This window comes from Trachinotus anak, unplaced genomic scaffold, assembly GCF_046630095.1.
Source record: "Trachinotus anak isolate AG129_WGS33_773 ecotype Australia unplaced genomic scaffold, CSIRO_AGI_Tana_v1 ptg000012l, whole genome shotgun sequence".
NCBI lineage: Eukaryota > Metazoa > Chordata > Actinopteri > Carangiformes > Carangidae > Trachinotus > Trachinotus anak.
In genome coordinates this window covers 6,715,922-6,858,314 of record NW_027273863.1, presented here as the reverse complement: position 1 = coordinate 6,858,314, position 142,393 = coordinate 6,715,922, and the positions used below count along the sequence as shown (strand labels likewise).

Sequence of the window (142,393 nt, the reverse complement as noted above, 5' to 3'; positions counted from 1 at the left end):
CTTCTAATTTGTTTTGAAAAAAAAGTGTTTTATTTTTAATCTTTACCAGCCACAATCCGTATGTTCTGTTGTAACTAAAATAAAAGACTAGAGAAATTCCAATGTCACAAGAACATTAAACTAATAAATAAATAAATAAACCTAGATTGATTACATTATGACCTTTTTAACTCAATATCTGCCACTGCTAAGTCTACTGATACACAGTATTGTGCATTATTATCTCTTACCTTTGCTCTTAAGCCCAGAGTGAGGAGCCCCATCTGTCTGTCTGTCAAGATGTCAGGGATGGCTGCTGTTACCAGGGACACAAACTCCTCAACTTTTCCATAATGCTTTATGTTCCTCTGATGAACCACCTTCCACATCACAGCCAACATCACTCTCAGAGGTGGAGCCAGGAGCCTCAGCGAGGACATGGGGAGGGAACCCTCTACAAGAGGAGAGAGGCTTCATTAGAACAATGTACCAATCCAGTCACAGAAATCTTCCTGTCACACAAGAAATATTAAGAATCTATATCAAAATGTACAGTCACCACATGAGAGACAGACAGCTGTGCTGAGATGATGACTTATAAAACATGAGCTCCCGTCAGTGGACCTGGGTTACACCTCAGACACAGTGGCAAATTGCAAAGACTCAGGTTTCTGTGGCTTGTTCGTGTTTTTGCAAGAGTTAGATGCCAAACAAACCATTAAGTGGCAAATATTGCATATATTCATTAGGCTTTGATGTGTATGGGTGCTGTTGATAGTGTTTTTGTGGTTAAGCCCGTTGATGCATTTTGTACTGTGTTTAGTGTTTAATACAGATGTCAATCCCTTTAAAAAGATCAACTCCTTTTAAATAAAAATTCAGCTTTTTTAAATAAAAATAAAATAGCAAAAGAAGATGAATGAATGAAGGCCTTTAAGTGTCGATAAAATTTGATATCGTTTATGTTGATTAATTTTCTTTTTTAACTGGGTTTGTCTCTTGTTAGTATCTTGATTGGCAGTGGCCACAGTTATTTCTATCATTATCCCACTTATGTATTAGTTAAGTTATAATTTAATGGGCTGGACCGCGGCTAGAAATGCACAACAAAAAACCAAGTGAAAAAAATATAAGATAAACTTCCTCTTTGCGTTATATCTACAATAAAACCCTCCAGGAATGATTATAACTGATAATTCAAAGCAGTGAAGTTAGCGTTAGCAGGCATGCTAACATCAAAACAAACCGATGATGGCTGCAGCAAAATACTAAACGTTACCCATTTTATCCCCCTGAAGAGCTGTGACAGTTGAGTGAAAACAGAGTAATGTATCTTAGTTAAAATATCTTCCTCCTGCTGTGAATAGCAGTGAAAAAAAGCTTTTAATCCCACTCCTCGCCACTTTCTGCTCGTTGTCAAATGCAGCTGTACGCCACTTCCGGACTCAACTTCTTCTTCGTCTAATTAATTTCCGCCAGGCTGTACACTGTAAAGCGTAATGCTGCCCTCCACGGGCAAGGGTTTGGTGATTATCATGTACTTTTTAAAAAAAATGAAAGCCACTTCAGTGAAGAAATTTTGAGACCGCTCTTAACAATAAGTCGGAAATTCGTTTGAGATGAAAAAACAGACTTGAAAGAGAAAGATGAAAGAACTGTTGGCTTTCACCTCTGACTTTGTTACATGAGAACACAACATGTTTCCAAGCTTTCAAATAGCTTGCTGTACCACAATACCCCAGCCTCAGTGTAGTTAAATCAACATCATCCCTTCTCCCAGAGTTTATCATCAGCCTCTTTCTTTTAACAGATGACATCCCTCTTCCTTCCCCTCTGTGTCATTAAAGCTCCAACTCTTCCTTGCAAATGCTAAGGCATTCACATTTTCATAACAGAAACTAAAGATCAGCAGTTTCCCTTGACAGAGAGACATTTTCAGGGGGGTTGACCAGCTTTATCCACCTCATGGCTCAATTTACTTTCAGTAGCTGAGCTGAAAAAACTAATTATCAGATTTGTAGATGCTCTGCTGGACCTGCAGATTAACCACATACATCCCAAACCCGGTTTTCCCTGGGAATGGGTGCTTAGATCGGTAAAAATCTTCATTAACTATTTCTAAAATCAATTTGCATATTTATAAACATGACTACATGGATGAACTGAAGATGAGGTGAAACGTCTTCAAGTATCTAGAAACCAAGTCCAGCTGCCCTCGATTCAACTTCTCTCGGATAAGCACGACCTGGATGACTGAGAATCTTCACAGATACCAAACATGTGATTTCTCCACAGCAGACTTATAAACACCTTGTGAGAGTCAGTCAGAGAAACATGGGGTGAGACACTAAAACAAGTGTACATGAGATACAGATGCTTGTTGGATTCATCAGTAAATCAGTGTGTGCACAGAAAGCAATCAAGCGATTCGCTACAATTGTGCAAAAAAATTAAATAATTATGTGGATTCATTCATTCACGACTGGATCCAGTTCTACCTGCAAGAAAAAGACAGGCACTTCGACCACAAGGGATACAAAGCCAGGGAGCACAACTTAGTAAGCAACAGCACTAACAGTTCAGTAATAGTTCGTTAGAAAGGCGATAGCTTAATAACATAATCTGTTGTTTTTAAAATCCATGTATTTCTATTAGTAGCTCAAGGAAATTCGTAAAAAGACAGTGAGTCAACAAATAAACAGGCCTCTGAAATCTTAGCCCCATGTGCTCCAGTTATATAAATATTACGCTACATGTTGTTGGCCTTTCTGTTGTCCTTACAGCCTCCCCTCTGTCTCCTGATTTACATACCAGCCAGTATCATCTGGTGCCATCAAGCTACACTGATCTGTAGATGCACGAATCCCCTCGTGGTGGCAGTGAAGGATTTCGAACAGCGGCGGCCCACTAAGTATTTATCAGAACTAGAGGACCCATGGGAAGTAATTAGATAGTGTTTCATCAGACCATCTGGGCAGCGTTAGCCACCATGACTAAGTAAATCCCTGCACTGCACGGTGACTGACAGAGGCGTCCTCTTGTACCAAAAAAAGGCCATTTCCTATTCTCTCCTGTTCTTTAGATTTTCAGCCCTTTTTGGTAAGGCCAACCATGATTTTTTATTTGTCATCACCAGCAGCCTCCAGCAGAGTCTACCTTTTGTTATGAATTTTAAAAACTCTGTGGCTGGATGACGTTATAGCAGACTTTATTGAGTTCTAATGAATAAATGACCATTTTAATTCCATTAGGAGACTCTTAACAAGCAGATTACACTCTGATTTGCAGCACAGTGGAGGGGAATTTGAGCTGAGCTGTACAGTAACTTCCACTAACAGTACTAAGGTCAGATTTTTTTTTATGGTTTACTGTGTTGCAGAAAAAAAAGGTTTAGAGATGCTAAATCAACATCATGAGAACATAAGCTTGATTTACTAAGTAAGTAAAAATTTGGACATGAGTTGACTAAAATCTGTATTTTTATAACAACAATAGATGTTATACTACATGTTGTACTTAATTTCCACCCAAATCTGCAGTTGCCCTCAATGCTTTGGGGCGTCGTAGCATCTTTCAGCTCACTGTTTTCATTTTCCACCACAACTTGATTGTGTTGGTTCACACTAACCAGTCTCACTGTGTCATTTCCTGCAGGAGGCAGCAATTTTCAGAGAAGCAGCTCTAAAAAAACACACTGTTCACTATGTGTTGCGCCAAATTGCAGACAGATAAAGTTAGCAGCGAGCTGGCTGGACACAGTGAAGCTTTTAGCAGCTAAAGAGACAAATATTTTGAGGGAGAGTTGATGGTGACCAAAACAGAGCAAAGAGGAGAATGAATATTAGACCTAGATTCATTGGGTGGACAGACACACAACTACAAATGCATTAAAATGTTGCTCTGTGACTATTTGATGTGTACAGGCAACTGTTTGCCCACAAGATTGTTCAGCTTAAAAGTTGGTAAAATGACAGTGTTTGTTCACACAGCTTGTTTCCACGGCTACAGTAGTAAGATTTTGACTAATTTAGACCCAAGCTTTTCAAACTTTTAAACCATTTTTTTTTGTTCTTTTCTTGGCAGTATGGAGCTTCCATAAAACCTTTCCATCCTATTGACGTACTTTAACTTCCACTGACAGCACTAAGGTCAGATTTTTTAATAGTTTACAGTATGTAAATGTAGATGGGCTGGTTTTAAAACACAGAAATGATTAGGCTGAAAAATAAATTATATTCCCACTGACCTGCTTAACTGATGATGATGAGGCTCAATGTGATTCATGTCCTTCATTTAACTAAATGTTATGTGAGTAAATGACATACACGCAATTTATCAAATATGTTTTTTTGTATTAGAGTTTAGTATATCCACATTATATGTAGACAATTTGTAATGAATTAGGTTGACACTGCTGCGTTTTACTGTGTGCTGGTGCATTTTGCAATTAGACATATTGCCTTTTTAATCTTTTTAAAAATGTTTTCTCTTTCTGATGAAGCTTTAATCTCCACCACATGTCCAAACGCTTAAAAATCAGATCAATTACCAAGTCACATTCAGTCAAGTCACATTTTTTCTGGCACTTCACGCACAAACCTAAATTAAATTCAAAGTAAGCATCTGTCTATTATGACGATGGATGTCCAAAGTACAGTGCATGTCAGTCTAGTAGTTATGTTAATGCATGTATGTCCATGTGTACTGTATGGGCATATGTGTGTGTGTGAGAGCGAGAGAGGGAGAGAGAGGGAGAAAGAGAGTGAGTGCGTGCATTTGTGTGTCTGTGAGTGTGTAATTAAAACAAGTGATTTTTTTTTTACACACAGATTATCCCTCTATCCCAGCTGGTCAGAGTTGGATTTGACCACCCCGACAACCAGAGAGAGGAAATCTCTTTGGGGCTAAATCCAAATTGGCACCCTTGATGATTTTTTTCCAAACTGAAAATGTGGGAGTGCTCAACTATCAACTTGAATTTGGCAATAAAATCGAAACATAACGAAACATTTTTGTAATAAAGCTCAATGACGTCTTGAAGAAGTAAAAGTCATGTCTAAAGATGGAAAATACACACATACGTCAAAAAAGCAAAATTCCCAGTTTCTTTGGTTTTATTATATTTTTATGGCTGGTCACTATTTATTAATGGATTTTCCATGACTACAGTGGAATATTTGGTGATTAATCATGCAGCAACATCACTGTGTGGTATTTCTGTGTGTGTGTGTGTGTGTGTGTGTATGTGTGTGTGTGCGCGCAAGCCCCTGCTCTGTAAAATACTTCAATAGATAGAATAGATTGTCATTCATTCATTAATAGATCATTTAGGTCAGGCTACATTGTTGAGGGGTTTTATGTGATTGTACTGCATTTGTAGAGGCATTATAAGCAAATTCGAGCTTTAAAGGGCAATACACTCACAATGACAGACAGCCATGGAGATGCAGAGGTTTGTGCACATCTGTTCTGTTTGTTTTTTTTGTTTTTGTTTTTTTTATACACATGGACTCAGAGAGAGAGATTTAACAGCGCCCTGCCTTGTAATGAGGTCAAATCAGCTAACTGGTTCCTCATGTGAAAGTGAAGAGACACTGCACAATTTTGCCTTAAGCACTGTGTAGTCTATTCAAAACAATATTTATAAATGTAAAACATAAAAATAAATGGTAGAAATGTGTTAAAGATTATAAAGTCTATTTTTCAGAATAATCCAAACATTAATCTGCTATTTGATCTGTGCTGAGAGCTGGAAAACCCACAAATATGGAAACAAGTTTTATTCCCATTTAATGAAACAGTCTGTGAAATGATCAACCTAAATCCAATACAGACGATCAGCTTCTCAAGGAAAGTCTTTTATATAAAAATTAACACAGTAAATTTATATAATTTGATCATATTTTGTTATGGCCATCATGAGAGTCACTGAAATGGTCTTTCAATATAAATACATTACAAAAACAGATAAAAATGATCTTTACAAACATACACTTCACAGCCTCAAAGCTCTTTACACAGTTAATTACAAAATAAGCTTTCAGCGCATTCATGCTTTTCCAATCCACATCCATCAGATCAAATTAAATGGTCTAAAGAGATTCAGAGAAGTGTGCGGACAACAATCAAAATCAGGCACATAATTCAGGAATTATTAGTACACACAACCCGTCTTTATAATCAACACAAGTTGAAACACAACACAAAAACTTGTGCTATGTCATATTTTCATATTAAGAGTGATACATTGAGTAATGACAAACCAGGGAACTAAGATTTTGTCATGTTTCATGAAAACACTTAATTCCATTTTCACTGGGGACCATATCTCTCTCATCATGTGCAGTATAAATCACCTTCATTCAATCAAAGTGCATATGAAGCGGGGAAATTTGTATAATTTCTTTGATCACACCAATCATCAATAAAAAATAAAATAAAATAAAAAAAACATTAGAAATTATTATCAATCCATTATGTTGTCTATTTGTTATACATTCTTACTTATATTTTAAAGTGTTAATATTTGAATTGGAAAATTTTATGGGCACTGTATATTCATATATATATTAGTTTTGGTTAAAATCATATTAATAACACCTGAATAAGAACTTTATAGCAGCTACAGTCATGAATGCAAATTCAGTTCTCATATCAACATTAGTTAGCAGTCTAGCCTGCTTGCTACAGTATAGATGCTTACTGGGAATTATTTGGTAGGAAGTGCATACTCCTCAATATTCTCCATCTGCTTTTAGCCTTGCCACCATGTTGGTTTATGAGCTGCGAGGCTACAGTATGTTGGTGAACCAGACAGCTGTAGATGTAGAATAGTGTCATTATCATCATCAAAACATCTGGACATGCATACATGAGAATTTGAAATTGTAGAAAATGTGGAAAAACCTACAGAAAATGTTCTCACAAAAATATATACGTATGTGTATATATGTATATATGTGTGTATATATATATATATATATATATATATATATATATGTATATCCTTTTTTTTCTTTACAAATATTTATTTCTGTCACACAAGTCAGTAATCACAACTGCTTAATGTGTTCAAATGCAGTTTTAGAAATGTAGGTGATGTTAAGCTGCATTTGCTTTTCCTTTGTTTAGTTAGTTACTTTAAAATAATCAGATTAATTAATCAATAATCAGAGCCTTTTTTTTTTTACAACTTTTTTTTGGAGATTCAGATTATATTTGTCCCTTTAATGTCTCTGCAGGTAAGTCGACGTGTTATTTATGTTTTATATAAGTAGAAATAGAGTGCATCAGTTTCTTTTTTTTTCTGGTATCAAATCTTGGTGTTCTTGACAAATGTTGAGGACGAGTGAGGACAAGTTACTTCAGAGCTCTCCTGCTCTGATGGAGGTTGTGACTGTGTAACAAAACTGACTCCTGGGTTCTTCAGGGACTGTGAGGCTGTGAGCTATTTCAAAATATTGCATATTTCCTCTGCATCTGCTAATTTATTTAAAAAAAGTTCTTCTCTGTCAACACAGGTTATTTTGAGCTGTATTCTCTGCTGTAAACAAAACAGACAAAAACCACACAATCACTCTCCACACTCTCCAGTCTCAAAGAAAAGTTTCTTCATAGTTTTCACCAGGCTCCCCGAGTTCAGAGTCTCTGGATATTGATCTGTCAACCTCAGAGAGGTCACTGACTGCCCTGGTCACACTGTCATAAGATGGTGGTGAGGACATTAAAGTGTCCTCTGTGGTCTGTACAATCTCCACCCCCACAGGCCCATAGTGCTGTATCATGGAGGCTATCAGCCCCTCTGTTTCTGGAGCATTCTCCACATCCACCACAGTCTCATAGTTTATTTGTCTGTAGAGGTAGGACGCCTGTCTCATCTGCCGGCGCACCAGATGCCTCCTATAACACCTCTGGATGATGATCGCCGACACCTCCTCCAGCTTGCGGCGCAGAGTGGAGGTGATAGGCTCGTGGGAAACCTTGGAGGGGTTTGTCATCATGAACTTCTCCTCCATTTGCTGCTTGAGGGCGTCCATGTCACCCGATTCTCCTAGGACACGCTTTGTGAAGGCAAACAGGATGTCCAGACAGTGGATCCTATCCCCACTGACCATGGGAAGGTCCATGGCGATCAGCTTGATCATGTTTGGCCTGGCGATGCGTAGCGGCTCAGACAAAGTGTCAGCGAAACTCGAAAGCATGGAAAACTCAATGAACTGTGTGGCCTCAGAATCAAACTTCTCCCAAACCTCATAAAACATCTCAAAGTCATCCTCGCTCAGCGGCTCTGTACTTTCCTCTGTGGCAACACTGAAGTTCTCCAGAATGATAGCTATATACATATTTACCACAATGAGGAAAGAAATGATAATGTAACTGACAAAGAAAGCTATGCCCATTGACGGGCTGCCACAGTTTCCCCGGGTGTTGGTGCCAGTGTTGACAAAGTTGGCGTCACACTCGTCTGGGGAACTGGACATTATTGGACTCAGGAGGTTGTCCCAGCCTGCAGAGGTGCTGATCTGAAAAAGGCAGATCATACTGTTTCCAAAGGTCTCAAAGTTAAACATGTCGTCAATCCCATCTTGTTTTTTCACGTAGGCAAAGTTCGCCATTCCGAAGATAGCATAGATGAACATGACGAGGAAAAGCAGGAGGCCAATGTTGAACAGTGCCGGCATGGACATCATTAAGGCAAACAGTAAAGTTCTTATTCCTTTGGCTGCACGTATAAGTCGAAGAACACGTCCTATCCTCGCCAGTCTGATGACTCGAAACAGGGTTGGAGACACAAAGTACTTCTCAATGATGTCTGCAAGAACAATCCCTGAAAGAAGAACAAGACAAGACTGGGTTGGTCTCACTTCACAATGATGAACTTAATTATATGTAAAGCTGCACAAATCAAATTTTTTATATTGACAAAGGATCAAATGACTACGTGTAATGTAAAGGGGTCATTAATTGTGACAAACCCACCAAAATCTTTCTCTCTCATCAACTTTGTTTCTAGCCCAGGATGAAGCATACTTCAGTGGAAAAGCTAATAAACGCACAGTGTGCTTCCTATCCAGCACTAAATGACAGACATTAACAACAACATTAGCTTTAGCTCTACTTCTAGCTGATGAACATAAGCATTAAAAACTTTTGTGTTTTGTCGCCTTTTCTAAAAAACTGCCTCTATTTCATAGAAACGTGGCTAATGTTGTTTTGCCAAAAAGGAAAAAAATATCAGTTGATGCAGGTAAAACTTCCATACACATTGTAATTTATATAACAGTAGCCAGAAGTTTATCTTTTATGACGTGTTATTTGAATAATAGTAAATGTTCAGATATTTTGGCGTCTTCCATGAGAAAACAGTAAAAAAAAAAAAAAGAAAATCCAATTTCTCACTTTCTGTTAAGATGATATTCTGCTCAAAAACAACAGATTAACCAGCGCTACTGAACACTTAAACCCCCTTGGCAGAGCTAATAGTTAGTCGGTTATCTCTTTTTTGCAGAGTGTCTCTACCTACCCACAATAGAGAGAATTATCACCACAAAATCAAAGATGTTCCATGCAACGGTGAAGAAGTAGCAGCGGAGGGCGAAGAGCTTGATCAGGCATTCGGTGGTGAAGATCACAATAAAGACCATGTTGATCTTGTTGAGGACAGACTCCATGCGCTCTGACTGCTCATCTGTTTCCACCATCATGGTCACCATGTTGACGATGATAAGCATCATGATCATGATGTCAAAGGCTTGCTTGGACACGAGATCGAAGAAGAAGGCTTGGAGGATGTTCTAGGATTGGGAAAACAAATGGTAATTCAGTCAGTGAGCAGGGCATCGCTGGTACATGTCGACAACATTAACAAACAGGTCCATCTGCAGGATTAGGGGTTATTAATACAACATAAAATATTCAACAAATGTTCGAATACAAATAAATATGATGTACATATGAAGTAAAAATGTAAAAAAAACCAACCAAAATTAATGTCTGAAATATGTTAATTTGAGAATTATATAATTTTACCGCAGGCCTTGGTATCGGCTTTTGTGGCTTTTTAGATCCTAACTTCTTCATGGCGTTATAGTACTTCTTCTGTTCTTCAGTCATGAAGATATCCTGTCCACCTAAGTATAGGCCAAAACACTAAACATTATTTTTACAGAAAAATGTGAAAATAATTTTTAAAAGTTGATCCATCCAGATCTGGGTCTTTGTTGTGGTACAGGTTGCAAAAATGTCAAAAATTACTTTCAAATGCAAATGAGCAAGGCCTAACATTTGCATTGTTAATACTCATCTTTCTTTTCTGCTGATTGAAGTTGTCAATAATGACACCGATGAAGAGATTGAGGGTGAAGAAGGAGCCAAATATGATGAAGACGACAAAGTAAAGGTACATGTAGAGGTTGATTTCTCTGATGGGCTGTTCCTCCACCTGAAAACAAAACCTTTTGTTAGTCCTTACTGTAACATGTTGTTGATGTACTGTCAGCTGTGTTAGCGCAAAGACATACTTACTCCTCTTGAATCAACAGCTGCATACATTATCTCCATCCATCCTTTAAATGTAGCCTATAATACAAAACATTTCACCACATTACTGTTACTGCACTACACTGTCAACCACTGACTTTATCTAATGAAAAACAACTTTACAAACTTAACTCAACAGCAAAACAACCCACCACTTGCAGAAGGGAAAGATATCCGAGTCCCACGTTGTCGAAGTTGACTTTCACTTTTGTCCAATAAAATTGGGTGTCGTTCATTGCGAGGCAGTCAGATTTGTTGTTGACTACGACGATACTGTGGATGAAGCCCGTTCTGTTGACGCACTTTCCGAACTTGCCGGCGAACAGGTTGACTCCCATGATGCTGAAGATGAGCCAGAAGATGAGACACACCAGCAGCACATTCATAATGGAGGGGATTGCTCCTATAAGAGCATTCACGACCACCTGATGGGCGACAAACATGAAAATAGTTCAGTCTTACAGCAATCAGTTACCATGACTGTTTCTCTAATTATAATGTTACGTATAATGTTTACTATAGTCATAATCTTAGTTTAGTGTGTTTGTGTGCTGACAATTGCTAATTGGCACTAAACACACAGTATAGCTAAGGCTGGTGGGCATGTGGTCAGTTTTTCAGGTATTTGGTGATTCCTGTAAACCAAGTTTTTTGACAAAAATAAATTTTGATCTGATGATTGTGTTAGATTAAAAACAAGTACCAAAGTAATAACAATTCATCCTGAGCAGGATCCATCCAGTAGTTTTGAGATGTTTCACTTAAAAACAAATGTCAACCTCATGGTGTCACTGGAGGAAATGTGAGGGGATCACCAAAGTCAGTAAGACAGATCGTCTGGTAAGGATGCCTGTCTGTACAAAGTTTAGTGTCAATCCATCTTACAGATATACATATATTTGTTCTGACCTACTGGTGGTTAGCATCAGCACAAATATTTGGACCAAATGTCATGTCAATCAAATTAATATTTGAGACACTCCTAATTTCTCACCCGCATGCCCTCAAATCTGGACAGAGCTCTGAGAGGTCTCAAAGCCCGGAGGGTCCTCAGGGACTTTATGGCAGCAAAGTCGGAATATCCCAGTGAATTTGCCACCAGACTTATCAAGGATACCTGTATGGAGCACAGAAAGGCATTTGGGACTGAGAATCATAAAAGGGGTAAAGTAGCAATATTTTTAATAGTACATAAGGAAGTCCAAAACATTGTGAAAAGTACTGAATAAAGCAATTTAACATCCATTCTTCTTTCCAAAATATTAGTCAAAGAACTGCATATATTTTCTGAGCAATTACATATCATTTAAAGAAAGAGCTTAATAAAAGGTCATAAAAGACTGGTAGAACATCTAACGAGCCATAGTTTAGAGTTTTTGTGTATTTTGGGACATTCCACAGTTAGGAACACAATTATCTAATTTCTGAGGTTTAGATTTGATTTGGTTATTGGATGATCTTTTAGCAAATTTAGATTTCCACTCTATTCTACATCCAAAACAGACAAAACAAAATGGTATTCCGCTGTTGAATGACCCTTGGATGACAGCTATGAATGAAAATGGCGTGATATAAATGAAAGAAACAAGAAATCCATGTCATGATTGATGATGGCAAAACACAGACAAGTATGCACGTATGGACAAATAGTGTCCATACGTGCATACTCAGCTATATATGCATACAAAATATGCATATATATCAAATAGAGTGAGTTTTATAAAGAATTTGAAATCTGTCTTTGCCAATTTTGTTTCCCAATTTTATCCAATTGATCCAATAAGTTCATTAAAAAAGAATTTGGGCTAATAAGGTCCCAATGGTCTTCTTTATAAAAGTCTATTTACAGATGTGTTTGTCCAATATATCTAAAGAAGATACTCAAAATTAATTCTCAGGACTAGAGAAGTCTTTGGCTCCACAAGAACACAGACAGAAAAATACAAAAACACAATAAAAGAAAGTAAGATGGTACTTTTTATAGAGAGAAAAGAAAGGTACTGTAGGTAGTTACAATGATCAACAAGATTGGTAATTTCTTTAAAAACAGACATAACAAATAACACTCAGTGCATGAATTAGACACAACAGTTAAGACATGAATTCAACCGGTGCATTTCTAAATTGCAAATAATGTTTTGATAGGTATAATATGCTGTATCAACTATACCAGATCTTCTGTAGATAAACCTCAAAGTACATGGCACTGCATTTGTTTTTGATATAAAAGCCAAGGTCCTGAAGTAACTGGTTCAAAGAATAAAAAAAGAAATTGAGTAAAAATGTATCTAATTTCACAAGAAAATGTATTTGTTTGGAAACAAGACGGTGGCTTTTCATATCACAACAGAAAGCACTTACGAGTGAAGAGACACAGACGCATTTGTGATGCAGATGCAAGTTTCCAATCCCATTCCAGCCCATACTCACCTGGGACCTGCTAACTACAACTTACCCTAACAATAGAGCGGTCTGTGGCAATCTGTGCAACAGCAGGTGAAATCAGAGGAAAAGTCAGGCCTCGGGCTGCACGCCTCGGGCACTTTGGATGACTACACACTACAGAGCCACATCCATTTTACCCAAACACGTTGACATGCTCACAAAGCGTAACGTGACTCTGATCACTGGAGCTCTCTTTTAATTTGTCCGGACAAATGTTAGCATTGAAGCAAATGTAACATTTTACAATCTAACAACTGTTCCATGCGTGTATTTAGCAGTCTCTATGTTTCAGGGGTGTAGAGTTTGTTTTAAATAGGAGGAAGAGATGGTGGGTTTAGTACAGAATCAATCAAGAAAGTGGCCAGTTATTGCAGTATAGTATAAATTGTCAAGTGCTTTCCTGTAAATAATATGACACTTACCGAGCTGCAAATCCCACAAACATGAAAGGCTACATTCAGCTACGATGAGAGGCATTACAGTTCAACCTGAATTATCAACATGTGATTTTCTTTTCCTTTCATGTGGCACAATATAAACGTAAGAGATGCAGAAGAATGTTCACTTACATCCACGATAAGAAAGTCGAGCCAGCACCAGTAGTTGGTGAAATACTTTTTGAAGCCGTACGCGATCCACTTGAGGAACATCTCAAGCACAAAGATGTAGGAGAAGACTTTGTCGGCGTACTCCAACACCACCTTAACGACTTTTCTCTTCTCAATGTAGATATCCTCAAACGCCTGCAGGAAGAGCAGTGTAAGAAAACACAACTTCATCACATCACCGCCACAACACTACTGATGGTTCAACATAAAAAAAATCTGTCTGCAAAGTTCTGTGTTTTGCTTTTTTAGGAATTTTTGAGATAAAAACTTTGCATTACAACATCCCACAATGAGAAAACTCACTGCTAGCAACCACTGCAGTAATGTTGTTATTACACTTCAGCTGTTAAGCTTCAGTATGATGATGGTAATATTATGATCAGCCACTAAACTGAACTTGGATCAGACATTGAAGTAATGAAAGTTTTCTAATATTAGCCCATTGGCTGTAGAATTTAAAAAATAATGGTGTCCCAGTGTGAATGTTTGTGATTTTATGTCAGTGAGATCAGCCTCCTTGTACTGTACAGCCTCCCACAGCTGTATGAATGTATTAAGTTACTACTGATGCAAACTCAGCATTTCCTTTTGCTGCTTCCGTGCCGTGTGCAGTGTGAAATCAAATGTGATGGAAAATGGCTGATTACTGCCTGACTTCTTCATCATAACGATGTGATTTTGTTTGATTGCACTGTACACACACAGGCCTGTTGCTCTTTCTGACAGAGTAGCAGCTCAATGAGTGTTTGCTGCCTAAACAACTCTGGGACCTGTAGCATAAAACTACACCTGGAACCGCGGGTACATCACTGACATCTTAAGGATTATAAGTTTGAAAACAGTTCTTAAATGTATTCAAACATAAATAAAATATCTGATTATTTTATATTTGTAATGGCACCTACTAGAGCTCCGCTGCTGAGCAGGATCATGAAGATGATGAAGCTCTCAAACCAGCTATGTTCCACGATCTGGTAGCAGGTCTTCCTCAGCCTCCACCAGGCCTGACCCAGACCATGGCTGGTGTCGATGTCACAGCACTGACAGTACCTCATGCACACTGAGAGGTGATGTGAAAACAAACCAGCACACATTATGTCACATGAAGGAACAACTGACAACCACTTGCTGAAAATAGTAGGCAGTAGATTAGAACATACAGTGCAGCATGTTAACAATTTAGTACAGTTTAAAAGTTTAAAGAAATTTTATACTCACAGTCTGGAAAGCACTCGTCCGGCTCCATACTCTCTTCAGCCAGCTCTGAGAAGTTGTCTATCTCGTCTCCGGGCCTCCTCAGGTCCACTGTGCTGCCCTCTGACAGGCTGATCTCCTCCTGAGAAATGAAAAGTCTCAATGTTACCATCAATTTCACTATAGATCCATTATCTCCTATAGACTGCTAACTGGACCTGTCTCCTGCACAAAGAAACAGCGTATGCAACAATCGCTATACATGTACAGCACAGAATGTAAACCTACGGTGGCCCTGAGAGCTCAATGCAATGCAACTTCAGAAAACCCATGCAAGAAGACAAAACACAAACAAATTTTAACTTCAAAAGTCACAAAGCAGTGAACAAGTGCGTCCCAGTCAGGTTCATCACTTTTTCGTGTCACCTGGAAACACTTCTGTTGTGTTGTGACTAACTGGAGCGCAATTGCTGAAGATGTTTTCTGAGTTTCTTTTCAATTTCTTCTTTTTTGTCCATTTGCACCGTTTAGACCTTTATAGAATAACGTACAATTGCTAAACACCTGCTGTGACATCACTGATTGGGGTGTGGCCAGTGGACCAATGTTCATATATGTTTTAACCCGAACAGAGCGGTGCAGCAGCATTTCTCTCCCCTGTATTCAGTGGATTCATCACATCAAAGCCAACTCACCTAGACACACTGCCTTGCCTTTCAATCTCCTCTGAGCCTTAATACAATTTTGATGAGATTTCCGTGTGTTGTAACAGCAACATATTTAACATGATTTATGGGACAGAGGTGCAGTTTCAATCCTATAAAATGGTATGAAGTCTAATCCAGCATTAAAGAGCATCCACAGGACCTGGAGACCGGAGATTACCAGCGTAACCATCTTAGTGTTTAAAGACAGAGCAGAGAGAATGTGCACTGACAGCGTTTGATTAGTCAAGATGATATACAGTATAATGGTAGGATCAGTGATAACTGCCACATGTCTGTGAATCTAATACATGCACACAATAGGCTGATTGCTCTTTGCTCTGTAAAGTAGGCAACAATTTCTTAATAGTTACCATCTTATCATTTTTCTTGTGTTCAAAGCTTTACACATGTAAAATGTATCCTCCCTTACAGCTGAGCAGCTGCTGATGTCCAGTTAAGCTGATGGAGGGCTAGAGGAGAGTTTTTTTTTTCATTTCCATTTTCCCTGATGCCTAATTCTGGTGTGGTGTGGAGTGGAGCATAGCAGGGAAAGAGGAAGAGAGCGCCAGACTGCAGCCCGCTCAGCTCAGCCTGGCCCTGCCTGGCTCTGCTCAGCTGTGTCAGTTTAATCTGCTCTGCAGGGCCTGGCTCCACATCTGGCCTGCTGCTGTCTGCCTGCCAAAGAGGACAGGAGCAACACACCCTCCACCTCAACAAACCCCCGACCCACAGGAGATTCGGTGATGGAGGAATACAGGAGAAACAGGATGGGGGGAAAAACAGAGGGTTTGATCAAGTGAGACTGAGAGAGATGTTTGCTCAACTGGTGCACATGTCAGAGTGGGAGTGTAAGGTGGTTATGTAATCTCATGGGTCAAAGACAACAACAGCACCTTGATATGCACTAATAAGTAAAACATAGCCAGTCACATTTCTTTTCTCATATTCTGACAGTTGTGCCAATCACAGTGGTCCAAGTAAAATTTTAAAGGGCATTTTGGGAAACACACTTGCTTTCTTGATACCACCATAATTGATACCACCCATGTGTTTGTAATGTAAATATGAAGATAACACCAGCAGCTTAGCACAAAGATTGGACACAGGGGAAAACTGCTAGATTGGCTCTGTCAAAAGGTTACGAGATCCACCTAGTTCACTAATTATCACAATATATTTCTAAATCTATACAAAAACCAAAGTCTAACCCCTCATCAACAGCAGGACTTACTGTGCTGGGCCAAGAAACAGTCCAGAATATTACTCACTATAAAACTATAACCTCTTGTTTTTACTCATCTTTTTTTTTTTTTTTTTTTTTTTTTTAGGGATTAAACAAACAGGATATAACGTGTTAATTAGTGAGCTTCAAAGCTGCTGGTGGGCGGATTATGTTTCCTGTTTCCTGCTGTTTCCCCCTGTTTCCAGTCTTTGTGCTAAGCTAAGCTAACTTCACATTTACAGTACAAACATGAGAGTGATATAGATCCTCTGGTCTGTCAGCAAGAAAGCAAATAACCGTGTTTCCCAAAATGATAAACTGTATCTTTAATTATACCTTGCTTTCAGTGGTCGACCGTAAGATAACTGTCTTATAATACTGCACAAATAATACTGATAAAACAAATTATACTGCTAGTATTAGCTTAGCTGCCTCTGTTAGAGTTGTAAGCACAGTGTGGGGCAGTACCAACTTAATGATAAACATCTCCTGTCAGTGCAGTATAAATTACACCTTTAACATACTTAGTACCATTCAGTATAGCTCTGCCCACCTCTAGTAGAGGTCAAATCAACTGGAATAAGTGCAAACACCTATGTGTGTGTGTGTGTGTGTGTGTGTATGTTGTGGGGGGGTTATTCAGTTATTCATTGACCATTAAATTTTAGGTAACTTTGAATATATAAATTGTCCCTACATCATTATCTCCAGGCACTGGCTGTAAACAAAAACATGCTCTTTACCATTTGGCCAGTTTGTATAATTGCAAATACATCATCTTTTATCATGACAACTGGTCATCCTTTTGTTGCACAACTCAGCTTTCTGAGAAAACTTTGCCAGATGTTCATTGCGTGATGTTACATTAACTATAAATAACTCAAACTGAAATAAAACATCTGGATTCATAAGTTATGTTTGTCCCATCAGGGCACTAGTCTCCATCAGAGTTCACCTTGTCTGCTTGACAGATTAACAGCTTACGTGTCCGGAAAGCCTCTACATCCATATCCACTTCACAGCCCACCCCCACCCACCTCTACTACACCCTATGTCCCTCCCCCATCATCTCAAGCCTTCACTATATTTTACTTATTAATGACATTAACAATAGCTAATCTGAATTGAAGGACCAGAGACTGATTAGATTCTTGATGGATATTATTTCACTTAAAACAAGGAGCCAAAACAAACACCGAGCTGAACTGATGAATCCTTCGAGATAACTTTTCCGAACATTTTCTGACAACATCTTGGGCACACAGAGGCAGTAAAGCTGCCATTAAAACCGTGTAGGTCCTAGTTCCAGGATCTACATTATTTAAACATGCAGAACTACCTTTATTTTATATATTTCTATTCTTATGCTTGTACTTTAAACAGTGTGTCTGTGACAACCATGTAAATGAAGCTTAAAAACTAAAACACATCCAAACATTGGCCACTCAAACAAATTACAAAACATTATCACCATAGTTTTCTAAGAACTACCTGATAATCTCCAATGAATTTCATGAAAAGTACTGTGTGATTTATTTTTAAGTGGGAAAATTGAGATGTGTTTAGTTTGTTTATACACTTCAAATAAACTCATTCTACTTGATTAACTAATTTTTAACTAATTGAGAACTGATAGCAGAACCTAGCGAGTCAGTCCAGATCAAAGCAGCTGAACCTGCAAAGATGTGAACTTTGTCTATAGGTGAGTATTCAATTCAACATATAGTATATGAAGAAAAAAACTGTCCAATAATTAACAACAAATGAATATTTCCTTGGTTTTGAATGGAGCTGTTTGTTCAACAAGAAGCCTATTTCCTCTATGATTAGCACCAAATCACTCATATGTATTTATTTTCACGAAATTTCCAAGGAATTCTTTAGGAAATTCCAGATACAAAAATTAAGTGTTAGTCGTAACATTTTCAGTATCATATTTCTAACAGAGGGAGAGATGTCAAGTTACTAACTACATTTGCCTTTGCTAAAATATATTTTTAGTTAATTGATATCATTTTTCCATTTGTTGCCAACACAGGATGTAAGAGATTATCGCAGCATATAACAGGCAGAGAGCAGGAAAACAACCTGGATGAGATTAAAGGTACTATATGTAAAAATGTGAGGCAATTTATTTGTCTTAATCTCTGCAACGTAACTTAAAAAACCTTCCCCACGCTCTCAGTTCAATAACAGCCTGAAGACTTTGTAAAAAGACTCCAGACAAATTTTGAGGGAAAAACCAAAGCATCTGATGTTTATCTCCGATGCCTAGAACTTGGCCACAATGCCTCTCTTGCCAGCAGTGTGCAACACTAGCTAATGTTACCTTAGAAATGGAGTCTATTGTCAACAAATGACTGGCACAACACAAACTCCACGTTGGCACAAAACACCAAAGAAAGTTTTATCCAATGAGGCCAAATGGGAATGAGACAGATGTTGGGGAAAAACAAGGGCCAGGAATGGCAGCACATTCAGTTCATGGAGGAATCTCATATCATAACATAGCCAGACCTATCTCCACGCTTAGTTTCAGTCAAATATGACCCATAGTCTCAAATATAATAAATATATAGTCAAACTATAGTAATAGTGTGACTTACGTCACCTCATCTATCAATGTGTGTTTTATTTGTTTGTTCACGAAACACAGTTCTAACAGGAGGGAAACGTTACCTGTGGGGGAAACAGACATTGACCTATCAATCACGTGCAGTCTTGTGTATGTCACATCACTGTATTGGCTGATGCCCAAGTCTACAAGGGTCATTAATAACAATGGTTTTCTGATTGTTACATACAGAGTGGTACCTTTAATTTTGAAACAGAACGAGGACATTCAAATTTAGGTCCCTCTTGCCTTCAAAAGCAGTAACATCACAGCATGTGGTTTTCATTCGTGATCAAGGTCAAAACACCAGTTGTGACATCAGTGAAAAACAACATGCAGAAAGCAGAGCAGCATGTAATTTAGTGCTGGTGGATAACCTCTAAAGGCCATGAGTGTACAGAACAGTGGACCATGAAGCTTCTGTCTTGACATGACAAACTCACCGGCTTGTTGTCTTCATCCTCTGACGACTCTGATATCTCCTCCTCTTCAAGAAACTCCACATCTGATTCTCCAGGTGCGATGGGAACAATGACAGTCAGGTTTGGGTTGGTCATGTAACTGTCCTCCTCTGGGATGATGTATTTCTCTCCACAGCTTCCGAAAACTCCCCCATTGCTTTCCACGTGATTGCTAACAAGCTTGATGGCCTGACTGGCTTCTTTGGCCTTCTGATTTCGACGCTTCATGCTGTGGTTGAAGAAGTTGGTGACATGTGTGACAAGCCAGGAACCTCCTGAATGGATACGGGCGATTGCGATCTGGATGTTATTCAAATCGCCGTCTTCATCTGGAGCGGAGAGGTTGTCGGAGCTGAAGGAGCTGAGCAGCAGGGCCAGGAAGAGATTCAGCACCTATCGACAGACAAATGTCATGTTACTTTACATTTGAGGAATTTGGAGAAATTTATCACTGTTGCTACTTCAAAGCCATTTCACCAGAAACTGGCATAAAATGCTGCATTTACTCTGCATATGTCAACATTTACATTTCTTTACAAATCTGAGCATGGGTTAGCCTGTAGCTAAAGGATAAGTGCACCTAGTGCACAACATGATATCCCGCATATTTTGTCAACACTGGCAAATCCTGCATTGTAAATTCGAGAGGATATTCTACCCAGCTATGCTCAGACACATATGGCGTTGGGTGCTTTCAGCTACACTGAACTCAAGGTTCAAAGCATCCAACTCCCAAGTAATCTGTCTACTCGGTTAGAGAGCAGCGGCATCATGCACATCTCTGCACTGTATCCATGTGTGTGTGGTCTGTGTGTGTGTGCACACTGCCTGTGTGCATGTGTGATGTGCACAGTTGGTTAGGATCATCTTTAGCCACTGAGCCATGCAGAGATGGGGAGCATGAGCAGATGATTAGTGACGAATGCCCTCCGACCTTCTCGCCCCTAAGCATCCTGGATAATCCTTTGGATAAACAGCTTTCCCACGATTCATGTACAGAGGAGGTTTCTGTCCATTTAACTCCATAAGGAGCACTGTTGTGATCTGGTCTTTGCACTAACAAGCCAATAGAGTCACTGAAGGTGTCTGTACGCAGTAGGTGTAAAACAAGACCAACTGCTCTGTGCTCTTCAGGTCACCATTCATCTTTTGTCAGTGAAATCCTTTGAGAGAGTTTTTTAAGCTGTAATGTGTGTTTAGAGAGTCAGAGGGTAGCAACAGGCTCCAGATGATGCCGTGGTGCTGCAGGTATAATGACCATTCACTTAGTGACTGTGGTTTCTTTTGTGAAGCTTTAGCATGGCACATGATTCAGTTTACAAAAATAACATATGGCAGATTTAGCACTAAAAATTTATAGTAATTCTTGAAACAATGGGTTTTCAACTTTACACAGGCGTAAATGAAAGCAAGTGCCTCATTCCCAGCCAGTGAACACAGATAGCTATTGTAAGCTAATGCTAATGAGCGCAACTTAAAACTCATGAGTTGATTGAAAACTTTGTCTCCAGCTGATGTTTTAACATTTCCAACTGATTTGTTTTTAAAACAAAAAGCTTTTAAAAGAATTTTAAATACAGACATGGCTACGATACTGTGCTTAAAACTTAAAGCTGCATGGTGCACGCCTTTGGAAATAACACAAGGTTACTACTGTAGGTGTAAGCTAGCTACGTTAACATTTGCAGCTTAAATTAAAACACACTGTCCTTTTATTGTGTTTTGGAGAGGTGATAAAAAAGACAAATTCTGACAAAGTCTCTGGTTGAGTCGCTCGTTGGTCCTGTTTTACAACTGGCCTAAAGTATGACATACTACATAGTCTGAGGAAGTGTTGTTAAATGTTAAATGTTAAAATTTTGCTGGTGCTTTTGTCAGGAAATACATACAACCATACAACCTATGCTATGAGAAGCTGCTACTTTGCAGATATTGTATTAGAAATAGTGTTGTCAATACGTGTGCATGAAAGACAGTGTCAGTCATCATCCAGGCAAAGTTAACCAAAAAGGTTTTAAAACATTTCTGACTGATACAGAGCACAGGATTAAATGCAGAACAAACTAGCATTTAATTGAAGAGGTAACAGAAGGCATGCTGGGAACAGGTGTTTGAACAATGTCCAAAAGGAACTACACACTCAAAGCCTTGTTGCTCCATTTTTTAAAAAGCCTGCCAGGGTTTTAAAACAGTTATACAACAGAACTGAACTGATTGTGTTGCAGACGATGCTCATGTTTCAATGTACGATACTATTCTAATATGTTTTTCTTGTTTGGACTTGGATAATACTCCTGCTAATCTCTTGCTAATTCTTGTTGAATCAGACCAAGAATATAAACTTAGCCTTAGTAGAATAAATACAATAGAAAGGAATAATAAATGGAATAAAAAAAACAAACAAAAACAAAAAACAAAAAAAATATGATAATAATAATAAAATAAAAACTGTATTTTACCCTCTCAGGCTGAAATAGTACTAAACAAATGTCATATATTTGAAGAATAATCATTAAAACGATGCTATATTTAAAGTAAAAACTACACTTACCACAAATAAAAGCTTGGATTGACTCTTCCGGGATTCTTTTTTTAGCTGTTCTCATTAATGTTAGCTTTCAGGACACAGCTGAACAACAAATCACCATATGTTTGGACCAACAATACGTATCCTGGCAATGGGAATTAGTGACTGCAGCTGTGTACAAACTGAGCTGTCAGACAGATTATAATACAAATAATATTTTTTACAGAAACAGCTACATGCAGTGTGAAAATCAATACCTGTAATAAAACTGGAACGACAGCAAGAACACTCAGTGGCCTCGGCTGATTCTTTGCACAGAACATAGGTCAAACTTTCACCCATAAGGCTTAGTTCATTAGCCGTGGATAAAATATGCAGCCCTGTTGGACATGAGGCTGCAGCTGTCCCTACCATAGAGTGTGCCTTTTGTGGCTACAGTTTGCACAGCAGCATGTTCAGATAATACATACATTACTTAGGGGGGACAACAGATGGTTTATATGTCGTCCAGACTTTATCTGTTTTGAAGTCCACTAATGCTAATCTGTAAGTCAGTTAGCATGACGCTGTGACATAACCACTTCCTCAGCGATTTGTGCTCAAGAGCACTGAGGAAAAATGCACAAACCACTGTGGCTACATAGATATCTGAGTTTGCATTATTTATCACAATGATGCAACGACCACTTTTCAAGTAGGTCCCATCTTCATAACATGGAATCACCCATCCTCATTGGTGCAATGTAATCCCTGATTACTTGTGACATTATCATTTGGATTTGACTACAGTTGGTTGTTTTGATGTGCAATTGAATTTCTCTCTAGGCAGACTTCCTGTTATCATATACTGTTAAGGGATGACGCCAACAAATCCAATGAATGTGTATGTGGGATTAATTGAAGTTTCTCTCCAGACATGTTTTAAACTACGTAATAATACTCAACTGGGAATGGAAGCACATATTCGCTTAATCAAGGTGAGAGAGCAGCACGTATCAAGATGGTCAGAGGAAGACACATCGCAGAGACACAGCCACATGTTTGAGCCTCAGTCTGACCCAGACTCAGATGAGCAAAATTGGCAACTAGCAGATGTATCAGAATGGTTAGCATAGTTAACATCCTTTATTTGTTTATGTGGTTTGTTAGCTTGTAACTGGCAGTGGCTGACACAGTGTTAGTGGTTGTGCTAATGCAAAATCTAATTCTCTGTACTGTCAAGATTTGGGGTTTATTTTACTCATTTTCCTCATGTTATGTATTATATAAAAAACATCACGTGGACAAGTTAACAAGGTTAAAAACTTAATCAGAGGGGGTCTTTAAGAATAAACCATAGTGTCCGTGTTCATCATAATTGCTCATTGATGTGTTTTTTTGGGGTTTTTAAAAAAAAAGTTTTTTCAATGCCTTTATGAGATAGGACAGTTAGAGAGTGACAGGAAACTTGGGGAGAGAGGGGGGATAACATGCAGCAAAGGGCCATGAGTCGGATTTGAACCCCAGGCCACTGTGATTAGGACTAAGCTCTACCAGGTGAGCCACCGAGGCGTCCCCCCCTTTGATATGTTTTTAGAAGCATTTAGACAACAATGAGGTCAATGGCACAAAGGAATAAGTAAGGTCTTACCTAAGCTACTTCTGGTCTTTTCATGGGATTTATTGACAATAAGAAAAATATATCACCAGACTTAACAAACCAGACATTAACAAATTACACATTTTAAATCATGCAAAAATGTCTGATTTAGTACTCACCACCAAGTTCCCTATGACCATGACCAACATGAACACCAGAATGCAGAGGGGCTGCCCAGCCACTTCCATACAATCCCACATGGTCTCGATCCACTCGCCACACAGCACCCGGAACACAATCAGGAATGAGTGGAAGAAGTCCTTCATGTGCCAGCGAGGCAGCTGGCAGTTGATGGAGATCTTACACACACAATCCTGATAGTTCTTGCCAAACAGCTGCATGCCCACCACAGCAAAGATAAAGACAATGATGGCCAACACCAGTGTCAGGTTCCCCAGGGCGCCCACTGAGTTGCCAATGATCTTGATGAGAGTGTTGAGAGTGGGCCAGGACTTCGCCAGTTTGAAGACTCGTAACTGATGAAGACAAATATTACAAATAATGTTGCATTTTGTCACACACTGTCAGATGTCAGATTGTTAGGACTGATTGAATTATTGACTGACTCTCACTCCTGACAAAAAGAAATTCAATGCTACAACTTATACATAATGAAAAGTTATTGATATTTTATGATATAGTATTATTTTCAGTTTAATTTACTATATCAAAACATGCCATCCAGTGTTATCCCTATATGTCAATCACCTTTGAGTTGTTCTATTTGCGAAAGGAATACAAAGTGGAATGTGTGTACATATATATATATATATATATATATATATATATGTGTGTGTGTGTGTGTGTGTGTGTGTGTGTGTGTGTGTGTGTGTGTGTAAAAACTAAGAGTGATTTTCTTTTTTTAGAGTTTAAGATTTCTTTTACCAGTCTGAAAGATCGCAGGACAGACAGCCCCTCTACATTGGAAAGACCCAACTCCATCAGACTGAGACAAACAATGATGCCATCAAAGATGTTCCAGCCCTGTTGGAAGTAGTAGTAAGGGTCCATTGCAATCAGCTTCAGCACCATCTCGGCTGTAAAGATCCCTGTAAACACCTGGAAAGACAGAGTGTAAGTAAAGTAAGTGTAAAGTAAGAGGTAGAAAAAGTGCCAAAATATCCTTCTTACTATAAATCTATGGGCAGGAAAGCCGAAAACATTTGACACTTGATATTGACATCTGGAGTCAGATGTTAAAAACTTTATTAACATGTTGAGAATATGTAGACAACATTTTGTTAACTTGTTAAACATGTTAATATTGTGTTGTTAACTCCTCACAATTTCATGTTGTTAATAATATGTTAACTTGTCATTCCATAAAAAATCTATGAATTCATCTATTTACACAGGCAGTCAATGTGGTATAACAGAGACACATGCATACCCATGTCTGTTTTTGGGCTACATTTATGCCTTAGATCTTTTCTGAACTTTATATGACTAGCGTTGGATGGTATACACTGTACGCAATTATGTAACCAAATAGTACATGAGAGCAATACCAAAAATAGACAATATTACAGCTGGAAAATCTTGTGGGGGAGAGGGACATACTCTGGATAAGTGGCAGAATATGGATGGATGGAAAGAAAACAAAACATAAATAAATGAATAAATGAATAAATATTCTGGCTGAGCGGCAAAAAGTTATCACTTGTTCAATAATTGACATAACATTGCATCAAATTCATGAAACTGTGGTTTTGGAGAGATGCTAACACACAGGTAAACAGTAGTGGAAAAATAAGCTGCTCGGTGGAGGTCAGAAATAGAGAAGTATTAGCTGTGTTATGAATGATCACGTTCAAAGAGCATGCTAATGGAACGGTGAACTGAACATATCTGTTTGTAACTAATGCCATTTGCCAATTGTCAATTAACATCAGAACTGCTCGGCAGGACCCCTGGATTTCCAGCACCTGGCCTGCGTCCAGTAAGACTTGTGCTGGTAAAAAAGCAGGGATGGTGTCCGATGCTGCGTGGGAAGCACGGTACTGCAGTTGGTGGTACTCAGTGCATGTGTGCCGGGCCCTTCTTGTGGATCTCTTTGACTACTGGGTCCAATTCGCAGGAGCCTCAGAGGTTCACCTCGGCTGGTGCCTAGCAGCTGACTTGGCTGCAATGTGTAACGTCACTGCTAGATGCCACAAATAGTTTAAAGTGGAGCCTTTGACAAACATCATCATGGCCTTATTTGACCACAACTCCAGCTCAGCATCACTAGCTATAAAAACACAGCTGTCTGATAAAGAAATACATTTTGTCAATTGTCTTTCTTCTCCACACTCCATCTACCACCTAGCAACACTTAAGAGAAAGTGTGTTAAATGCTGCATATCTGCCCACTCCTATCATTAAGTCCCTCTTACCAGATTGCCCACTGAGAGCATGGTGTTGAACTCATCAGTCATGGGGTAGTGCTCCAGGGCCATGAAGAGGGTGTTCAGCACAATGCATATAGTGATACCTAGATCCAGGAAAGGATCATTCACCATGAACTTCACCCACTCCTTTATCTTCAGCCACCAGGGGCAGCAGTCCCATATCAGGTACTTCTTGGCAAATGTGTACCAGCGGGGATGGCACTTTTGCCTCGACTCCTCCAGCTCTGCAAAGAGACACCAAGGTGACCTATTCAGCCTCAGACTTTTTGTTAAAATGTGACTTGAAAAGTTCGTTTTTCCTTTCTTTTCAAACACCAGTGGCCATAATCTGAAGCCCGAGCATGTAAAACTCAGAGCTTTATGAAAGCTTTAAACTGTAATGAGTTTAGTGAGTGAGAATTGTGACAGCAACCGTTAAAGAATTGTTCAACATTTTGGAAAATATCTTTATTTACTTTCTTGATTAGAGTTAGATGAGAAGATCAATATCAGTTTCATGTCTGTCATGTTTATACTTTAAACAATTAAAAAAATTATATTTAAAGTAGGGCTGTCAAACGATTCATTTTTTCTTAATTGCGATTATTTGCTGAATTTCCATAGTTAATCGCGATTGATTGCCTGTTTTATCAGGATTAAAATTCTATCATTTTGCATTTCAGAACAGCCTTCTCTTGCTTGACAACATGTAACCGTCAGTCTGTCGAAACTAGAAGCTAGTGTTAGCATGTCTGAAGTGTAATTATGAAGATGTCTGATAACTTATTTTTTCATAGATGAGCTCTGGGTAAGTTATATTTTTATTTTCCAACTCATTCGATCTTCACCAACGACGATTCAGGTATTGGATTTAAATACTTTAGGTCTCCTGACACGCCCCTTTATGCAGACCACAACTGTCCCCCTTTTCCTCCAATAGATAAAATCTTTGTAGGAAGTGTCTGTGGCAGCTTGACAACAAGTAAGGGTGCTTCAAAGGGTCAAAATAGTAGCAGCCAAAGATTCTAGAACATAGCACTGTAGAATCCTTGGTAACAGCAACATTGACGCTGTAAAATAAAGAATCTTTGGTAACACAAGATTAACACGAATTAAAAAACAAACAAAAAAACACAACACATTATAGTCAGGTCTTAATCTCATTGCCATTAACACATTAATGCTGACAGCCCTAAATGTAAATCTTAATTATTAAGCTGTAGAGGTGCTGGTTGGTCTTTATGCTGACAGGCTGCACAACAAAAATATACAAAATTTAAACATTTATGCCAAATATTCACATTAATAGAATATAAATACAGAGAATGTGGAAACCTTGTAATTTCCAAATACGAGCTTTAATGTGGCTCTTTGGACTGATGGTGGTTAGTTAGACAGATCAGTAGCACATTCAATCAACCAATCACCAGCCAGACGTGAATAGGCTGTGAATGGGCGTACCTAACAACTAATTGTTTTTATGTTTCTATGGGTATTGGGCCACTTTAGGGAGCTTTCCTACTGATATGTCATTGCAAATAGTCCATTGGTTGTTTAAGGGGTAAGGAGCCGCATTTTGAGATATTGCTGTGGAGTTAAGTTTGTCAGCCCTCGGGGGTCCTCTAACAGCCTGTGGCCCCAAACAGCTGCCTGCCTGTTCACAAGCTGCGACTCTGTGTGTACTTCCAAAGATACAAATAATTTGTTTAATCATCAAAAGGACTCACCCTCCATGGCATCACTGAGGAAGCTGACAGAGCTCAGTCCTCTTTTCCTGTGCACTGGAGGAGGCTCTGTCACTGTCGGCGAAGGCTGGAGGAGAGGTCTGGGAACTGAGTCCTCCACACTGGTTGACTTCTGGTAAACAGAAAACAGCAAAAAATTAAATACATGGCCTTCTTCTCTCTTTTATTTAGCAAGCTGTTAATTGAGATCAAAATGAAGTTGTTCCAGTATGAGAGTTTTAAAATACTACATACATGTTTTTTATAATGACACACAGGCTTCTATCACTCACCACGTCTTCTCTAACCCTCTCCATGCTGTAACCAAGCATGGAGGTGGGAGTGTGCAAACCCACAGTGGTGACTCCGTTCTGGTCCAGGGAAATGTTGAGTCGTCCATTGACGGTGAGGCTTGGGGTGAAGACTTGGGAGCAGTGACTCCTCACACTGCCCGTCCTCCTCTTCCAGGGTGTTGCTGTTGAACTGGCGCGACTCCTGAAGGCGTCCCCATGAACGCTGTACTCGTCATCCCCGAAGTCAGCCTCCGAGTTGTTGCGTGCCCGGAAGGAGCTGAAGATGCTGATCTGGCTTCCTCTCCTGGTGCTGAGGGGGTGAGATGACAGTGTGGCCAGCAAAGGGTGGACTGGCAGGGGAGACAGAGGAGGCTGCAGAGACACAGAGGATACATTTGGTTCAATGGCCTAGAACATCATAGTCTATCGAGAGTGCAATTGCTGAGTGATATACCATTGGTTCGTCCAGTGGGTCGAACTTCTCCTCAGCAGCTTCCTCTTCTGTTTCCTCTGACAACGTCCTGTGAGATCTTCTTCTTCTGCAGCTGCTACGTCGTATACTTCCTGTCTTCTGACAGAATGGAGACAGCTCTGGGGATAACACTGAGTCTGTCTCCTGGGCTTGTCTCTTTGCTGCCAACTATACACAGAAAATAAATGATGTTACAGGACATTATTTTTTGTTTGTCCTATGTTGAAAGCACACATGACAATTTTTGCAGACTGGCTGCGGTGCACCTACTCTTTGCTCTCGTCGTAGGTGCTCCATAGCCAGCTGAAACTCTCTCTCTTTCTGCCAGGCCTCAGCAATGGTTGCCTGGTTCTGCTCCTCGTAGGCCATGGCCACTACAGCCAGGATCAAGTTGACAAGGTAGAAGGAACCCATGAAGATTACCAGCACAAAGAAAACCATGTAGGTCTTCCCTGCTGAGCGCAGAGTCTGAGGAAGCAGACATGAAGTCAGTAAAAGCAAATTCACATTTTCATAGTTTTGACATGATGTACTATATAGTTACAATGGAAAAGATTTATCTCAATCATTTTATTGCTGAGGTTTGGGTACTTGGGGCAAAAAAGCTACAGACAATGAAAGTAGAACAAATCCTATAAGTTTTACTCTTATTTACCTAAATTCATTATTCAGTCGAAAAATTTAAAAGAAAATACCTGAAATTGCCAATATAGGCATTAATTACATTGTAAAATGTAAAGGCACTGATGAGTGCGGTAAGACTCAGTCAAGACAGTAAAGTTGTGGCTGGAAAACCAAAACAATGAGCTGAAAGATGCTGAAACTCTCTGTAGAGGTCAGGGACACTGCAGAGCCAGCTGATATCAGAGGATCAACCTCTTTTACATTACAGCTAGTAATTAATCCAATGTTAATAAAAATATTTTTATATTGTTTAGTGCAGCTTTAAAGTGAAGTAAAGTAGGCGGTCTAGATGGCATAGTTAAATTAGAGTTGTTTATATCCTGCTAATGTCTTTTGTCTGTATGGACTACATTGTGAAATTATGTTGAGTCACTGTCACCTATGTCTCCCCAATTAACCAGGTAAGTAAAATATTATCATGGCCAGTCTAAAAAAATAAGACCTGGGTTGTAAACAAACTGAAATTTACTTGAAATACAACAATATACCAAATATAAAAATGCAGTATTCTGTACATGTAGAACAATAAAATCTATTAGTGGGATAAAAATATGGATTATTATTCTAAGGAAGAAACAACGCGTCACAGATTATTGGCAGACTGAAAAACATATATTCAGAAATTGCACCTGATGGAACAGTTTTTCCCAGTAGTCCTGTGTCATGAGCCGGAAAAGGGCCAGAAAAGCCCAGCCGAAGGAATCAAAACTGGTGTAGCCATAGTTTGGATTTCTTCCTACTTTTAGGCAGTCAAACCCATCTGGACACTTCCTGTAGTGCACAAACAGTTTAACAGAAGGCAGATGATTATAGGACAGGACTGATAAACAAATGCTGCACACCACTGAAACAAAAGCAGCTGGGACAGATATAGCTGTGGTAGCGTGCAGGATGCTTTACCAGAGTTAAAAACATCTCCAGTATCTACATGTAGCCCTGTGGCCTTTGACTTCACAGGGGAGAGAAGCGGATGAGTCAGTAAGTACATACACTGCTATCATCACCATTATTTCAACTGAAGAGGGCACTTGAAATTCATTCCAGGCAGGAGCACTAAAATGCACTGGAGCAAAAGGGATTACACTGAGCCAGATGGATATCAAATTGCAGTTCAAAAAATTTTTCAGCTCGATGCCTCCATCTCTGATCTTCATTGTCAGCATAGTGGCATTACAGCAAATATTTAAGTCCAGCAGCTGAGAACAAGCTGGACTGCCATGTCAATCTGAGTGCAGAATAATTTCGTAATGGCTGGGAAACAGCTGGGCGGGAGAGCGCTGCTGTGAGAACAGCTGTAGATCTCACCAACGGGCCAGCTAAGCAGGAATGCTCACTAATATCCAGCAGTGAGGACAGAGGAGGCTGCGTGAGGCCAGCGACATCTTCCTGTCAGGCTGATCCTTCCCTCTGCAGTACTGCTCAATCTGCCATCAATCTGGTCTCCTCTTTAAATTCACATGGCAAACACATACAAACCTGAAGATACTGCAAGTGTTGTCTTGAAGGACTGCACAGTGGTTTCACATATTTTACCCCACTGACTATAACTTGTTGTTTAGTGAACGCATCACTTTCAAAGGACACCATATGGTTTGTAGACTGATGTGCTACCTTCCAAGAAGCTTTTTTCGAAGGACTTTTCTTCTTGTTGTATTCAAGGGAACGCTGTCAACCCCTTATAATGTTAAAAGAATTATTAAATTCACATGATTTCTCAACACAGCTTGAGTTTGATACACTTTTTCTTTTACAGATTAGTTCACTGTTCATGTCTCGGCATGGTTTTTACATTACTGCATTTTTAGAGATGAAATAATGAGTTGATTAATTGATCAACTGACTACTAATCTGCATACATTATTACTTATTTATCAATCTAAGTCATTTTATCTGTAAAAATACCAAACATTCCTTAATTAATGATCCTTAGTTGTGATGATTTGTTTCTCTTCTTATTCTGTGTTTTAATGAACAGGCTTCAGGACCCTGCATTGGCATTTTATAGACACATGTTAAATGAGTCATGTGCTTTTTGATCAATAATTTTAAAATATTAGATGCAGCCCCGTATATATATTCAATACTACAACCTAGTAGAAATCATCACAACCTTAGTTGTGATGATTTGTTTCTCTTCTTATTCTGTGTTTTAATGAACAGGCTTCAGGACCCTGCATTGGCATTTTATAGACACATGTTAAATGAGTCATGTGCTTTTTGATCAATAATTTTAAAATATTAGATGCAGCCCCGTATATATATTCAATACTACAACCTAGTAGAAATAATGGAAGGCATGAAATTAGTCTACATTACAATAAAAACTGATTTATTAAGTCAAAACATGAGCTGATGCATTTAAAACCTCCTTTAAATAACTTTCTGAACTAAAAAGTCATCATGATTCCTAGTTTAACCATTATTCAACCATTTATTCACAATATCATGTTTCAGTTCATTTTCTCAAGAACTTTTAAATGTAAGTCAATTTACCCTAGACTGCGTAAACATTGCAATGCCCACAAAAAACACTCCTACATCTAATGTTGTCATTGCTAGTCCAATTACCACACTATTCGCCCTTGCTGTCACTTAAACCTCTATATGACACTTCTCTTGCAATTAGCTGCTGCTGTAAAAACAAAGCACCTGTTAGGTTAATGTCCCACAGGTTTCTATAGTAACTGCCCTGGGGACTGAGTGAGCTCTCCTCAAGGAGAGCTGCTGCGACACATATGCTCACTGTGGGATGTGATCTGCCTCCACACTGACAAAATCCACAGCCAGCATGAAGCTGTGACGGCTGGTAGAAGGAAGGCCAGACGTCATACTAGTGTTTTCATTTTTCTATGTGCATCCTATAGTGGATTGCTGTGCACTCATTAGTAATACACAACAGTTAGTAATACAGTACAATGTATTATTCATGCACTCTCTTACTTACTCACTGCAAATAAGGAATCCACACTCACTGCACACTATCAGAAACACCATAATAATACTGACCAGGGGCTACTACTGAAATTTACTTTTTACAAAAATACACACTGAACAAGTCAGGCAGGTCCAACTGATTTCATACTAAAATTGAAATCAGTGGCTTCCAGGCAAAGAAAAATACATTCAAAAACCCAAAACTGACAGTAAAAATGAAAAGTAAATGATTTGTAGTTTAAGATAAAAATGGTTAAATAATATGGTCCTTGACACTCTCATAGAAATGTGCAGGTCTGTGACAACCCTCTCTGCCCTGTGTACCTGTTGCTTGGTTTGTGTGGCTGCTTACTTTGCAGGTACAGGAGGTGGGAGTGGCAAAGGGTGGTCAGCACCATCACCAAAGCAACACAGTCTGTGGAGAGTGAGAGCTCTATGAAAGCTCTTTGCTAACATGTTTGCATTTTTTATGAATAGTGTCCCATCCATTTCCTGCAGTTTGTGTAACAGCAGAGGAACATCTGTCAATCTCAACAAAGTGCTTTCCTTCTATTCTGGGCAGGACAGTGGGTTTCCATGTCCACATCAGTCCAGTCAAGGGCAAAAGTTGAAGCTGTCTATACAATCAGGCATAATCCTTGATGCACAGTGGCTTTAAGATATGAGGGGATAAGCATTTGCCTGAACTCTACAGTAGCCATGATGAGAACAGCCAAGACCTTTGAGCAAATCATTTATCACTAACTTGTTAACCATCAAGGCTGAAAATATCATTTGAATATGTGTGTGTACATGTGTGCCCACTGGTGTCTGGGGTGTGTATGTGTGTGACTTTGTGTCAGTGTGTGTCATCATAACGTATCCAAAGCTTTAATTTGGAAATCTACTCAGGGATTACTTGTTGGAATACACTCAAAAGATTAAGCATCCTCTATGTTTTACGTCCTCCATCCTGACCTGCTTAATATCTTGCCCGTCTCCACAGCCAGCCTCAGAAAGTTCCATCTAAAATGTCACAGAAGTTAAAAGGCTGTCCCATTTTGCCAACCAAAACATAAGCTAGGCTATGGTTACTTTGACCTATAACCTGGCAACCATGTCATAAAACTGTGTCACTCTGTCCTTGACCTGACTTCAATCTAACTGCAAAGAAAAAAACATGCAGTGAATGGGATACATACCATTATGTAGACACAACAGAACAATGTTTAATTCAAAGGAATACATAAGGACTAATCCTTGTTCTCTTGTTATCCAAAGAGCCATTAACACAGCCATTAGACGCAGAAAAAAAAAACATTAACATGTGAATGTCACTGAATGTGCTGTTGGAGCTCCACAAAAGGCAGAATCACAAACAACAACAAGCAACACATCTAAAATAGTCCAATTGCAGTGGCTTGTAGGTAAACTCTGGGGCAGCTGGATAGGTCACATTGGTACTAGTCTGATCTTACTGACCCACTATTTAAGGGAGTTTAATGACGTCATTTCCCCCCGACTGCCCTCAAATGTATCCTTTTTTCACTCTGACTTGAACACAAATTACTGAATCAGATTTTACTTCTTGGGAGATTAAGTTCCTGTGTTTGTGAGATTAAAAACTAAAGGGTTGGCTGCAATCTGATGCCAATAACCACCTCCACTGTGTCTACACTTTTTCTGTTAATTCATTAAAATATGGTAATACTAACAGTATTATCTTAATCCCATGTTTAAAAAAAAGTCTCATACAGACTTATTCTCATACAAAAGGTTCAAGAAGGACCTCTAGGTTTCTACCACCCAAATTAAAGAAAATCCTGTTATGAAAAGGTTTATACTAGATTTGTACAGGAAAAAATATATTTTGTTCTTTCTGTTGTTTGACTCGCTAGGGCTGTGGTAGCTTTTTTTTTGTTTTATGTTTCGACAGACTTTTTTTTTTGCACTTTAATCTTCTCTGTTTCTTTATTATAAATATTAACATTTTAATATGAGATACATATGCTAACATGTCAGTTATGACAGTTAATGCTAAATATCTTAGTTAAGCTTTTAAGTAGCTAACATTAATGCTAACACTGATCATCAAGAGAAAATTAAAAATCATTAACATAAAGAAACCACTCCATGATTATGCATATTCCCAGTTTTTTCTGTGATCCTATGGAAAGATGGTCTCTGGTTTTTGTTTTGTGTTTTAGTTTTGCTAATGTTAATGCTCGCTAACGTTGGCTATATCTGTAAACTATGTTATCTCTTATTTTACTAATGTTATCTGTAACATTACTGACTGTTATTAAAATAAAATAAGATGTATTCAACTAATGCTGCTTAAAAACCTACAACTTATGAAACAATGTAAATAAAACTTGAATTCATGACAGACTAACAGTGGATCTCCTGATTTGATGAAGTTGAAACAAATTAATATTTTGACTTTTTGCTTGAAAAACTACCTCGACAATAAATCAATTTTGAAAATACCGTTGTTTAGCATGTTTAATGCAATGTATGCTGGCATTTAATCCATGTATTAGTATAAATTTGCATCAGTGAGTCATTGTTCATAGTGATTTGGATTAATAGAATCTTTTCATCTTTTTTTTAAAACAGATAAAGTAATAAGTTATAAAGCTATTGTTAACTGATCAACTGTGCAACTTTTTGTGCTTTTAAAGAACCCCAAGTTATAATGAATTATTTCAGGGTGCCATTTATCTGCTATGATATAGAACATAAACAATATAGAACCATTTTTTAAGAGTGTAAAAAACTCAATATCATCATAATTTTACGTTATTTGCTATCAGCCATTATCTTGTATCATTAACAAGAGCACCTAATGGAAGCCATTTGTTGAAGCTGCAGGATTTCAGATTCACACAGATGGGTATTTAGTTCACTGTAACCCTTGAACTGGGCCTGGCATGGGCAGAGTCATCCTGTTGTGTTTGTTTCAAAAGCATTTGGATTTATAGGATTATTCAGTGCGTAGGCTGAGTAGCAATATTTGGATGGTTTCGCACTGTGCCTTTGATTGGGAACAAAATCTGTCACTTTACAGATAAAATAAATCAATGTATGTCTTCATTTACAAACATCTCCTCTGAGAAAGCTACAGATACTTTATATTAAACTTTCTTTTCTTAAAATTATGTCATAAAAAAGGTTTTAAGCAATTAAACCAAGAGTTTCTGGTGCATCACAAAGATGAAAACAACTACAGACTTGAAGACATCACTACACTTTCTCCTCTCAACAATAACGGAGTATCAATCTGAAGTGATCCGGTTCACTCCGGTTAACCTAATCATGTCATAGAGCTTTTGAGATGATGAAATCTCCAAAGACCCCCCTCTCTCCAGCTGGCAACTCCATGTTTCTCAGTAAAGGGTTCCACTGGAGCCGGGGTGATTATCCACACCACATGTTGTCTTGTGTACAGCCTCTCACATGCTATACCCCTCCCTCTGACGGGATCATTCCTCTATACATTAAGTCACGGATTGAAAATATGAAGCCTTAAGTACATCATCTACTGTTGTATCTGTTTTCTCTTGTTCTGCAAAAACTATTTGTACCAAGCCTCATGCTCAAGCTACAATATCCAATTATACACATGACATGCATGGGATCAAAAGCCATTAGATGCTTAACATTTTGATGTTATGTAATAGCCTGCAGATGATTAATAACAAGCGGTAAGCAGGACACTCACTTACCCTGCATCATTTCCATATCCACATATTAAGGCATCCTTTGCTCCTTCAACTTTGTAAAAGTTGTCTAAGAAAAAGGGAACAGGAGATTAAAGATGTATTTTCTTAACTGGACTACACAGTATTCAGTACATTGTACATGTGTGAAATATAAGTATATTTTGTTTTTGGCTGACCTTCACTGCTGAGGAAGTCTGCCCTGGAGCTCCAGGTTCTGTTGTTACAGATGAAGGATGCATTGGGGCTGTAGGAGGAGTTGATACAGTGTGCCAGGCTGCGGACACACTTCTGTCGCAAGAGCCCCATGAAAAGCTGCAGGCCAATGAGGGCGAACACGCTGAGACAGAAGACAGTCAGGATCATCACATCTGCCAGCTTCTTCACAGACTGGATCAGGGCTCCGACGATGGTCTTCAGACCTTGATGGAGGAGATTAGACAATATTTTAAATGTTTGGTTTTGCAGTGACGTTTCAGGCATGATTGGAAATGAGAGACGAGGCATAGAAACATGGCCAGGAGGTTTGATCTGATAGGCCTCTTACCTGGGATAACTGAGATGGTTTTCAGGGCTCGTAGTACTCTGAAGGTTCTTAATGCAGAGACGTTTCCAAGATCTACGAACTCTGTCAAATATCTGTAATTTTTAATGAAGAGTAAGGGGATTAAAAAAAGAAGGTCTTCTGTATGATCACCAGGATTAAGAACGTCTCATTAGGCTACTTAACAGTATCCATATTATCTTCATAAATACAAATCAAATAACATTATGGATTTCTACTAAAAATCTTTTTGTAGACTTTACAGACTCACTTATTATATGAATGAAAAATGTATAATTCTCATTAAATGTGTCCTTTAGTTAAACCTACATTAACAGATTTTTTTTATGTTGTTTTTTTTTTTGGGCCACTTTGGCCACATAAAGAATGTGAACACAACACTGACATAAGTTTATATTATATAATAAGTTATAATATAATATAATAACTATATATTATATTATATTATATTATATTATATTATATTATATTATATTATATTATATTATATTATATTATATTATATTATATTATATTATATTATATTATATTATATTATATTATATTATATTATTAATTTGCAGTTGTGTTTCTGTCCATCTGGCAAATGCTCCTGGCAAAGTCCCATATCCCACTCTCCTTTTAGCTCTGTTTTTGGCCTCTGCTAACTTCTAATTTCAACCTAGGTCTTCTTCTAACTCAGGGAAATATCTTGTTCTTTAGCTGCTAAATGCTCCACTTTGTTCACCAGCTATTCACTAACTTTGTCTGTCTTCAGTTTCATGCAAAGGGGATCATGTACGGGGATTTTTAAAGCTCTTTTGCTAAAAAAACAGATGCCTGCTGCTGCCAGAAACAATACTCTGAGAGTGGTAAGTGGCCTGTAAGTCGGGCTGCAACCTTCTATGTGAAGAAATAAAGGTTATAATTCTCTGTAGGTTCATCACTACAAGTGACTCTTTACACAAGCAGTCATTTGATCCATCGTTAAGATAAAATTATTGATTACATTCTACTTAATAGCATGTGTTTGGTACCTGTGAGAAGAAATGACGGATGAATTAGCTGACTGGTCCATAATTAATCAAATGAATCGCTGGAGGTAATGACAGCTTTCAGAGAGAGTACACCCAGTACAAGTGATTTTGTCTCGCTGTTTCCAAACAAAGCAAATGTCCTATCAGGATGATTGGTCTCAGACAATGCAGCAGCATTGAGAGGTCACCTGTCTAATCTGCTACCTGCATCATGGGTAGTGAGTCATGGCACACATATCTCTGACCTTCACAATAGGCTTATCGTTCATGGTGTTTCAAATCAGGATGACTGACTGACTACGGTCACTTTGACATTACTAAAAAATACACAAAGAAGGGAGAGGTTTTGGCTCTGCACATTATTGAAACTGTCTCAGAAGACAGAACCTGAACACACAACTAAAGTGGACTCTTTTAATTAGATATTTGGTTGTTTCTAGGTACACATCTGGACAATGTAGCCACAGCTAATGGAAAATGAATGTCAGGGGAGACTGATAATCTGCATGATGATATTGTTACTTACGCCATGACAATGACGGTGAAGTCCAGCCAGTTCCATGGGTCTCTCAGGAAGGTAAACGGCAATAAACAGAATCCTCTTGCTAATATCTTTATCGCTGACTCAAAAGTGTAAATGGCAGTGAAAGTATACCTAGAAAATACAAGGCAGTGTCAGCACTGAGTACAATCATGCATAAGAAAAGATTTGAGCTTCAAAATAAATCACAACAGTAACAGTGAAGACTGAAATCTAATTTGACCATGAATGCCATGAAAAATTAATAATGTGCAAACAGTCTTAGCCAAAAAAAAAAAAAATCATTAAATACCACCAATAATTTGTAGTAACATAATTACTGAGGATTGATGTAACTGACTGATTGTGCACAGGACATAAATGATCATGTTTAAACAGTTTAAAAATAACATAATGAGCATACACACAGGTAATAAATGAATACATTCAAGTTTTCACAGAACTAAAAAAACAAGATATGAGGAAGACTTTCCAGTGGTTCATTCATATACCAAAAAGAAATATGAAGTATTGCTTGTTCACAGTCTTCCTCTTTCGGTCTGCCACAGTCCAAGTGAACATATGAAGCAACCGGCAGTAGCCAGTTAGCTTAGCTTAGCATAGAGACTGTAAACAGCTAGCCTTGCTGTGTCCATACTACAAAGGTAACAACATTTGCATACTAACACCTCTAAAGCTTACTAATTAACATCTTATCTTGTTTATTTAATCTGTACAAAGGGTAAAAAAGATCATTTGAGGTTTCATGGGGGGTTAGGTGCTGGAGTAGTTCAAAGCCCAGAGCAGTAACTTCCTGAAGTATCTGCTGGTTGCTTAGCAACCTCACCATAACGACAAGAATTTGGATATTGTCACCTGGCTGCTTGTATTTTCTTTTCCAAACCAGTTTAGATTAAAACACACAAACTTTCTTATTGGCTAGGGTTAGAAATAGGGCTTTCTTTGGTCACTCTGTCAAGGCTTTTGTCGTCCCCCAGTCTTTAAGCTAAGCTATGTCACCTGGATACTGGCCGTGGCTTCATATTTAAAGTACAGAAGTGAGAGTGATATCTATCTTCCCATCTCACAGTAATAAAGCCAACTGTCTCTCTTCTCACATTTATTATAGGTAAATTTATAAAGTTTCAAAAAGTAAATGAACAAATTAAAAGTTTTTGTCAATGCAGATAGCATGCTGCATGCTAAAAATGCCTCTGACCCATTGATAATAATAAGCCACATCTTTCACATCATGCATAGGACAATGTTTCTGAAGATTTTTAAGTGGTTCTTTTCATTCCACACCACTTGCTTTTAAATATTACATGCATTATATTACTTACATGTGAACTGATTCTTCAGTCATCACTGATAAAGCAACAAACCCCAGCAAATCCCCACATTAGAAAACATTAACCACAGTTTCTGTCCCAGACACAGTATTTAGGAAGAGACAACAGCTTACTGTACAGTATGTACTTACTCCAGGTACTTGGTCCATGGCGCCGGATCAGACATGGCCATGAAGAAACAGTTGGTGAGTATAGTGAACATTATGAACAGGCTAAACAATGTGGAGAAGAAGTTAAGGAAACTGTGAAACTGTAATTTACAGTCAGTTATTGGCTTATACTGACACAGACACAGTAACACACTCAAAATGTTTCTCATAATCCTATGAAACATATCCATTAGGATAAACCATCATTGTGTGTGCCAACGGCATTACAACTCCAGTAAATGCAGATTATAGAAAATGCAAGTAAATTCCATTTCACATTAAATCAGTGGAGTGATATCATTCTCTCTTATGGATGACTGAAACCATAACAAAGGATCTGTCAAATGCTAAATTTGAAAGATGAAATAATTTGAATTTTCTGGATAAAACAATTAGAAAGTCATTGGAATAACCATCCAAAAGTTTCCTTCAAAAACCTTAATTACATAATCTAAATTTTATTGCAAAATAAACACATAGCGTTGGTATTAGGACTTCTTCAGTCTGATCTTCACAGCATTATCGTAAGTTACAGTTATTATGTGATGTTTCAATTTTAGAAAATCAGTAACAGTTAACAGATGCACTTAATAGATAATTTGATTAACAGAGGCTTTGTAATCTATAACATAGCAGAGATCCAGAGGAAAGATTCCCCCCTGCATGCAAAGTACGAATCAGCTGTCTGAGAACTAATAGGCAGCCGTCACATGATGTCAAATCTCCTTGCTCTTATTTCATTTCAGAGATTAAAAGAGGGATATGAGGGGATTTGTTTTGCGATGCCAGAGAGGACCATTACAAAGCTGTTTCAAAAATGGGACAATGGAAAAATCCAATAGAAACCTACGGGGGGAAATCGGTAAATATTAGAAATTAGCTTATCAGCCAGTATGAGGTGCAAGAAGCAGTTTCTAGACCTTTTATGACATAAAATTAGTATTTTGGTGAAAATGTTAGACAGGGATTCGTTCTCAGACGGCTGCCTGATCATTACTATGAAATATCCTCTTTTTTTTTTTTTTTGTATCTCCATCATCTCCATCCATCATCAACAAGGCTAGAGAGCCCCACTGTTGCTGATCCCCCTGATCCTCAATTGCACCAATCACCAGAAAAAATTCCTCGTATGTGAAAACATACTTGGCAATAAAACTGATTCTGATTCTGATTCTGATTCTGATTCTGATCTATATTTCAGTCATTTTCTTCCAAGAGAATGTTCCTAATTTTGTTAATACTGACGAGAAAACAAACCAACTAAAGTAACATATTTCATCCTCCAAGAAATAACCAACCATGATTATCTTATATGGCTGTAGCTGGAATAGACACAGGCACTCCAAAAGGATATGAATGGACTAAAATCTTTATGGCGATTGTTCTGATGAAGTGAAATGGACTAAATATGTAAAGTGCAGATGTGGCACTGAATCTGAAGATGGCCTTCCCTTTGTTAAGTACTATAAAAGTCTGCAAAAGAAAGAGAAAAGACAGACATCAGTGATGAGAAAAATCATATCTTTCAAATATTGGTGTTCACAATCTGTAAATAAAACTAATTATAACAAGCCATCTGATTGTAAATACATTTCCAAAACCAATTTACCCATCATGCACGGGCACAATTTTTGTTTTTACTGCAGAGAAACTTGACAGCAGCTCTGAGCAGCAGTTCAGCCATTTTCTTCACCCAGCAGGGATATTATAGCTGCTGTGTTGAGTCTACCACTGTGTCTACCATCTGTGTCAACTTCCACCATCAGCACTTCTGCCTCAAGAAAGCAGCGAATGCCCGTACACGCAGCGAGTGAGGCCAGTTGACATAATGGAAGCAACTCTAAAGCAGGCTGAACCTTTCCCCAACAGATGTGGCATTTATTTAAATATTTTTCGTCTTTGGATAATCCTCCCATCCAGCAGCGCATCACATGCCAAAACAAAGAGACCCTGAGAATGACTGCCACGTCCTTTTTCATCTCTCCATAAGCGGCCCATTAATGGGTAGCAGCCTGATCTACCGACTCTGCAAATCAAAACTTGCTAATCCTATTTCTGCCTCCACAAGAGATCTAAAGAGAGGCAGCCACTGCTTCACCTCAGCTGCTCTAAAACACCAATTCGTGAATTCAATGAAAACATCAGCTGATTTGGAGGATCACTACCATATCATGCTCACATGCTCAGATGAGAGTTGTATTGTTCCTTTGATATGCAGCTAGTGCAGCAGTAAAATAGTAGTCATGGGTAAATCAAATCTGAGGTAAGCTTAGGACAATACAGTGCAGTGCTAGGAACAAGAGCATCACTGATACCAGTCCAGTAACCGGCAATTTATCCTCAGTTTCCAGTTTGAAACAACAACCATTTTCTGAGCTGATATAATTGTTAGTGAATTCTTAAAGGACACATCACCAACTGGTACATTTTAGTTATCACACAATGAGTAAAATAACTTTTCTTTAACTAGAGGATGTTGTGTATTCACAGGAACTGTTATGTAACTGTAAACAAAAACTATAATAATAATAATAATAATAATAATAATAATATTTAATCACATGCAATACTAATTTTAAAAATGTCAAAATGAAGTCAGTAATTTCACAGCTAATTGCTACATTACTTTGTTTTTGATTAATTACACTAAAGACACAAAGATACATTTAATTCACAGACAATTTAGGTGCAAACTGAGGCCAAACATACAGATGAATTTAAATAATAGTGCTCAATAGATCAGTGAGACTGTCATAGTTATCATCTGTAATATCTGAAACAGTAAATCTACAGCAAAAAGTATTAAGACCAAAACTAACAATGAATTGATCCTACTGACAAGTATTGCACATGTAGTTCAGTGCCCCGAGACACAAACATTAATGATACATGAATGATACATTAATGATACATGACACTGTATGATATGTTTCCTCATTACCATGAATATGGGAACTGTAGTTTATCATTTAGTCAATCCTACGTGTTACGCTGCTGCAAATACTCTTCAAAGGACCAAATGTGTATTAATCCACAGCTGAAAATAGTCCCAAACAAATACATGATTTACTTCTGCTAAAAACTACAGCTTCCAGCTGTTTTAATAAATTACTGTACAAACTGTATATTTGTCACCCACCCAAAGATTTGAAAAACTTCAGCCTGATTGCCACAGACAGGGTAAGCAAGTCAGAAAGTATTGACAGACAGACTAACACATACCCCGAGTTTAGGATGATGAATGTTTAATTTTATCACCTCTAGAGCACTGTGAGTCTGAACTGACTGAGAACTATATTTTCTCAGTGTGTCCAGCTCTTTTACCCTCACTGCTTTTGAAATGTAAAGTAAATATATTAAAAAGAAGGACGAGTGGTCTTAAACTTTTGCTCTAAAAAAGACATGATACCTCAGACATCAGCTGTTTTATTTTATTGTGCACGGACTTGAGCCTTGAGATGTTGTTTAGAGATTGCATATACACATGCATTTGTAGCCAATACTCGACCACATACAGAGACAGAAACACTCACCCTCTTGTTCTTGTAGTAAAACGGATCAATGTCTTCCAGTGGCGCCCCGATAAGTTCTGGAGGGATGTCACCAAAGATGCGCGGCAGCTGCTTGCCTGCCTCCAGGTCGATCCTGGGTTTGAGTGGCTCTGCGTTCCTGTGAGCCTCATGACAACCCTTGGCCTTCTTGGCCTGCTCCTCTGCAATCCGCTGCTCCATGGCAGCCAAGGATTCGCGAGTGAACCGCCGCAAGCCATCAGGACCCGTTGGTAACAGCATGGCTGCCATCTTTTCATCCTGATTCTTCTGTACTAGAATTTACTTTCAGCTGCGTAAGAAGAGACAAAGGAAAAGCAGAGATGGAGGAGGTGAGAAAACAGTAGACGGAGGACAACAACTTAGCTGCTTGGATGTCTTTTTGTATCAGCAGTTACCACAACAGATACTTTTTTCAAATGCCTTAAAGTTGCTCTAATCAATATTTTTAGAATTAATCAAATTACCATGATGTGGAAAACCTTGTAGCTGAAAACCCTCAGCAAATTTTCATCAAACCCTGCATTTCTCCAAGCTTTACAGAGCATTTTAGCATCTTTCGGCTCATTGTTTGGTTTTGCTTCACTGTTCATAGTTCACTTTGAGTGTCCCTGCTCTCATTAGCAGAGTTTCCAGCAGCAGCAGGCAGCTATTTTCTTTCAAAAAGCTTGATGAACCCACTATACACAACCTCCCCAGCACCAAACAGCTAACAGCCGAAGTTAACAATACCCAGCAGCTGCACTTAGCTGCTGAAGATATTTAGCTAAGGAGTTGGTTAAGAGCAAAACAGGTCTAAAAGGAGAGTGAACATTGGATTTGCATTAATCAGGTGGTCATAAACATGTCTCGAAATGAATGCTAATGTTGCTACATGTCTGTTCCATGTGGAAACAATAGCCAATGTTTGCTAACCTGTTAGCTATATCAGCTCTATCAGGTTACAATATGTTGGTCTTGTTTATAGTTTGTTGCCCTGCATCAAGTAGCCAATGTTTCTATTATTGCAGATTTAAACCCTCTATATATAGAATTAGAAATTTTGAAAAAAAAACAACAACAACAACAACCCAGGGACACTAAAGTATGGGCAGAATGCACCAGTTTTTACAAGGTTTCTCACAAACAGAAATACATGCCATCAGAATGATTAAATTATGCTCATAGTCACTGCTTAAAATATAAAAGTGATTCTGTAAAAACATGTCTGCAAATATTCTAATCTCTAATCTCTTGCAAGGAAAGTCCAGTGGTCCCATAACACAATATGTGGCCTTTACGCCTTCATCACTGAAGGTCTCTCATGTCTCTATTTCAAACATTGTGTAATTGCAATAGAAAAAGCTAAAGTCAAAAGCTGGATTGCCGCTGGTTTTCTGATTGGAAGATGGTACTGAGGGAGGTCCAGAGACAAGATATAAATTCTTTACCCTTCCCACTGACCATCACTTTCTGTTATCCAACAGTCTCTGTCAAACTAGGGCAGCCATAGTTCTGAGTCATGGGGATTAAGCCCACAGTCTGTAGCTCTGACCAGGGGTTTTCACCGGCTTTGATTTAGCATGGCAATCACTTGCTGTTTGCCTCTGTTGAACTGAAGGAAACTGCAGGGTCTGGACATCAAACTGCCAACAAACCTAAAGACATAGTCTCCAAAATGACTGCCTAGCCTGTGTTGATGTTCTCAAACTGTGCAGTGTGAAGTTTCAATTCCTCAACTCGGAGATGGGACGAAATATGAGCTCTATAAGAAAACCACTGATAATAGTAACAGTCACTGTTACAAAATGTGGACTGACACTATCATTTCACATGTAGTTTCATTTACTTACAATTGGGTTTTCTAGCACTTGATTCTATAACAGAAACAACAGCAGCATTAAGTTGGGGTTTGAGTTACACTCACATTTACTGTGGTCACTTGAAGTCAGTGCACCCAGCTGTCAACACCACAAAGACATTTTGTCGCCTTATAAAGTTGCATCTGGTGAATATTTTTACCTACAATTGTCTGTTTACACATCCAGCAGACTCAAAGCCATATTAGCAGTCAATTAGAGTCATGTTTTAAACAACTGACAAATGTTAAATCCACTCATCTACAGCTACTCCCCGTTAGCTCTGTTTTGCTCTCCACCAACTCCTTAGGGAAATATCTGGCTCTTTAGCTGCTCAATACCAGACTATGTTCACCAGCTAGTTATTAAATGTGTCTGTGTAATGTTGTGGTTAACACTCACAGCTCTCATTACTACAAGCAACACCTTTCACATTGCACACAATTATTTAATTCGTCATTGTCCATCGTTCACATACAAATATTAGATCTTACATACATACACATTACAGCTAAGTAAGCCCTAAAAACAGACCAGGGGAAATGCTCCTTGGCCACGAAATAATCTGCAGAAAGATCTAAAATTGGAAAAATGCCTAACCATTGAAGGTTTTAAGGACATTATATGGAATGTGGTTGTTTTTCTTGAGAAGAAGTTCAAATTGCTGCCATGTTGTATCTGTGATATTTCATGTTTTATGCTGTCTTTAAATATGTTGTGAGTTTGTGTGGCTACTATCTTGGCCAGGTCTCTCTGGTAAAATAGATTTTTTTTTACCATATTTTTAATGGGGCTTTCTAGTGAAATAAAGGAAATAAATAAATAAATTTTAACCCCTAGTCCCCACCCAGCTGATTTTATATGATAAAATATATAAGCAAGTGTGCAAAAGCTTATATCTAATTAATCTGATTATTATCAAATTATTTATTATTATAATAAAGTTAACTAAATTGCTGCTTTAAAGTTCTGGTGTCAAAATAGTTAAATATTGATCAGCAGCCTGATAATGAGATGAGACTCAGTACACATTGTGGGACCATGATCCAATAAACTTCTGTTGCACAAATATTTTATTGTTGCCATATTTGAAAAAAAATTCTGCCACATTTAAAAACTACCACAGAAGTTAAACTTTTAAATACTATGTGAATGTCTACAATCTGTCTAAAATGATCACATTTGCTTTGTTCTTATTGGGAAACTCTGCTTATCTGGACTACAACAAAACATAAAGACAGTTTGCAGGTAATCTGATCTCAGACCAAAGCCACTGTCTAGATAAAGACAATACCAAAAAGGCCTTTCCACTACCAAAAATTCACTCCCTCCTTTTAGCCAGTGACAGAGTCTGATATTTTAATAACTGAGAAAGCTCTCCAAAGACAGGATTACATCTCAATGTCCCCCTTTTGACAGAGAAATACCATTGTATCCTTTTCATGTTGACTAAGCTCTGTGAGTTTTTCATCTCCTCCTGTCCTGAAATGCATTGATCCCTTCACACGTCCAGCCAGACGCTAGTTATTTGCTTTCACTTGATCTGCTTATTTGGCCCAGGTTGATCTCAGATCAGCTCGTCTCATATACTGAATCCAGTGCTTTCCCATTTGCTATCAAAATAAATAGGTTAAGGTCCATTTGCAACGTCACAAAGCAGATAAACAGGTTCAGAGCAGTGATATTTCTGTCATGATAAGACAGGATGTGACAAATCGTTCATCTGCACTCACAGTGTTTCTTCTATAAAAGGTAACGGGACACAACAGTAAAAAGACTAAAAGATGATGACCTACGCACTGTAGCATTCACATTCAAAGTGCGTGTATCTACCAGGGTGCACAGTTTCAGTTTGCATGCTAGCTCACTTTAGGGAGGAAATGGTGATAAAGAATTAAACCGCACAGGGCGAAAAATATTTTCGTTGAATGAAATTTAATTCCCATAACAGCCAGATGTGATATTGTCATCATCAGTGCAAATAATTATGATAATTAGATTGAAAGTAGAGCAGCACCATGGACTGGCAGTTTTGACATGCACGCACAAACACACACACAGACACACACACTCAACTTGACATGTGTTCTGCAATACTACTCTATTAAATTCTCATAACTGACATCTGGAAAATAATTTAAATGATCCTGTTATAGCTCATCAGCTACAACCAATGTGTCCATGAGCAAGGCAAATTAAAACTTAAAAATGATCATGTTCAAGTATTAATCCTGTCATCAGTGGCTCCAAAAGTTAAAATCCAGTACTCACTGGATTTAATGGAAAAGGGACAGTAAAACTGCCTGAGGAACTGATGTGTTAATATGGATGATTGAGAAAGTATTTAATAATGATAATACTGGTGATGCTCTGAGCCGTGCAGTAAATAATATTTAAACCAACACATTAATCAGCTGTGGACTTGGAGTATCATCAGTGTACAATATATTTTGTCATTTGAAGCTACCTCATGTATATTTCACATAGAGAGCATGCACCGCCTCTCTGGTTTTGTTAGTGAGGTTTGGTCCATGCAAACTGTATCTAATCTACTTGTGAAACTCCAGAACCTCTATATACAGATGGTGAACTACGATGATGAAATGTAACTTCAAATGGCACATGCTGGAGTCAGTGGTTGACTCCAAGTTGACTAATCTCCTTTAAACACTGTGAGACATCTAATATACAGTGAACGGTTGAGCCTTAGTGAATGGAAATAAGTGAATATAATGAAAAACAATAACTGGATTTATAACAAATCCGCCTCTAGAACGAAAGGTAGCTTTAAACAAGACAGTAAGTTTCAACAACACCACCAAATAATTTAAGATCATTCAATCAATCCAGTGCTGAGGGAGAAATTATGATGTTTGGAAATACGTGTTGTATTGTCAGGAGTGTCACAGTCCTCCTGGGTGAGAACCATAATGTGTCATGAGTGGTATTAATGCAAATTAAATGTGCCTGTCAGGATCTCCAAACTGTGAAAAATGTCTTTAATTTGACGAATCTATCTTTATTTTTATTGTAATTGGCTGCACTGCTGTTACTTGTGCTGCCATGTCTGTAAGACACAGTTGTGGAAAAAAGAAAGACTTAATGCCTCTGTTAAAATGAGATGAAAGTTCTTGTGCTGTTTGTGTAGAAGATTTGTTATAATGACGTCATTGACAGAAAAGATTAAAGTCATGAATGTAACTAAAATCTTTCCCTTTTCAGCTTTTCATGTCTCAGTCCCATTAAGTTACTGATTAAATTTCTGTACAATAAGCTGCATTGTCGTGTGAAACAATACGCACCAAACTGAAAAACAGTAATTTCCCTTCAATGTGATTTCAAGACGATTGACTGTCTATAAGAACAGGCTACTCCATCTTTTCATCCACTGTTTTAGCAGTGTCACCTCTGTGCAGCCAGGTTGTTGTTATTTTTCTGCACCTGTCACACTCACATTTCTATTAACTGGACTGCTTTGCTGCGTCAGCTTATACTCCAATATTACACAGACACCACAGAGGGACAAACCTCTGGAACTGACTCTGGACCAGATCACCTGACCCCCCTTTGACATACAGTATGATCTGATCCCCTTCTCACTTTCTGCCTTCTGTCCTGAATATTGTCATTCAAGTTATTTATCCAGGGTAGCTGTGTTTCTGTTACTGTCACCTGATTATCATTAAAGTCATTTTATCTAGTTATTACAATTTCTTTTGATTATCTTTCACAGATTTTTTGTTAAATTTTCTTTTCTTAATTATTAAAAACCCATATTTATATATTTCATGTTTCCTATGAATATACTGGATTTAATATTACAGATCATGTCCTTAAACTAGGACAAGTGTGTTCACCTCGTCATTATGGGTATTATGTAACATGTACTATTTCAAAATTCTCTTTTTTAAAGGGGTCTGTATGTTATATTTGACTAAATATAACAAAGGATATTAATACAAACAAACAATTATATAAAAGGTTTCTGTTGTAAAAGTGGCGTCTTGAATGATGTGCTTTTGTGTTGCTTTTACTAAAATATTACGGTTTTGTGCATTTCTGGATTTGTGAGGTTAGATCCTTCAGAGGGTTATTCCAGGATATAGGATCACACAACAAGCATTTCAGTGTTTGTTCACTCGTAGTGATTTATTATATAATCTGAAATTAGTGGTTTCATCCAGGACTACTTTGCTTATGTGTTCACATGTTGCTCTTTTCATTCTGGATTTAAATTTTTGATTGTATAACATATCTGTGATGTTTTTTGCATCCTTTCTTACATTGATCAAGACTTATCAAACTTGCTGTGCCTATGGTAACACATCAGGAATTTAATATTGTCATCAAATACTGAATTTAACAAGCAGATAAAATAAGACAGATTTTGGCCATGACCACAAACATTACGAAGTTTCACATTTTACACGTTAGGCTGGAGGTCAAAGTGTACATGCAGTGAGTTCTTAATGTTGTCTTAGGGTTGGTCACCCGCTGTGAGCTTTACACTGTGGTCCTGGGCGCACAGACTGAACTGATGACCTACTTCTTTTGCAAAAACCTTTTAATGTAATTGCAGCAGATAGCTTACATATGTACTGTAGGTTACGGAAGGTATAGACCTACAAAAGGAAACAGTGGTGAAAGTATTAATGTGACAAGAGAGAAATGATTTTTCTGAGCTCTTCTGTTTCAGAAATTGAATCTTAAAACTAATCATGCGTTACATAAGTTACATTAGACTAGAGGATGATCACAACTTTAAGTGTCACATTCTGGTTTAGGATGTTACCAAATAAGGACAATGGTTGATAACCACTTCCTCACATATCATTATGTAATGTGTTACCAGTTTCAATGAATTATGGAAGCAGTGGAACTGTATATTTTTGCAGTAGAAATGCTTTTCATCCCTGTGGTATTTGTAACAGATTTTTGCCACAGGGAAATCTCATGAAAGTGAGTTACTAAAGTAAGTGTAAGCCTTTAATGCTCAGGAGTCAAACATAAAACATTTAATGGATATTTTTGCATTATGCACTTTCTGGTATTTAGTCTTTTTTTTTTTTTTTTTTGGATTATACTGTTTAACATAAGCCATGTAAGTGCAGTTTTAATTTATAGCTTCAGCCTAAAACCAGGATATTTTTTATTATAAATTTGTTTTTAAATGTTTTTATTGTAAAGAGACGTTGTCCTTTAACTCATCATCCTCATCATCATCAGGTTAGTACAGGTGAAAACAAAGAAAAGCAGTAGACCAAACAGTTAACAAATAGTGCCAAGCTTTGCTTTGCCAAGTCTTTGAGAAGTTGTTTACCCGTGTCTCTAGCCACCACACACTTCCTGCATGCTCAATATTAATGCCATAATCTAAAGATCCTCTCGGGGGATACTTACATATGAAACTCTGAGATTTACAGCATAATTTCCAGAGTTAAGTTCTTCGCGTTTCAGAGGAAGGAGCTGCCAAACCCTCCGAGCAAAATCCATGTCTTCTATTCAAGGCTTATTCCGCTTCATCGTGGACCAAAACTCCAGTCAACGGGGCAGAGAGGTGTCACCAGGAAACTCAGGGCTGACTTCTACACAAACACCGGAGGTCTGATCACCTTATGTTGGGCATTTTGAAACCTGCCACAGGAGGGGGACGCACAGGTTGTCCGCTCCAGTGGCTCTGCCGTCTTCATCCCACAGAAGAGAGGTCCCGAGCCGCGGAGTGTGGGGCGGATGCTGCGCGGCGGCGGGAGAGACGCACCTCGATTTGCCCTTGAGCAAGAGGGCAGGAGGGAGGGAGGGAGGGAGGGCAGGAGGGAGGGAGGATGCTGCCGGACCGCAGAGGATTACCGCTCCTATAGGCGCACCATGTCACACTCAAACATGACACAGGGATGGAGTGAGAGAGCTGGCGGTTTTCCCACACCACCAAGAAGCAAAACAAACAACAACAAAAAAAATCTGTCAACTTTATTAAACGAGAACTGTGCGGTGAAGACATATGCTGGTATAAAATAGGCTGCTGTAAGTTGTCTAAGCTTTATGTGGTGATTTTATGACAAACATTAGGCAAAATATAACTTAATGTCATATTTGTATGAGTTTTTGAGGATATGGGGGGGGGGGGGGGGGGGGGGGGACCGAAGTCTACATCAGTTTGTTCCACTGTCAAGCACAGAGGGGAATTAATCAATGAAATCACCTCCTGTGTGATCACAAATCAAACCCTGATGCACTTGAATGAACCTGAAAACCGCCGTGATTTAACAAGAGCTCTCAGCGTTTTCATTTTGTGTATTTCCAATGGGCTGCGGGCGGATGGATGATCGTTCACTGCTTACAGTGTTAAATTGCGCCCTCTAGTGGTTGGCAACAGACCTTCTCCAGGTAGGTCTTGCAAGTTGAGCTTTTTTGACTGAGCTGCATCACACCCAAATCACAAAAAGGGACCTAGCTATCACTGAGAACACTGTTGTCATGCTCTCATTTTGACTTCGGTTGATACAGGGGACTTTAACTTACATAATCAAAAACATTCACCATTTTTAGGTTAATTCTAGCATTGAAGGCAAAGTTTCGTTCACGCAATGTACCTGTGTATTCTGTCACCAACATTTTATTCCTTGCAGCATAGGGAGGGCTGTAAAACAGCATAGGCTTTCATGTTGGGAAACTAAATAAAATGCTTGATTTTGACTTACGACCTCAGCATTTCTAAAACCCCGGCTACAGTCCTGGTCACAATATCATGCAAATAGCCTGTATCTGTTTAGATTATTTATCACGGTGGGTCAATATTTGTGTTGCACATCCATGCTGTGGATTAATTATGATGTAAAAGAAGAAAAGAAGCCTGAGAACATATTTCAAAGCTATTCTGATTACGGATTTACCTGTGAGTGTGTGCTCAACCCTGCTTTATCAATTCAGGGGCAGATCTAGAACTGGTGCTGATTAAATAAACACTCAGAGGGCTTTTATTTTTTAGAAGATATTATATATTTAAAAGATATTTGAGAGTATATTGATATATGTATGTTAGACTAGGAATGTAATTAGATTTTATGTCTGAACATAATCCAGCAATTAGAGACCCTCCTCAGGGATCCAGGCAGTTGCCTACATTGCCTAATGGCAAAATCTGCCTGTGTGCCAGTTTGACTATGTTAAGATGCCTTCTCACAAACATTTTAGACATTTATCAGGTTTCCCAGGCTCTGACAGCGTTGGAATCTGACACCTGGAAAATGAGCAAATGCCCAGGTAATATGCCCCTCCTACAGTGAGAGTGGAGGACAATGTAAAACCACAATACCCATAAAGCTCAGGTGCATATGTTTTCTTTTTTTTTTCCCGGATGTAGCATCATATGAATTGACTGTCAACATGCAAGATGGCCACGCATCACAGGCAAAATGCTGCTGGGCGGAGAAAAGTACAGGTAAATTATCAGGGTTGCATTGCTGCTAAGTGTTTGGCAACAGCAGTGCGGTGGTCCTCGGTTTAAAACAGGGCTCCGCGGAGACTTTACGGACACAAAAAACCGGCCGAAAAAGACAGCGTTGCTGTTACGAGTCATGACTCAAGCCGGCTAACCTAGCTAGCTTGGTATACGTTAGTTGTTAGCTTCTCCTAGCTTCTCTTAGCTTCTCAGCGTGTAAATTATGACATGCTTTTGTAAACAATTCTCACATAAGTACGTGTAAAATACGCTATGACATAACTGGCAAGCTCGTCAGTTAGCACCAACCATTAATGTGCTGTCTTAGCAGCATATTTGTGCTGTTGCAGCGTTAACAATAGCTTAGCTACACTGTGTCTGGGCTCGGTCTAATTGCTGGGAATACGTATCTCGGTGGTTTTGTCGTGCACTGTGCCGCCAGACATTGCTATCAAATGAAGGCACGTTAAAAGTACTGAGTTTGTCCAATATTAAACCGATTACATGCTGAATTTATTCCTAATAACTCGGCTACGTGTTTCCTCAGCTAGCTCTGTAGGTACATGAAACTTAGCGTGCTACAGCTTCGAGGTGTGCACAAGGAAGTAGGTGTGCTCACTCCCTCCTGTGTTTCAGGTGTCCTATGTCATTAGAGATGAGGTGGAGAAGTACAATCGAAATGGGGTGAATGCGCTCCAGCTGGACCCAGCGCTGAACCGGCTCTTCACTGCTGGGAGGGACTCTATCATCCGGATATGGAGTGTCTACCAGCACAAGGTAAAACTGCTTATTCTCCTAAGCTATATGAAAATTAAAAAAAAACATTTTACAACCAGGTAGCTGTGTTATCACATGTATCAACAATTTCTTATACTCACAAGTTGAATTGTCTCAATTGTTCATCACTGTCATTGTAGCAGGACCCATACATTGCCTCCATGGAGCATCACACAGACTGGGTCAATGACATAGTTCTCTGCTGCAATGGAAAAACATGTGAGTTTGATCACTCTAAGCTGTTTTATTTAGAACTCAGACATTGTTCAGTCTAATTTCCAGCACTGCATTTTACATTCAGCTATTCTCACTGGTTTTCTTCCATTTTCAGTGATATCTGCCTCATCAGATACAACAGTCAAAGTATGGAATGCACACAAAGGTTTCTGTATGTCGACGTTACGAACACACAAGGACTACGTGAAAGCTTTGGCCTACGCTAAGGACAAGGAGCTGGTGGCATCAGCGGGTCTGGACCGGCAGATCTTTCTTTGGGATGTTAACACACTAACAGCACTCACTGCTTCCAACAACACTGTTACCAGTAAGTAGTGTTTGTTTCTGTGTGACTGTGCCTGTTTGTGGCCTACATACTGTAGTTCTGATTGTTGAGCATTTGACATGAACTAGTTTTCTTTAATAGCTTATATTTTTCAATTCTATACCCATGGACTTATTCTTTTTTTTGTCTACAACAGCCTCTTCACTGAGTGGGAACAAGGACTCTATCTACAGTCTGGCTATGAACCAGATGGGCACAGTCATTGTATCTGGATCCACAGAAAAGGTCTGGATTCCCATCATGCTCATAGTTCCATTAAACCAGATTATCACAACACTCAGATTATTTCACATGTCATGTTCTTGACATCTTAACCAAGGTGATTTTATTCAGTTTAAGTTTTAGCCTCAAATCAGAGATCTGAAGTAAATTATGTTGAGTGGCAAACAGTGTTTCCAGTGGAGAACAGTCACAGGTTGTCTGTGAAATTCACCAGTCTGAAAAAATTACATATAAGTCATTATATGATGTTCATAAGATGTTTCCTGTTGGCTACCACTCATCATTGAGGTTATTTAAGAAATAATGCAAACTGTGGCCACAGGAAAATTCAGTTACTATGAAACATGTAAACACTTGAAATGTTACTGTATTTTGTGTATTTGACATTAATCAAGTGACTCTCTTCTCTTTCTTTCTTCCTATATTTTTGTCTTTTTGTCTTCAGGTTCTGAGAGTGTGGGATCCTCGAACATGTGCAAAGCTGATGAAGCTGAAAGGTCACACAGACAACGTCAAGTCTTTGCTGTTGAATCGAGATGGCACTCAGGTGACTTCAGATGTTTAATATTAACTGTGGTTGGCGGCTATTTAACAGAACTTTCTGAATTTTAATCTGCATCTCTGTTTCCTCCCCCACAGTGTCTGTCGGGCAGTTCAGATGGGACTATCCGCCTGTGGTCGCTTGGCCAGCAGAGGTGTATCGCCACCTACCGGGTGCACGATGAAGGGGTGTGGGCCCTACAGGTCAATGAGGCCTTTACACACGTCTACTCTGGAGGCAGGGACAAAAAGATCTACTGCACTGACCTGCGTAACCCAGACATCCGCGTGCTCATCTGTGAGGAAAAGGCCCCGGTGCTCAAAGTAAGAGCACAAGCTGGAACCTGGAACCAATGTTCTGCTGTGCAGTAATAGTGTAACTCTATAAAAAAAATGCAGTATTTAATGGACAAATATAAAATTGAATCACTTTTCTGGTATTTTTAGAAACTTGCTCATAAGCAGTACAGGTCTGTCTTTATGCTGACCATTGCCTTCAGCTGGTGTCTGCGCACAGATTAGATTTAAATACTGAGGCTGGTAGTTTGTGTGTAATCCTTTTTCATTTGACCTGGTTTTCTGTTTAACACATAGTACGATACATGTTACTTGCTCTCTGTCCTAACCAAAAAAAACTCTCAAGGTCATGTCAGTATGCAGAAATAATTTCACATGCAAGTGTTTGGTTTAGTTTTTTCTTTGAAGCTTTTCTCATCTGTGCTCTGGGGGCAATGACAGCACAGATTTTTAGGAGCGTTGTGCTGTATTGATTTTGAAAGTTAACAAGAAGTTTTAAAGATGTGAATAATAGCACTGGTTTTCTCCTGGGTCATTCTTGTTCTCGTAGCGAACCATTTGGAGTCATTCAACCCTTTTTGTCGTCTTTCTCTTTTGCTCAGATGGAACTAGACAGATCTGCTGACCCACCTCCAGCCATCTGGGTCTCCACCACCAAGTCATCCGTTAATAAATGGGTAAGCATGCGTGACACCTCTGAGATCACTGTGCGACTGTCAATGTAATGACTGAAAAACAGTGTAGATACAGACATGTGACAACGCCTAATGCTCCCCAGCTGTAACCCTCCTGTAGTGTGTGTAGAAATTTAAACCCAGTTTGTGATGGAGTGGATGATAACACAAAAGATAATTGCATTACATTAATCTCAGCTGTAGCTGCAAGGAAGAGTGAGGAAGCAGTGATAAAAATCTCTAATGGTTATTATGTGTATTTTTTTGTGCAGTCTCTAAAGGGAATGCACAACTTCAGATCATCAGGGGAGTACGACAACGACTGCACTACCCCTCTGACACCACTGTGTACTCAGCCAGAGCAAGTCATTAAAGGTGAACCTGTGGTTTGTTTTTACAGTTTCTACAAATTGTTTATTCTGGTGTTGTGTTTTGTTTTTTTTATTTGTTGTTTTTTTTTTTTACAAGTAAGATTCCCTGTTGTGTTTGCAGGAGGTGCCAGTATTATCCAGTGCCACATTCTGAATGACAAGAGACACATACTCACCAAAGATACCAACAACAATGTGGCTTTCTGGGATGTCCTCAAGGTAAATCCATCCAATACTGAGGTTATTTTAGGTGTTTTAGACTGTGATCGCACCTGTCATTCTTTCATCCAATCCACAGTGAATCTTGTGGCTCAAATTATGTTCTAATAAATCACATCACAGGCCACTGGGAAGAGGACAGTTGTGGTTACACGCACTAATGAGCCTAGTGTAAACACTCCTGATGAGATCTGTGGTTTGAACTGATGTTATTTATTGTTATGCCTCTGCGCTGGCAACAGCTGGGGCAGGAGGCGTTGTGTTTTGAGGTTGTCTGTCTGTACGTCTGTCCCGCTCTTGTGAACGTGATTTCTCAGTAACACCTTGAGGGAATTTCTTCAAATTTGACAAATTAAACAAATTAGAATTTAGTGGTCACAGGTCACTGTGACCTCACAACACATTTTTTTTGGCCATAACTCACAAATTCATGCACTAATTATGAATCAGAATCAGAATCAGAATCAGTTTTATTGCCAAGTATGTTTTCACATACAAGGAATTTTTTCTGGTGATTGGTGCAATTGATCAGCAACAGTGGGGCTCTCTAGCCTTGTTGATGAGGCTAATAGCAGATGGGAAGAAGCTATTTTTGTGGCGAGAGGTTTTGGTCCTGAAGGACCGCAGCCTCCTGCCAGAGGGGAGTGTCTCAAAGAGTTTGTCTCAAAGAGTTTGTGACACAATATAACTCAAATGTCTAGAGGGATAAAATGAAGAAATTACATCTTACATCCAAATGTCAAAGGTCAACTTCACTGTGACATCATGATGTTTTACTAAAACACTTCTGGCCATTATTCACTACTGCAGCTCAGAAAGGGGAGATTGTGATGGTTGGCGAAGGCATACAACTGTAAGGCCGTAATTCTTTTTTTTACCTTTAGGCTTGCAAGGGCGAAGACTTGGGGAAAGTGGAGTTTGATGAAGAGATTAAAAAGCGCTTCAAGATGGTCTATGTGCCAAATTGGTTCTCTGTTGATCTGAAAACTGGGGTGAGTGTCAAACCTTGTAATGCCATAATTTTCAATCTGCATTATAGATGTGACTTTTCCTCAGACTTCCTCTTTAAGTCTGGTTCAGTCGTCTTATGGTTGTGTGTTGTGCTTCTCCTTTTGTTTGGTGAATAGATGCTCACTATCACACTGGATGAGAGCGACTGCTTCGCTGCCTGGGTGTCCGCCAAGGACGCAGGGTTTTCAAGCTCTGATGGATCCGACCCAAAGTGTAAGATGTCTACCTAATCACATTGTATATACAATTACATATTAAACAGAGCTGAGGCTGTAACTTCATATTTTTCGACTTTGATACTTGGTCTTTGCAGTGAACCTGGGTGGACTGCTGCTGCAGGCTCTGCTGGAGTTCTGGCCCAGAACTCGCATCAACCCCATGGACGAGGAGGAGAATGAGGTGAACCACGGTAAGGAGACGGTCTGACAGCTGACCATCTATTTACAATATAAAAAGATATCAAACCTCAGTAGAGATGATCAGGGAACTTCAGTATCCTACTGTTGTCAGTGGTTGTCCAAGGCGTCTCTCAGTTTTTCTTACAGCAGGATTGTGTTGTGCCCACAGTGAACGGAGAGCAGGAGAACAGGGTCCAGAAAGGAAATGGATATTTCCAGGTTCCACCACACACCCCAGTCATCTTCGGGGAAGCAGGAGGCAGAACTCTATTCAGGTATTTATTTCACTAGAAGATTTCTGTCCATCACTGCATGTTCAATGTAAAATGAGAGCGCTGCCTTTGGCTTTGTTATGTAATCCTGTGTCATCACTCTTTATTTGTTATATTGATTTCATGTCATATAGAAATGTTAATAGTTGACTGACTGCAGCTCCTAATTGCCTCTGATGTCTTGTGTTCTGTACTTCAGGTTGCTATGTAGAGATTCAGGTGGAGAGACTGAGTCCATGCTACTGAATGAGACAGTCCCACAGTGGGTTATTGATATAACTGTAGATGTGAGTATTATGGCCGTCTTGAGAATGTGTGACAGTGACAGAGCGGATGTTATTTATCTATCTCCAAAAACCTTTTCTTCCTTTCGCTCCCTCTCACTTCACCTTCTGTGAAAACCTTTCCCTTCCTTCCCTTTTCTCCCTCTCCATCTTCTGTCACTTAATCTTCCAGCTTTGATCTGGAACCTAAATCAAGGGGCTAATGTTCCGCGTGTGTGTGTGTGTGTGTGTGTGTGTGTGTGTGTGGCCTCTTTCATTCAGAGAAACAAACAAAACTATAATTTTGTCAGTGGCAGTTCCAAACTCAATCACACTGCTTTTAAGAACCATCCGTTTGGCAGCTTGTACCCTTACACAGGAAATCATGACTGCTTTTGTTACTTAGCAATGCCATTTTAATAATAATGAAAATGGTATTAACTACGGATGAAATCAATCTTTTTCTAATGGCCGTGTGTGGAGGATCTCAGGGCTGTGTAGAAACATGCAGGAAGAATCATGAATTTAGTTTTGAGATTTAAATGACTGTGTCTTCAATTCAGATAATTCAGCATTATGTCTTGAGGGAAGCCCATAATGGGATTGAGTAGTTTCTGAACTAGTTTACTACTGATTTACAATGTTGGTGAGATGTTTGAAACAAAATAAAAATGATTAAACATGTGGCTTTGGATTGTAACAGCACTTTAGGAAAGGTTAAGTTTTAAAGGGTTAAATTCGATGGGATGTGTCTTCCCTGGAGTATGTCCATATTTTCTAAGACCATGGTTGTATTACTGCCGTGTTTGAATGTGTTATATTTACATGCACTGTATTATTCTTCTATTGCAGAAAAATATGCCCAAGTTCAACAAAATCCCATTCTACCTCCAGCCCCATTCCTCCTCTGGTGCAAAAACTCTGAAGAAGTGAGTTTTTTCCTCATTTTCCTTTTCTTTGATGACGCAGGTCAGTTTATTACAACCTGCCTGTTGAGAGCTGATTTGACCTCCTGTGCTTTCTGCAGGGACCGTCTCTCGGCCAGTGACATGCTCCAGGTGAGGAAGGTGATGGAGCACGTTTACGAGAAGATCATCAACCTGGATAACGAGTCGCAGACCACCAGCTCCACGGCCAACGATAAGCCTGGGGAGCAGGAGAAGGAGGAGGACATGGCAATGCTAGCTGAGGAGAAGATTGAGCTAATGTGTCAAGACCAGGTGGGCACACAGTCTTTTCCAGTACATCTTGACATAAGTACATCCTCAGTTGTAGTTAATTTTGTTAACCCTTATTTTTTTTTTTTGTCTCTGAACCAGGTTCTGGATCCCAACATGGACCTGCGAACAGTTAAACATTTTATCTGGAAGAGCGGAGGGGACTTGACGCTTCACTATAGGCAGAAGTCCACGTGAAAGTCATAATTTTTAAAACAAGAACTCTTTGTCATTTGCCAATCACCACCCACCTCTGACATGTAGTACCCTAAACCCCATTGTGTGGTCAAGAGTCGCAGTATCAATGAGAATCCAGTAAAGATTTGTGAGGACGTGGCTCATGGTGTATCATAGGGAACTGACCAGTACAGGCCGGAGCAGTCAGCAGACACCTGGGTGATAAGTGGTCCATGTTTCTTTTTTTTTACAGTTTGAAGAATGGACTCCAACATATTCTTCAGAACACACTGGTTTCTTTTTTTTCTACATCTGTGACTGCTATGTTTGTTTCCTCCTGACTGGCATTTTATTATGAAGCGACCGTGTGTGTGTGTGTGTGTGTGTGTGTGTGTGTGTGCGCGCGCGTGTGTGTGCGCGCGCACGCGCGTGTGTGCGCGTGTGCGTGTGTGTATATACACACACACACACACACACGGATGTAGTAGACTGTTCTAGTACATTCCAGAAACTGTCCTTGTTCTACAAACACTCCACACCCGTCTCAGCAGCATCACCGGTTTAGGAGTACGGTCGGTCTCTGGGTAGCATCACGGTCCCTCAAAGCGATCCAAACCTGTTCTGTTGTCATTGTCGTCCATCTTAACCTGAACTTAACCTTGGCTTAGACGTCTAATCATTGAACCTCATTGACTGGAGCACTTGTCTTTGTCTCTTCTGTTTAGCTGTGCTGTTCTCAATGGACTGAATGTTTTTTTTTTTTTTGTAAATATATGTATAACATTTTTGACTGATTTTTTTTTTTTTGTTTGTTTTTGCAGCAGTTTTATTTTGTTGTTGTACAGTTTACTTAAAAACCAACAATTATTTTTCCAAATCCCTAGAGCACATTTGTGGTCATGAAGGTAATTTGACTTGGATGTTATAAATTGCATTTGTTGTATTCACTACAACCCAGAGATTGCAGTTTACTCTTAAGAATGTCAGTAGTCGTCCAAGTCATTGGGGAATTATATATAAGGTATATATCTTAAACAATAACTCGTGCTTACTTGCTCTGTGCTTGGCTCATGAGCAGTGACTTTGCTGACAGTGAGGGCTGTTCCTAATGTATATTTCGTTTAGATTCAATAGGAGTTTAATGAAACATAAATATAACTTGAAGGGGAATCTCATCCAAGAGAATATGTGAACATTCAACCACTGTGGGAAATTCACCAAAGTGAAATAAACGCTAATACCCATTTCTCTCTTAGTGTGTCACCAAGCAGAAGAACGAATCCTTTCATTGTAAATGTTCTGGAGTTAATTTTGCCATGAGGAGTGTGTGTGTAACGCTGCAGTGGGGACGTATCGAGTGAGCTCTAATTGGCCAAAAACAGGATGGGTACCGCAATTAGGCCACAACGCTGCAATATCCCTGTTGTAATAATTTGTGAAATATGTATATTTTAGGCATTCAGAGAAATAAATTGGAATGGTTTAACTATGACAGATTTATGGGAATTATAGGTGGATGTTTCTTGAGTTGTAATGTGTTCAGCTGATGAGTGTGAAATAAGACAAAACAAGGGACGATTTTTTCTTAAGTCAAGTGATATGATTGTTTAACCATCAAAGATTCACCCATTTCACATTCATCAAAAGACTCTGCACTCATTCCTAATAAAACATACAATTCATTGATAAAATATCTGCAAAAATACTTTTCCTTATTTTACACACTAGCACCTACTTTGACAGTGAAAAACATTAAGTAGCCCCCTAGAAAAAACAAAACTATTTATCAGCAGTATCACTGTGTTACCAGACTTATTACATATGTAAGGATTGTATCTATTGGACTAACATTACAAACGTATCGCCTGTGAAGTCACAGGCAGTTCTAGTCTACTGTTGCATAGATTACAAGGTAAAAATAAGGTAAAAGAAAACATGGGGACATGATTCCAGCTTGACAGGAAGTTAAATGGCTTTCAAATTGATCACAGGCAGCAATATAGTAAACTGGTGACAGATGTGGTGTAAAAAACATGTAGTGACTGTTTTAACTTAATACAAATGGACAAATACTTCCCTCATCCCACAGAAACACATTTTAAAACCCAATAAATGTAAATGTGCCTTTTAGAATTGAGCTATATTTAAAAACTCGGAATAATCATGTGGATGATTCTTCTTCAACAGATATAACACTGCACCATTAAACTGTTAAAATTCATCTAAAATGCCAACAATCTGGTTTTAGCTTTAAAAACATAGAATGTGTTACGGATATTAAGGTGCAGCCGTTCTTTGCTGTAGTAAATGCATGACGTGTGTTTTTTCATATACCAAGTGTTTATCTTTGGAAGTATTCAAGTAGTCATCACATTAGTGTTCCAAAGGCAAAGTCCCATCACCCGTATAATCTTAATTTTGCACCAGACAAGGAAAAATGTTGATAACATTTTATCCTTTTTGGCCAACAAATAAGCCGTAACTTTTCTCACATCTAAAACAAATAGGATATTCCTACAGTGCCTCCAAGTATGTTTCTACTTATATGTTAATGCTGCAGCAGGTTCCTGTAGTGTATCTAACCTGATGATACACACGTACATAAGACAATCATCTTTCCCTTGGTCTGTCCTGTATTTCCTCTATAGTGTTTCTTTAAAAAAAAACAAAAAAACCTTTAAGTGATTGTCGAACTCACTTTGCGTTTTTGTACTGTACTGTGTATGGCCTGACACAAGCTTACTCAAGATGTGGTTCCTCTGGTTCCTCGTCATCGTGCTCATGGCTGCACTGCTGAGCAGGAAAAACATCTAGAGGCTCTGCAGACTCCTCTGCTGACTCTGTTGCCTCCTCGACAGCTTGAGCAGGAGAGTCGTCCGCCGTCCACTCATCAACAGCCGGGGACTGGAGGAGATTGACAGGAGATGGATAGGGAAGGTCTTCGGCTGGGACAGAGGGATCAGCAGGAGGTTCAGGGGAGTCTACAGGGAGAGACAACGCACCCACAGGTGGACTTGGGCTGTCGTTAGACTCAATGAGAGAGCTTTGTAGGTCAGTGGACTCTGTGACCAGGTGATGTGGTTCAGCTGGTGGGATGCCTGAATCAGACAAAATGTCTGTGGAAGCAAGAGCAGAACTGAGGTCCGTGGCCACCTGGGAGCTCAGCTCCTGTGATTCAGTCTGGTCATCAGCTGATGATGAGAGCAGTACACTTTCCTCCAGCTCCTCTGCACAAGAAACCAAATAAAAACTGGGATTAACAGCAAAAGTGACTGATAGAACTGCGTTAATGTGCAAATATGTTCTCTTCCAACTGATTTCCTTAATGCCAAATCTATACATGAAACAAACTTCTGCTGTGTTAACTCACCAACACCAGAGATTTCACTGTCCTTCTCCTCATGCATGGTCAGTGAAGTGTTGGTCATGTCAATGGACGACATGGACAGATCCAGCCTGTCTGCCAAATCTGCAGCATCAGGGCTCATCACGGCCACTTCAGAGTCTGAGAAACCTGCAGAAACAAACACAAGACACCTGCTGAAAAGATTTGCATAAACACACAGGTCGGGTGACAGCAAGTTATTGTCTTTAAACAACTGACCAGGGTCCATGACTCGCTGGATGGGTGGAGGTAGAGGAGCTTCCTGGCAGGCCACCTGCTCCAGGTCTAGGGCATCTTCACTTTGGCTTGTAGGTGCCATTAAAGGCGCCTGGAAACAAACAGAGGTCAGCTGCTAAGTTTTGATCTCACATTATCAGAAAATCACTGTGGTTGTTCAAAAAACATCAACACAGATCAGAGACTATTATTATCGTGTCTGTATTCAACAAAAAAGTACAATGAATCTGCAAATAGTTGGATCAGCACTGGAACAAAAAATGGAAATGAAATAAACATTTAGTATATTAATAAATTGGTTATCTGACAGAATTAATTGACAGCAATTTGAGTAATCCATATGACATTTAAGTCATTTTTTCAAGTGAAAATTTTAATTATTTACTGATTTCGGTTTGTCAAATGTGGGGATTTATTGCTTTTACTTTTTATTATTATATATAGAACCAATCTGAAGATCTGGGAACTTTTTGACATTTTTAGACTAAACAATTACTCAACCAAATGAAAAAGAATTAAAACAGATTTTCTATTACTTGCAGAACTAATTCAACATTACCTCTGTGAACCCATGTGTGGGCAGCGTTGGAGAGGGTTTCTCCTGAGGAGCGGGGGTGAGAGGCTTCTCAGTCGACACACTGGGATTTGCAGGGATTCGGTGCAGGTAGCCGTAACCAATGCCACAGCCCAAACTAAGAGGGAACATTTTCATATTATTTCATATTATAATATCACTATTAAACATTTTATAACATATAAATTCATGCTGTATAAATGAACCTAAACAGCCTCATTGTAAATGAATGGCCAACTGGCTTTGTTTACCTTCACAATGAAACTTTATACAATAGGATGCAAATTTAGATTAAAAACACAAGAATGAGTCTGGGTGCACCTTTCTCTTCATCTCTTCCTTTACATACTATATATGAATATATATATATATAATATTATTAGATTATATATATATGAATACATTAATAAGCTACTGGACAATTTTAATTTTCCTAGGGATTGATAAAGTATTTTATCTATCTATCTATCTATCTATCTATCTATCTAGCAAGCATCACACACAACAATAGGAGTAGTGAATGCTACCTAAGTTTGTCAAAACATTCCAAAGCCAAAAATATTATTTTATTCAAGGTGAATTCGGAAAGTCTGCAGTAAGTTGCAGTGAAATCTGTGTATCTGTGTGCTGTTGGATACCTGCCCTCCCCTCCCCAGGCTCCGTTTGGTGTGACCACCACCTCTCTGCAGCCATCTGTTAGTGTGTTGTACACCAGCAGCTTCAGGGGCTTCCCCTCATGGGCCTCGATCAGCGAGAAGAAGTCTTCTGACTGGAAATCACAAACTCTGAATTAACTACTATCTTTCAAAGATGATCTTAAACACAATTTTAAAGGTATATTTTTGCTAATGGTCAAATAAAATCCCACAAATTATCTCCTAAAATATATTAGAACCTAAAATACAACTATGATGCATGATATTAAAATGAGTCTTACATCTTGCAGCACCTGATCTGCTCCAACAATATAGTCACAGTGTGGCTGAAGCCCAGCCAGTGCAGCCGGTGAACTCGCCTCCACATCCTAGGGGAAAGACATTTCAGTTATAGAGCAAACAAAATATGAAGCTACTGCATGATGAGTTTATGATTAAAGAGGCTCAGGTCAGAGTCAGTTCAGTGGTTTTCCTGGATGAAGCGGCTCACCAGGACGTGCCAGACATTCTCACTGGCTCCTTGGTAGCTGCAGAAGCGAACACTGGCACCCAGCAGGCCCTGTCCTCCCCACATGTTGCTGGGCACCACCTCCAGCTCACGAACCCTCGTGCTTTTAGTGCTGTACACCTCCATCATCACTGCTCTCTCCATGTTGGCCTTCAGGAGCTCCTTCAGCAAGTCATTCTCCTCATTCTGGCAAACAGTAATGACAGGGGTCAAAAATCAAACTATTTAATATACTGTAGCTACACTGTAGCAGGTAAGCTTCTGTTTTTAATGATCCTGTACGTCTATGCATGGGCTGACATTCATGACCATCTTATTCATCCTTATTATCTATTAAGTTCAGTATCTATTAACTTACAAGTCTTTTATTGTCCAGAGACAGAATGAAGTCAAAGAAGGGCTGCAGTCCGGCCTTTTCTGCAGGGGAATTCGGCTGCACCTGTTAAAACCGACACAGGGACACAATATTATTTGGGAAATTAATTTTATTTTTATGGACATGAATCAACAGCAAGTATGTTTTAGAGCCTTTTTTTTTTTTTTTTTAAACCTAGGACACCACTACAGTCAATAAAAGCAACTATGGATTGTTTTTTTTTAGTATAGATTAATGTATATGTATATTTTAATAAAGATTTAAATAACCATTTAGTTTCCCACGGCCCATGAACTTCACATTGCTTGTTTTGACCGATCAGCAGTTAAAACGTTCAACTTGTAACAATTTAAAACAGAGGACAGCGGAAAATATTCCCAGTTGAAAAGCTTTATCAGTTAGTCAATTAATCATTTCAGCAATAATGTAACGTTCATGCACAATTGTTCTATTTCTTGCAACAACGCGATTCATCGGAGGCCAGTAAAATATCTCCTCTGCCATTCATTAAATGCGCCAAAGCATTAACTAAAGGCGTTCATCTTGTATTTAACGTCTTTCATTTAAAAAAAAGTGTTGGGAACAGTAATGTATCAACGGAATCAGGACTGATGGAAGAATTTCTTTGAGACCACTTACAGCCAGAGTTTAAGTTTATTTCTTAAAAAACAAAGCAACCCAGCAGAAGTCTATGCTGCACAATGCACTGGCAGTAACAGGTAAGCGGTAGCACCACGTCAGATTTTACAGGTGTGCTCAGCAGCTAGCTCTCTGTTAGCATACAGTATCGTCCCGTGATAAGCTGCCGATCAAGCTGAAGGGTTGAAGGTCTTACGCCGTGCACATGGTATCCATACGTCCCTCCCTCTGATACTTCTGAGCTCTGTGACAGCCCCATTTCTCTCAGTAACTTTCAGATATGACTATTATTTAAATAATAACATTGAGAGTGGGAGAATTATCTCGGCTGGTACTTCGCGGCCATCTTGTTTGTAGTCTAAAACAATCGATCACTGCTGCTATCGAACATACGCGCATGCACGTATGCCCGGTGCGCGCACAATGTATTAGCAGGGGTTGTGGCCTAAAATCATCCCAAACATTTAACTTTCAAAAACAAAATATGATGAAACGTGAAACAATGTTGTGTAATTTAACAATAATATCCTGCACTTTAATTTTAATATCAGCGATTCAGCTTCCACGAATGAGTAATTTTATTTTCTGTATGTCCCAGCCTGTGTTAGATTTAATGCAGTAGATAAGATGCTATTCAGTTGTATTCATATTTTGTTTTGTTGTGTTTTTCATCAACATTTTAGATACACTACATGCGTATACATGTAGGAACATACAAAATATAACTTCAACAAGGCCCAGGAGCACAGGCAAAGATGGAGACAAAATGCAGGGCGCCGTAAATCGTGTCCCTCACTAAGCTGGAAAAAAACAACCCACACACATGCATGGGCGCGCGTGCACGCACATCAACTGTAAATTTGGACAAAACAGATTAATACAGGAAGTAGGACATTTTTTATCTTGTGCTTTTATTTTGGGAACCATTACCAATCCCTTTAATGTCTTTGAATCTACTTCCGGGGGCGATTTCTCATGGTGCACAACATAGACTGTATATAAAAAGTGCACAAGTGAGAACGCAGCCACAGGAGTCCAGCAGATGTCAATTACCTTGTTAGGCTAAACCAAGTAGTCAAGGAAGGGAGAGGGGAGCAGGTTGTTGTTAAGTTTGGCTTTTGTTTGGCATGTCTTTAGTTTAGTACACATTTTATTTGAGCTGTTTTAGGCAATAATCACTTGTATTTCGTATGTGAAAGTGTTAAATTGTGAATAAATTTATTGTGGTAGTGTCCATGTGCCCTTCACTGTATAATGGTTCTGGTAGAGACCTTGGAGAACTGTGGCTGCCAGATGGGAAAGCAGGGTAGTGTGTCAGAGAGAAAGGGTCAGGCATCACCTCTGTTGCTGCACCTGTGAGACTTCTGTTGTTGTCCACCAGCCTGCCTCATGTTTGTGAGAGTTGTGGGACTTTTTGTAACGTCCTTATGGTCACAAGTAAAAAAGTAAAAATCAGAGCTGTGGAAAGCACGGGTTTTGTATAAAAAATATCATTATTGTTATCGTTGATGTAGTAATTCCTGGTAGTGCATTCAATATTATATATAATAAACACAAAGTATGGTAATGAGGTCAGCCATTGGATTTCCATATGGTAATGCTTTGTTTTGTTTGTTTGTTAGTTGTTTTCTGAACTATAACCATAGTGGCTTCACAAAAAAAGCACACAGCAGACATTTTGACATGTCACAGAAGGAAATGCACAATGTGAAATTTGTAACATTAATAACAACTTCATTCCATTCATGTGAGACAGTTCCTGGGTCTCAGTATTGTGTCTGCTGATTTGCTGGAATGCCTTATTTGGACTCTTAACGGAGATAAGCCAAAATTGTGATTTGTGTATTTTCTATGTAGTGAAGACTAACATATCTGCTGTAAAAAAGGACTATTATGGCATCATTAAAGTACAATAATCAGTAATGTTTTGCTGCACTTCCAAGACCCTTGGACTGAGTTAGAATATGGAGACTGAACTGAATCTACTCTGCTGATGTCTGCACAGTCTTGGTTTCTTCACGACTCTTAAGAACAAATGACTGATACAAAGTTACCATTCATCAAACAGATTTGTTATCAATAAATAAAAATGGTTTCTTTTATTATTTCAATACAGAGATTCTAAACATATATTAAAGCATATAAGGGATAATCCACAATGACTCAGTTATTAAACTAATTCACAAAATAAAGGCTGCAACCATGAGTCACAGTGGATTATCCTGCTCACACCACGGCCAGCTGCCAGCAAAATAAAGCTGCTTTTGTTGATATATTGGGAAAATATGGTTAACCTTACTTTTAAAAATTCTGCATAACCTCCATTCACCACAATCCAATATTCTCAGTGGCCGTGGTACAAGAAGGAATTAAATAACATGTCGTTACATAGATTCATGAAATAAAAATAAAAAAAAGAAATGGACATATATTAGTTTACTCAGGTGTGACGTCTCTGAAACAAAGGCAAATTATTTTTAGGCAATAGAAAAAATATCCAGCTTGAAAAAAAATATTTCATTAATCATTTTTTGTACACTGAAATATTCTTACAAATATATAAAAGCAGTGCTCTTTACACATAATTCTCTCACAAAGGTTCCTGTAATATCACAAGAGTTCCTTGATTCACCTATAAAAACTGATTATCGATGACTGAAGTTAGTCAGTCAGGCCAATCAGAGACTCCAGGAGGTAGGTGCTCGACTCGTACTGTGGCAGATTAACAGAGCTGAACAGCTGGAGATGGCAAAAGCTGTCTGGATGTCTGTGTCCTTTAAAAGAGCTGTGCAGTGTTCCAGAGGGGTAGTCGCTGTCGAAGAACTCCAGGTCGGAGTCAGAGGACAGACTCAGGTCCATGTAACTGCCTGAAGAGTAGTCCACAGTGGGGGAGGGGGTGTTGGGGAAGTCCTCGAGCGAGTCGTTGTCAAAGAAGTCTCTGGCCTGGTTTGCATTCTCATCTAGATAATCTGTCAGTGAGGTCCTGCTTATACTGTCTGTGCATGTGTTGGCTGTAGGTGGTCCCATACTGTCAGTAGTTGTGCTGTGAGCGGCAGAGTTGCTGCTGTGCTGTGTCGGTGGTTCTCCGATCTGCCTCAGTTGACTGCACATAGAGTACTTATTATTTTCAGAGTCACAGATACTAAGGGAACGAGGCAACCCTCCGTCAACTTCAGGGAGATTCTGCCTCTCGGTGAGACATCCTCCTGCATCAGAGTCAGAGGAGGAGCAGGAGGACTCAGTCATGTCGCTGCTGCAGCTGTTCTCCTCCACTACTAAACGCTCTGGGATGAAATGGAAAGAAGGAGTGGGAGGCAGGGTGAGAGAAAGACCGTTTTCCTCCATGGTGAACGCAAAGGGGCAGCTCTTCTCCTGTGCATTCTGCAGTGCAAGAGCCTCATCCTGGTCCTCATACTCGACATGGTCCTCTGTCTGGTCCTCTTGGCTCAGTGTTTCATCTTGCAGTCGCTTCTCCAGCTCCAGTCTCATGACAGTGTGGATGTAGTGGGTCTGCACACGTCTGGAGTCAAACTCGATACGTCCATGAGAGTTTCCACAGTCGTCCTTAGTGCAGCCACATGGGAAGTTGAAGCGGTCAACCTGTGTGTGTGAAAGAAAGCAGGAGGAGAAAATTAGAGTTTGATGACAAATGACAAAAAATATAATTTATATTAATATATATATATAATATCCAGTTTAAAATCAGATGAAATTAACACATTTGGGGCTTGATGGGTGGTGTCAGTGAGGGAGCTGTAGGGGTGTGTCAGACAGAGCCACTGCTCTAATACATACAATATATTACAAAAAATAGACGGCTACCACAGTATGAAGGTACGGTAAAATCTCTAATGATGGACAAGTATATATTGATTCAGTGTATATTTATACATTATATTTCCTTCTGCTAAGAACCAAAGATAAACTTAACTCTCCTCACGAAAGCTGCCTTCAGCACGTGGCTGATATACATGAGATCCCGAACCTGCTTTAACTACAATCTCACATTTGAATTTGTTCATTTCTGATAAAGAAAATTTAACATTAAACCTCCTAAAATCATAAGGCGAGTACATACATTCATGTATAGGTGTCATACCTGGCACTTGATGCCTGCCAGACTACATGCACAGGTCTCTGGCTCACAGAAGCCTTGGCAGTCGCATCCACACGCCTCTCTGGAGAGACGCAGGGCGTGAAGCTGCCGTTTCTCCTCCCTGTCGATGCGCTTCACCCCCGCTCCCTGGAGTAGCGCTTGCCGCTGTTTGGACGTGTACGGGGGAAGGAGACCTCCACCCTTCAGCTCAGCATCACTGATGTGGATGTCACTGTCTTCTTCTGGGATTTGATCCATGGTGAGCCTGTCTGCTTCTCGCTGGTCCATGGCCCCGCTGATGATCAGCTGGAATCAGAACAGATTCAGTAAGAAGACTGTTGCATAGATGAGCAATGCAAACTAATGTAAAGTTTTACGATCACTTACTTTGTGTTTCAGTGCATTGAACTTCTCTACCCTCAGTCTTTCTCTGAGCTTCTCTCTGCGCCTTTGCCGTTGCTCCAGTGCATGATCTGCCACTGTGTACCTTTGGATGGTGCTGTGTCTCCGCACCATGCCCAGGGTGGCACCTCCACGTCTGGGCACACTGATGAAGCCCTGGCAGCGTGGGAAACTGAACACAGTCACATGGTCGAAGCGCACATTGTTCTGTGCACCTTCAAGCTTGGGCCTCTTCAGGATGGACTGAACTGGTTGGGTTGAAAGAAAAACGTCAGAGAAAGTGTCAGTGGCTGGTTTAAAATGATCATCTGGGGCTTTAAAAAGTAACAACATAACAATTAGATTATCAGAAAACTAGAATATCAGAAAAATATCTCATGATAACTTCTATTTTGCAGCTCTAAATGTTGCACAAGTAGTTACTGTTCCTGCTGAAAGTTCATAAACAACTCTAAAGTCCTCCTCTGAGGTACTGTGGGAGTGTTGAGTTCACTTTCAGCACAATTACTACAAGTGATTCTGGATATCTGATAAACACAGGTCCTGAACTTCGGCACAGGCTTTGGCTCCTGTAGGTCTCTGAATGGCCACTAGAGGACACACTGGCTGCTTCACTTCAGTGACAACTGGTCATTAGTTGAACATATGTGTAGGGAGGAAATACCAAGAAAGAGGTCTAAGATCAACAGGGAGAGAACAGAGGTGAACCAGGGTCTAACTGCTGGAGGTTTACCAGGATGTAATTAGACTCTTTCTGCCAGTTTAGTGGTTAATATCCATCAGGTTACTGTGTGATTTGACAGTTTAACTTGAACAAATTGTCTTGACCTTCGCACATAACTGAGGCTGAACTCTAGCTGCAGTAAACAGGAGAGACCAGTTGACTAAGATTTGCCTCAGCTGCTCGGTCCGTCTCAGCAGCTCCACACTGGGGCACTGTTTGAACCAGTTGTGAGACCTGGTAACAGACTCAAATGAACAAGCCTGAAACTCTAATACATGAGGTTTTAGAGCGTCTGCAGAATATTTTATCATTGCAAGCCTTGTGTGCAGCTTTGGTTAAGGACATTTGATATGACATGTTTAAAGGGACCTTGCTATTCAAATTGATTCCACACTGTGCTATTGCTCAGGCAAATGAGCTTCTACACAACCGGACGGACAGTCCAGAGGCGAGCCATTCTCGGTGCATTATCTAGAATGGCCCTAAGGTTGGCGTTTTCATATCAGCAAGCCATAACTGTGCTGCTGCAGGGTGATAAGAGACACTCCTATAAAACACTGTAGGGAAAACGACCAGATAAGGAAGAGGTTTGCATTATTTGAAAGAGGGGAAAAAGAAAACAGTGGTTGCTGGTTTGGAGACTTACTGGGTAAACTGGTGGGTGAAGAAGGGCTGTGAGGGGTGAAATCCTGGTTGTCAGAGGAGCTGCTCTCGCCGTCGGACTCCCACTCTGAGGAGGCAGGGGAGGAGAGGGAGGACGGAGGAGAGGAGGAGGAGTAGCAGGGATTGTCATCTACCTCGGCAAACTTTCTCTTAAGAATGCCTCTCATTGTTTGGCTGTGGTGGTTGATATACATTCTGCATGAGCACAAAGAAAAAAGGCACATACGTTTAAATATTTATCATAGCGTGGTAATAAATGCACAGATCAATACTGTGCATTTATACAAGTCAGTGCTGTGTGGCTTCATCCAAAGAGCACCACTCATTTCAGCATTCCTAACCCAGGAACATAAAATGAGACATTATATAAGTCAATGAATAAATAATGAGTAACACAGTAACAATGTTTCTACTTCTGTTTGACAGACTCAATGTACACAGTCAAATAAAACATCTTTTGAAAATGACAACTGGAAGAATGAGAGGATCATTCCTGCTGAAAGCTGCTGCTCTGCTGGTTGAGCCAGTGTCAGGCCACGAGTTTGTTTAGGCTAATCAGATCTTGATAGCGATTATCCTACAAACTGATGTTTCATAAGTGTGCAAATGTGGGCTGAAATCCTACTTTCGCTTACAACCAGCTGAGCACTTGAGGGAGAGTAAAAAAAAAAAAAGAAAAAAATCAACAGCTCTTTTTCTTTTCCCTGCAGAGTAATTAACATTCCACTGATGCCTCAAGTTTTTTTGTGAAGAATACATGGAAACGGACCATCCAATGGCTGTATGCTAAGGGCTGGAGGGGGGGTGTAATAGTTCAAGTGGCTGTTATTTTTGGATGTGAACATGGAAAATAAATCCAAACATGAGTAATTTCAGGGTTACAAACCTGAGCAGGGCCGCTGAAAGCTACTCAGTAAAAGAGAGTATGTCGTAAAAGAGAGTGATGTAAGACAAGAAAAGCTGTTATTAGACTGGTACAGCCTAGTCTGTTACACAAGTCAAGTTAGCAGTGTGTGTAGACGCTATTAATTCATTTTTTGAAACATGGAGCCTGCTGGATGGCGGCTTGGTTGTAAGACAAACTGCTATCATTTTGTTTAGGCCTAAAACAAACAATTATTTTTATTTGTGTTATTCTGCAGAATATTTTCTTGATTGGTTTGGTGCATAAAATGTCAGAAAATAGAGAAAATCTTTCCCTGAAGCCCAAATTGATATTTTTAAAGGTGTTGTTTTGTCTGGGAAAACAATACAAAACACAAAGATATTCATATATCACAGAAGTCTAAGTCAACCAGTAAACAGTTACATTTGGGAAACTGAAATTAGAGTGTCTGGGATTTTGTCTTAAAAAAATATTTAACAATCAATTATCACAATTGCTGTTGATTAATTTAACCCAATCCATTTAGCTCGTGATTGATTTAGAGTTTTAATTGGGAGTAATAATGGAAGAAAATCTGTCTGAACTCATTCTTTAAAGACTGAAATAGTGTCAGTCTCACAGTCTAACTTGAACTCTTCTTTCCCAACAATCAGAACTATTTGACCTCAGGATGTTTGATCTCCATTATGATCCAATAGGCAACAGTAATACCAGCAGCTGACCAGGATTCAGACTGACCTCCCCTCAAGTCCCAGAGAGGAAGGGAAGGGAACGTTCAACCTAACACGGGCCATTGAAAACAGCAGTGTGTGCATTTTCTAAGAGAGAAAGTACACCAGGTAAAACAGTGACATGACCCTGGTCAGAAAAAAAAAGCTGTACAAACTGCTGCCTGCACGAACAGGGTGGATTCTGCCATGGTTTTACACTTAATATATGTCTGTATTAAGCAAAAACCAATGAGGCTGCAAGTGTGTGTGTGTATGCACTCAGAGTGGGAAACTTCCTGGATCCATCAGCAAATAAGTGAAACAAGAGACAGCTTATTGTGCCATTTCACTGTTTACACGGGAGAAGCCTCTGCTGCACAGACAGTGATGTGTAAAGGGATTTATCTGGCCTGAAAACACATGTCCATGTCTGTTCAATGAAGCTAAAATAAAAGTGACAGCATTTCTAATTAAATCAGCACTGCAGTATCTGCCTCCTGTCCCAGTTACATCACATGTATTACATTTAATATCTGACAGGGTAGAAACACTTAACAGTGCATGTAGGTATCCACTGAGACCACATCAACACATCAATAATTTAAAGGTTCAAAGCAGCAGAAGCACAAAGTGCATGTGCGCGTTCACGTGGAGCAGGAGGTGGAGGTGTGTGTGTGTGTGTGTGTGTGTGTGTGGGGGGGGGGGGTTATACTGCAATAATGTACTATTCTTGGGGGAAAAACATACGAAGGTGCACAATAAGTTTCCAACAATTTCCCCTCTGTGTTCAGGAGACACGTTTTAAATCCCTACAGGAATGTTTCAAACCGAGGTTTTATTGGAGAAGAGTCGTTTCCTGTTTGGCATAACACCAGTCATTAGGCAGCTGACCTCTTCACCCCTCTGGGAGACACACGGCGACCATGTCTGCTACAACGACAACACTGCCCCCCCCCCACAGTCCACCAGCTTTCTGTACAGGCAGCCACAGTCTCATTTAAAGCTGAGCAAACTTCCTCTGCCGTTTCAGCACTAAGTTGGTCTTAACACTGCTGCTAATTTCTGTCTGACTGACACTTCAAAACAGTGTTAAATGAGAAATATTACATGAAAATTTATAGTAATTCTCCAAACATAGCCCAAATTCCACAGTAATATAGGCTACATTTTTCCAGATAAACATAATACGAATACGATAAAGTGACTATATAAACTACAAGTGAGTTATACGTTATAAACTAACATGAGACTAATACGGTGACTTTAGGTTAGTTACTCACCACGAAGTAAAAGGCAGCATAATAACAAAGAAGGCTGAAACTGACACGAAGTTACGGGTCCTGTCCGCAGTCCGGCCAGCTGAGCATTGTGTGTCCCTCTGTGTTTATGTGAAGCTACACAGTAGTACTAGTGTGAACATGAGAGCACTGGCTGGAGCTGCCAAAGAGGCAAAATGTAGCCGCAAGATAGTTCACCCCAACCAGACCCGCCGTAGACCTCACACATGCGCACAACTGTCGGTATTGCCGTAGCTATTACTCAGGTTATTTATTTATGCTGGAAAAAGTCAGAAATAAGATATTTCTATAACAGATATATGATAGTCCACTTCGTGAAACAGCAATGACGGTTTTTCATGACGTTGTTTGATCAAATCGACTTAACCTCGTCCGGATCAAAACAATGCGACTGTAGACATTACAGCTTCAAAAGATCAGAGCTATTATCAACTGCTATTTAAACCGCTGTAGCTAACATCTGCCAATGCCAAATCCCCTCGGTTCCAGGATCAACCGGGAGTACCTGGGATGAGGGGGCGACTCCTCTCGCTTCCCTTCCTCTCTGCAGCTCCCCTGTCTGCCTTGACGCAGGCGGTGACACACTCGGAGACAGGAGGCGCTCATGACTGACGCCGCTGCCCACAGATTCCTGTGTACTGTGCTCACACTGCGTCGTTACAACAATGATGTGGGGGTAAATAAATAACATGTAAACCTCCGACCTGGTGATTATCATCAGAAGACAACCAGGAACCATTATAAACGTGTAAAGCCACATGTACTGGCTTTGGAGTGTTGATGTTTGTTTGTTTTATTGTTTGACCAGCTTGTAACTTAGGTCATGTCCTTTAGCCTATTATTGTTATCCAGTGAAAAAAAATAAACTTAAGAGGGTGAACAAATAAAACTGAGTGTTATTTCAAATTCAACATTAGTGGTGGTTAATTTTCATGCTTTTATGACCTTTCTTTGTTTCCATATACTGTCTGGTTTTTTATGTCTGTGGAAATTGCCTTCAAACCTCTTATGAAATGGTGATCAGATCTCTGCCACAATGACATACACCTAGGTATTTATCTTATATTACTGTAATATGACTCATTGGTGTGCTCAGTAATTATTATTTGATTCTGACACTCCTATACTCCAGGAACTCCCTGAGGCGTAGAGGAGCTGCATATGGGCAGGATTATTGTCTTTGGTATAAAGCCTCTGCCTCTTCTGCTCAAGGAAAGAAAAAATCCTCCTCCCTGCTTCCAGGCTTTACTCCATTTCTTATAAAGAGATGTTGGCATAAATTGAAGTTTGTCCATGCACATGCTCATTTTGAACACAAGTTTTTTTTGTTTTTTTTTACATAGAGTCTACAGAGTGAGAAAAAGCAAAACGACTGGATTAACATTCCAGTGTCTCTGCTTTTAAAGATAATCATAGGCTACTCTGTGTCCCCGACTGGGAGGAAAATGAAGCTCTGCGCTCAGAGAGGCAGACAAACAGAGCATCAGATTAACAGATGGACAGACAGATGAACGGAAAGACAGACAAGACCAAAATACTCTTGAGGTTAAGCTTTGACCCCTGTGTTGATACACATCAGTGCATCAGTGAGGAGTTAAACAAAAACTGCACTAATACCAAAATACCTATTGGGAAAAGAGGTTTTGGCAGAGGTAGCACTGCTTGTCCCAACCTCAGCACTCAGTGGAAGTGTGTTACAAAGACTGTGACCCACTTTGGCAGGGATCACTATAGTGTATGTGTGTTTTCTACTCCACTGACCTGGGTGGGTAGTAAAACACCAGTGAGAGTGTACAGCAGGAAAGGACAGAATTAATACAGAGTAAACAGCACATGAATAACTAATTATTGGCTTTTATTTGAGGCTCAAACTTGGACTTTCTTTATTAAAGCATTTGATGGGGGGGAGATGTTGCAGCTCGAGGGTACATTCGGTCTGTTTATTCTCTCTTAGATCACAGAGTGTCTCACTCATAACACATGATCAAAGTGCTACGTGAGGCTACAGGGCTATTTATAGCACAATCACACTGCGTGGACAAAAATACATTTGTGCAATACAGTTGGAGTTTCCTGTTCCTTTTGCTGGCTGTTACTGTGCACAGCGTGACTCTGTTGCGTGCAGTGTGTCGGGAGGCTGGTCCAGACTCTGCCAGTCCAACAGAAATGAGTCATGGAGGACAATTTTATATTTCACTTGGACAGCACTGTGATGGTCATTTCTAATTTAGCATGCACAGTAAATACACAGTAATTCTGTCTCAATTTACTGTATTTATTCACTTTATCACAGTTTGACTGACCTGTTTTCCTTACCTGATTTTTCCAGATTGAACTCTATTCACGTCATGTCAATAACAATGGAGAAATGACCTATTGCACCACAGTACAGTCTCATTATTTCAGAGCTGCTTTCCCCAGCATTGTCAACCACTCATATTCTGTTGTCTGACAGGCGATCCCGTCTCACATCTGCTTCTACTGTCAGAGAACAGTGAGAGTAAACTATTTCAGTCCAGAGTCCACGTTACACAACCTATGGTTAACCTACATTCTGGCAGCCTCTCAGGTTGCTGCCACCGGCTCTTGTGGCCCCGTTTTCTCAGTCAAGCTGTGCCAGCAATGGCCCAAATACAGCAATATACTGACAGAGTTTGACAAAGCTTCAGGCGTGTGAAACTGTGCCCCAGTTTCTCTTTCCTTCCTGTGGATCCTATCTCAGGGATTTACCCCCCTTTTAAAGACCACTCTCAGTTTTCCTGGGCATGACAGGAAGTATCACGTTGTTGCTTTCCAGTCAGGTAGTAATGTAAGGTGCCAACTGGAGCCACATGTTACCTGGAGATTGTGTTGTTTCCTGATACATACATACTTCCTTGATGGATATGGCAGATAGCAGTGACAGAAGCAGTACTCTTATGAAGCACAGGTACCAAATTATTACCATCAAAATATACTTAAAGTACCAAAAGTAAAAAGTATTTATTTTGCAGAATGGCTCATTTCAGAATAATGTATATGTATTGTTGTATTGTAATTATTGATTCATAAATGTGTTGCAGCAGGTAACACTGGGGCTAATTGTAATTACTTTATATACTGGTGAGTGTGGGATTATTAAAGCTTTATAGTACATTTTATGTTGTGTTATTAATCTGAATCTGCATAGATAGATAGATAGATCGCTAGATGTCACATGTGCACATGTTGGCTCCTTTTTTACACAGCCTCTGATGTCATATCTTGACAATCGTCACCATGGTTGCAGGGGCAAATAAAGCCTTGCTGTCTCTATTTTAGAGGGTGGAAAGGCAGTGAATCATTAGGTTTATCTTCATCAGCAGCAGCAGCATGACTGCCACTGTCATCATCAACATCATCATCTTTGCAGTCATTTTTTTTTTTACGTCAGTTTATGTCAGCTGTCTTACATGATTGTTTTTTTCTGACTTCAAGTTTACTCATCTTTTTAAATTCTGATATCTGCGTCTGAAGCTGTTCTCTCAGGTTTAAAGATGCTGGGTGTCAAAAATATTCAGAGTTTGACATTTAAGCCTTTGAAAACCTTTTTCCAAATCTTAAGCAATTCTTTATAACATCAAATATTCACGACTAAGTAAGCAAGAAGCAAACTCGGATCATGTGTTTCATCAAAACATTGTGGGTGGTTTGATCAGTTTGATTGACTGTGTTGGTAACATAAACACATAGTCACACAATAGTGGTGTGTGTCCCCTATCCCCTATCCTCTGCTGTGTATCTAGACAGACAGTCCACAATCTGCTACAAAAACAGTCCATATGAATCTGTAACAGTGGGGTACAGTGATTCAAAGCTGATTGGACACATTCACACGCTTTTACTCTTGAAATAATAATAATAAGTGTGACTGCAATAAATCAATTATTTCCAAATTTGTTTTTTTCAAATACTGAATCAGAAAAGCCTCAGAAATTCATGTGTCCAGCCGCACAAACAATAGAGACATGGGCAGTGAAACAACAGATAACTTTTTAATTAGTCGAGAAAACGTGTGCTGACATGTTGCTGACAGGCTGTTTTTTTCACCTCAGTTCCTCCTTCTGCAGTTGGTGTTTTTAAACCTGTGGTGTGAAGCTTTTGTCTCCCCCATCTGGCAGTGAGAGTAATTACATGGTTGAATACATTTTATCCATTATTAAGACAGAATTAAAGTAATAGCCACATAGCCTGCTCCAAATATTTTACAAATGCTGACCTGTCCAAGAGCGTGAAGGCCTCAGTCCCTCCCTCCATGTTCGCCCTTACTGCTGATTGCTTTCTTTTTTAGACTGCCCTTCCTCTGAATGAAGAGTTTCTTTCTATTCTGTAGCAACAGAAGCTTTAACTGGACGCTCCCCAGGTTTCTCTGCCATACCTCTAGTTGCTGTAGTCTACTCCGTCTCCCGGGTACAGGTGCTCCAGCAACTAGTCATAGCTGGTTGACGTAAAACACATTGCTAGCAGTGCATCACGTCGCCACAGGCACTTACCTGGTGCTCACAGGCTTAATGAGCAGTAGCAAACTCAGTAATGAAGCGGATGTTCATGTAAGTAAAAGTCCTGAACTCCAGCTGTATTAACAGTCATTAGTCATGATATGACTGCAAGTTTGTACATGCAGTGTAAAGTGTTGTACATGATAACCCGCCATTGTTTTTATTGTGAGAATGTAATGGTTGGCTAGGTATGTGTAAGTATGTGATTGGGAACGTAGCTAGTTACCAGGAGACAGGTGGGAAACACCTACAGGAGTTCAGTGGGAGACAGGGGTACTTATCAAGATTTTTTCTTTTTCTTTTTCAAATTTTCATGCAGAATTTTGCTCTGACCTGTAGTCGTGTAACAATATAACCAAATATCTGACTCTTATGTTGTTTGGTGCACAAATATATGTGATGTCAACTTTTCCTAAATAAGTTCCACTGCAAGTTGCTAGAAGTTTGAGAAAAGTGAAGACAAAACAGCAGGGTCAGCGCTCTCATGAGACTCCATTGTTCATGGTAAAAAGCTCATAGGGAAATTAAATTTCCAGGGACTTTAAACTCCACTGTGTGCCAAACCTCTATCAAAATGATAACAATCTCAATTTCTCCACAGTGGAAATACCATCAAATAAAGAATTTGGGTAAAATTTCACAACAGTGACACCTTAAGTGATTGTGTCAAGTGCCATCCTTTTGTGTGTGCAGTGGTATTAATGACACCAAAGCAATTCCCATGACACCCTAATGGCAAGTCCTGGCCTTAAGCCAGTTGTGTGTCGGACTAATCCTGAGGCTCGTCCAGGGGAAATATCATATCTCTGTAGAAGAGCTTGTCTGCTACAATAACCTGGAATCCAGGGGGCTGCTCTCTGTAAACACGTAGGCTGAAAAAGTGATATGAAAGAGATCTATGCTATAATGGTGAGTAACTGGCATACACTGTGTGCGTACTGAGATGAACTGCAATGTATAATTCAAATGCCTTCACTTAACAGCCTTGTCATTGCTAGCAACAGTAAGGCTCAAAGCTGCTACATGTAATATTTTAAGGCATGTACTGAAAATATGCCATTTTATTAACTAATATGATTTTCTTTATATGTTTTCACATTGTATTGACAAATTTAACCAGTATATCCTTGTAAAACATCCTGAATGTATGATCACTTTTACAGTATTTTTGCAAAAGTGAGTCAAGCTGCAGCCCAGAGAGCAAAGTAGGTTACACAACTACAGTTTTCAACAGAAGTGATCTTATCTGTCTCTGCATGTGAGCAGTGCAAGCTGTAACAGCAAAGCAGCTGTGTGATTGGGTTTGACATTCCCCCTCAACAATGAGCTTGTTGTCAACATCAGCCAGAGAGCTGTGCTGACCTTTCTTACAAACTTACAAACTTGCCTGTGTGTTGCACTATAGACCCAAAAGATGTTTTTGGTCTGTAGTATAGGAACACAGGGTCTATAATATAGGAACACAGTAAAATGTATCACTGGGCAGAGACGATTTGGCTGTTGTATTATGCATCCACAATAACAGGCTAAAAAAAATGTGTGAGTGTGCACAAAGTGTGTGTTCCTGTTGTTATTGTGCCACTGATTGCATTTGGCTGTCAGCCCTGCAGTGGGAGCTCCCGTGCTCTCTGAGCTCCAGCACAGTGTACTCTGCTGTTGGTGTTGGCTGTCACATGTGGCTCCATGTGAGGCTTTTGCAGGAGCACGCAGCAGCAGCAGGAGGAAGGAGACCTGCTCTGTTCTCAGCTGTTCAGGCCAGTACTGACTGTTCTGTGGAGTTGTGTGGGTGAGACTCCCCCCCCCCCCCCCCCCCCCCCCCCCCCCCACACACACACACACACACACACATACACACTCAATCCCTCACTGATTGCCGCTGACAAAACATGTGCATTAAAGGCTGACAACACAACTGTTAGACATAGGCTGGTATTTTCAATCATTGATTTCTGAGTCCTGAAAGCAGTAATGTTTATTGCCTTACATATGTACAAACAAATGCAATTCAACAATCCTATTGCAAATAGCAGCCATGCATACATGCGCACTCATAAGTATAACAACATATGTTCTGTCAACATGCTTGCAGCTTTGTTGCCCTTTAGCCACATTTTTGCAGTTGGGAGGAGGCATGTTTCTCTGGTGCCATCTCCTGGATTTTAAATTATATTGAGGAGAATTTTTTTTTTTTATGAGGGAATGAATGAACCATTTCTCCACTGGAGGTCGACATGGTAAATGCTTATGAGAAACAATATGGTCAGATAAAAACAGTATTATGCTGAGTATTATGCTGAGTGATGACTATGCCCATTTTGCCAAGAATTTTAAAGGGGTTTTAATACAGAACATGAAAGTGGCAGCAAGTCACCAAAATGCATCTTATATAATCTGCCATCTGATATCACCTGCATTAACATTTTTTTTTGTCCACTTGGGGGCATCAGAAACAACACAATTAAATTCAAGCCCAATATTTTGCTCTCCTCCAATTCCTGAGAGAACTATCTGTCTCTTTAGCTGCTAAATGCTGCACAATGTTCACTAGCTTCTCATTAGTAACACCTTCAACATACACTGATCCATTGTTAACATACAAATATTGCTTATAGCAGCTTTAACTACAAATAAACACCACACTACAGGCAACAAAGCTAGCATGGTAAACCTTCCCAAATAAGTAACTGCTAGCTATGGAAGTTAGCTTATGTTATAAATAAATAAAATAAATAAAAAAAAACAGCTAAATATAAAAACATGGTGCAATATATTAACAGGGACTTACATATGACTATGTATATTGTGGTTGTGTACACTTTGCCAACACAGCAAAGACCAGTCATAGATGAACGTAGGCATTGTAGCTCTATGCTATCATGATCTGTGACTATTGCATATTCAGACACCTGCTACTGTCAGCTAATGGTAAAAACTGATATCACCCCAGAGTTGCTTTATGTGAACTTGGGTGAGTCCTCCAGTAGAACATTTATAATAACAATGACCAAACATAATAATACAAACTTACACAACAGGAATTTGGGGCATAATAAACTCCTGGCACAGTGGCAGTTTTACTACAAAACATAACATAGCCAACCAAAACATCAGGTATTAAATCATTCTTTAATCCTCATTTTATCCAGAATTAAAGGAACGCTATTCATCAGATTTTAGAGTGTACTATGTGCACTGTAAAATGTTGCACACTAGTGAATTTTTAAGAAAGTTAATGGTTACCTGTATGAAAAGTAAAAAGTAAAATATAAAGTTCCCTTAGATTTATTGGTGTATAAACTTCATGTGGCAACAGTCTGTTTGAGCCCCAGCAGTCTGTAATCATCAACAGGAATGAGCTGCACATGCAGCATCAGCTTTTTCTGTACTTTGGTTGAGTCCTGTATCAACCAAATAGAAGCAGCAACTTAATACATTATCATCTAAGCACATTAAGGAATAATAGCATGTGAGGTGAATGAACATGACTCCTGCTGCAGTGACAAAAAGACTGTGGTAAGCATGTGAGGTGCAGATAAAATGCTGCTGCTCTGAGTTTTGGCATGAGATACAGTAACAGAGTGGCTATGCCAGGCATTTCAGCAATGACATCTGACTGGACCAGCTGCCATAGTTCACACAGGTCTGCTCTCTGGTTCCTCTGCAATTTCTTAAATGCCCCACACTGTCATCACTGTCATTAATACTTAAATACAGAAAATAACATATTTCATATATTCATAGAGAGAGAGAGGGAGAGAGAATTTTATTTTGTGATCTTCTCTCTTTGTATAATACAAATAATCTTGTGTAGTCTTGTGATTGATCTATCAGAGAAATTTATCAGCTGAAGTTAAGGTGCCAAGTCCTCATGTCCGGAAGCCTCAAATCACAAGGTGTTAAAGGACTTTGGTCACTAGAAATTATTGTGTCTTGTGAGAGATGCTCCAAAACCACAAGTCAGTCAGAAAGACGGATATGCACAGGTGACTTCTGCTTCTTCTCTTCAGGTATGGAGTTGAATATTATGTTGATTGTGCAAAAACAAATAACCATAAGCCTATTTGCAATGATAATATTGTAACAGTGTTATACTTCTTAGCCTATGGATTTCTTCACTCATGCATTTATGAAATATGAAATATATTTCTCTGTTCAAAATTTAAGTATTGTACCTTTTTCTTCTGTATTTTGAGAGTAGGGTTTGTTTTTTTTAGAAACAGTATTATCATATATTTATCCTACAGTAGCACACAGTCATGCTGAGGTGTAAATCTGGGTTTACTGTCTGAGTGCAGAAGTTCAGAAACATTAATAGAGTCATGTGACTGTCAGTGACAATCTGTTATTGAATAACTCTAATGAAGTTAAACCTGAGCTGTGTGCTTGAATTCTAGTGAGAAAGATGAACAAATAAAGAATTTATGGATTCCATTTTTCCTGATCTGAAAATAACAATATGCCATTATAAACTCTATGATCAGTGAACAGAAACATGTTTTCAAACAAGTGATCCTTCCTTATTTTAGCTGCTGTTAGAGGGACGACTATGGAGCCATTTGGCCTGAGAAGGACCCAGTCTCTGAGGAGTCTTTCTGGGGCCCAGGAGAGGTCATGGGTCATGCCAGCTACAACCTGCAGGGACAGGAAGTCTGTGTCTCAGCTGGTGCAACAGTAAGTTCTACACAGCACATGTGTGCACATTCATACTGTACACTGTATAGCGTTATTTGCCTTTACAAGCAAGTTTTGGTGTTTTTCTGCCTTGTCATTCATTTACACTCACTGGGAGCTTCCCAGTACAAACTTCTGGTAGCCAGTGAGGAATGAAAGTTGAACATTAGTGCCTTGCTTAAGGGCACAAAGACAGTTTCATTCACTTTTACTTCTCACCAATTCTCAGCTGATCCTTACTTTCAACCTACTTGAATCATTGCTGATAAAATTGCCAATAAATTTGTTCAAACAGTTACCAAAGCTGCGCTGACCTAAGGAGTACGGACAAAAGGGAGCATAAACTCCAGGTAGTGTATCTTTCTTTCATCATAAGTAATAATATGGCAACCATGACAACATCAACGCTGTCCAGAAAATGAAAATGAAAATCAACTGCTGCCTCCAGGTGTCAGAAAACACTGTGGACGGTCGCTGGAGGAAGCAGGAGAGCAGGGAGAATGTGGCCTTCTGGGGACCAGGAAGAGGCTCTAATCTGTGCAGGAGTCGCTCCATGGACTTCCTCCCTCAGAAGGAGCCCTCAGGCACCAGAGCTCTGTGCGCCCTGTTTGAGTCCAAGGCCACCCTGCAGCAGAGCTTCCACAGCAGCCCTGGGCTGAACATGAGGTCTCCTGCTGGCAGTAACACAAGGAGAGACTGCCCCCTGCAGGACTGGAGATGTCATAACACTCCATTAAAGGATACCACTATTCAGGTGTGTAAGTTACCTACAAGGACATTGGTTTATGAGAAAACATAATGTATATCCCATATTGGCCAAATTAGCTACAGATAATGTTAAAAACATTACATAACATAACATTACTCAACCAGATTATTGCAAGAATTTAGTCACTGGTGTTAATGTGCCACATTTAGCCAACTGGCAGTGGGTTTGACCTGATGCAGGTGCTGGTACACAACACCCGACAGCTCAGGTCCCAAACACAGTTCAACAGTTAACAGACAGTAACCACCTCCAGGCAAAATCATTCTCCTGAAATCTTAAGCCACTCTGGCACACACACATATACATTTTTAAAGGAATAGTTCAAAATTTTAAGGAATTAGAAGATTAATACCACTCCCATGTGTACTCTTAATACCAGAGCCAGCAGGTGGTTAGCTTACATTAACACAAAGAATTGAGGCAGGGGCACACAGCTAGCTTTTCTATGTCCACTAGAAATACTAAATCTGATGTTTTCATGACATCATGTTGTTGCTCCATAGGGAGGCTCCCAGGGAGAAGGTGGAAAGACCCTGAATGGCTTCCAAGAGTCTTACAACAGAACATCCAGATACTCACACGGTGAGCAGCGGTGCTGGATTTCATGTTTATAGTCAGTGAGATTTGATCGGGCAGGTGGGATCAAAGCCAGGGTTCCCTCAAAGGCATGAGGTCACCGTTGTATTTCTGTGCCACATTTCACAATCAGTAGTACTCACTATTGAAAACTTGTGAGATCAAGCCCATCCAGCCATTTAAGTTTGTATTCCTGACAGTTCTTTGTTTCTGATGGGCTACTGAGAAGTTGCAAAGATATTCTGAGATATGAATGTAGACTTATTCATCAGCATATGCCAAAAAACTGTGACTCAAGCATCCCCACACATCCAGTATATCACATGAAGTTCCCACAGAGCAAAACACTTATTTAAAATCCTGACAGAGTTGGGTGAACAGTAACCCCATTGATTCTTGGCGCTGGGAGTTGAAAGGAAAAAGCTAAATAAAGACAAGGATGTAGCGGTGTAAATACATAACTATGCATTTGGCACTCATGCTTAAGATAGGAGTGAGGCTGTCACTGCTGGCTCTGACCGTGACACAGACCTTGGCCCTCTGAGCTGTGCCTGTCTGCGTCGTGGAACTGATATCACTATGGCATACTGACGCTTTGACCCTGTGATGTGTCTGGTACGAGAAAGACACAGGCAGGAATACAAGTGGACATCTACAGTGTCTCCTATAGAGTTCCTGAGGATTACTGACAAAATCTATAGTGTATTTTCCTGAAGACAGTTTAAAATCTTTTCATATTTTTTAAATTACAAATTATATTTCAACCACTAGAAAATGATCTTATGGTCTATGGAAGAATATATGACAATTATGACAATATTAATATGAAATAGTCTACTCAGCAGACTCATCATTGTACTATCTTACCAAAATAGGACCTATAGTGTGTTACTGTTTGTATTTTGCCCACCCAACACCCACTGACACAGATACTGTCCCACCCAGTGCCCGTTATAGTGGGTGACAATGTAGCTATGGGAATGGGAGGTGGAGGGGTGCCCCAGTCCCTCAGTGACTAACAGAGGTGATTGACTCAGCCGAGCAGCAGCAGCAGCCGCCAGCCCACCCTCCCAAAATAGCCAAAGTCTTCCACTGGGGCAGCGGGCTCTGATAAAAATCAGCTGTCACCGAGGCCACAGGACTAGAAAGAGATCAGTCACAGAGAACTGAGAGGCAGAGAGGAGACAGGCTGTATCACACATCACAGAGGCCTTGAGTCAGTTATCCAGCACAGCAGAGATACACAGGGAAGTGAGTGAGAGCGACGCTGGATGGTGTTTTAGTGAGTATCATGAGTGTTAACTTTGTTGAAATGGAGTAGGGCTGCTATATAACTTTATTTGTATAATAGCAGTATGTTTTGTCCAATATGATTCAGTTCTTTAAATGATCAGAATGAATGTGGAGTGTAGTGGATGATCTTTACTTTAACTTCAGCAAAATAAAATTCAATTCCAAAATGAATTATGAACATAAAAGAAAACAACATCAGTCTAATGATTACTTTAATTATGAATTAATAATTTGGTTTATAACATGTTAAAAAATAATGTAAAAGTACCCAAAGTAACCGAGGTGACATCTTCAAATGTCTCAACGACATATGACAATGATATATGATGATGAAAAGCAACAAATCCTGCCATTTAAGACGCCGGAACCAGAGAATATTGGACATTTTTTCACGTTTTGCTTGAAAAATGTCTGAAATGATTAACTGACTATAGAAGTAGTTGTCAGTTATCTTTTTGTCAATTGACTAATTGATTAATCATGTAATTGTAAAACCTCTAAAATGATCAAAAGTTATATTATTGACTTTGACAGAGATGATCCAGATGCTTTCCATTTTGCCCTTATTTCTTCACGAGTGATATGACTATATGCTGGCATCTTCATTAAGTCTTAATGAAGATGCCCCTGTCATAGACATGTCTGAAATGGGAGGTCGGGGAACAGCATTACTCAGTTATTGACTTTCTTTCTTTCTATCATCAGAAGAGTGATCGTAAACTGCTACAGCAGCACAAAAGTTATAAAAGCAGAAAGGAAAAAAATAAAAGTGGCTTGCATTGTCTGGTAGTGTGTGGTCTGACGCCCTCTGGTATGAGCTACCTTTTGGCATGCAGATTTTCATTACAGTCTGTGAATGCGGCTACAGTCGGAAACAGCTGATGGTGGCGAAGGTGGCGGTGGTGGTGGTGAAGAACAAATACCATCTGCATTTCACCATCATTTGTACAGCTGCCGGCAGCCCTAAACATCCTCACAGTACTGTGCCGCTAATAGCTCCTCTTCATTCCTGGAGAATTAACTCAGATCAAAGACATGCCAAAAAGCAAAAGTAAATGTCTTTTGATTTGATATCAACAGGATTTTACAAAGCAGCGCCAGCTACTGATACTATTGTGTGTAAATGTTTGGACGATAAGTGGTGAAGTTGACCTCTCAGTTTAGTGGGTGAGGATGCGCATTGCCTCAACCACTCGGTTGCCTCATTCTGTCTGCTCACCCATCTATGCAAAATGCTTTAAGTCCGGACTCGTGAGAGGTGCCAGCTTGCTGGTCCATCCTTTTGTCCTGTGAGGGCTTAGTGTGTGAAAAGAGGAGTTGTGCTCAGATCTGGCCATTAGTTACAGCTGGGTGGCCTGTGCAACACACTGGGCTGTTGACCTCCACCCATATTGTTCACTGTGTTGTTGCTGAAGTATTTTCTGAATTTATCACATCTACCATACTCTTGACTAATATAATTCAACATGGTTTCACTGTTTGTTTAACCAGATTTGTGCTAAGGACATTTGCTTGAAAAAATTATAGTAGCAGCGTTCAGCTGCAGGTTAAAGATGAGACAATTTCCATGTTTTTCATGGGGTCAGGCAGTTGCATTCCTTTGGTCAGGGGTTGATGGTTTGATGGCTCACATAAACAATGTGCAAACAATCTGTGTCACTCCAGCTGAGCTAGCAGTTGCTGTTTTTTTTTCTCTCTTCTTGGGGCGTCATGGTCAGTCCATGGCATGCATGCAGTTTGGTGCGCGTCCCAGGCAGCAGGCAGGCTGTGTGGGCCTATTTGTGTTGTCAGCCTCCCGGGATCAAAGCCTTCGTGAACTGACTTGTTTGTTACATTGTTTTCTCTTTAGCACAATAAATCATATGTCCATCAGGCAACTGAAAACCACCGTTAGGGAGCCACACTATAGGCCCTTGTGGTGAATGACATTGTTTCCAGAAGTTAACAGGGAGCTACGACAGTGATAAGAAAGTTTCCAGCATCTCTATTAATACGCACACTGTGAACGTCACTATAAATACACACACACACACACACACACACACACACACACACACACACACACAGTGTTATCATTAAACTTGTTGCTGACACTAGACACTCTGCTTTGCTTATTTTGGGATACAGTAATATCAGAGTCCTACTTTGACAAGTGTGTCAATGAATCTACACAAGCAAAAGTGACAAAATCAAAACTTTATTTTACTATAGTTTTTGTTGCCTCATTGAGATAACTATTTGTGCTTTGTTTATATATTTTACTGGATATTTAACATTGACTTTTCTACTACAGGTGATAAAATTAGTCCATCACTGACGAAGGGGGTCCCCCCAACAAGACTACCCAGAGACAGGATATCTCCCTCCTCCTCAGTGAGAGACAGATCCGCTCTCTATCTGTCAAGAGCAGCAGCTATCGACTCCACAGGAGGCTCAACACAGCCAGTGAGTTCCTGAGATGCCTCTCATTCCTCCCCAAACACTGAGGTCAAGGGCTTCACTGGGGAATGACCAGTATGCTCTGTCACAATAGGAACACCTCAACATTTTACACTTAATCTTTTGCATTCTTTAAATGTATAGCACATGTTATGTGCTATACATTTATGTTACCAATGCTAACATATACTCCCACAGAAAATAATACATCTCAATACAGTACAAACTATTACAATTTATATTTCTTTTGTTCAACAGGAATTCATTGGTACCCCACCAGCAAGATCTAAAAGCAGTAAGGTACTGTATTGTGCTGCTTAATTTTCACCCCTTATAAAAGTGTGGTTGTTTGCTGTGGTAGTTCACTATTTTGCTTTGCTTGCATGACCAAAGACAGTTTACCTTGGACCTAGAGCTCAAGAAGCAACACAGCATTGATATAAATGACATTTATATTTAGATAAAAGAGGTTCAGAACAACTTAGCCGCTTCATGTGCTCATATTTACAGTTACTCATACTGTATATAAATCTCACAATAATTTCTATATAAGCAGACAGTGGTGTTCTTCGTAATAGTGAGGTACAGGGGCCATAAATGTGACAGTATTATTGTTTTTGCCTCAGTTACTGTAACACTACTTCAGAGCACAAAACAAAGAGCAACAAACACCTAGTGAAGATGTCTTTTAAAACCACTGATAGCATGAATAGCTGTAAATGAAAGTCGTTGCTCGTAGTGATGAACCTACTGAGGATTATCACCTGACTCTGCAGTTCCCCTCAGCTATATGTTTTGGTTCAGTTGCACTGTTCTTATGAGCGTCATTTTCGGCCACAGCAATTCCTGCAAACAAGCATTAAAAAACTCATTGTATGCTATCTGTCCAAAAAGAAGTAGCAAATTAATAAGTAGATAGCAATTAGCTGGTGAACAAAGTGGAGCAAACAAGAGTAGAGTGAATATGGATGTAAATTCATCAGGTTGACCAACTCCAAATGAATGTTGATGTTGCAATGTATTGTTGCGTCTGTAAATAAGTACCTGTTTGTTAATACGTTTTCCATATTAAAAAAGTGGTAATGTGTGATTTTCACAAAATTAGTCAATGCGGGTTTAAATTAATGACTAAATGAGTCAACACTTTGCCCTCAAAGTCCTTGTTTCTATTGTCCCAGAGTACAAAGCCAAAACAAAATGTATTAACCTGCCAAATACTAAAAAACTGAACTATATGTACTACAAGATTTACATTTACAGGTGTTTCTGTTGAGAAAAAAAAAGTTTGAGCTTAAGTTATTAGTCATTAGACTCACAGTCTAGGTTGGGTGTCTAATGTCTGCCTACTAACAGCTATGAAGTGCTTTGTTAACCCTCGTGTGTCAGAAGATGGTTTGAAGTGAAAAACATCAAGCGCGCACAGAGAAAGGTAAAGTATGGCTTCACTTGCCAAATGCATGCAATTACATTATTAGCATGTACCTTTACTAATACTGTTTTCCATTACTGAATTACTCCTATCTGTTTTTCATTTCAAGATGGCTGACGCAGCCAGGAAAATCACAGTTTTGCAATCCTCTCATGATGACGAAGACCTGCCTCTCCCTCCACCTCCTCCCGTACCACCTAGACCCCTGGACTATGAAGGGCCTTCAGCATTAGGTAGCCTCCCAGTGCCCCCACCTAAAGAAACCTTCTCCACATTCTACCAGCAACGGCAGAAGAGTGAATTGAAGAGGCTCTTTAAACACATCCACCCAGACCTACGGGCAAATCTCGATGATGTCGTGGATGATGATATAATTAGGGCAGTGCAGTCAGAAAGCTCAGCAGATGCAGCTTATCAGGGTGAAGTGCAGTCCATGAGGTGGATTTTTGAGAACTGGACTCTGGACAACATCGGGGATCCTCATGCAACCAAGAAGCTATTGGATGATGAGGAGTTAAAAGGTGGAGACGTCAGAGGCACGTCCACTATGTTTGAGCACACTGACAGCACCCAACAAATGTCTGCCAAAAGACAGACTTCTGTCAGAGGTGATGTGAGAACATCAACATGGCTGTTTGAGTCTCAGCCCTTAGATTCTCTAAATAAATCAAAAAGAGAAGAGGGTGAACTAGTCGAGGCAGTGCTTAAAGAACCCATCCAGCCAGGGGATGTGAGAGGGACTCGGCTGCTTTTTGAGTCTAAATCATTGAGTGACTTGGGTCGCTGCAACTCTGTAGAAGACCATAGCTTTCTGAAACTGAGGTCTGAGCTCCAGGAACAGAAAGGAGAAGTCCAGAAAACTGTTAAACTCTTCCAGGCAGAACCTTACTGTGCTATCAGAGACAACAGTGGCAATATACATGAAATTAAATCCATCTGCAGGGAAGAGATCAACAGCAACAACATCAGCACTGCCCGTTGGCTTTTTGAAACCCAACCTTTGGACCTGATTAATAAGGGAACTGATGGAGTGAAAATAATTCGGGGTATATCACTGGAAGAGGGGCACAGAGGAGGAGTTGACCAAAAGAGGTGGATGTTTGAAACTCAGCCATTTGACACTATACAAGAGGTTGAGGGAGCGGATAAATTTGAAGGAACTGTGGCTGAATGTGGAGAAGAGGCTGATGTCGTCAACAAAAGGAAGTTTTTTGAGATGAAACCTTTGGCCACACTGAAAGGAGATTCAGCAGAAAAGGAAGAAATAATTGGGGGGGATGTCAAAACTTCTCTGTGGTTGTTTGAAACTCAACCTATGGAGACTCTTAATGATACCTATGAAGTTGGGCGTCTGAAGAAAATTACCCTTTCAGCTGATGAACAAGGAGAAGTAAAGGGCAGAAAGCAAATGTTTGAGAGCTGCAGTATTAAAAAGGATGCCTCATTCAAAGAACAAGAGATTGAAAAGGGCGATGTTAAGGGATTCAAACATCTCTTTGAAACAATTCCTTTGAGCAAAATTGCTCATTCTGATGAGGAGATTGTTGAAAAGGAAAATGCCATTACAGCAGGAAACGTAAAGGGTAACACAGCGATGTTTGAGACAACTCCTTTATACGCCATAAAGGACAGCTCCGGAAACCTCCATAAGGTCACAACAGTCAGCCGAGAAGAATTTATCAAAGGGAAGGTCCAAAACTATAAGTGGATGTTTGAGACCAAGCCTTTAGATGAGCTTGCAGAGGGAAAGGGAAATGTTGAGGTAATTAAAGGCATCACCAGACAGGAGGATACAATGGGAGATGTCAAAACAGCAAAGTGGCTTTTTGAAACCCAAACGATAGATGGGATCCATTCCAAGTTCAACAAGACAGAGTGGAATGCTTCTGCAGCAGAGGAGCCAAGTAAAGGTGACGTCAAGACTTGCAAATGGTTATTTGAGACACAACCAATGGACATTTTGTACGACAAATCAGAAAAAGTGAAAGATAAAGAAGCCATTGACAATACCAATGTCAAGTCCATTACTTGGCTTTTTGAATCCCAGCCTCTAGATAGCATCAAAGATGGTGAGGAGTACAATTTGAAGCTCTGCAGCACCATACAGGATTCTGTCAAATCAGAGCTTGGTGTTCAAACAGTCAAACATCTTTTTGAAACAGAAACCTTGGACAGAATAAGAAAGGATACGAATTCAGAACAAGACATGAGATGTGTCAGCCAGGTCAACTTTCAGTCAGGAGATGTTTCACGAGTCAAAGAACTTTTTGAATCCCAGTCCCTCGATGAAATAGGATCCGAAATTGTGACAACAACTGATGAACAGACCCAAGGTGAAAACATTGAAAAAGGTTCAGTACATAAATTTACTTGGATGTTTGAGAACTGCCCCATGAACCTGATCAATAAGGACAACAATGATGCAAACATTCAGAGAGTGAGTGGTGCTGAGAGTGGTGATGTCCAGAACAAAAAGTTTATATTTGAAACCTCCTCACTGGACAAAATCCACAATGAACCCCTTGAGCAGACGTTGGTCGCTGTGGAACAGCCTGCAAGCAATGTAGATGTAAAATCAAGTACCATGATGTTTGAGTCCCTACCACTATATGCCATCAGAGACAAAGAAGGGCAGTTTCATGAGGTGACAACTGTAAAAAAAGAGGAGGTAATGAGTAGTGACGTAAGAGGAGCAAGATGGATGTTTGAAACAAAACCACTCGATGCCATTAAGGCAGAGAATGAGGTCTATGTGATCCGGGCTGTCACCCAAGAAGATATCAAAAAAGGAGATGTCAAATCAGCCAGATGGAAGTTTGAGACGCAACCTTTGGACTCCCTTACCAGCCGAGAGGAGCCTTCTGTCAAGGTCATTGAGGACTTTGGAAGCAGTAATGTGCAGCTTAATAAGCAGATATTTGAATCTGAGCAGTCATGCAAGAAGTTTGTTCGAATGGTTAGTGTCACTGATGTCCAGCAGGGTGATGTCAGGACCTCCACCTGGCTCTTTGAGAATCAAACAATTGACAGTCTGAAAGGGGAACCTCAGGAGCAAGGTCCAGTAAAAACAGTCCACAGGGAAGACAGCCAGAAAGGAGATGTGAAACGCTGCACTTGGCTGTTTGAATCTCAGCCACTGGACAAAATCAAGGAGCCCGAGGATACCTCCAAGCAAAGTGTTGAGGAGGAGATACCAAAAGCTGATGTGAAGTGCACTACCTGGCTCTTTGAGACCACTCCATTGGACAAAATCACTGCCAACAGTGTTGCTGACACTCTGTCATATCTATACCAAATGAGTTTTGTTCACTCAAGTGGCATCATAATAGAAGCAAATGAGAGCAGTAATGTTAACATGGCTAAATATCTGCTTGAAAGCAATGGAGGTGTGCAAATCCAGAAAGAAGAGGTTGTCGGGGGTAACATCAGGAACATCATGTTACAACTCTTACTTAAACCAACCCTAAAGCCCCAAGTAACTCTTCTTAGAGAGGTGGAGAAAGGTAAAGTGAACACCACAGTAGTAGAACTTCCAGTCTACCAGTCAGCCACAACTATCAGCCTTGAGAAAGACCAAAGAATACAAAACATTGTCCAGATGATTGATGAATTGCTTGTTCAAGATAAGGTTTTGAAAAAAGGAATCATAATGCAAGAGACTGCAACGGGACAAGCAGAGATGTCAGTTTATTCACTCATCTGCAACTGTGAAACCAAAACTGAGAGTCACATTATAGAGAGGGGAGATGTAAAGTCAGCAATTGGAAATCTGCTAGCCACTGCCAATAGTCAGAGGACTGCAGCATTGTGTAGAGTGGATGAAAATGAAAAGGGAAATGTGAACTTATACAAAAGTTGCATTGAGAAAGGAGATCTGCACTACCTGAAGAGTCTTCATACTGAGTTGTCAGGAGATGAAGCTTATGACAGCCTTCTCGCTAAAGAACAGACTGAAATAGTTCACGGGGATGTGAAAGAAGCAAAGAGAAGTCTCTGCCAGCAGAAAGAGCTGGTAGAGCGAACCATTTCTGATGTTTTACCAGGAGATGTACAGAATACCAAAAAAGTTTTTTCATCAGAGTGCTCTTTCAGTGTTGAAAACTGTTTTCCAAAGGATGAAATAATCCCTGGGGATGTCTCATCAGCAAAGCAACAACTTGCAGTAAAGCAACCTGTCATGGTAGAGAAAGAGGAGATTGTGGCTGGGGACATCAAGGCAACAATGCAGTCATTAGAACGCGCAAAGCAACAGAGCATGTGTTTGGAGCGGGAGATCATTAAACCTGGAACTATCTATGACATGGATTTGCCAGCCCAATGTCCTGACATAGAAGGAAGCCCAGCACAAAAAGAGGTCATTATATCCGGAGATGTGAAAGCAGCTAAAAAGTCCCTTGAAATGGCTAAACAGCAAAGCATGCATGTGGAGCGTGAAGTTGTTGTTCCTGGAAAAATATACAACCTTAATGTCTCAGCACAAGAGGCAAGCTCATCAGCAGTGATGGAATCTACCTGTCCGTCTTCCTCCAGATGCCAGCAAAGCAGGACTTGTCCAAAGGTCAGTGATGCAGTGAAAGATCAGGAAAGCCATGTTTCCTTTGAGGCTTGTCAACAAAGAGCAGTTATAGTCAGTAATTGTGCACCAGAATCACTGCCGCCTATTGTAAGTTATGAATGTAATGGACAGATAACAGAAGATGAGACAGAAGAAATTATCAGAGGAGATGTGAAGGCAGCTATTAGGTCTCTGCAGAGCGCAGCAACAGAACATAAGCTTGTAGATAAAGAAGATATTGTAAGAGGTAATGTTCAATTGGCTCTGCAATCTCTTGAGAAATCTAGTGTTAATGTATCCAAAGGAGACTATAAAGCTGCAATGATATACAGAAACTCAGGTAGGGCTTGTTCAGGGAGGAGCGAGACTTTTCACAAGCAGTGTGTTGTGGTGTCTGTGCCTCCATCTGACACAAAATTGTCTCCTTCAATTTCAGTAACCTGTGAAGGACAACCACCCATTACAACACAGAATTCAACACCTAACCCTGTAGCAAATGGAAACTCAAAATCATCCCACTCTAAGAGGGTAACTCCACCTCCACTCCCTCAAAAGACTAGTGAGAAATCGCAGGAGCAGAAGCCAGCTTTACCACCAAAGCCAAAATTGATGAAATCAGTAGTTGTGGAGGAACCAAATATTCCACTTCCTCCTGCTCCTCAAGTTGCTTGCCCCATTGAAGACAATGGAAAAAGTGCAGAGGTTCCTCCAAAACAAAACAAACAGATTGTTATGCCCTTTACAAATAAACTACGACAAAAGAAAACCTTACATGAACCATACTACCAAAAATGTGTTGATGAAACAGTGCAAGATTCAAGTAAGTCAAATGAACATCTACCACTGGACTCAAAGACTCAGGAACTGAAGAAGAAAAAGAAAACAACACCTTTTGCAGGGGACAAATCAAGCTGTCAAGTAATGAACAGCACTGTAGAAATGGAGAGAAATGTAATACAGAAAATTAATGCAGCTGAGGAGATTCAGATGTGTATGAAGAATTATGCAGAGGATGGTAAACATGAAATGAGCATGAGCTTGCAGGGTGCTCTAAAGAACTTTGAAAGAAAGGAAAGCGAGTCTCTGGACAGAAGAGTGTCTTTGTTATCAAAAAGGGTAAAAGTAATAAATGATAGTGACAATAAATACACCAACAACACCACAATTCAACAGCACAAATCAAATCCTGAACCTATCGAAATACAACACAGCAAGACTGAAGTGCAGATGTCAGACACCAACAGTTGGATTGATGTGTGTCATTTACAGCAAAATGACCTCAATGGACAGCAACAAAAGCTTGAGGATAAAGTTGTTCTAAGAGAGAAGAAAGTAAAAGAGACAGAAGATGAGCGGCGGCAGAGGCTTTCTGTCCACAAGGAAGAGATCATGAAAGGAAATGTGAAGGCAGCCATGGACATTTTTGAAAATTTGAGAAAACGAGAGGAACTCAAAGGAATCTTGTCTCAGGTCCAAGAGATAGAGGGAGAAACCAACAGTGTGGATGTTAGCTCCTTGAAGACATTACACGAGAATGTCCCTGCTTGGATGGTTACACCAAGCAGAAATGCTAAACAAAGTAAAACACAGGAAAAGAAAGTTGAAATAGAGACCCAGGATGATGATTTAGAAAGTATCTCATCAGTTGAGACTGCATTTGAAGATCTGGAAAAGGCAAGTAAAGAAATAATAAATCTGAAGGAAGAGACCTTAGCAAAACTTCTTGACATTGAAGAGGCAATTAAAAAGGCTTTGTATTCTGTCTCCAATCTAAAATCTGAGGCTGACATTGCAGGCTTGTCAGGACTCTTTGATGAATCTTTGAAATCTGAGCGAAACCTTCAACCTGCCAACAAAATTAGGAAGATAAGTATTGTGTCAAGCAAGGCCAAATCAGGCCAAAACAAGGAGATGACTGATGTGAATCTACAAACAGTTTCGGATTCAAGTCCTTCCAAGCAAGAAGTGCCCAGACAGGTGCCCAATAAGCCACTCATCAGACAGTCCTCTTCCCAGTCCTCCCCGTCATTCATCTCCATTCACTCAGCTGCCAGAAAACCTGCTGAACAACCAAAGTCACCCATGTCAACATTTAAACCAAAAACAGAGAGCAGTTCTCAAAGTTGCCATGATGCAAATAGTGACCTGGGACAGGAGTCTGCTGCAGAGTCCTCAAACACTGGTTACAATCCTGCGCAACGTAAAGTCAGTGTTCTCGAGGTGAAAACTGTTCCAGAGCAACCTGCAGGAATAATCGGCACAAAGACTGTCAGTGAAACATACGAAGAGACTGATGGCTTTGGCAACGTATTTGTTTCCTCCACGACTTCAACATTTGTCACCAAACAATCTGACACTAAATCATCTGCTCTGTTTGAAGTAGTTGGGAGTCCAACCAGATATGAAGTCATGACATCCCCATTAATGAGAAGATCTGGTCGCCCTTTTGAAGATAACGCCAAGGAGGAAGGGACAGTGTTTGTAACGTTTAGCCAACCAAAGGAAAAGCACTAAAAAAGCCACTCCTCAGTCCTTTAATTTTGGAAAAGCAGTTATTCCATTTGTGTATTTATCACATTATGTTTTAATGAAAAGGTTTTGTTAGTCATAAAACTGATGATCTAAAATCATAAAAAATGTTGACTTTTAATTGAAAATTGTGTCTTATAGATTTTATACTGTAACCACATGATAAAGTGTTAATTTCTTTTATTAAAGCTCCGCATATAGTTGATATTGTATGTTCTGTTGTGTAAATGGTGAAATAAATGACAGTTTAAAAGATGGGTTTTTAAAAAGTGATTTCTGTTCTTCATACTGGGTCCTCATTATTATTCCTCAACTTTTAAAACCTAAAGTGAGTTAAATATTGTAAATTATCATGGATCAACTGTACCAACAACCACTGATGTTAACCTATAAATGTTCTTCTAGCAATAGAAATAAGTAGGTATGCTGAAAAGTATAATTTAGGAAATTATCATTAGAATTATAATGGAAAAAAAAAAAAAAAACAATTTTAGGAGATACACTTACTCTCTTTCTGGCAGACCACAGTCCACTGATTATAAGCCAGCAGCCAATTAGCCTAGTCAGTGACTGGAAACAGGGGAAACCGGCTCAGACCAAAAATAAAACAATTTACCCATGAGCAATTCCAAAGCTAAATTATTAACATGTTATATCTGATTTGTTTAATCAGAGCTAAGAAGTCCTGTATCTGTGTCTGCACATGTGCAGAGATGGAACTAATATCCCTTTTCTCATCTAAAATGTGCATTACCCAAACAGTTGGAATAGTTCTTTACACAACTTCTTTAAAAAAAAAAATGGTGAGATAAGATATAATGATATACAAAGGATAATACCCAACAACTTATACATTTCACAATTGTAATGGATGATTGTAATGGAGTCACTCATACCTGAGACCTCCTCTGCTTTACCCTGCAACTGGCCCTCAGACCTTCGGACTTCCAACTTCACCGTAATTAATGTTAATTCAAAAGTCCAGATTCAGACAAATGTCAAACATATTTGAAGTGACATTAAAAGATTATCAATTCAAATAATCAATTATCAATTTTCAAAAAGTTATCCATTTTTATTGTTTAAACAAATACATTCAATAGCTGTTCAGCTTAGACCTCACAGTTATTTGCTTTACCAAGAATTGCATTTGTGCATTGATGCATTTATTTAGAAGTCGAAACAAGTACCTGGGTCCTAGGTGTTGGTCTCTAAAGGTCAAACCACAGCTGCCAGCTACCCAGCATTTTCAGTGGCTGTGGTACAAGAGTAAGGCTATTAGTGACCTCCTAGACAACATAATGTCTAAGAAGTGCTTTTTCAAGCATTTCCAAAAACAATACTGCTAAAAACTATATTGTAAAAATGTAACTGCTTGTAGAAGTAGCTTTATCCTACTGAGTCCCACAATTCAACTTGGAAAACAACTTGAAAAACAAAGACATGAAAGAAAATCGGAACAAATTTTCTTTCATAACAGAAATACAGCTGGAGGAATCAAAACATGACAGAAATTTCCTATAATGTCAATGTCTATTCACCATCAACTCCTATTTACCTTAAACTGAATTTGTTTTCATTATCATAGTTCCACTCACCTGCCATGGAAATGTGTTCAGCCTGTTTGACACCCGTCTATCCAATGGAAAAAATGGTGGCCAATAAACTTATCCTGCACAACAACTGTTTCTGCTGTAAACACTGTCAGAAGAAGCTCAGGTGAGGTTTTTTCATAGTATGATTATTGACTCAAATAAATTAAACTTATTTAGTATCCTATTTAGTACATGGACTGTGATGTATGTTGTAATGGCATTTATGAATCAAAACATTATAATGGAGGATTTTGGAAAAACAATACACTGAAATCACTCACTAATTCTGATCTACTACAAGTAACAAATCAATTGAACAATTTAAAAAACTCTGATTTAAAATTCTAATATCACAAGTTTAATAAGTTTAATATCACAAAAGACTTTGTTTCATTTTATTTCAGCATTCACAACTATTCATCTCTTTATGGGGAGTTCTACTGCATTTCTCACTACCAACAGCTGTTTAAAAGAAAAGGAAATTATGATGAGGGATTTGGACACAAACAACATAAAGACCGCTGGATTCAGAAAAATAAAGGAACAGATGAGCCAGATGCCTTGTCCACTTGCAAAACTACTAAACCCAACCTAAGCACTTCTGATGGCCCCAGAGAGCTCTCTACTGGTGTGTTTGTTATGAAGTCATCTGTAAGAGAGCTGGGATATAACAAAGGGGCTGATGTTAAGGGCAAACTGAAAATGAGCTGGCCACCAGAGAAGAAGAATACAGGTGTTAATTCATTACAGAGGACATATACACCGGCTCTGAAAAATAAGACACAAGGCATTGATAAAGCAGCTACTTATAGTCTGAGCTTTACAGAATATCAGAAAAGTGACAGGAACCAATTAAAGATTGACCATGTAGGAGAAATTAAAGATAAGGGAGTCAAGGCTCAATCAAAGACAACAGGATTTAACTCAGCTGAGTTGCCTTCAGAGGAACCAAAACTGCGGAGTGATTCAAGCAAAGCTGGAAACATCCAAGACAGCATCTCTCCGAGAGTGCTCAGCTTTTCTTCACCCTCCACAGAAAAGGGTTTTGTTGTCACAAACCGAAAAATAGAGCAGGCAAATGTGGCACCCACCTCAAAGACAAATTACAATCCAACAGTAAACAGGCTAGATGTATTTCCAAATAAAGCTAAGAAGTTTGTACGATTTTCTCCCAACATTGACGTGGCTCAGTATGACCAGTCCTCTCAACTGAGCACTGAGTTCTCAGATCAGTCTGAACAGAATCAAGTGAATAAATCCAAGGATAAAAAAGCTGAAAAAAATAACTTTGATCATTTGACACCTCCTTTCAGTAAAAAACAGAGCGAAAGTGAGGTGAACCTTGAAATCCCTGAACATAAATGCCATGGAGAGACAATCAATATGTCCAACCAAGAGCCTGATGTTAAAGTCGAGGGCAGTCGAGAGGGTCCTCAAGCTGATATTACAGTTATCAATGGAGTTGTACAGAAGGTTGAGGAATCACAAGATACTCAGAGTCTCACTGACACTTTCAATTCAACTCAAGATGTTATGACACATCAAAAGCCATATGATCAATTGGACGTCATTCCAAGAAGCTCAGTCGATCAATGTGAATCACAAGATCCAAGTACCCTGCACAGTTCGGCAGGGCAAATGACCAAAGAGGAGGGCAGTCATGAAAGTGATACAAATCAAATTGAAAAGACTGTCTCAGCCAATGATCAAGACAATGGTGGTACTCAGAAGAAGCCTGTTGTGAGAACAAATTCTCTGAAAGATTCTGCTAAACTGCCTGAAAAGACAAAGGTCAGACTGGGATCCTGGTCCAAAGGAAAGAGTCCTTTATCAAAGCTCTTCACATCAGGTGGGAATGAAAGAACCAACAAGGTTGAACCAAAAGATGCCAAGAAACCAGACGCCAAACCTAGTGGTGGACTCTTAGGAAGATTGTTTCAGTCATCCTCAGAGATGCCTGAGGATATCACAAAATTGGATGCACAAGGTGAAAGACAGGACAAAACACATGCTGATGACAAAAAGACAGAGGAGGTAAAGGAAGCTATTACAGAGGAAATAAAAAAGGAAGATGACAAGCCTCAAGTTCCACCTCTGGAACAAGAGCATATGAAGGCAAATTCTGCTGAACCCAACACACTGGATAGTAATAAAGATGAGGATATAAACAAATCTACAGAGCCATCCATCCTGCTCACAACTTCAACTGGTGAAAAAGGTGATGATCATACCACTCCAAATCCAACTGATGATCAAGAATCAGATTTACAGAGCAGTGAGACTAAGGATCTGTCTGACTCTGATCCTGGAATAGCTGAGTCTAAAGATTTTCCTGCTGCTGTGCAGTCAGTGAACCAATCACCTGAGGAGCCAGTCAGTCAGTTAACAGCTGAGAAAAGTCATGATGAAATTTTGAGTGATCCGTTTAATGGTGATATTTTTGGAGACAGTGTCAGTTCTGTCCTTAGTGACCCAGTGGCCATTCAGATAAATACTGATGAATCTGTTCAAAAGCCAGATGAATCATTTGATGCACCAGGCGAAGGAGGAAGAAACCTTGGGGATGGAGCGCTTTTTGATCTCAAACATGAACCTCAAGATTCCTCCTTTATTTTTGATCTGTCTGAATCTCAGGAGATTTTTGGGAGCACACTGGATGATACGTTTTCATCTCCTGTGAGTGACATGCCTTTGTCTGCAGGTACATCCTCTGAAAGTTTTAGCCTGCTTGACTCTCAACCAGTATCAGCTGAAAATGAAGTAACGCTCAGCATGACAGATCAACTGATTGTCCCTGACCCAGCACCTCTCAACCAAGATAAGAGTCAAACCTCAGATCCTTTTGGTACAAACAGCCAGACAACTGAGCAGGGTACTGGATTTGACATATTCAACCTGAATGATGACCTGTTCGCTCAGCCTCCTACTGTTAGTGTGTCTGATCAGGGAGAAGCTGATGCTTCCACAACTCAAGCATCTACTTTTGGCAATGATACCTTTGGAGTTAGCAACATCTCAAACAGTGCAGATATGTTTGCAGTGCTACCAAGCAGTCCGGCCACTTCTAATTCACTGAATGATTTACTTGGTTCAGATGCATCTTCTACTGCTGCTCCTTCGGCTCAGATAGATCTTTTTGCTGATGACATCTTTGCATCAGGGCCAAAGCTGCTGCCACTGTCTGAGGCTGGTGATGCTGATTCATTTATGGACAGTCTTTTGTCTACAAGCAACAATACTGAGCAAGCAGCAGAGACTGTCACAAACAGCAGCTGGATGGATGATCTGCTCGGATGAGAGCAGGGCTGTGATTTCATGATATAATACACAAAGCTGGGATGTAAAGGGATTAAAGAAATCATATTAACATTGTTAAAAAATTTAAAACTTTTTTAAATACATGGGTATGATAAACCAATCAACAGTAAATTAGTAAACAAAAACAGCTAATATTGTTTTCATTTACAATTGCATTTTATTTTGAAATCTGTCAAACACAATCTGTAACATTACAGTAATTTTAAATTTATGCAGTAAATACATATTTACATTTCAGCTGTAAAATGCATTTTACATGAACATGAAGAAAAGCAAAGGATGTAAGTTTTGCTGAATAGTTATTTTCCATGAATACATAGGTAATCAATAGTAAGAATCAGGAGTAAAATAGGAGTAATTTGATTGTGAAATGTCTTTATGGATTCAAGAAAATAAAAGTAAATGTGCTGATATGAAAATTGCTTGCTTGACTGTACTGATCTGTAATAAAGTCACACCTTTAAAATCCCACTCCACTGGAAATGTGTTTTATTTATTGTTACTTTTATGTTTATCCTTCACTGTGTCGAAGGATTTATGTGCCGAGTTTGACACTAAAATCTGAGATTGAAGTGTGTACCTGTGAGCATAATATGTGACATCACAATTAGGTCAGAGGTCAGTCCAGGTCCAATAGGCAACTTATACAAGTGTTATGAAAACTTGAAGCCAGCATTGCACATACGTTGAGAGTCGTCTTTGAGTGACACATGAGACATCCTGGGTCCACCAGGTAAACGTTTGATATTAAAAATATTTGCATATTCATAGATTATGGGGTTTTTTTATACAAGGGAAGAGGCGTAGATGTTATGTTATGTGTTTCCAGTAGGTACTTGAATTTTTTAGTGGAAAACCCACTACACACAAATTGTTATTCACAAGTTATTATTCAAAGCAAAAGAGCATTTTTTGTATATCTTTGAACATGCTGGGAGTGGATGTTAAAGCATTACAAATTAGAAAATTCCTTAACTGGTTTCTTTCTTCTTGTTTTGTTTGAAGATCCAGGGGGCATAGGCTGATAAATGATTGTAAATGTAAGATAGCATATTGGTAACATACATTACTCCAGGGCAATCCTTTATTTTAAGGGGCCTTAAAGCAATAGGTTTTTTTTTTTCAAATACACTTGTTTGCCAAGAGTTGAATGACAAAATTGATGTTATTGTCATGTCCATACAGTAAATACGGAGCCACAGGCAGCAGCCAGTTAGCTTAGCTTTGCTGTTTGAAAGTAACAAAATCCACCTGCCAACACCTGTAAAGTTCACCAGTTAACATATTGTCAATAGTTTGCTTAATCTGTGTTCGGATGTGTAAAAACAGCATACTGAGGTTTATGGAGTTTATGTGCATCTGAATGTGAATCTGGGCCAGGACTCAGCAATTTGTGGTTTTTACACTTTAGTTTTTGTACAGATTAAATAAACAAGATAAAACAAGCTAATTAATGAGCTTTAAGGTTCACTTTTACATTTTGACAGAGCTAGGTTAGCTGTTTCCCCCTGTTTCCAGTGTTTGTGCTAAGATAAGCTAACTGGTTGCTGGTGGTATCTTCATATTTACCATATGCACATAAGAGTGGTATTAATTTCCTAATCTCACTCTGACTCTTAGGTGTATTTCTCAATATGACAAATGTGTATGTTTGTTTTGTTATAATAATTGTAAGAGAAATGGAGAAAATGCTTAGTTTGCACACTTGGTTGTGACTTGTTACAGCTGTTGTTTCTCCTATAGCTTTGTGTTTATCAAATATTTATAAATGTTTAACAATAAAAAATATCTTGATATATTGTGTTAATTATTTGACATTTTCCTGTATTATCAGCAGTCTTTAAAGAAGCTATTTGTAAGTTTTACTATCGCTTTTCAGCACCAAACTTCATTCCTTTACTCACCAAGAGCATTGAGTAAAAGAAAGCAATGCCAATGATGACTCTTGTTAGGGGTCCAAGCCCGCAGTTGGCTGGGGGACGCATATGCAAGGCAACGCACTTAAGCCTGATCTGCCTGAAAATTTGCACATCACATCTCCACACGTGCCTGATTACAAGTTATCAAAAGAATTTTTGTACTATAAAAAAATTCTGAAGTTATGACCACAAAAATATTTTTAACGACCTAAAAAATGCATAATGTTGCAAATCTTTGTCAGAGAAAATGCTATAAACATGAAACTTTACATACTCTTTTGGAAGGTCATTCACAGTCTCTCTTCCAAATTTGGCACAAATCAGATAATAGAGGATGCCAAAATTCACGAACATTTACATGTCGCAATTTTGGATTTGTACGAAAATTGGTATGCATGATGTAGAGTGATTTCTGAGTGCAGGCATAAAGTTTGTTGATGATTGATCAAAGTTGGTTGGACTTATTCCAACAAATTTAGTTCATTCTACAATTGGCCTTTACCAGTTACAATACACTTTCCATTACAGTGACAAGTGCAGCTCTGATGCTGCAGTGGCTCCTGACGCTTGCCTTTTGCGCGTCATGCTGTGGGATGACCTGCGTGGGGGGCTTGGACCCTGTTCATAACTGCTTGCAGTTCTAGTTTTACTTGTATTTCTGTCTTTTCTTCTATCGAAGTTAGCATGCTAACCAGCTAGCTGCGGCCCATACCAAGTCACTGTAGCCTCCAATCTGTCCTGAAGAGGCAGATTGCTCAGAGGGTGTTATAACTTCTTGTATTATGAAGACAGTGATGGCTGAAGCTCTTGTCATGCAGCGATCACTACCACTCGCAAAAAGCCATGTTCAGTGGCAGTGTAGTGTAATATTATAAGCTAAGTTCTCTGTCTATTTGCTAAATGTACTGTGTCTACAATAATGATTACTATGATTACTATACTCATCACAAACATGATTGAAGTGTGAATAATAATGTCACAATATATGTAAACTGTGTGTATCACTGATTATGTGCACGTGTGTTGAACTCAAGCAAATATATTATTTTTTAAAAATGCAGTATGAAAAAGTTAGAACATAATGGTGTATTCCTGGATGAAAACACGTTTTTAAAAAATGTAATAGAGGAGAATTAGAATATAATAGTGTCCACTGGAGGAGGCTTTGACTAAAATAAATAGTCATGTCTGGGCATGGCGAGGCATGTCAATGTGCTCTGGGTCACGGTGTCCTCAGGTGACTGTGACCTGAGCATGAAAAATTGTGTGAAAAACGCACAGGTGGATGCACCAGTTTCAGTAGAATACAAGAGGATTCAAACTATTTTCAGCACCAGTTCCGAGAGATACGGTGTTGTGCCCCCAGCCCAGGTGTTCTAGTGAATAACAATGTAATGTTGTAATCTGATGTGGGCGGGGGAATGACTAGGCACTTTTTGGAATATGAAAGAAGATGTCACGTATCAGATTTTTAGATCAATTTCTGTTGTTCTCTGGCTTTGTTGTCGACAATAAATCTCTGATGCACTGATCTCTGCCTCCCAGTGATTTTTGAAAACTTTGAAGATTTTTGAACAACTGATAAGACTCAAGACTCAGAATTTGGTCCATGAGTGGGGCGTCCATCCCACATCAGCAGACAAAACTTACAAATAGCCCCTTTAGAAGAAAGTTTGATTTTTTTGTACATACATATAGGGTACATGTATTTAATGCTTTTTAATTGCCAACATTTGATTTGATCATGTTTACATACAGAGTATGACCTACTGAGAATAAACCATACTGTCTAAAAACCCCATGGCTCATTAGTTCATATTGACAACTTCATGACAACTCACGACAAATGGAACAGCATTGGAAAACAAAAGCAAAGGATAAGAAATATATCAGTGTACTCAAAGTTATGCTGTTCAGTTCTACAGCTGCTTTCTGTGTGTAGATGATGTTAACTGATGACATGTTTGTTCTGAAGCAAATGCATTCTGCATTTTGAACACACCTACAGTTTGGCTGAAGTTGTATTTGGACAGCTTGCTGTGTTTGTGGAGGTCCAATTTCTGAAAAGACAAAGGACAGATGGGAGATATCAGGGGGTAAATGGTGAAATGTAAGAAAAATCCACTTGTCTAATGACGTATTGTATATAATGATGAACATAATTTGCCGTAGTTACCTGTTGTTCTCAGCCTCATGGGCCGTTTCAGGAAGCTCTCTTCTCCTGGTCTCAGGAAGCAGGAAGCCAAGAGCTCCACTGACCAGTGTAAAGCTGCTGTACACTGTGATGGGTATGACCCAGTGGTACATGGCCAGGATATTTAGCAGTGGAGCCAGTAATCCACCTGTTCTTCCTGATATGGCTCCCAAAGCTGTGGCTGTTTGTCTGAAAGGGGATGAAGATCAAATGGGTCAAAAAGCACATTTGCTAACTCAGAGTTGGTTTAAATACACATTGGAAAAATACACTAAGTATAGGCCTACTTATACATTTATTTCTGCGATTATATTCAGTGGAGTAGGTCAATAACATCATTGACTTTTATTTATCACCCTGGTTGGGAAAATTTGCACAAGTGGCTAAATATAAAGTGTGAACACCTACCTAACAGATGTTGGAAACAATTCCTGCATAAATACACTGCATACAGAACCAGCCCAGATCAAGAAAAAACGTGCTGTGACAGCTAAAGCTGTAACAGCAATGGCATATCCTGAACAAAAAAAGATAAAACTTGAGTCAAACAGGACAAAAACATTAACCTATCATTTGGCTTATCAAACTAAAGGGTATACCTTGGGGAACAGCTAAGATGAGTATGCAAGAGAGTCCTCCAGTCAGAAGTGTTGCTATGAATAATACTCTTCTCCCAAAAACCTCCAACAGCCACATGGAAAATAGATTAGCTGGTATTTCAATGGCACCAAACAGGAGCTGTGTCACAAAGATGCTCAAGCCAAAGTTTCCCATGTTCAAGTACAAACAATAGAAGGCAAGGTTCAGTGAAAACCTTCAAAACAGGAGGAAAACATGAGTCAAATAGAGAATGTCCTGCATTATATTATATAACATCTATAACACAATGTTTACTGGAGTTGCTTCATTGTCATAGATTTAGTGATCGGTCATTTCATCTGCAGCATCAATTTACCACCAGGCTAACCAGCTTGGCCATTTCAACATGAGCATATCATGGTTATGAAGGTTTTGGTTTAGTGCAATGAAGATATATGTTGCCATAAAATGACTATAAATCATGTGTTATAATAGTATAATATAATACACATACCCATTAACTTAGCAGAAATTTTTGGAAATTGTAGCTTACCACGCAAATGCTACAGTGAAGAGGTATCTGGTCAGAAGAGATGATCTGAATATAATTTTTATGCCTCCTTTGTTCACAGTGTCTTTCACTGTAATCTGTGGCAGAAATAATTTGTTAACCACAAACATCCTGTACAATTTCTGATATTAAATCATTTATATTTCACTAAAAACTTAACCTCAAAGCAAGGATAATAGGTATTTTCATTGTAAGTTATTTGTTATACCAACAACATATTACTACTGAAGACTAGATAGGTCATCAGTATATTAATAAAACAGACAAATATACTAATAAATGGACAATGAAGTGACTAAATACTTAATTAAATTTAATAAGAAGTTAGTTATTTATATGAAATGAAAGCTATTAAATAAATATCCAAATAAATCAAGATCTGAAAAAAAATAAATCACCATATTTATCACTGTCTTTTTTTGTGCTATTCTCTATCTCAGTAACACCTTGAGGAAATTTCTTCAAATTTGGCACAAACATTCACTGAAATTCAAGGACAAACTGATTAGATTTTGGTGGGCAAAGGTCAGTGTGACCACACAAAACACTTTTTAGCCATAAGACTTCACACAGCAATTACAATAAAATGTATCTATTTAATATTTTATATGATTCTGAATAATCAAGGACGAAACCTGAAATTAGTCTGAGTGGCGGAGGCATACAACCTTGAGGTGGTAATTGTAGTTTCTGAACGTGAAATTAAATATAAATATGAAATAAATAAAAGAAAGCCTTTGGAGGAAAATTTAAAGGAAAATAGCGAGACATATAAAGAAAAGCCAGCCTGACAGAGACTTTAAATAAGAGCACAGGGTGAATGGTAGATTTCACCAGGGATTTGTTTTCAGTTATTATACTACAAGTTTCAGAACCTTGTCCAGCAAAGAGTCTGGGACAGTGCGCTTGTTGATGGCCGCTGCTTTGACAATCAGCTGTTTAGCCTCTTCTGTCCTTCCTCTGTTTAACAACCATCTTGCTGACTCTGGAATAAACCTGATAGGAACAAGGAACATGACAGTTCAAATAGGCTACAGTGTGCAAATAAAACAATAACAGTTAATTACAAAGAGTTAATGGACACCATATGTAGATAACAGCCACTCCAAGTGGTGCTGCTGTGATTAGCTGAGCCAGTCTCCAGTATCGGACGGCGTAGATCACACCAGCGAGTACACACTGCCCGATCGCACCAAATAGCTGAGTCACACATACTCCCCATGATCTTTTGGACATCCCGATCCACTCAGTGCCTGCAATTAGAAATGATATAAGTGATATCCAGTCCAGAGTGAGTGAGTGAGTGAGTGATAAAGTTACACCATTGGTCGGTTGAGTGCTGGACTTTTCCCATTGGCTGTTGCTCTTTGAAAATTAATTGGTGCGAACATTTCCTGATATGTAATCGGGGCAGTTAACATTGGATCCAAAACAGTTTTCATTTTCAGACCTCTTTAGGTCTGAATGGTCTGAAAGCAAGTAACAACAAAAAGCACCTAGTGACAAATCTAGTGACTTTTAGATAAATATTTGCTACTTTCCATAGAAGACAGTTGCCAGTGTTGCTGTGTGAGAGACAACCTTACTCTGTTATCTATTTAACACACGTAACGCTATCTCCGGTTCACCAAATCCAATAAAGAGCAGGTCTGAGACATTCTAAACTCTGACAGCATCTAGGACATTCATTCATATAACATATCACAGACCAAATGATCAAAAGATTATTGAGAAAACAATTGGCAGATGAATGCATTAATAAAACATCATTAGTTGCATCTTTATCCCAAATCTGTATAAGCTCAGTATACATACACAGTATTATACAGTTGACTCGATATCCTCCAGCTCCAAATCCAACCAAGAACTGCAGCACTAGATATAAGTAAATATTGGGGCACAGTGCTGTTGACGCAGTAAATATGAACATTATAACCAGTGGAATTTGAGTTGCTCGTTTGCGACCAAAACTGCAAGAGAAAGAGATGACACAAAATGATACAGTACCAGCAGACAGTATAAATCAAGGTATGAGTGCTGATGAAGAGGAAGAGAGAAATAGCTATTACCATGATTTACATTCAATAAAAAGCCACTTTCATCTATGCTATGAGGAGGTAGCTAAATGATAAATGTATGTGCTGAACAGAGACAGCTGTGCACACTAGAGCTGGGTACTAGCTTTATGTGTATAATATCAAATCAATTCAGCACATTAGCCAGTATAACAATGCTGCATTTTTATGTTATGTGTGTGTGTTTATGTAGTGTAATATTCATTATATAGTGGGGACCAAACAGTCAGTGGCCAAAAGGTTTATTTTAGGAGTAACTTAGTTTTGGAATTAATGCTACAATACAGGATAAAATAGTTTGATATTTTGGGACATGTGCATCTTTAATGCTCACTGATGAAAATATTTTGGCTTTTCTTGTTTAATATTTATAATAATAATAATTATGGCAGTTTGTGGTTTTACAGAGGGGGTGACATTAAGCAGAATGGGGCTGTGACAGTGAGTACATTTTTGAAAGAGTCATAAAGCCCTAAAATCTTTTTATCATCAGAATCCAATCACCCCAGTAAGATTTAGAAAGTCTATAAGAGCCTTATGTTTACGTTATCTCAATGAACTAGAGACCATGGTACAATGTGATCACACAAGCAACAATGCAATTACAAGTTTGCAGTTGTCATTGTATTTATGTAAATATCAATCTGTGTCAAAATACTGTGTATGTGAGCACAGAGAGTAGGAGGGAAGCAAACAGAGAAACACTGAAACCAGCCGACACTAGGCAAAAACACAAATATGCAAATAGTCTAGAGTGGGGTCCAACTATATACTTGATTTTGACCTAGTCTTGTTTTCTAAATTGCAACTTTGAAAAATATGTAAAAAAAATATAAATATTAGTATTTATATAGTGGAGATGTGAAATACACTTACGATTCAGCAAAAGGACCAAATGTTAGAGAACCAATCAGAATGCCAGCCATGAACACAGTCTGTGTCACCTCCACCAAGTTAGCCTTGTCACAAACTAGATCAAACTGTTAAAATAAAAGATAAAAATGTTTCATGAAATGTTTCATGATGGTGAATAGGAAGTGTACAATTGTCCATGAAATCACTTACATCAGTGACTATAGTGGCCTCATACAAAGTGTTGTAGTACACCCATCCATTCTGGCACCCTGTGGTCTCATTGAGTCCGTACTCCGTGATGGCACCGATGTCCCAGTCCACAGGGACAAACATGCGACACCTGCTGAAGGTCCCATCCTCCTCCCGGGGCAGAGTCAGGTTCAGCTGCTCCTCTGTGGTCAGGTTAGGATCAGCTCTGAGGATCCAGTCCGTGTTACAGTGTCGCTCTGGATCGGACTGGATAAAAAGAAAGCTTGCAAAGATAAAAGACTGAATTAAATTTGGAGAGCAAAGTGCAATCAGAGTGAGCTGCTGAAATAATCCAAATTCTCCAATGTTCCTAAGGATCTCTCCAAAATCAGCCATGTTGATGTTTTACTTTGTGTGAGTTTAAAAAGATTGGATCACACAGGTTTGAACAATGCCTATTAATGTTTAACCTAACTATAATATATTCAAGCACACAGATACACAATTTCATTTAACTGGTGCTCATCTGAAGTGCACTAAACCTGTTTTATTGCCTGAAGAATCTGCTGCTGTGTTTTTTTCAGTTTCTTGAAATTTTAACTCTTTAGCTCCTCCTTAAAAACTAATTCATCTAGTTTTTCTGTGTACATTCATACACATACAGAGCATAAATCCAACTTATGTTGCTTACGAGTACAATTTGCCACGTTAAGGCTGCAGCATATCCATCTCAGTAATAGGCATCAACCCCTGAGCACTTTTTAGTGTTTTAGTGTTTAGTGATATTTTATGAGGTACATGCTGTACAATCCAGTTGAAATCAATACAACACCATGTAACAAATCCTACTTTTATAATCCTTACAATCTTTATTTGTTGTGCTGAGAAGTGTTCATCTCACATGCTTATTGTAAGCAACACAGACGTTTGGCAGTTTGAGGCTGTCCCCGTGTTTATCAAGGACACGGCCTGAGTTGCACCACTGATCACAGGCAAAAGAATATAACAAAATAACTTCTGGCTTAGCTTTTGGCTTTGGGTACAAACACGTTTTCTGAGATATTGACATGCTACAGAGCCTGTCACCATTTCCTACTGCCTGGTTGTTAATAAAGCGTGTTGTCGAACTAATCATTGCATCATTGCAAGTCAGTAGTGCGACCTAGAACAGCTCCCAAATCATCCATATATACCTTCATATATTTCAGACATGATCATTTACTGATGATAAATCTATGAATTTTGAATTTTGTGAAAAACATCCAGATATACAAAGACACCTTTTGTGGAAATCATATGCACATAAGTGGTAAAACTATGTGATAACATACATTGTGCTACCCATGTGTTTTGGGGTCACAGCCTGTTGAATTTGTTCTAACATCAATTTTATGATGAGATCATTCAACCTCATCTAAATAGTTATTGTATTAATTGTTAGAATATCCTGACAGGGTGCATTATGTCACCACTCAAATCCATGACATGACATCATTTTCATCCTAGTATCTTCCAGCTTTCATGAGCTCCGAGTCTGCTGAGCTGTCTCTGCAGAGAGTAAGTTCTCACATGGATCTAACTTTTTTTGCCATATTCCACTTCATATCAACATTACATTATGTAGATTCTGAGGTAACAATTTTCTTTTCAGTGTGCTATCCCATATGGAATCACCATCTCAGCAAGGCTGTGTTTACTCTGTTTTTAACTTGAAATGTGCAAACCTTAGGATTAAAATGGGCTAGGTTGCACAGCATATACATTGGAAGAACTACATTTAATATTGCACTTGGTAACATTCAAATTAATAAAATTTAGAGCTTAGAGGAAAATTTAAAATCAACACCTCTACAGATGTGTTTACCATAAGAGGCAGGATCTGGAGTTGCTGCATGCGCTTTAATATCTATGCATTTAACTGTATAGTAGCACCAGTAGGTGGTGGTATGTCTGTAGTTTTTATATTTTAACAAAATGTTTACAGCAGTCCTGGAGACACCTACTGTAGCAGGAACTACCTCAGAGGCAGTTCTAAGCACTTTAGCAGGTGTTTATTTATCTGTTTTGTCAGCAAATTAACATCACAACCGTACATGATGCAGTCATTAAACTCTACAGGTGTGTAGAACTATAAACCACCTTAGACCTCCTATAAAGGCACTATACAGTGCGCTGCTGCTGCACCCAAACTCCCTGAGCGCAGCCCCTGATGGTGTGTCTCCCCAAAAGAGATGTTGCCACCTCTCTTGGTTGTATTCTGTATTTACTTGTTGCTCAGACTGTTTGATGTCACACATTTACATGTTGCTCATTACTGAAATGACTTCAGACAGGCAGCCTAATCCACCAGTGTAATGCAGCTTTGAGCGGGGGCTGTTTTCCTTCTTGGTTGTGTTTGCATGTGAATTTTGACAGTTAGCTTCTGTACGTTGTTCTTCTCATGATATCAGTGTGATCAACTGCATGAGTGTCACTGAACGCCCCACCAAGGAGAGTTTTGAAAATGGTGCTATTAAGTATTTTAAGGTTTGATTACTTCAAAATCACAAAAAATAAATGTTTACCTCCTTCCAGACAGTGTCCATTGTTTCATGTTTCAGATTGCTGCCACTGAGACTTCTGCCACGACTGCAATACAGTGGAGGTGAATGGTATTTGATTTGTAGTTTGTGTTTCAGGACTTGAAAAAAGATTACATTTGAGAAACGCAGCAACAGTATATTTTTCCACTGGCACATTTTGTATTTTGTAAGTCATTAAAAAAAACACACAGACTTGACTATGAACCATTTTTATTGTGTTTTTATTATGATTTGTTAATATATTTCAGCAGAAAGTAAATATCAGCTAATAGTTAACAGCGCACTGCATTAGTTCAAATTAAAAAAAAGTAAGAAGGAGATAAAACCATGAACTAAAATATTTAAGCTGAAACAACAAAAGCCGTCAGATTGCAATTTGGTGTATGACGCAAATAATGAGAAGGTTCTCACACTGGTCCCACTGTTACTGCTCTAGTCACAGTTGTTACTAATAATCAAACAGCAGCTACCTTCGGTTCAGGTGTCCCAGTAAGCCATGACAATGTGACAATGCCAGCATGCACAGCACCAGGAGCCTAAAACTGAAGCAGCTAAATGGAATTCGGCCATCATTAGTTTTATTAATCCAATAAAAAGAATCAGGCCTATTGAATACTTTCGAGTTTTGGATTGTTGGTTCAGGCTGTTCATGTTGGGAGAGGGTACTGTTTGCTGCATGTTTGTGACAGGAGACAACAGTGACGGCACGTGCATACCCTCCACAGAATGATGTCTGGTATTCTTAACACTTTGTGGAGTGGCTGAAAACAAAACTTTTGTCCAGTGGGTGGCACAAGAGATAAAGATATGGTGTCACTACAATTAAATGGGTTAATTACCTTGTTGGCATGAATGAGCTCAGTATCTTCCAGGGCTGTCAGCTCATTAGATTTGGAGATATCTTGTGTGTAAAGGTGACATGGCTGGAGTGTAGCACAGGAAGAAGACTAATGGAGTGTCCAAAATGAAAAGCATGAAAGTATTAAGTCAGGTTCATGTCAAACTTCTCATTAGAATTCAATATATCTTGTGTGACTTCATATCTCATGTGCCCTGGGAACACCTCAGGGTCCTGGAAAGCATTGCTGGGGAGGGGGATGTCTGGACTACCTTGCTTAACCTGCTGCTACCACGGAATGACCTCAGGTAGGCAACAGAAAACAGATGGATGAATGGATGGATGGATGCTTTTGTGCACAAATGGAAATTATTATCTGAATTTATTATCTGAGGTCAATGAATAGCAAATTACATGCAAATGTAGTGGCATTAGGTACTTGATTATGGACCAAGAGGAAAGTATCAGTAACAGAAAGTAACAGAAGTATTCAGACTACAGTTTGGTTGATTTGCTTTGTGGAGGCATACTTGATGCATTTTGGTTCTTCATGGCCCCTTTATTTCTGTGGAAGAGAGGAAAACAGAGAAGGGTATTTTAGTTTAATCAGAAAGTGTCACACTGTCGGCCATACTTTGAAGATTGTTGTCAACAAAATAGAGACAAAATTAATGCTGTTTGATCCCAAGGGGAAGAAGTTGTTTGGTTTGTGTTTTCATACTATATTCAGTTCTTTGGAGTTTTTGAAATCGTCAACATTTCAAAAATAAAAACTGAAAATAAAGCTGAACTGTCAGCTGATTCAACTGTCATTTTGAGATGTTAATGGAGATACTGAACTAAAATTTGCTACTGCCATGCATCTTGCTCACCTGTTGCCTTCTGCCTCATCGGTTGAGTCAGGAAGCTCTCTTCTCCTGGTCTCGGGAAGCAGGAAGCCAAGAGCTCCACTGACCAGTGTAAGGCTGCTGAAAACTACGGTGGGTATGGACCAGTGGTACGTGGCCAACATGTTGAGCAATGGAGACAGCAAGCCACCAACTCTGCTTGCAATGGATCCCAAACCAGAGGCTGTTTGTCTGAAACAGGAGCGTACAAATCTCAGACACGGCTTGTTACCCTAAGGTATTCCCTGGTGGTCTTAGAAATCATGCAGCAGTTGTTTGGACTACTCATTCTAGCTTAATTAGATAGTTAGATAGTTTAAATTGTTTCCTGTGTATGTTAGACCAATCTGATGGCAACAGCTGATGAGCACTTACATGTTACTGGACACTGGAGTTAGTGTCAGATAGTGTCAGCTCAGAGGAGAAGAATGTTGTTACATTTAATGTTCTGGGTCAGCCCAGAACCTGACTGACCCACATATGATAACATTTATTTTCTCCCTAGGCTAAAATAGGTCTAAAATAGTAAGAAGCAACTACTCTATCACTATGTTTTGACTAGTAATTGTAGTGACTGACCTGTAATTATAACAGATAACACTGCTGAGTGTCAGGCACATACCTAAACCAACAGTATGACCAACACCTCGCTGTTGTCTATATACATAACAAGATGGATTAATCTTACCGAAAAGATGTCGGAAACAGCTCCTGAACATACACGTTGCATATGGATCCTGCCCAGTTTATGAAAAAACGTCCACAAGTTGCTAACGTGGTAACAGCAACAGCATTACCTTAAACATAAAAACTGAGTGTAAAACAGAATTTAAACCAGAACAAAAATCTGAGCTAAATGCTAATGACAGCATGCAAACAAGCACACAATGACAATGTTAACATGGTGATGTTTAGTAATGCTTCTCGTGATCGTCTTTGTAGTTTAGCATGTTAGCATGCCATTTGCTGATTAGCACTACAAACAAAGCATAGGTGCAGCTGATGGAAATGTGATTACTCTTGCAGGTATTTGGTCATAAACCAAAGTATTTATTTACATGAAATAGCTTACATGAAAGGTCATTTATTTACATGAAAGGTCACAAAAGTTGCCAATAAAAAGTTATCCAATAAAGATTCTGATTCTGATGCTAAAGGTGTCAGTATGCTTTACGTGCCTGTGGGATTATCAAACAGTCTTTCCAACATTTTATTTGACTTCCGAAAGAAAAGGTTGTATATATACCTGCTTTAAAAAAAAAAAAAAAAATATATATATATATATATATATATATATATATATATATATATATATATATATTTTTTTTTTTTTTTTAAAGCAGGTTTGAACTTCCCTCTAAAGATCTTTTTTCTGTCTTGACACAACTTCTGCCGTCACTGTGTACAAATTAATGCAGCACCACAAATACCACTGGGGAGAAACTACTCAAAAGTGTGCGCTCCATTTGATCAATTGTTGCAGCTCACCCTATGACAACAGACTTTTAACCTGTATTTGACTGTGGTAGTTTGGAACAGGTAAATGTTTTTGCACCTAACGGGACTTTCAGAACACACTGCACTTGCCGCGCAGGTCAGTACACTGTTCAGAGGAGTTGCTTAGGACAGAGCAAACAAATGTGGAGATTTCCAAACTTCTCGTGGGACGCGTCACTAACATCACTGTGAAGGGGGAACCTCCCGCTGTGTTCATAGTCTATCATTACCAGCAACAAAGATGTATCTCTACCATGCTAAGAAGCCAGCCCTGCTAATAAGAAGATGGGGAGCAGCAAGGAAGAAGCTGTGGATGCCCTCAGATCCAGAGAGCACCCTGGGGAATTTAGGCTTGTGAAGGAGCTCTGCGTCCACAGGTTTCAGGTGTACTTTCTATGCCTGGCTGGACGCCTAGTTTCTAGTGGCCCTGTGGGTGTTCATCACAGCGTGCAGAGATGTGGTTGCGTAAGTCATGGATAGATGACACTTTGTTCAAGCTAGTTTTTTTCGAGCCTTTAAACTGAAGTTAGTACAATTTTTCCCGCAAACACGTACATCTATATGGAAATCCATACTGTAGTGGCTGAGACATTTCAGGGTGCTATGTCTAAATCAGTGCTGATGGCACTATAGGCCACAGTAAATGTCAGGGGATGACAAAAGTCAGTAGGATACATTGTCTGGGAATCATAAATGTCTGTGCCAAATTTTCGTGCCACTCCTTGTAGATGTTGAGATATTTCAAATAGTTAAATAGTTAACTGAAAACTCTGACATGATGACAGCACTAGGCAGGTAGTCAGGGGATTACCAAAGTTATTGGCATTCATCCTCTGGGGATCTGTCTGTACTATATTTCTGTATTGTATTTCATGACCAACTGACGTTATCATTCCTAGACCCCTGTCACAGGTGTGTCTAAAAACAGACAAAAACCATAAAAACATCATCTGAAAGGTTTTGTCTGAGATGCTTTACTTTGAGGAACAGCCAGGATCAGGATGCACATGAATCCTCCAATCAGAAGTGTTGACATCAGTGACACTTTTCTCCCCAGTGCCTCTAACAGCCAGATGCAAAGTATATGAGCTGGTAGTTCACTCAGACCGAACATGGCCTGTGTCAGGAAGATGTTCAAGCCAAAATTTCCCACATTGAATGAAAGGCAGTAGTAGGTAACATTCAATGAGAACCTGAGGAAAACAAGAATTAGTCTCACAGAGAGAAAGAACTGAATGTTAAATACAAATTGTAGAGTTGTTATTTATATTGTAAAATGTAACTTACCATGCAAATATTATGGTTAAGAAATACTTCCTAAGCACAGGTGATTGGAAAAGAATTATTATGCCTCCTTTTTTCTCATTTTCTTTCACAACAATCTGTAATGCAGGAGGTGGACACAACATCATGCTAACATTTGCTTATGTTAGCAAATCATGTCATCCAACAGCCTTGCAAAAAATATTGAGTTTTTGTTCACACTGTCAGAGAGGTGATGAACACTGTCATATTGTTAATTATTATATGTTATATTGTTATATTGTTAACGACATATGTAAGCCATTCTGTTGTTTTGCCCTAAATAACTTGCTGCAGTCCAGTACAGTCCAACAGACTGTAATCTTTCCACTCTGTTACAATCCAATACAATTTCTGCCTCAAAGGTTACAAGATGACTGTAACGCTGTCTGCTGTAGGTAGTAGCATTTCTAGCAGTGATATTGTATTGGTTTTCTCATTCTGCAGTACTGGTCTTATATTTCACTTGTATGAAATAGTTTTTTTTTAAACATAAATATACACTGCGTATTCACTGTTATTAGCAATATTCCATTCAAGACTTGATATAATGTCAAAAAAAAAAAATGTTTGTGAAGGGTCAGTACCTTTTCCAGCAGAGAGTCTGGAACAATGCGTTTGTTGATGGTTGCCACCTTGGTAATCAGCTGTTTAGCCTCTTCTATCCTTCCTCTGTCCAACAACCACCTGGCTGACTCTGGAATAAACCTGATAGGAACGAGGACAGTGACATTTATAAATAATGTGTAATGAACTATTGAAACACTAAGGCAGTTAATACACACCATATGTAAATAGCAATCACAGCAAGTGGAGCTGCTGTGATGAGTTGAGCCAGTCTCCAGTCTCTGATGAAGTAGATCATACCAGCGAGGAGACACTGTCCAACTGCACCAAATAGCTGAGTCACACACGCTCCCCATGATCGTTTGGCCATCCCGATCCACTCAGTGGCTGGAAGCAGGAAATCAACAGGTCAACCTTAATCCCATTATACTAACATTTAGCGTATTATGGAGCCCGAAAGTAACAAAATGTAGTAAAAAAGTTACTGAATACAGCATTAAAAAATTAATAGATAAAAGAAAGAAATTGCGTTAGCTATATTGCTTTATAACTTTCTAATAAGTTAAGGGAAAAAAAGACTTATTTCCATATGGTCCTTGATGAAGACAAGAAAAATTCACATAATGTTATGAAGATAGACAAGCGTGAACCCCCCCCCCCCCCCCCCCCCCCCCCCCCCCCCCCCCCCCCCCACCAAGTTCGGATAAGTGGTAAAGATAATGGATGGATGGATGGATGGATGGATAACACCTAGATAACACTAAGGCAGTCATACAGCAGTCCTACCATAAATCCTACCATCATGAAGGTTACAATGTTCAGTGTCTAGTCTTATTGATATAAATGTGGTGGGAAAAACATTAAAACACATTATTAATATAACATTATATAACATTAATAACAACACCACACTCTGCAGCCTACCAAAGTTACCATGAAGTTGAATGAACAGTTGAAAACAGTTTCAACAAAACTGAACACTAAGCTTTTTGAAGGTATAACTTAATACAAGGCTGCATGAGTTTTTATCTAGGTGTACCTAATAAACTGGCAACTGCATGTATTTTAGACTCTATTTTATTTATCAAATTAACAATATTATTTATTGATGTATTAAGTTGTATTTTTGACTTGTCTGATAACATTTTGTTAGTTTTGGGGCTCCATCAAGAATACCTCTGTTGAAGGTATGAAAGTTCATTATTAAATTATTTACTGCTGTGGTTATATTGGGATGAAGAAAACAGCTTGTGCATTTGCACTGTAAATTAAGAATTAAATAACTGGCAAAACTGGTCAAATTCTTTTGTTTTCAAATGTAATATGATAGAGTTTACTGTACCCAATATAACGCCATTAAGTCGATAACCTCCATAGCCGATTCCCACCATGAACTGGGACGCCAAATATAAGTAGAAGCTGGGACATAATCCAGTTGTTACAGTAAATATGAGCATCACAACAACTGGAATCTGAGCTGCTCGTTTACGACCAAATCTGGAAAAGATATAACAAAATATGTGATATAACTCTCTTCGTTTGGGATAGACTTTCACTTAACAAGATGGTACACAGCATCAAGATGTATATTTAGCAAAATTTCATGCACACTTACGATTCAGCAAAGGGTCCAAATAAGAGACAACCAACAAGAATGCCAGCCATCAGCACTGCTTGTGCCACTTCCAACAACTTAGTCTGGTCACAAACTAGATCAAACTGTAGCAAAATTAAACCAAATATTTAATATGGGAGAATATTATCAAGAAAATGTAATATTTGTATTATAAATTACAATGAAACAGATAACTTACATCAGTGACTATAGTGGCCTCATACAAAGTGTTGTAGTACACCCATCCATTCTGGCACCCTGTGGTCTCATTGAGTCCGTACTCCGTGATGGCACCGATGTCCCAGTCCACAGGGACAAACATGCGACACCTGCTGAAGGTCCCATCCTCCTCCCGGGGCAGAGTCAGGTTCAGCCGCTGCTCTGTGGTCAGGTTAGGATCAGCTCTGAGGATCCAGTCTGTGTTACAGTGTCGCTCTGGATCTGACTGGATAAAAAACAAACTGGCAAAGTGAAAAGGAAGAATAAGATTTGGGAAGCAAAGAGCAAAAAGTGTGACCTTCTGAAATAATCCAAACTCTCCAATATTCCGGAGGATCTCTCCAAAATCAGCCATGTTCAGGGAGCTGACTTTCAGTTTAAAGATGCTGCTGGATGATGACCTTTAAACGACTCCCATTAATGTTTAAACCCTGGACTGTATAGTTAAGGAAGGATGAGACAGCATTTAAAGTGCAATTGCATTTCGTAGAAAGAGCTAGTCTTGTTTCATGATTGTTTAACCAGCAGTGTCACTATTGTACCTTCCTCTGTGTAACACCTTCATAACCCCTTCGTGCTTTGGCTTGATGCCCAGAGAGCTAAATTTACCTCAGCATTCACTGACCAACAGATTTCACCAACTTTTGTTTCTGAAAAAGGTCATATTACACATATTGTGACCGTATTGCAAAATCCCAAGAATAAACAGGACACATTTAAGCGTGTTCTAACTTCAAATCATTTTCCAGAACAGCTACTAACAAAACTAAACAGTGTGCAAACAAACAGATGATTCTTTGCAGACACTGTGGTATAACATGGCTTATCTTCCACAGAAAGAACTGTTGATCTTTTACCAACTTTTACAATATGCTGACTTTCTGCACTTACATGACAGGTAACCCTGTTACATAATATGGAACCACTGTAACTGTAGTGACGCAAGTAACAGAGATTTACTGTATGCTGTAAACGATATTAAAATAGTTTTGTCAGGCTTAAGTCTGCAGAGGACTTCACAAGATGATTTTAAAGGACAATGCTACTTGTTTTCTGACATATTTTGGCTTTTTGAGTTGTGTCCCATAAATGCTGCCTTGGCCCGAATACACTGTATCTTGTCAGTCTGATGATGTAACACACAGAAATGTTTGGTCGATCTCACAGTGAGGTTGTTATTTATACCACACATTCTGTTGGAGTTTTGACCTTTTGAGTTGTTTTCCCTCTTCCATTTACCTTGGCAGTGAAAACAAGTCCTAAAATGTCAGATTGTCAAGTTAATTCAAAGATTGAACAAACTAATTTCAATTTCTAATTTTGGCCAGCAACATTTTGTCCTGTGTCATGTCAAGCCTACATTAGGCAGTAGTGTTCACCAGATTTTTACCACCAAGATAAAACATATGGACATGGACAGATGTCTGTTAACAGCCTGTTGGAGCACATGTAAATTTGTAACTTCTTCAGTAAGTGGAAAGTCAAGGCCAGACTGACAGTTAGCCAATCATAATGCAAGACCCGCTTGTTTTCAGACTGATAAGAAGTTGTTCTAGTGCAACTTGAGGTGCAACTGCAAACTTGTCCAATGCAGATCTTTAAGGTTGAATTTTGAACAATTTCCTTAGTCTACATGTGGTTTCGGTGCAACATTTTTGTATCAAGAAGTAGATAATTGATGAAAAACTGAACTCATGAGATGGTGGTGCAATGCCCTCTTGCGCACTCTTCCCCCAGCTGAAAAAATGACTTCCAGACTAGTTTGTGCATTTCAGCTCAGCTCTGTGTATATGTCCTCCCCAATCATTATTTTGCTTTTTCACTGCTACTATATGATCAGCCCTACCTGCCTGGGTCCCTCAAAGACACTAGTCTTAACTCCTACAGCTCAATAAGAGCTGTTGAGTTATCAGTTCAAGAGATTACACTTTCTTACAAGCAAGCCAGACTACATTCTTTATCAGTATTTTATTTTTCCAACAGAGCAGTATGGACAGCAGCAAAGACAGTCCATCGAGTCAGACACAGTATATGAGCAAACACACTGGGTATCTGAGTGATACAAAAGTTAGAACATAGTCCAAATAAAAATATTCAGGAATTTTCATGAATGTAAGCTGAGATAATGAGACATGGTAAAGGCCCAGGACCTTGAGTATTTTCAACACACAGGGTAAATAATAAGATGACTTCATTTTAGACCCTTGGTACTTTGTTAAAATGTGTACATTTTCTTACAATTTGATGCAAATTAGAGACTGGACATTTGGCACTGGAAATTGGCGATTTAGATTGGGACATCCCTGGTCATTCCAGTGATTGGAGTTAAATAGGAAAGGGAGCAAAAACTTGGGTAACTGCTGATATTTGAAAATATCATACACTTTTCTACTATAGCAAAAGCTGTCAGCAGTAATTTCACTGTTGCAGCAGTGTGGATTTCACCAGTCATTCAGGGGGCTGTGCCACAAAACTCACAAGACAGTTGTGCCACCTTGACATGGCACTTTATGCTACACTAAAATAGTGTGAATTCAGCCTTAGTTCGTCAATGTCTGTAGCTAGACATTTTGAACTTTCATTAATAAGATCACCAAAGTGTGTAAATGATCTTGGTCAAGTTTTGCAATGATTGGTCCAGCAGCTGCTGACAAGGCTTTAAGGAAAATGCAGAAAGAAGGCCAGTTGAGCAAAGAGGTAGATGAGATTGACATGATGAAAGAGTTTTGACTCTAGGTCATATTGTTTTCATTACATTACCACCAGTGGGTACAATACCTCATAATTTGGGGCTGTCAAGTGGAAGGAGTTTGGGACCATGCCATGAAATTTCATGTTTCTGTGTCTTTTGTGATTTTTGCTGAACAAGCACATTTAGGAGAGAAAAATAAATAAAAAGAAGAAGAATTGGAACAAAAAGAATGGACCTGGACCACTATTAAGACAAAAAAAAACAACAAACCAAACCAATAGGTTTTCCAAAAATACAGTATGGCGACTAGAGTTTGGTGCATTTTGTGCTGTTGTGGTCGGCCATGTTGAAGTCACTTCCACTCCTCTTGATGGTAATATTCCTATAGTGAACAGGAAACAACAATTTTAGATAATTTCTGCCCGTCACCCTTTTGATTTTTAGTTTGGTATAGTGGTTGGACTATATAGTACAGTGGTGGCTGTTGTTTTTTCCCTGACAGACCCAGTGGCTAACTTATCTCCTTTAACATTACAAGAAATTCATTTCACAAATCTAAAATAATGATGAATTTAAATTCATATTTTTAAGAATGTATTTATTTCAATTTCCACATATGTAAACTGAAGTTAAATGTTTTTCGTTGTTTTAGATTTGTAAGATTGGAAAAATACAAATTGAACGGCATTAAAGATTTATTGTCACCAACCATTGCCACCATTTTTTTCCTTATACTGTTACCATGTAAAGGCTTTAGTGATAGAGCGGTGGTGACTTTTTAGCAAAAGAAATCTAAATACCCAAACACATAAACAGCAAAAACATTCATACTTGTTCATAAACATCATACTCACACATTGTGAATTGATGTCCTGAGATCAGCTCAGAATTTTAACATAGAGGTCCTCTCACCGTATTATTGTAGAAAGGTTAATCAAATTTTAATTATATGTTATAGACAACACAGCTTCGACTGCTTTGAACACTGTATATTCCTCATAATCCTGGCTTCCAGATAGGAAGTGCTGTCGCTTTAACAAACACCACAAACTCTGTTTTTAAATTAAAATACATCGAATTGACCTTATATCTTATTCTCATGGTTTTAGATGTGATGTTGTATCCTGGCCTCTCATAAACTGTGACACAGTGTAATAGCCGTGCATCTGTCCACTGCCATGGTTTCGGCTGCTTCCTTGTTCCGGTAGAGTGGCAAGATCATCCCATAATTTGGCTATCCATTTATAACCTCCCCCTTCATTAGAAGGGCTCTCCACAGCTGTGAGTGTAATTAGCTTGGGGTGGTGAAGTGGTAGTGAGTAGTCGTTATGCTAAGCTAACCCTACTCTGGCTGTAGTTTCATATTAACTGGGTAGATATTAGAGTGGTATCAGCCTTCTCATCAAACTCTACTACACAACTACATGCCATTTTATCCATGCAAGCGAGGTTGGATGCCTGTGTTTGGCCTTTAACTGACCCCAGATAAAAGATAATGCTTCCACAGTTCTTCAGTAGATCACTACAGTAATTTTGTCTGCTCCATTCAGATTGCTTACCTGTTGCCCTGAGCGTCGTTGGTTGAATCAGGAAGCTCTTTTCTGCTGGTCTCAGGAAGGAGGAGGACAAGAGCTCCACTGACCACTGCAAGGCTGCTAAAGACTATAATGGGTATGGACTGGTGGTATATGGCCAACATGTTGACCAACGGAGACAGAAGCCCTGCTACTCTAAATGCTATGGAGCCCAAGCCAACAGCTGTTTGCCTGAAAGAGTGGAACATAGAGTTCACTTTGAAATATATACAGTGTATATGTAGAGTATCAATAATTATTTTATATATCTTAATATTGCATACCTGACAGAAGTGGGAAACAGCTCCTGAATGTAGACCATACATACTGAACCAGCCCAGTTCAAAAAGAACTTTCCTGCAGTTACAAGGGCTGTGATAACAACAGCGCTGTCTGAAATGTAAAACACATTCAACCACTGACTGTTGAATTAATGTATCCTCATTTACTCAATGTGAAGGACAGGAAATTCACCTTGAGGGAAAGCCAGGGTTAAGAGGCAAACAAATCCTCCTGCCAGGAGGGTAAATAACAGGGATTTTTTTCTCCCCACTCGCTCCAGAACCCAGATACAGAGGAGATGTGCTGGAATCTCAGTGATCCCAAATAGGAACTGAACCAGGAAGATGCTCAGACCAAATTTACCCACATTCAGAACGAGGCAGAAGTAACCTAGATTTAATGAAAACCTTAAAATCACAGAACACAACATGAATTAAATTAAAGTAAATTAAATTGAAAAAATGAATTATGATAATTGTTGTTATATGTTCTCTAGTCTTGTGCTGATTCATGTAGCACCATGGTCCTGGAGGAATGTTATTTCGTTTTAACTGTGCATTGTACAAACTGCATGTGATTGAAATGACAATAAAATCCACTTGACTTGAATTGTGAAATGTGCTTAACGTACCAGGCAAAAGATATAATGAATAAATGTTTCATCAGGACTGTTGAGGTTAAGATTGTTTTGATTCTTCCTCTCTGAACTTCTCGTTCCTCAGTTACCTGAAGGGCAAATGTATTATTATTATCAAATAGGACAACACTTAAAAGAATATAGCTGCTAGCAACGATTTTCAGTCCCCAGAGGATGGATATTACTGGCTTTGGTGATCCCTTTACATTGGCGTTGCTTTCCACCCCTGGAGACAGCTCTTGGTGAGTAAAGGACTGAAGTTTCTTCTATACTGGTATGTAAACAACTGCTAATGCTGATGCTGCCTATGCAGCAATAGCAAAACTTACAAATAGTTTCCTTAAAGTCTCATTTGATCAGATGTAATTAAAATTTGGAGAATCTGACTTGCCATATTGAGCAGATTTTCTGGGATTTTCTTTTTATTGATTGCTGCAACTCTGCGAATCAACTTAGTAGCTTCTTCGTTTCTTCCGTTTCCCAGCAACCATCTTGCAGATTCTGGAATCCACCTTAAAAGGTTACAAAAGGGTTAATTACAGTTTTCCTAAACACACTGTAAGCAAAACTGATTTTGCATTTTCTCATTGTGTGATGTAACACAAGAGCAAGGAAGGCAGATACACTTGGGTAAACTGGATTTGGCCAGTTAGATATGAGCAGGGAGTGTGCCAAGAACTGAATACAGCACCGTGCAAAGAATAAAAATAAAAAAGTATATACAACACATACCATATGTATAAGACTACAAAGGCCTGTGCTCCTGACATCACATACTGTGCTGTTCTCCAGTCACGAATAGCATAGATCAGACCAGCCATGGCACACTGTCCAAAACCTCCAAACATCTGGCTCACACAGGAGGCAAACGACCTTTTCTTGACCCCAATCCATTCAGTAGCTACATACAGAATTTAAACAACAAAATCACTGCAGAGCTAGAAGTATAAGATTTTAAATAACAGGAAAACTCCATGTTTTTAATAAAAGTCTATAAAAAAATAAGTAAGAAGTCATACCTAATACAGTGGAGTTCATTCTGTATCCTCCAAGTCCAGCTCCAACTATGAACTGTGACACTATGTAAACATAGAAATTTGGAGACACACCAGCAACTAAGGCGAATATTAGCAGAAGGACAGCTGGTATCTGGGTGGTTCTCTTGCGGCCGTACCTGAAGTTTAGAGAGTGGGTGACCATTCAGGGTTTATGTTTCCCAGCATTTTGCAAATTACCATATATACTGTTTTCTAGTCACTTACGATTCAGCCGTAGGTCCAAAAATGAATGAACCAGTAAGTAAACCAGTCATAATGACTGTCTGCGAAACTTCAGCCATGTTAGACTTCTCACAGACAAGATCAAACTGAAAAAAATCAGTAGGGCAGTCAGCACAGATGGTACCAAAGAGGAAATCACAAATCATACATCATGCTTAACTTACATCGGTGACTATGGTGGCCTCATACAAAGTGTTGTAGTACACCCATCCATTCTGGCACCCTGTGGTCTCATTGAGTCCGTACTCCGTGATGGCACCGATGTCCCAGTCCACAGGGACAAACATGCGACACCTGCTGAAGGTCCCATCCTCCTCTCGGGGCAGAGTCAGGTTCAGCTGCTCCTCTGTGGTCAGGTTAGGATCAGCTCTGAGGATCCAGTCTGTGTTACAGTGTCGCTCTGGATCTGACTGGATAAAAAGGAAACTACAAAAGAAAAGGGGTAGTAAGAAATGTGGAAAGGCTAATACAAGAATGAGAACCTTCTGGAAGAAACCAAAGTCTCCAATGGTCCTCAGAATCTGTCCAAAATCCATCATTTTCACACAGCAGACGATGTGTCAAACAGACTCTGGTAGACTGGCTTATTAAGGCATGGGTCATAGTCAAAATAAATGTTTAACCACTTGACTTCAGCCAGTAACTAAATGTGTGAAAACACATCTCAGGGCCTAATGTACACAGTGTTTGCCAATGGTTGACCTGGCAATGCAAAAAATAAAGCTTTAAGACATCATATTTCAAACAAACATTGTCCACCCTCATTGAGTCCCATCAAGTGACTTTATTCAGCTACTAAAAATCATTTTGCATGTGTTGACATTTTTCAACAATGTATATAATTTTTTAATGAATCTTTCATGTTTTCAGAAATATTCCACCTCAAATAATGCATTTGTAGATGTAGACATTTTATGATTAAGCATATTTAAAAATATATGTCATGATTTGTAAAAAAAAAAAAAAAAAAAAAAAAGTTTAACAAAAAAAATTTACTTGCCAATCATCTCATTAAATTACCACTAATCATTCAGTGCTACCACTAAGAGGCAGAATTATGGTTTTTCTGATGAGTAAACAAGGGTAGGGAAATAAATTTAGAAAAATCTAGGTGACTTTCAGCTCAAAGCTTTTGATCATTTTATCACCAAAATCACATGTACACACACTGGGAGAGCATAAAGTATAACCTGTGCCATCTGTCTTGTTAAAATAACTTTTTATCCATTAGCCTCGGGCAGTTTTCAGTGAGCAAAACTGAATATCATGACATCAAAGCACAGTGTGTGTGATTACAAGCTCCATGTACTTCAAAGAAATAGGCATGTTAACATATCAATAAGGTGCCAATTGAACAAATAATTTGTGCATGATTAATGATGCTCTAACAAAAGGCCAACAGTGGAAAACACTACAAAACAAATTAAACTCTATGTGCAGAACGTGATGAGTCTCAGTCTGCTTGCCTTAATCAATATTTACAAGTAAAATGCTCCTTTTATCCGACATGTACATTTAAACAGTCAATGAATCTACATCGTTACATACAAACCTGTTGGTGTGACAGTGCATGGAGTTGCCATCAAACGTACATTTACAACTTCTTTACATACACCATTTACATCAGTACCTGAACTAGGAGCCATATCACAGCTCTTTGTACGTGGTACAAATCAACCAGACAGCTACACTGGGAGTGACGACAGTGATTTGTTTTTGAGTGTTTATGAAGCAAAGTGACTACAGTACTGTGAAAACAACTTGCCTAGTGACAAAAAATAGAAGTAATTTCTGGCTTGTGGAAAAGTTTAAAGGGTAACTTCACCCAATATATGAAAAAGTTGACTCTTGTGGTATCCAAACATGCAGTCAGTTTTGATTCTGTTTGCTGAGATTCCCGCTGCCCCTCATTAGAGACAAAGACGATGAGGTTTTTGTGGTGTTCATGGCACTGAAAACTTACATTTAAATAAGACCAAGAGTCTACAGCCATGCTAGCTGCTTTCAAACCGCTGTAAATAAATGTCAATGGTAGCATGCCAAGTAGCTCAGAGAGGCAATGCTAACAAGCTGATGTTTAGTAGGTGCAACAATGTTCGCCCTCTTAGTTTGGTCTTTCAGCATGCTAACACTTGCTCATTAGGGCTAAACACAAAGTTCACCTGAGGCTGAGTTTTGAAAACATTTGGTCATTAAATAAAAGTCAGGGGATGACCAAAGTCTTTAGGATTCATCCAGAGGGGGTCATGGATATGTCTACCACATTCCATGGCATGAAGTATTTCACAAAAAACAAAAATCTCAATCTCACTGTGGCGTTAAATCAGGGGATCACCATCCATAGAACGATGCTGCTCGCAGTAACATTCCTCAGTGTCTCCTTTATTATTAATAATCAACAGAACACGGTATCGTTCTTTTTTAGGAACTACATCCATGACTTATCCAGATTAATTGCTGGAATAAAATGTTGTTTCTGACTTTTCCCAAATTAAACTTCAGTGATGTGAAAGTCTACAGCCATGCAAGTAGCCATGCTTTGCAGCAGCGCTTTAACTATATGCTAATATCCTCAGAGAGAAAAGTTTAGCATGTTGATTGATTAGATGGTATGATCTTATTATGACCATATTTTCAGTGTTTAAGCATTTGTTGTCTAGCACTAAACACAAAGTACAGCAGAGGTTGATGGGAATGTCATTAGTTTTGCAGGATTTTGGTCATAAACCAAAGTATTGAAGAAACTCAAATTTTGACCTGATAATAGAGCTAGATGAGAAATCAGAATCACTAAAGTCAAGAGGAGTCGTCCTTCAGAGACATCTATTTAAGAAATTTCATTACAGTCCATCCACTAGTTTTGGAGTAATTTCTGTGAGGACCACAGTAGTGGCCAGAGCCAAGAGCTAAAATCTACATTTGTATTGGGATGGAGGCAGAAAACCCAGAGACAAATATCTCAAACCCATCTGCATGACTAAATGCCACTGAGGCAAGAGACAACAGCTATTTTTGCAATTTGGGTGAACTGCCCCTTTAAGCTTAATTTCATGTTGGTGGAACATTTTCAGTTTTTGAGCGTGCACACCTCCACAGAAGTTCATTAGCAGTCAGCCTGTAACACAAGCTGCCTCAGGCTCAACCCTCATCGCCAGCATTCATGATTTTTCAGCTGTTTCATCAATAACTGTTAACAGGGAAATTACTTCTTAGAAGGGGGGTCATAGAAAAAAACAATTACCCGTGTCCGTCTGTTGGTGTGTTAAGTTTTCATTTGATCGACATACTTGTAAAAATGAAAATAAATCCTCATTGCAGATTTTTAAAGCTGCCCGTTTCGCTGGTTGACTCTCTATGAACTCCTTTTGAGGTACAAGCACAAAAAGCGGTTTTATTCAAGCCAGGAGAAATATTATTTGCAACTAGTGGTCACATATGGTGAAAAGAAAATAACTATTGCATAGTACAAGAATATTAGGAAGGTCATTAATACCTCAAGAAAACGCCATCTGACCGGGTATTGTAACCACAGCTAGGAGACAGAGCAGTTACAGCTGATTTGTGTATATTTGAATTTCAGCAGTGCAGTCAGAGCATAAACACTTGTTATGTTTTAACAAATCACCGCACACTGATACTGTGGACAGAATTCATTGTACTGCTTTAGGCTGCCTTATCTGGTCAATAAAAACTAAATCTATGCTGCAGTGTAATAAGATATTTTTATCAGTGTTAAGTGGGATTTTTTATTTTTTAGATTTACTAGACAGGCGTACAGAAAATACGCCAAATAATCCCACAAATTTAATTTTTCACCAATCACACCGGTAAAATCTATTGTTTGAAGAACTAAGGCTGAATTTACACTTTTCAATTTTCGTGTAGCATAAAGTGCCATGTCAAGGTGGCACAACTCTCTGTGAGTTTTGTGGCACAGTTGATTTAAAAAAAAAAAAAAAAAAGGCAATAACTTCCAGTACTGGCAGGAGATGGTTTGGATTGTGCTTATGTATGAAGAGGAAGAAACAAAAAGAAATTAGGAGTTCATATAGTTGATTGCATCTGTTCTCCCATTTACTGTATAAGCGCACTGTAAACGTTTCAAGTGTGATTCCTGTGATGAACTGAGCCTCTTCTCAATGTGGTCCTCATGCATCCTGCAGTAGTGTCACACTGCTGCCAGCTTCATGTCTCCTCGTCATCACCATCATCTTCTCCCTCCTCTCTTTGGCAGTAGTGGTTTCTTGGAATTGACTACAATGCAGCTGTGCAATACCATTAGTTTCTGTCCTCTGTCGCGGGCCCTGCTTGACTTAACTGATGCTGAGCTGAGCAAATCCAATCAGTTTGACGTCATCAGGGATTTCAGACTCCTCCACACCAGATGCCTGGAAGACAGGGAGCAACATGAACATTTTTCATCTATGATCAAAAAGTGACTTTAATAAAACCATTCAAATATGTTTTACACATCAGTGAACAGAATCTATCGTATTACCAAATGGTTATGTCCGTGTACTCACCAGTTTAAAGGTCAAGTTTTTGTTACTGTGAGGATCATCGACAATCTTTTGCAAATTGGCAGCAACTAGACAGAAGATAAAAGGAAGAGCGACGACGACTTGAGATCACTAACTGGTGTGAAGCCATTACAAACTTTTTCCTCATGCCCAGACATACAAAACAGGAAATAACTGGCTCTGGAACAATGTGCCTGCTCCACAATCATGAACTGGAGGTATTTAGATAATACATATCAGTGGTTTTGCAGGATTTATCATATAAAACTTTACTTGTAGTGACGTGAAATACTGTTACTGATAAAATACTGTGTCACATCTAACATCATTTGTGTTTAGATGCTATGTTGTTAGAAACCCAGAAGACTTATCTCAATCAAGTTTTAAATCTCTCAAATAAATTAATTTTTTTATTATTATTATTTTTATTATAAATCAAACAATTGACTGCATCAGTATGTAACACATGTATATTTAATATGCATATGTTATATAATATTTTAATCATCTGTAAACTGCTTTGGCAACAACATGTTTTTGTTTATGCCAATAAAGTTATTTGAATTGAATTGAATTGCAAACCAAGAAAGTGAATTGACTTCATCAGATAATCTACGCAACTGTAACAATCCCACCTTTCAGTTCTATCTCTCAACTTACCAATGACTAAGTCCCTCCCATCCACCAGCCCGGCTGAAACCAACTCCTGAGAAACTCCGTCAGCAGAGTCTGAGGGGAGACGAGGAGAGGAAAGTCCAAAAAGAGAGAAATGAGACTGCAGTATAACAGCACATGTGAAAATAGAAAAAGCTGGGTGATCATTCCTACCTCTGCCGGGCATGAACTCAAATCGGATGTCATTGAGTTCCTTCTTGGGATTCCTCAGTCTCAGGACGAGGCTGATGGGAACACCGGCATTGGCTGCAGCTGGATCCTGCAACAGCAACTGTAAACAAATTACTGTTCAGCAATTCTGGTTGTCAAGAACTATTGCCGGAGCTAACTAAGCATACTTGCTTTCACCTGAGCAGTGGGTGCATGTGAGGGGCTCGCTGCATGAGTGGGAGCCTGTGGTGGGACGTCCTCTCCTGTCCGGCCCACACTCGCAGGGCTCTCGTGTGCTGCACTAGGTGCTGCACCAGGTGCCTGCAGGTGCCCTGTAGAGCCATCTGCTGGTGGGAAAAGCTGAGAGACAACGAATTTGCAAATAAATCAGCAGGTGATTTCATTTTACACGAATGAATAAAACAAAAAAAAGTGGACACACATCAGACAGTCATGCAGATTGCTCTGACAAGGCATTACGATAAATCAAGATTTTCAGGTCATGTCCACCACAAATAGACTCACCTCCATATTCTGGGACCCGTCCTTCACTCTGGGTGACTGCAGAATGGACATGACAGATTGTCAGGATTAAAAACATGCAAGTCTCCTTTTATCCCCCAAATGTATGGACTGATGAAGTATTGTTGGATTGAAGGAATTTGATACATGGTAGGTGACATTACACACAGAGCTTAACTGAAATCACAGGTAAGATAACAGACAGTAAAATCCCACAGCCAGACATGAATTGAGTGTGAACACAGGAAAATTATTTAAACGGGAAACCTGAGCAGGTGGTTTAGGCCAGTTTTTCTCCTTAGGATTGAGTTCTAACAGTTGACTGAAGTTTTCACACCAGGACACACCTATTTAATAATTGTTCCTATTTATGTTTAACCCTCACATTTTCCCCTTTTTTATTTAAATATTGCAGATTATTCACTATTTAAAAACATAACCATTTAATTGACCCCAACAGGATATGAGAATTATTAAAATTCTTAAGTCCTAATTGCATCTTTTATTTGCTACAAGGCTGCAGCAATATGCATATATAATTGAACAAAAGCAAGTTGTTTCTAGGTCAGATCATGTTTGAGAATTAGGTGTTTCTTAGTTGAGTCACCTGAGTAACCTAAATGAAACAGGTGGCCTCAACAAAAAGAAACTCAAGCTTGGCTGGGAACCAGTAGTCCAACAGCACCATCTGCTGGTCCAAAGGACACTGAGAATACACAGTACAGTGGCCTTATAAAGTAAATGGATTGACTCCTGGAAGATGCAGACATGCAGAGTCTCACCCGCAGAGCTGCCACAGCAGCTTTGCCCTCCTCGCTCTCCTCATCCAACTCATCATCGCTCCATTCCCAACCACCGTCCTCCGTCTTGTGGAGACGGCCACTCGAGCCGGGCACACGGCGCACCTACATGATGCATTTTTTAAGAAAGGAAACAAAACGCTAATTAAAAGAATTGCAACATTTAATAATTACTTGTTCATTATGCCTTCGTGGTTAATATTTTTTTTTAGAGTTGCACAGGCATATTCCAGCATTGATTAGACAGAAACTGGGACACACCCTGCACAAAGCCAACACACCGCTGAAGTAGCAAAACAATATTGTATGTTCAGTGCTTTGATGGAGGCAGACCTTTTTTGATCGCTCTGTTATTGTTGGACCTTTGTATAGAAGCTTCTCCTGCAAGTACTCGTTGTTCTGTGACAGAAAGACAAACATTTCTTACAGGATCTATGATTGTTCTCATTGGAAAATGCAGAAATGTTTTCAGTTTATTTTTCCAATAGTGATGTAAGACTCACCTTTGCTTTTGTGAAGAATTTGTGCTTCAGCAACTCAGCAGCAGTTGGCCTAAATAGCGAAGAGACACAGGGCTGCTCATTATACTCATTACACAACTGGGGAGTCTTAGGAAGAGTAAAAGCAAAACAAGCACAACTTTAATCTGGCATTAGGTTAAAAAAAAGAAAAACAGTTTAGGGACTAACTGACCTTTTTTCAGGATCTTTCTGTAAACACAGGGAGAGCATCTTCCTGAAGGATTTGCCGTACTTCTTAACCATTTCCTTATCTGTGATGCCCGTCTCCAGACAAGGAGGGTCATTCTGCAAAGTCAACATCAGCACCTACAGGCACGCAAAGATCAGCTTTAGTCAGTCAACAGATAAAAAAAATAAACTGTTAAGTACAGAGGGTATCTTTATCAAAGCTAGGAGAAAGGCTGGACAAACTCATCTATTATAAAACTTTGAACAGAATTAAGAATATCAGCATTTTTATAATATGCTTATAAATGTATAAATTTATAAATGTTTCTCTTTCTCTTTCTTTCTAGTGAAATAAGGAAAATAGATGCAGTAAGTGCACAGACGGTTACCTTCATTGGTGGGTATTTGTGATACGGTGCTGCCCCTGTGGCAAGTTCAATGGCTGTTATCCCAAAACTCCAGATGTCTGCTTTGAAGTCATAGCCACGGACCTGTGGATTAGAAACAGAACCCTGTGAATAAAGCTCTCTAGTCCTCCTTTTATATATGTAGTTATGAGGCATTACAGAGCGAAAAAAGAGGCAGAGAAAGAAGCTATCTACAAAGCAAGCCTTCTACCTGCTCCATGACCTCTGGGGCCATCCAGCACGGCGTCCCCACAAATGTTTTTCGAACCTTGTTCCTGGTCATGTCACCTCCAGCTGCTAGAAAGGCACTCACACCAAAGTCTAGGGTGTGTTTGTGTAAGTGTGAGTGTATGAAAAAGAAAAAAAAAAGAGAAAATCAGATTTTTAAGTGATCAGACAAACTCCCCTCCCCCCTTTTGTTCATTTGGATAACGTATCAGAATATAAAATAGATCTGCACAGAAGCAGTCTACAGAGTGTAACTGTATATCATCTGAAGTTGTACAGCCACGGTAGATGTGGAGAAAACACTGTACCAGCAATTTGCACAGAGCCATCGTCCCCCAGAAGAATATTTCCAGCCTTCAGATCCCTGTGCATGAGGAAACAGAGGATTAAATCATGTACATTTAAGATATCACGAGTCAGTGATATCTCCAACAGAGGAGTGGCTAGGCTGTGCATACTGGCTCTGCATATGAACAAATACTCTTTGATCTGTTTCATCTTACGCCCCCTGATTTCTGTTTGGATACATTGAGTGCAAGCTATGCACATAGAGCCAGAGTGGATTAACCTGCTCCCAACCCTCCCTGCCCCTCCCTTTCCTGATTAGGTATAAGTGAGTTAGCCACAGCATCTGAGCTCTATCAGCAGCTGCTCTCTGTCTGCTGAAATACTGTCCACACACTGTAACTGTCACACCAGATACATTTCATTTTCTCTTAAAAGAGAATAATACATCTTTCAAAATAAACCAATCAAGTCACAATAATAACTAAATACACTCTTTTAAGAGACAAGTGTGAATGGATGATCTGTTTGTTTGAAAGAAGTACACACAAGACAGAGGATACAGAGAGGCCTTTCTTCTCAGCAGTGGTTCACCCTGTTCCTGGGAGGAACCTTTATGTAAAACAAACCTCCTCAATTATGCATTTTCAATGTGTTAAATATTGAAGGAGTGAGGTCTAGTTCAAACTGCACACTCATATGCAGAGACGAAAGGCCCAGTGTGTGAGTGAGAGTATATGGTGCAACATGGTGGTTACCATGAGTCAAAGTGCCGTAGCACAGTGTACAGTGATAGTGAGGCATTGCCCTGCAGTGTGGTGACACATCATCGTAACTCACCGATGTATCTGGCCATTTTTGTGAAGGTACTCCAGCCCCTCCAAGACTTCTTTCAGGATGGTGGCGATACTGGCCTCATCCAAAACTCCAGTCTTGTGCTCGCCACGAGAGATGATATGTTTGATGATGTCCAACACAGAGCCTGAAAGACAGGTGGAGACTTGTCAACAATACAGCTCCAGTCTCCAGTTTGGCAAGTGGTTAAAGGCACATTGAGTCCCATTTATCTGGTAGTTGTTTTGTACTCTAAACAAAACCAGCAGAGCCATATCCTGCTTTTAACACCACAAAACAAAGCCTGCCACAACTCTTCACCTGCACCAGCAGCAGCACCTGACCTCCTCAGCTTATGGAAGAATGCATGTCAACTTACAAGTAACCTGCAACTAAAGTATTAATTTTCTGTTCTTCTGTTGTTTGTCTGGGAATGGAGACGGTCACCTCAAAGCATCCTGCCTTCACAAGTTGCTAAAAAGTGTCAAAAAGCTGATGCTCAGAGGGTCTCAAAACTTCAGAAATAATTAAAATAATAGTAGTAAATATGCTGTTGAAGTGGGAGACTTTTCATAGCACTGTAAATCCCCACATGTCACTAATTTTTAAGTGGCCTCCCATAAGCTAGACAAATAAACTGATAAAACACTTTAAGACAGGAGAGGTAGGTTTTACACTCAGCAGTTCTTGTCATCACCGTTAAGCCTGACATCCAACCAGCAGACTTCAGGAAGTTACTGCGTATTGTAAAACCACATTATGCTGTTTTTAGACTTTGTGTTTGCCTGGATTAAAGTGACGGGTGTAATGTGTTAATTAGTGAGCTTTAGGTGCAAGGAAGCAGATTTTGTTACCAGTAGACAGACTAGCTCTTTACCCCTGTCTCAAGTCCTTATGCTAAGATAAGATAACCTAAGTTCAGCTTCATATTAAGCATACAGAGTGGTATCAGCCGTCTCATCCAACATGCAGCAAGACAGCAACCAGTCTTTTTTCCAAAAAGTTCAAACTATTCCATTAATCCTTATCCAGAAACACACAAAATAAAATAAGATTCAGCCACATTTGATGTCTGATTAAATAATGTCTAGTGATTACAACTGACTTTAGATCAACATCTTCAATTTTGACTCAAGTGTTTGAATTTATGACAACAAAGTACTTCCACATTGGCACAGTTGTGTTTTGTTTTGTTTTTTTTTGTTTTTTGGCAAGCAAATTTTGTAGCATAATCACTTCCTACCTCATTTAAATGTCCCTATCACTTCAAACTAATCACGAAGCGTATACAGCCATAGTGGTGTTTTCAGAGTTATCAGAATCAGAATCAGAATCAGAATCAGGTTTATTGCCAAGTATGTTTTCACGTACAAGGAATTTTTTCTGGTGATTGGTGCAGAGCGCACCAAAACACCGAGACAGCCATCTGCGGCGCCATTAAATTATACAGGTATAATGTAGAGAAAAACATGTCAAACAAAAACTCTGAAACAATACAAACTACTACATGACCAGATTAAGCCAAATAGTTAATTCAAATATGCAGTTCATGTTCAAACCTGAGCTTATTTGAGATAAAAGATGGGAGATAGGACAAAGAAAGTCAGTTCAAAGTCAAGGTGACTATAACATTTAGCCAAGGGCAAGTCAAGTCAGAGGAAAAGTTTCTTTCAGCATTACAGAACTTACCACCACTGAGCAGCTTCATCACCAGCCACAGTTCATCCTTCACCACAAAGGAAGTGTAGTAAGACACAATGTTCGGATGGTGGCATTGGCTCATAGCCTGGATCTCTTTCTGCAAGAAAAATGTGGGATAAAAGGTCATACAAGGATTTGATCTTTTAAACTGAACTTTCATTTAATAAAATCATATTGCAAATGTGACTTGAATCAAACAACCCAGTCCCTGCTGTTACTCATTGCACACAAAAGCTCCCTGTTGAAACGGCCAAAACCTAAATCAGGAGTACACAGGGCCTCTGACTCCAGACAGTGGAGTAACCTGGGTTACATCACCACTGGGTCACCAAGCCAAGATATTTTTAACCTAGATGACAGACATAGGTGAATTAAGGACCTAGATATATTATATAAGCACTGAGTAGGTACACGTCTTGGAAGATAGAAAGACAGGACAACGTAATAAAATATTCACATCAAATAGCATAAATTGGATGTTGATATATGAAAGTCCTTAAAAATCACTAATTGGCCCAAGATGAGGCAGAAATGACTGATGCACTGCAGAGCCAAGTCATCCCTTGGATGTTATACCCTAACAATTCATTACAATTCTGTATTTGTTAAACAGGCAAAAAAAAACAACAAATAATTTGCACAAAAACTGCATTAAAAAAAAAATCAAGACGATAGAGAAATGACAACCAGAAGAGATACTGCTATCATGACTGTACGAAAGTACCATCTCCTACTTTACTTTTGGTTTCATTAGACCCGTGTAGGAAACAATAAGTAGAACTACTTAATGGCAGTATTAGATTTGCAGGACTTTTGCATCAATGTGAATTATTTACCTGGACTTGTCTAACATATACTTTACTGCAATAAACTTAAATTTATTGCATTCAACAAAAAATTATATTCCCACCTGGTTATTTTACCAATAAATTGTTTAATTTAATCTGAAGAACAACTGTAGAATTTTTTCCTTTACTATATAAAGTTACATGTTCCTTGATAGATGATTGTATCTGTATCTCCCACCCCAACAGTATGCATCAAAACTTGATTTGTCAACTGGTCGCAGGGTTGGATCACATATTACCATTTTATAAATCACTAGCAGTTTATTTATTTATTTACTTATTTATTTTTAACATAATTCAAGTAATATATGGCAAAATCCTGCATATCCATCGTGCAGAAATCATGCAAACCTTTGCCCCTACACTTGTGTTAAGATTTCTAAAACTTAAAGAGGTTGAAAACAATAACATGTTGCTTATTTAACATCTATATTTTAATTATTCATCGATGTTATTTTTATACCATGTAACAACTGTTAAATGTAGGACCCAATGGTTAATGTTGCAACAGGACACTGGCAGATTCCAGCTCATAGCTTGATTGCAATGAGCTATGTAACAGAGTGTTTAGGACTCTGACTTCTCTCATCTCATCTGAGTGTTTGCAGCTGTGTTACAGCCCATTTAAATATCAACATTCAAAAGTAAAATAATACAAAGAAAACTAATATTTCTGTGCGTATTAGTAAAACCATTATTGCACTGGAACATTCCATTTATTTCTATTTAATGTGTTTTTATTAGTGTCTTATTGATTTTTCCCAGCTCGTACTCAGTAGTGGATGTGGTGTCAAGCTTTTTATCTGTCTTTAACTGATCTGACCCCCCCAACCCAAACCACTGCCAGGAAACAGACAACACACATAAAAACATCTGGGCTGCAGCTGCAGGTCCACATTTTGCTCTAGTTGATTACCAGGAGCTCATCCATGCTAGTCTGACACTTTTCCAGGTTGATACGTTTGATGGCCACCTTCTCCTTTCTCGGCTTGCAGTACGCTGCCTGGACAACTGCAGTGGCTCCGCTCCCTGAGGAAAACAGCATTAGGAGTGTAACCATCACACTGCAGTAAAGCCTTTGACTTTTGAGCATGACGGCTCATATAAAGCTTTTGTGAGAAGGTGCTAAATTTGAAATGCAAAGACAGAGGGTGCTAAAATTTGAGCAGAAACTAGTTTCTAAGGCTGGGGACTATGGTTACTGACAGAATTATACAGTTCTGTATTTTGCATCATCAATTCACATTTAACTGAATAAGAAATGGCAGTTAGATACCACATTAGACCAACTCTCTTGATGAAGGTCATGTTGGTCATGTTGCCTAGAGTAGTGTAAAGTATGAGTGGTTCGCTATAAGCCATATCATACTTTCAGCAAATGACCACCTCCCACTTCAACAACTGACTTATCTACACGAACTGTAGGCTAACGTGCCTTAGCTAGCCGTTTAGCTTCGTGCTGACTTACTAAGAGGCTCTCTCACTTTAGCTTGCCAACTATCAGAAGCAGTTAACTAATTTGGCCTAGGCCGAGGACACCCTGCTGAGCTGTTAACCTTCCTACAACGTAGCAACGGGTTGTGACTGGCCTTCTGTTAGCTACAGACATGCGATGCTAGTTGGCTAGTGGCAGTTGGCAGCCAACACCGCTGTAGAGACAGGCTAGGGTGCTAGCGTTAGCAAGCTAAGCTACTCACCTATCACCTCATTGAGTTCGTAGTCATCCTTGTCGATTGACCAGGATTGAGAGGACTGGTCGTCTGCCATGGCGTCGCTGTTTGAAGGATGTAAACAATGCTTCTAATTAAGACGCTGTCTGGGGTAATATCTTTGTGATCACTCCATTCGGCTCCGGTGATGCTGGCTGCTGCTGTTCCGCTGACAACTCCTACCGCTCCTGTCAACACAACTTTAGCGCGACTGACGCTGCGACTTACGTACGACCCAGGAAGAAGGACGAAGTTACCGCCATCTTGAGTGTGGCAAAAATGAGCTAAATATCTGTAAAATCCGAAAACCTCGGTAACAGACAATATACTGTTAAAAGTAATTGTTGAAGGAAGCATTAGCTGAAATATGTTAGTATTTACAACAGAGATATTCATTATATTACTCTTATATTTCGCACCTGTAAAATTATGTCCAGTACACCCGGTAGGGGGAGCTAATGTCTCAACTAAGACTCTACTACTGTCTGGGCTTTTTTCTTGCACAGTTGAAAAGTGAAATTTGAGAGGCCTATCGAGAAAATACCACATGCAGCAGTAGTCAGATGATTTACTCCAATAAAAGTAGCAACACTGCAAAATAAATTACTCCCTTGCAAGCAAAAATTCTGTGTTCAACATTTTATCTAAGAAACATGTAGTCATGCAGAATGGTCCCTTTGTGTTGTATAATTAGGGTTTCGACCCTTATCAGTGCATTAACATGTAAGCAGTACTTAAATATTGTAGTTGTATGAGGTGGTGCCGATTTAACTGATTTACATAATCCTGGGTTGTTTAATCTATAACAATTTATTGTTATATAAACTCATATGTTTTGTATGTAAAATCTTGAAAAGTTGCCTATCAACAATAGCTGTTGATTCAATTTAGTGGAGTAAAACAAACAAAAAAAAATCCACATGTAGTTGTATAAAGTAAAATTCAAGTAGAGTATGTGTACTTTAAAATTGTACTGATAAGTACAGTACATGTTTATGGTTTATTTGTAGACTACTTTGAGATCCCTCAGCAGGTAATATCCATGTCATAATGTTTTACATTAGCAACAGTCCACTCTCGCCAGGAGGTTTCATGAAAAACAGATAATGTGTACTGTGCTAAAACTCAATACACTGAAGTATTCATTACTAAATGTAACTTTAAAGAATTTGTGACAGATTCACACCAGGCAGTGATCTATATTTTCTTGTTCTTTGTCTAAATTCTTCTTTGGGACATGCCCTTTGCTAGGAATTTGTATAATTTATGTCACCGAAACAGTGCTGTGAGACGTGGATGTTTTGGGGAAAACCTGCGAAACTATGGCTGGTATCAGTGGTATGTGAGGAAACAGCAGGGCCTGTTCTTGCTTGTTTTAAAGGCACAGACACTGAGCAAAGACACAGACTTCATCAACAAGAGAAACTCACAGGTACAGTTATTACAGTGTTTTGTATTGATGAGAAGCCACTCTTAATTGGCTGGTTCCATGGTTCCTTAATGGCACCTTGCTCTTTATACCTTAAATACATCTTTCCTGGACTAAATAATGATTTATATTTATGTTTTTTTCTCACTGGACAGGTTTGCAAGTGTATGAAAGGTGAAGTTCAGATAAAGATATCTGTCTCTCGGAATAGTTAAAGATACTAAGATATACATTTGCAGTCACAGTTTCTTGTGCATTTAAGAAAATAACCCACGTCTTGTATTCCCAAACATGCATCCATGGCAGCAAAACAAATCTAAAGATCATAGTGTACTCTGTTTCCCTAACCTCGTGGATTTTGGACGTAGTCGACCCTTGCCAGGAAGCCCCTGCCCCTGATGCTGCATTAAAGCCCACTCATCCTGATGCTGACAGTGCGCTGAGGGTAAGCCAGGCCTGAAAGGGAAGTGCTGAGAGCCACAGGAGCCCCAGTGCCCCAATGATTGCAGTGCTATTATCCAGCCATGGCTAAGCTGCACATGAAAAGGAAATGAAAACACTTCATCTTCTCCATTCATTGTGACCAATATTCTCAAACTTACCGTCAACTATGTGGACTGGCAGCAGGCCAACTCTGCTTTTCATTTTGATATCTACATTCTGATCAAATAAGGAACAGGTGTCCACATCAAAATACAATTACTAAATGCTTTAGCAGAAGTTGACTGTAGACATGTGGCCATATAAAAACTTCCACTCTGTATATTACCTATGAAACCTACAATATCTTGAGGCCTATGTGTGCTTCTCAGGTGATCGTCCCCTCCCTGTTTTTTGTTTTTTTTTCCCACATCTAGAG

The 142,393-nt window shown here is 39.2% G+C and overlaps 10 protein-coding genes across 14 annotated transcripts in view; 2 read left to right on the top strand and 8 right to left on the bottom strand.

Annotated features, from left to right (window-relative positions):
- LOC139629518 (zinc finger protein 721-like) overlaps window positions 1-1,399 on the bottom strand; it is a 9,740-nt gene extending 8,341 nt beyond the window's left edge. Inside the window, exons 1-2 of the mRNA XM_071492181.1 lie at window positions 1,259-1,399; window positions 231-433 (exon numbers count right to left, since the gene is read on the bottom strand). Of these exons, the coding sequence (XP_071348282.1) occupies window positions 231-433; window positions 1,259-1,262 (207 nt within the window). The 5' untranslated portion in view covers window positions 1,263-1,399. The remainder of the gene's footprint in view (window positions 1-230; window positions 434-1,258) is intronic.
- A 5,593-nt stretch (window positions 1,400-6,992) lies between these two features.
- Window positions 6,993-43,572, bottom strand: LOC139629401 (sodium channel protein type 2 subunit alpha-like). 2 transcript variants are annotated; one of them, XM_071492002.1, is made up of 26 exons: window positions 43,248-43,572; window positions 41,069-41,187; window positions 39,697-39,786; window positions 38,220-38,348; window positions 36,660-36,751; window positions 36,292-36,534; window positions 36,119-36,182; window positions 30,107-30,248; window positions 29,064-29,261; window positions 28,776-28,961; window positions 28,322-28,693; window positions 28,032-28,161; window positions 26,311-26,549; window positions 24,821-24,994; window positions 24,055-24,411; window positions 19,752-20,162; window positions 14,790-14,907; window positions 14,477-14,631; window positions 13,533-13,706; window positions 11,513-11,635; window positions 10,671-10,943; window positions 10,504-10,557; window positions 10,279-10,420; window positions 10,009-10,109; window positions 9,503-9,773; window positions 6,993-8,806 (listed from the first exon to the last, which is right to left on the bottom strand). In XM_071492002.1, the coding sequence occupies exons 1-26, from the start codon at window positions 43,512-43,514 to the stop codon at window positions 7,575-7,577; spliced, it is 5,856 nt and encodes a 1,951-aa protein (XP_071348103.1). In that variant the 5' UTR covers window positions 43,515-43,572; the 3' UTR covers window positions 6,993-7,574. The 2 variants fall into 2 exon arrangements, with proteins under 2 accessions (XP_071348103.1, XP_071348102.1); XM_071492001.1 differs by lacking the exons at window positions 41,069-41,187; window positions 43,248-43,572 and having other exon boundaries at window positions 39,697-39,943.
- Window positions 43,573-52,412: 8,840 nt separating this feature from the next.
- On the top strand, window positions 52,413-61,032 carry LOC139629028 (WD repeat-containing protein 48). Of its 2 annotated transcripts, none has more exons than XM_071491362.1 (18): window positions 52,413-52,538; window positions 53,175-53,315; window positions 53,459-53,534; window positions 53,647-53,859; window positions 54,014-54,102; window positions 54,545-54,646; window positions 54,739-54,963; window positions 55,539-55,613; window positions 55,883-55,985; window positions 56,103-56,200; window positions 57,085-57,192; window positions 57,328-57,424; window positions 57,525-57,620; window positions 57,779-57,884; window positions 58,081-58,168; window positions 58,997-59,073; window positions 59,172-59,364; window positions 59,464-61,032. In XM_071491362.1, exons 1-18 carry the CDS (start codon window positions 52,491-52,493, stop codon window positions 59,557-59,559), a joined length of 2,031 nt encoding a protein of 676 aa, XP_071347463.1. In that variant the 5' UTR covers window positions 52,413-52,490; the 3' UTR covers window positions 59,560-61,032. The 2 variants fall into 2 exon arrangements, with proteins under 2 accessions (XP_071347463.1, XP_071347462.1); XM_071491361.1 differs by having other exon boundaries at window positions 53,456-53,534.
- A 789-nt stretch (window positions 61,033-61,821) lies between these two features.
- On the bottom strand, window positions 61,822-66,272 carry gorasp1a (golgi reassembly stacking protein 1a). Its single transcript, XM_071491363.1, has 9 exons — window positions 66,110-66,272; window positions 65,257-65,337; window positions 64,881-65,084; window positions 64,672-64,758; window positions 64,373-64,503; window positions 63,720-63,852; window positions 63,143-63,251; window positions 62,909-63,052; window positions 61,822-62,765 (listed from the first exon to the last, which is right to left on the bottom strand). Exons 1-9 carry the CDS (start codon window positions 66,170-66,172, stop codon window positions 62,278-62,280), a joined length of 1,440 nt encoding a protein of 479 aa, XP_071347464.1. The 5' UTR covers window positions 66,173-66,272; the 3' UTR covers window positions 61,822-62,277.
- Window positions 66,273-67,982: 1,710 nt separating this feature from the next.
- LOC139629355 (cysteine/serine-rich nuclear protein 2-like) lies at window positions 67,983-74,812 on the bottom strand. The gene is made up of 5 exons (XM_071491917.1): window positions 74,675-74,812; window positions 71,782-71,993; window positions 70,397-70,659; window positions 70,013-70,315; window positions 67,983-69,513 (listed from the first exon to the last, which is right to left on the bottom strand). The coding sequence occupies exons 2-5, from the start codon at window positions 71,990-71,992 to the stop codon at window positions 68,575-68,577; spliced, it is 1,716 nt and encodes a 571-aa protein (XP_071348018.1). The 5' UTR covers window position 71,993; window positions 74,675-74,812; the 3' UTR covers window positions 67,983-68,574.
- Window positions 74,813-82,805: 7,993 nt separating this feature from the next.
- On the top strand, window positions 82,806-97,725 carry xirp1 (xin actin binding repeat containing 1). Of its 2 annotated transcripts, XM_071491849.1 has the most exons (8): window positions 82,806-83,216; window positions 83,736-83,880; window positions 84,176-84,230; window positions 84,329-84,634; window positions 85,153-85,231; window positions 88,812-88,963; window positions 89,216-89,257; window positions 90,496-97,725. In XM_071491849.1, the coding sequence occupies exons 1-8, from the start codon at window positions 83,078-83,080 to the stop codon at window positions 97,453-97,455; spliced, it is 7,878 nt and encodes a 2,625-aa protein (XP_071347950.1). In that variant the 5' UTR covers window positions 82,806-83,077; the 3' UTR covers window positions 97,456-97,725. The 2 variants fall into 2 exon arrangements, with proteins under 2 accessions (XP_071347950.1, XP_071347951.1); XM_071491850.1 differs by lacking the exons at window positions 82,806-83,216; window positions 83,736-83,880; window positions 84,176-84,230; window positions 84,329-84,634; window positions 85,153-85,231 and adding an exon at window positions 86,362-86,507.
- A 7,022-nt stretch (window positions 97,726-104,747) lies between these two features.
- Window positions 104,748-112,087, bottom strand: LOC139629307 (solute carrier family 22 member 13-like). Its single transcript, XM_071491851.1, has 10 exons — window positions 110,787-112,087; window positions 110,598-110,701; window positions 109,462-109,616; window positions 108,731-108,899; window positions 108,522-108,642; window positions 107,629-107,723; window positions 107,096-107,310; window positions 106,905-107,013; window positions 106,479-106,685; window positions 104,748-106,362 (listed from the first exon to the last, which is right to left on the bottom strand). The coding sequence occupies exons 1-10, from the start codon at window positions 111,159-111,161 to the stop codon at window positions 106,305-106,307; spliced, it is 1,608 nt and encodes a 535-aa protein (XP_071347952.1). The 5' UTR covers window positions 111,162-112,087; the 3' UTR covers window positions 104,748-106,304.
- A 2,463-nt stretch (window positions 112,088-114,550) lies between these two features.
- On the bottom strand, window positions 114,551-120,776 carry LOC139629644 (solute carrier family 22 member 13-like). The gene is made up of 10 exons (XM_071492388.1): window positions 120,253-120,776; window positions 120,054-120,157; window positions 119,781-119,935; window positions 118,657-118,825; window positions 118,459-118,579; window positions 117,857-117,951; window positions 117,548-117,762; window positions 115,761-115,869; window positions 115,058-115,264; window positions 114,551-114,750 (listed from the first exon to the last, which is right to left on the bottom strand). Exons 1-10 carry the CDS (start codon window positions 120,625-120,627, stop codon window positions 114,681-114,683), a joined length of 1,620 nt encoding a protein of 539 aa, XP_071348489.1. The 5' UTR covers window positions 120,628-120,776; the 3' UTR covers window positions 114,551-114,680.
- Window positions 120,777-122,225: 1,449 nt separating this feature from the next.
- Window positions 122,226-127,414, bottom strand: LOC139629059 (solute carrier family 22 member 13-like). Its single transcript, XM_071491410.1, has 10 exons — window positions 126,902-127,414; window positions 126,720-126,823; window positions 126,477-126,631; window positions 126,190-126,358; window positions 125,849-125,969; window positions 125,452-125,546; window positions 125,013-125,227; window positions 124,823-124,931; window positions 124,524-124,730; window positions 122,226-123,346 (listed from the first exon to the last, which is right to left on the bottom strand). The coding sequence occupies exons 1-10, from the start codon at window positions 127,274-127,276 to the stop codon at window positions 123,271-123,273; spliced, it is 1,626 nt and encodes a 541-aa protein (XP_071347511.1). The 5' UTR covers window positions 127,277-127,414; the 3' UTR covers window positions 122,226-123,270.
- Window positions 127,415-127,508: 94 nt separating this feature from the next.
- Window positions 127,509-140,307, bottom strand: LOC139629060 (serine/threonine-protein kinase OSR1-like). Of its 2 annotated transcripts, none has more exons than XM_071491413.1 (17): window positions 140,094-140,307; window positions 139,313-139,425; window positions 137,537-137,645; window positions 135,854-135,995; window positions 135,037-135,092; window positions 134,712-134,821; window positions 134,483-134,584; window positions 134,098-134,231; window positions 133,908-133,956; window positions 133,738-133,803; window positions 133,387-133,509; window positions 132,608-132,643; window positions 132,281-132,442; window positions 132,086-132,191; window positions 131,918-131,986; window positions 131,261-131,325; window positions 127,509-131,125 (listed from the first exon to the last, which is right to left on the bottom strand). In XM_071491413.1, exons 1-17 carry the CDS (start codon window positions 140,161-140,163, stop codon window positions 131,051-131,053), a joined length of 1,587 nt encoding a protein of 528 aa, XP_071347514.1. In that variant the 5' UTR covers window positions 140,164-140,307; the 3' UTR covers window positions 127,509-131,050. The 2 variants fall into 2 exon arrangements, with proteins under 2 accessions (XP_071347514.1, XP_071347512.1); XM_071491411.1 differs by having other exon boundaries at window positions 132,086-132,203; window positions 140,094-140,298.
- Between the last annotated feature and the right edge of the window lie 2,086 nt (window positions 140,308-142,393).

Excerpts from the sequence above, each read along its gene's own strand:
- LOC139629028 (XM_071491361.1), top strand. The coding sequence starts at position 52,491 with ATGGCCACGCATCACAGGCAAAATGCTGCTGGGCGGAGAAAAGTACAG. Across the intron at positions 52,539-53,174 it reads CTGGGCGGAGAAAAGTACAG|GTGTCCTATGTCATTAGAGA; the intron begins GTAAATTATCAG and ends CCTGTGTTTCAG. Across the intron at positions 58,169-58,996 it reads TTATTGATATAACTGTAGAT|AAAAATATGCCCAAGTTCAA; the intron begins GTGAGTATTATG and ends CTTCTATTGCAG.
- gorasp1a (XM_071491363.1), bottom strand. The coding sequence starts at position 66,172 with ATGGGGCTGTCACAGAGCTCAGAAGTATCAGAGGGAGGGACGTATGGA. Across the intron at positions 65,085-65,256 it reads CTCTGGACAATAAAAGACTT|AATGAGGAGAATGACTTGCT; the intron begins GTAAGTTAATAG and ends ACTGTTTGCCAG. Across the intron at positions 63,853-64,372 it reads GCCTGGGGAGGGGAGGGCAG|TTTGGGCTGTGGCATTGGTT; the intron begins GTATCCAACAGC and ends GTTCCCTCTTAG.
- LOC139629401 (XM_071492002.1), bottom strand. The coding sequence starts at position 43,514 with ATGGCAGCCATGCTGTTACCAACGGGTCCTGATGGCTTGCGGCGGTTC. Across the intron at positions 28,162-28,321 it reads AGAGGGTTAGAGAAGACGTG|AAGTCAACCAGTGTGGAGGA; the intron begins GTGAGTGATAGA and ends TCTGTTTACCAG. Across the intron at positions 10,421-10,503 it reads CAGCTGTTGATTCAAGAGGA|GTGGAGGAACAGCCCATCAG; the intron begins GTAAGTATGTCT and ends TTTTGTTTTCAG.
- LOC139629644 (XM_071492388.1), bottom strand. The coding sequence starts at position 120,627 with ATGGCTGATTTTGGAGAGATCCTCCGGAATATTGGAGAGTTTGGATTA. Across the intron at positions 118,826-119,780 it reads ACTTAATGGCGTTATATTGG|CCACTGAGTGGATCGGGATG; the intron begins GTACAGTAAACT and ends TCCTGCTTCCAG. Across the intron at positions 114,751-115,057 it reads GATGAGGCAGAAGGCAACAG|AAATAAAGGGGCCATGAAGA; the intron begins GTGAGCAAGATG and ends TCTCTTCCACAG.
- LOC139629355 (XM_071491917.1), bottom strand. The coding sequence starts at position 71,992 with ATGTATATCAACCACCACAGCCAAACAATGAGAGGCATTCTTAAGAGA. Across the intron at positions 70,660-71,781 it reads TTCACCCACCAGTTTACCCA|TTCAGTCCATCCTGAAGAGG; the intron begins GTAAGTCTCCAA and ends CAACCCAACCAG. Across the intron at positions 70,316-70,396 it reads TCAATGCACTGAAACACAAA|CTGATCATCAGCGGGGCCAT; the intron begins GTAAGTGATCGT and ends TTCTGATTCCAG.
- xirp1 (XM_071491849.1), top strand. The coding sequence starts at position 83,078 with ATGTCCGGAAGCCTCAAATCACAAGGTGTTAAAGGACTTTGGTCACTA. Across the intron at positions 83,881-84,175 it reads GTGTCTCAGCTGGTGCAACA|TTACCAAAGCTGCGCTGACC; the intron begins GTAAGTTCTACA and ends TTGTTCAAACAG. Across the intron at positions 84,231-84,328 it reads AAAGGGAGCATAAACTCCAG|GTGTCAGAAAACACTGTGGA; the intron begins GTAGTGTATCTT and ends TGCTGCCTCCAG.
- LOC139629059 (XM_071491410.1), bottom strand. The coding sequence starts at position 127,276 with ATGATGGATTTTGGACAGATTCTGAGGACCATTGGAGACTTTGGTTTC. Across the intron at positions 126,632-126,719 it reads TTTGGACCTACGGCTGAATC|GTACGGCCGCAAGAGAACCA; the intron begins GTAAGTGACTAG and ends TCTAAACTTCAG. Across the intron at positions 125,970-126,189 it reads TTTGTAGTCTTATACATATG|GTGGATTCCAGAATCTGCAA; the intron begins GTATGTGTTGTA and ends TAACCTTTTAAG.
- LOC139629307 (XM_071491851.1), bottom strand. The coding sequence starts at position 111,161 with ATGGCTGATTTTGGAGAGATCCTTAGGAACATTGGAGAATTTGGATTA. Across the intron at positions 107,724-108,521 it reads CAGACTCTTTGCTGGACAAG|ATTACAGTGAAAGACACTGT; the intron begins GTTCTGAAACTT and ends TTTCTGCCACAG. Across the intron at positions 107,014-107,095 it reads CATCTTAGCTGTTCCCCAAG|GATATGCCATTGCTGTTACA; the intron begins GTATACCCTTTA and ends TTTTTTGTTCAG.
- LOC139629060 (XM_071491411.1), bottom strand. The coding sequence starts at position 140,163 with ATGGCAGACGACCAGTCCTCTCAATCCTGGTCAATCGACAAGGATGAC. Across the intron at positions 134,585-134,711 it reads CCCCAGAGGTCATGGAGCAG|GTCCGTGGCTATGACTTCAA; the intron begins GTAGAAGGCTTG and ends TCTAATCCACAG. Across the intron at positions 134,232-134,482 it reads ACAAATACCCACCAATGAAG|GTGCTGATGTTGACTTTGCA; the intron begins GTAACCGTCTGT and ends GCGTGCCTGTAG.